The 144,179-nt window shown below is 41.0% G+C and overlaps 1 protein-coding gene and 2 long non-coding RNA genes across 3 annotated transcripts; 2 read left to right on the top strand and 1 right to left on the bottom strand.

Annotated features, from left to right (window-relative positions):
- Positions 1–6,352: 6,352 nt before the first annotated feature.
- On the bottom strand, positions 6,353–108,285 carry LOC146758570 (cytosolic carboxypeptidase 4-like). Its single transcript, XM_085514565.1, has 6 exons — positions 104,870–108,285; positions 71,340–71,469; positions 66,850–66,981; positions 63,531–63,707; positions 29,738–29,904; positions 6,353–6,850 (listed from the first exon to the last, which is right to left on the bottom strand). Exons 1-6 carry the CDS (start codon positions 105,148–105,150, stop codon positions 6,847–6,849), a joined length of 891 nt encoding a protein of 296 aa, XP_085370691.1. The 5' UTR covers positions 105,151–108,285; the 3' UTR covers positions 6,353–6,846.
- On the top strand, positions 30,934–35,739 carry LOC146758571 (uncharacterized). Its single transcript, XR_014934018.1, has 3 exons — positions 30,934–31,063; positions 31,234–31,325; positions 32,476–35,739. It is a non-coding gene; the product is annotated as an uncharacterized LOC146758571 (long non-coding RNA).
- On the top strand, positions 71,476–74,018 carry LOC146758572 (uncharacterized). Its single transcript, XR_014934019.1, has 2 exons — positions 71,476–71,627; positions 73,864–74,018. It is a non-coding gene; the product is annotated as an uncharacterized LOC146758572 (long non-coding RNA).
- Positions 108,286–144,179: the final 35,894 nt, after the last annotated feature.

Here is a 144,179-nt window from a genome sequence, read left to right on the forward strand (position 1 = left end):
AAATGCTTCCTCTGTTTGTATGCTCAGATACACTTCCACATTCCCTCAAGTACACTTCCATATATCATTAACAATTACACTTTCTTATACCATCAAAACTGTTTGTCAAACAGTACAGTTCTTCAGTTCACATAAACTCCCTTAATACAGTCTGTATTCTTCAGTTATAAACACTGTGCCACAGAACCAGCACTGATTGAACCACCTCCCTCACACACTTCCTCGCAAGCAGTACATAGTATTACATAAATGGGTTGACATTCATTGGTTGGGTGGAATGTACACCTCTCCTCAGGACAATCTTACTAATCTACAGAGTACAAACTCCTGTCTTCTTACATACAAGCAGAAAGTACATATGAGTGGACACACAACACAGTCTTTCACTTTGTCCGTGTCTGGCCATTTCCCTCACAGGAGGAAGGAAACATGGATCGGGACTCGGCACTCACCCTGCAGCTGTTCTGTGTCTCACTCATACCACACTCACTCTGACATTTAGATCAAAAACCATGGTTTATTCATACTACACAATGCTGACAACGTTTTCTAGCTGGAATCTTAATAACACTCATACTCTGGTCGACCAGTTGCAAACGTTAATGTTTTTCCCAGAGTCGGCTTGACACACGGTACCAAACACTTAAAGCAGATGATAATATTGAACATACAACCTATAACCCCCGTGATTACAACTTGGAGAACCCAGGCTACCATTTGACAGGCTATCCACTATATCCCATACCCGTAGGAGAGACCAACCTAGGTCCCTCCTATTGTCAACTACCTGGGAGAGAGTATTTGTTCTTGTTTCCATTCATATGACATACAGTTCCCTTTCATAGGAACTCACCCAAGGAGTCTTCCTACCCCAGCTGGCAACCAAAGCCATGAGCTCACCTCCCTGGGAGCAGCACGTATGGCTGTAAACTGTGTAGGATGTCTCCTCAAGACATATGGGCTCCACTTACCATACACATACCTGGTCCACCTATGGGTGGTCCTTGTCTGTCCCTGCAGTGATCAGGTGAGGAAGGGAGTCCTTCAGAGAAATCTCAGGGTGCGCCAAAAGTGTCTCCCTCTCAGCTGGTCCTGCAGCGAACAGAGCTGGTCCCACCTGGGCCGCCAAATTGACTACAGGAATTGAACTCTATAACCTCTATAACTGATACAGTCTCCCATGACATACTTATACCAAAGCTGAGGAAGTATGGGATAGGTGATTGGACAGTGAAGTGGGTCGAGAACTGGCTGACTGGCAGAGTGCAGAGGGTTGTCGTTGGCGGTGCAGTGTCTGGCTGCAGGGCTGTAACTAGCGGCGTCCCCCAGGGGTCTGTGCTGGGTCCGGTCTTGTTCAACATCTTCATCAATGACCACCCTCAGCAAGTTTGCTGATGACACGAAGTTGGGAGGATTGGCTGACACACCTGAAGGCTGTGCTGCCATTCAGCGAGACCTGGACAGGCTGGAGAGCTGGGCAGTAAGAAACCGGATGAGGTTTAACAAAAGCAAGTGTAGAGTCTTGCACCTAGGGAGAAATAATTGCATGCACCAGTACAGGCTGGGGGAAGAGCTGCTGGGGAGGAGCTCTGCTGAGAGGGACCTGGGCGTCCTGGTGGACGACAGATTAACCATGAGCCAGCAGTGTGCCCTTGTAGCCAAAAAAGCCAATGGCATACTGGGGTGCATTAAAAAGAGTGTGTCCAGCAGGTCGAAGGAGGTGATCCTCCCCCTCTACTCTGCCCTGGTGAGGCCTCATCTGGAATATTGTGTCCAGTTCTGGGCTCCCCAGTACAAAAAAGACAGGGATCTCTTGGAAAGAGTCCAGCGGAGGGCCACAAAGATGGTGAAGGGCCTGGAGCATCTCCCCAATGAGGAGAGACTGAGGGAACTGGGTCTGTTTAGCCTTGAGAAAAGAAGGCTGAGAGGGGACAGGATCCAGGTTCTATAAATATTTGAGGTGTGGGGGGCAAAGTGTTGAGGCCAGACTCTTTTCAGCAGTGTGTGGAGACGGGACAAGGGGAAACAGACAGAAACTGCACCATAGGAAGTTCTGCACTAATGTGTGCAATAACTTCTTTACGGTGAGAGTGACAGAGCACTGGAACAGGCTGCCTAGGGTGGTTGTGGAATCTCCTTCTCTGGAGATATTCAAGACCTGCCTGGATGCCGAGCTGTGCGACGTGGTGTAGGGAACCTGCTTTGGCAGGGGGCTGGACTCAGTGGTCTCTGGAGGTCCCTTCCAACCCCTACAATTCTGTGATTCTGTGAATATCATGGAGTTGTTTGGATGGGGAAAGACTACCCCTTTGAATGACCTTTTGTCAGGGCATGTCCTGGGATTCCTAGGATCCTCAAAATGCAGCACTGCTTCTGTCACTGAAAAATGGGGCCCTGTGTGGGACGGAGGGAGGGTCCATGAGTCCCTGGCCCACCTGACTGAGTATTTCCATGGTCTTAGCAAAGACATACGTACAACTTGAGAATGACAGTTAGCTGCGTTCATGGTGGCATGGCCACTTTTAATGGCCTTGAACTGTCTGAACATAACTGAAGAGGCTCAGGCTGATGCAAATCAGCTATTGAATGATAGTGTTGAAAAACTGGAAAGACAGGTGGCAGTTTTGATGGGGAAAAAACCTAATTCAATCATTCTCCTATGGAAGATCAGAAACATCTCTCTGGAAGACCATGGGGACCCTGTACAAGGGAATCTGTATAAAATGGACTCTGTAAATGAAGGCACTAAAAGGTCAGATTTTGAGGTTCCATTTGGACTAGATCTATTTGAGATCTGACTGATTGTAACCCAAAAATGAAAAAAAAAAAATGCAGGATAGGCTGGTGGGAGTGCCCTGACCAGTGTCCACCCCCCAAACCCTGCTGCCCATAATACAGCAGCTGAACTGATGGATATAGTACAGTGGTTTAGACAGAAACCAAGAGAGCATGCCAGCATAGCTGCTCTGGTTATGGGACATGGAGGCAGAAAGCGCTGTGGTGAACGGACTGGAAATTTCAAAACTGACATCCATTACTACTCACCCTGCCCTCAGGCAAAGACTGTATGCTCTGTCCAACATAATGAGGATAGCCATTTGATCAGTGAATGATTTATGGCTGTGTGTCATATAACATTGCCAAATAAGAATGACATACCATTAAATATCAGCCTGTGGTCCTCTATGGAGGACTAACAAAATTATATTAGAGAATTAGGCATGAAAGAGGCAATCTATGAAGATGATTTTGAGAGCCCAGTCAATAAATTTTTCATCAGGAACGAGGGATCTCATCCTACAGCCATCACCTTTACATCAGGATGGGTCTATGTTATCCATACTGAAACCCCCAGTGGCCCTCAGGTGCTGTAATACAACAGGCTGCCCAATTGATGGGGAGACAAGAGTGCCTACAGCCAGATGCAGGCTCTGAATGGTGGTGGAAAGGTCTGAGAAAGGCAGAGTACCATCTGCTGCCATGACTTAGGCGTCCAGCCCCTAAGGTAATCCAGTCTGGACCCATTAGGGTCTTGAGACAACAAATGTTTAAAGACCAGATTAGAGCAGGAATTCAGTTTAAAAAGATCGATGGACAGCATAATCAGGAAAAAATATCTGTTAAACAGGCCCAAGCACTGAGTATTTATAGTCCAACCTTTTCAGCCAAACTAGATGTGAATGTAACTCAAGAAGGGTCTGGATGGGGGCTCTGGCAGAGCCAGAGTTCTTTGTGAACCCCTATGAGGTTTTGGCCACAGGTTTGGCATGGAGCAGAATAAAGATACATCACAGTTGAAAAGCATTTATTGGCTACCTATTCTACACTACAGGTGGTAGAACCAGTAGCTCAGATTTCAGAGGTTATCGTTAAACAACAAGGCCAGTCCAGGGGTGGGTAAAAGATCTAACACACATCTCTATGATGGGGGTGGCCCAATCACAAGCAGTGGTGCGCTCAGTTGTTCTGCTTGCCTGCTCCTCAAGGAGTTAGGAGAAATCTATGCCTGTTGCGTGTTCGAGTGCGTGTGCAATGCCATGTGGAGGGCTTATCGCAATAAAGATTGGCGGATTTGCTGCGTAGACCGGTCAGAACTCAGATCTGCGTTGTGCTTCCTGCGGCACCAAACGCCCAACAGTGGCAGTTCCGTGTATTGGCCAGCAGGTGGCAGCAGAGACCACGGAAAGAACGTCTGCGGGACAGACCCTGGGGATCCGTTCTCTTTTGATTATAGGGGAAGAACACAAAGATGGAAGAGGAGGGAAGGGGGAAAAAAAAAAGAAAAAAAGAAAAAACCAAACCACAGCAAACAAATAAAAACTTCTCCAAACGTAGCAAACTTGAATGTCTGTCAATAAATAAATGAGTAATTGAATTGATGTCCGTTTCAGACAGTCCCCTGTAGAATCAGGGTAAGGGTTAGGATTAGAGTTACATTGCAGGTTAATGCTGTTATCTTTACAGCTCCTGTGAGGGTTGGGGTCTGGGTCAGGTGTTTAAAAAATGAAATGAAAAAAGAATTAAAAAAATATATTGAAAGCTTCAGATTTCCTTAATCTTTGTGGGAATCATATAATGTGCAACTCAGATCTACCTCTTCGTGCAGTGACTGCCTGTAAATTTGCTAGAGCCCAATATAATATGGCCTTGTGCTTTCCGCTAACTCACCTTCATTTCATTTTCATTAAATTTGCTTGGTAGTCAGATTTTGGTGTGTGGATATTTCAAAACAATCTGACATTGGCAAAAAATTAAAAATAAATAAATAAATGCACGACAGCATCAATTGTATCAATTTTTATAGATAAGAAGAGCAGTTTTCCTTAGTTTTCTGTGCCTCTTTACTTTCTTACCCTCTCCCCTTGTGTGAGAAACTCTCAAAGTCAAAGATTTCTAGTTAGGCAAAGATGGCAGCGATAGCAGCAGTGCTTATTCATTATTGCAATACTGCGCGCACATCCCCTGTTGGCAAGGGAGAAACTGCACACCAGTCAGTGAAATCAATTCTGTTCTGTGCCCTAAACCCACTGCAGGTGATGCTCTCATGGCTCTCATTGGTTGAGCATCTCAGGCTCACAGACTCCTCGAGACTGTGGCTAGGATTCATTTCCATATAAGGTCAATTAACAACCTCTTGTTTTTAGGTCTGCCTTGTACTTTTCTGCGGACAGAGAAGGGCAATGTTTCCAAAAGTCAGTACATTCATTCTGTCCTGTGCTGGGCTCTACCCACCCTGTGTATTTATCTTGTGCTTGTCTCAATTCTACCCATGTCAGAATGCCCCCAGTCTGAACTTAACTCTGTTCAGCAACTTTCTTGGTGCAAAAACTACTTATACAGCTGTTTTACAAGAGGGTTATACATTCAGTTAGGGCCTACACTATGTACTGAAAATACTGGAAACTTCCACTGCAAAAACACGATCTACCTCTCCCATCTGTGCAGCCTTGCAGACCCAGAGCATGCCAGGTTATTTCTGCTTTCATAGCATTTGCATGCTGTAGGGTGAGCAAAAGGTTCTGCTGCTTGATTCTTCTGCAAGAGCTGCCTACCGGCAAATGGTTGCAGGGATGGAGGATGTGACAGAAAGCATTTGTCTCCACAAGAGCAGAGTTACATTCAGTGCAGAGAGTGTGAGAGTCAGGTTGGTGTGGAAAAGCACTGACACGCTGGGGATGATGCAGTGCTCACATGTCTAACACTCACAGACATTACTGTCAGAAGGATGGTGCTGTGTTGTGCTTCTACCTTTGGCAGCCCCTGGAGAAATGCTATGGCACACAGAACACCTTTGTATTGCACTGACTGCTGCCATGCAGCATGGATTTCACACCAAATCCAGAGGAGCATGACTGCATCTAACTGCCCTGAGAAAAACTACTGTAGCTGAAGAGATGAGGAGGCAGCTGCTCATCTGCAGAACAAGCAGCACTGCCAGACATTGGGCCAGGTGAGCACCTCCTGCTGCAGCGTGATGATGACAGGGCTGGAGATGATCTGCAAAGCCAGCTTAAAAGTGGGAGACGTGAGTCAACATGGCAGGAGGACAGAGGTGTTAGGGAGCAGCCAAGGCATCAAAGAGTATCAAAAGGCTTTGAAAAGTATCACAAAGCAACAGCCAGGAAGACTGGGATTATCATGAGCAGCAACCTGGATGCTAGAGATTATTTGCTGCCATACAAAATGGTAGAGATCTTGCTGCAGACATCCCAAAGCCAGGCAAAATGGGAACCCAGAGCTCTGCCTGCACGAACCCCACAGCCAGAGTGTTGCAAGCTGAGCTGCCTTGCTGTTTGTTGCATTCATCCCAATCCCTGTGAATGAAGACTCGGAATGCAGTTAAGGCGATGACTGAGCATGAGAGTGACTTTATTCATTAAAAGACAGGAGGGCTTGAGAGGTCAAGGGTGAAGATGGGACTTTTCTTGTCAAGATGAGAGTGGCTCAGAGCTGGTGCTGCTGCCTGGTGCCTGGGACTGGCAGCCTGACTCCAAGTCCCCATCTAAGATGCTCAGCTTCACCTCACTGATGCTGACCTGCTCCTGCATGGTGGTGCTGCTGCTGGGACACTCGGGCTGTGCTTGGGATGGGCAGCACTGCAAAGGCGCTGGGTCACAATCCAGGCAGGTGACTGCTGTGTCTGGCAGGCTCAGGTCAGGAGCTTCAGCAGAGCCAGGAGATATGAGAGCATGAACGTGGATGAGCCCCTTGTGTCCATCACTGTTACCATGTGGAAGGCTGTCATCCGAATTGCAGCGATTCATGCTTAATAAGAACTCTCCATTGATGGAAACACACTGCACATCACTACTTGGTTTGGATCTTTGGGGTTGACAAGGGCTCGAATCACCTAGGAAGGCATAGAAACACAAGGGTTAGTGTCAAACGTTTGCAAGTTGAATCATGAAAGGTTGTTGATACTTGGTAATAGAGTGGCGGCAGGAAGAAGCAAATAGGCTTCAAGCAACAGAGCCACTGTCTTGAAAGTGATCCTCATTCAGGTCCAGCTCGTGTGTTGTTTCACTGTAATCTGCTTCTTTGGGTCTACCTATTGGGCAGCAACACTCGAGCTGTTACTGATATCATTGAAAAGAACTGGAGACAATTGTTCTATTCCTAAGAGCTTCAAGGTGCCTAGAAGCACAAATAGAAACCAGCAGTATTTCATCACTTCACCAAAAGGAAGGTCAAACACCTGAGCTGTGAAGAGCAGTTACAGAACCTATGCATAAGATCACACCAGACATACTTTGTTCTAACAACAGTTATGGCACATAGTCCATTTCCTTCAATATTCCCAAAATGAAATGATGTGGAGCATTACAGGGAAAGAAACACTGCACACAGACACTATGACCCTGATTAGACTCAAGCAGCAGACTTAAAACAAGTCAGAGTTTTAGATTCCAGGATATTTCAGGACCTATCATGTGTGAAATTCAGTTACACAACAGTGCCTAGGTGCCTGCGTTTCAAGCAACTTTCAGATCACAGCCATGTAAAACAAAAACAAATTCAGTGCAGAAATAGCAAGCCTGTACCTTAATACTCATGAGATTATCCATTTTTTACTGCATTCTGACTAAGTTCTAAAACTTGCTCATCCCAGTTCACTTCAACAAGTTCCACCAATTCAAGCAACGCAGTTCTGAGATCCTGTGTATGTCAGGCAGATAGAATTGAACAGTGCAGGAATAATCTCTGACAGCTTTAAGAGCTCCGTTCTGCTTACAAACTCTCAGTCCAAAACTATTCTCAGTTTTAAGGAAATGAACACCTGAAGCAGTTGGATCATCTGCCATTTGCCGCATTCTGCTTCTTGGCATCATGATTAGCACAAAGGGTTTTCTGCTGTCCTGCAGAGATGGACAAAGTCCTGCTTACAAATGGACCAGGTTTCAGTGTACAGCAGAGTTTGTACCAGACTAACAAGCCACGTCATTCAATTCATGTGCTCAGGTTGTTATGCACTCCGAAAGGAAACAGAACTAACTGCTGGATTCTGAAGGCAATCTGTGGGGTCCTACATTACCTCCTGATTCTGGAAGAGGAAATTCTAATAGCAAATGCAGAACTTTGATCTTTGTAGACATGAGAAGAGCTGGCATTTAGGAACATTCATTTCAGGGAAATCAAATGATGTGTCTGTATTTTTACTACAGATAGTATAGGGAGCAGCCAGTTGAAGAACCAGATACAAAAAATCCAGCCCATTGGCAAGAAAATACTTCTCCTTAAATTCTGTATGCTATCATGGTACAGAATTAGGCTACAGTGCCACATAGGCCAACCAAGTGTAGAACCAAATCCACAAAATACTGGTAGACAAAGCAGCAAAAACAGGGACAATATTCAGCAGACAGGCCTTTCTACCCACAGCTCAGCATGTTCTGCCATCCGAAAAGCAAGGCCTCTTGTCAAGCTCAGCTATTTCCCTTCTCAGTGTATTCTAGCACCACTGATACCCACTGGTATCCTCCTGTAGAGTGCTATCATATTGTCATCATCCAAAGGGAAAACCCACACAGCAGAGCATACAGCAGTACACCCATGCTCCAAATATCCACCTGAGAAACAAAAAGACAAGCTTACAAACCTGAAGCACCTCAAATGGCTTCCTGACAGACTGGATTGTCTGTCCTTGCCAAAGCCCACATATAGCCCATGAAAAGCTGGCTCTTTCCCTCAGGAAAAAAAAACCTTATCGTCCCAGAGAAAGCATATAACCCTCATTCAATTGCCCTTCCACTCAGCTTAGAGCACTACTAAAACCAGCACCTTCACCTTAGCTCATCACACTGCTGCAGTTCCTTTTACAAGGATTTAACTGGCAAAAATGAAATCAAAGCCGTCACAAGGGATTTAGCACAGTTACGTGTTACTGGCTACGATAGCTGTCAGCACAGTCACCTGTCAGGCTTTGCTGCTGTTCTATTTATGTACAGGCACAACAAGGTTCAGACACAGTGCAATTCTCACTTTGACTGTAAAGAAAAAGGAGGCTTGAAAAGCAGCGTGTGGAAAACAAAGAAACAAGAATTAGAACAACAGTGGGGCCATGGCACTTGTAGGAATTGCTCCGCCTTTAACAGCGATTCAAGAAGGATGAGGGCATCCCAAACCAGACCAGTTTGGACAGATTAACAACTGCAAGTAGTGGGTTCCAAAATTCCAGACATGAAATCAAAGCTGGAAAAACTCTTCACATTTTCATCTCTCAATTTTTAGTACATTGTGCATTACAACGGAAACAATTCTTCACATACAACTTGGAAGCTAAAGACAAGTCTGACAAAACAGACTGCACAGAAATGATGGATAATTAACAGAGCAAATTGCTCTTTCAAACACTTAGTAATAGAAAGAGATCTCTGAAGTTGCTGTTCTGTAGAGCCCCAAAGCAGTCGCTTGAGGCAGTTCAGGATTAGCCTGAGACAAACCAGCCAGCTGTGTGAACTGAGACCAATTGCACTTCTTCTATTTTACTTTCATTCTATGTGACCTCACTAAGCAAATATTGTCTAAGACCATGAGTATCACATAAATGTGCAGATCTCAAGCTGCTCACTTATCTAGTACCCTTGGCATGATGCTTTATTTTCCTCAGCTATTCATCTAGATTGTGCCTGTTGATTGTGCAACAACAGCCTGTTGGTCTCGATTACCTGTAAGAGGCTTTAAATTTGGCCAGGAAAAATCATTTGAGGATAAGTAATTATCTGGGACTCAGTAAGGCAGTCTTCCCATGCTTTCATAACAGCCGAGATACACACACACACAAACTCATGGAACCCCACTGCTTTGCACAATCCTGTGCACACTCACATGTGTCATGCACTGATTTCCCAGCCAGTCCTCATGGGGTCTATTACTTAGGACAGGAGTGCAGGGGAGCAGCCAGAAGCTGTTTGCATTCCCTGCTGTCTGCTGGGCAGCTTTGCTGGAGATGCTTGGGTTGCTTTGTTTTTCCTTGGGAGGTGGGAAGGAGCTTTGGGTTGGAGGCACATCCCGTGCCAGAGCATCCCAATGGCACGTGTGGGGCACTGATCTGCAGCAGATGAAGGGGAGGAGGTCCCAGCACAGCTCTGCACCATGCTCTGCCACACTGGGCAGCTTGTTCCTGGCTCAGCAGCGCCATCAGACAAGGAGCAGGGAAGGAAATCAAGGATGGGGGGTACCATCAAACGCAGTTAGTGCATGCCTGTGCAAGACAAACAGACCCAGAGCTTGCGGGTTGTTCCTGCTTTTGTAGCATTTGTGTGCTGTAGCTGAGCAAAAGGTTCTGCTGCTTGAATCTTCTTCTGCAAGAGCCACCTACCGGTAAATGTCTGCAGGGATGGAGGATGTGACAGAAAGCATTTGTCTCCATGACAGCGTAGTTACACTTGGTCTAGAGAGTGAGAGAGGCAGGCAGCACTGCCTGATGTTGGTCAGGGCGAGCTCCTCCTGCCGCATCACGATGATGGCAGGGCTGGAGATGATCTGCAGGGACAGCTCACAGGTGAGAGCCAGGAATGGACACGGCGGGAGGACAGAGGTGTTAGGGAGCAGCCACGGCAACAAAGAGCATCAAAAGGCCCTGAAAAGCATCACAGCCACAGCCAGGAAGCTTGGGGTTTTCATGAGCAGCATCCAGGATGCTAGAGACTATTTGCTGCCATACACAACGGCAGCAGAGCTCTCGCTGCAGGCATCCCAAAGTCAGGCAAAATGGGAACACACCCAGAGCTCGGCCGCACAAACCCCACAGCCAGAGTGTTGTAAGCTGAGCTGCCTTGCAGTTTCTTGCACTCATCCCAATCTCTGCGAATGAAAACTCGGAATTCAGTCAAGGCGTTGATTGAGCACGAGCGTGCCTTTATTCAATAGGAGAAAGGAGGGGGTGTGAGGTCTGGAGGAAAGATGGGACTCATCCTCTCTTGTAATCATGAGAGCTGCTCAGAGCCTGTGCTGTTGCCCGGAGCCTGGGACTCGTGTCCTGATTCTGTGCCCCCCTGCGAGATGCTCAGCTTCTCCTCGGTGATGCTGACCTGAGCCTGCATGGTGGTGCTGCTGTCGGGGCACTCGGGCTGTGCTTGGGCTGGGCTGCACTGCAGAGACATTGAGTCCAGGCTGGTGCCTGAGGTGTCTGGTGGGCTCAGGTCAGCAGCTTCAGTAGGGATGGGATGAATGAAGGCTTCAACCTGGAATTTATCTCCAATCTACTTTTAATACCTTCATTCGATCAAAATCTACTGTCAATACCTTCAAAGGAAAATGATGCTTTGGGAAACAGAACTTGCAGGCTGAGAGATAAAGCCAAGGTCTTTAGATAAAAATGAGAAAAGATTTTGCTTGTCATTTCGTAACTGTGATGAAATTCGTAATTTTTGTTTGAGCTACATTTTGATAGAATAATGTGGTCGTAATGTGCTTGACTACAAGCATGATTTCCACATAAAGCTGACTCTTAGCAGGAACTCTGTTTCCTTTAGAAGCAGTGAACCCTGGTAGCGAACAGCTTTTCTTACTTCTAAAGACCCTGTCAACCCAGCACAGGACATGCAGTTTGCTAGCATTAAAGAACAAGTTTGTATTTTCCTTGTAAGCAATGTCGGAAGAGAAAGACAACACACATTTCAGAACCATTTTGGCCCCAGTAAAAGTGATGCCACGGAAGAGCTCCATCAAAACTTATGCAAAAACATAAGTTCAAGTGGGCAAGGCCTTATGAAAATCTTCCACACAACTCAATGGAGATTGGGGTGGGTGGGTTTATGAATAAGAATCCTTAAGAATTTTCTTCTAAGAGACTTAAGAACTGTCAATATATATATATAAAGAATATAAACACTAATTCTGTTACTACAAATAAATATATCCAAAGGGTTAGGAGACCAACCCGATCATATCACAAGCTCTTTGATGACTGTAAACGCAGTCATCAATACGCAGAAAAAGATTTAAATAGATTAATATGAATGAGTACAAATGTACAGAAAGAACAACTAGGAATAAAGGTGGAGAAATGAAGGCACAAAGTGAGACGAGTCTGGCAAAAATATCACACAGAAAAGGATGCAATTCTTTCAATTTATTAGTAGCAAAAAGCTGCATAATAAGTCCTAGTTTGCTCCTCATCAGAGAAGCAAATCCTATTGATAAGGTTGTGAGGAGAGATTTTGCATCAGTTTTCATAAAAAGGTCAACTGTGATGAATTAAGGTTGTTAAGAACTAACAAAGAAGTAAAAAAAAAAAAAAAGGCCTAGAATACAAAAGTAATAGGGTAGAGAAGATACATAGCTTAGATCTCTCCGAATGAGCTGAATCTGCTATATTCCTACTGCATTTCTAAGGGACTGACTCAATCAATCTCAAAGCTGTTAACGATTATGTTTTTAGAACTTAGGAAAGCCTGGTGATGAACCAGATAACTGATACAATGTACAGACTTCTTTTGAAGAGAGGAAAAAAAAAAGGGGGGGAGATGATGAAAAATGATAGACCTGTCAGCTTAACTCCAGGTCCTCAGAAGAAAGAAACAGTTTAGAACAACTTAGAAGAGATAGGTATCATTCAACACACCTTTGTCAGGAACAAATTACTATTAATGATTCTAATTTACCCCTGTGAGAAGGTGTCAGAGCAACACAGAGTGGACGAGATGCCAAGAGAGTTTCCAAAACTTTACTAAATTCTCAGGCCAGATAAGCAGCATGGTTTAGATGAGCTATAGAAGGATGAACATCTGTAGGTTGCTCCAAAAATAATGCCTCCTATTTATTTCCACGGACATCACAGTAGATACAAAGAGCACAATAACACTGCTTGATAGAGTAAATTCTCAGCTACTAAACACTATTTCTCAACTCAGATGCTAGCATTAGCTATGCATTTTCACCAGCAGTGAACAAGAGCCTGCAGGTCGCACTTAAAAAATCTGCATGGCCATCTGGAACACAGCTTGTCTTTCACATCACTGTCACCAGTGCTGAAATGTACCATTCACTGCCTCACTGTACTCACATCCACTGATTGGTCACTGTACATGTCCAGCAAACGTCAATGGATGCCATTTTTTCTGCACAGAGAAATTCAGTTCCATTCCTTTGCTTCATGTGCACTTCCATGACAGACGCTATTTTGCCTCTGCTGCCACTTATCACACAGCAACAAAACAGAAGGGGATCCTGGTGGGAAGGTTCAAACTCTACTGCCATACCACCAACATCTGCCTCTGACATCCTCAACCAACATAATAAAATAGGAGGCTTTACTTTCAGAGCAGCTCTTATAAAAATTGCTTAGAAAAAGTACTCTGAAAGTAGCTCTCAGTCTCGCTGTCAAAATGCATAGCTGTTCTAAATGATCTTCTGCAGGACCTGGTCACAGAATTGGTACAATCCAATATTTTTATTAAAGATTTAGATGAAATAGAAAGTATGTTAATTTGATTTGTGGATGAAACCAATGTAAGACAAGTTTGCATTGGAATTCAAAATCATTTTGACAAACTGGAAAAGCAGCCTGAAGTAAACAACTGCAATTCAATAGGGTCAACTACAAGCTACTACAGTCAGGCAGGAATAATCAATGCTACAGACACATGAACGAGGAGCAATGACAAGGTAGCATTTCTACTGGAAAACGACAACATTCTGCACTGCTGAAGACTGCAAGCTGCATGTGAGCCAGCCACTCATGTACCAAAGTGCAGATACAATTCTGGCTGGGTATTAAAAAAAACCTGTACGCTGGCAGGACACACAAATTAATCTGTTCTCTCTGCACTGTTAATCTCTCTGTTAGAATTCTGTTTCCAGACTCAGGAAGCAATTCACAGGGAGACTTGGCACAACTGAAAAAGGTCCAGAGGACATCACTGAAAAGCAAATAAGCTTCTTCCTATGGCTAGTCTAGGTAAGACAAAGAATATATATGGCAAGGACTTCCTATGGCAAGATAGGACTTAAGACAGACAGACAGTTCTAAACATGAGAGTTGTATGAGCTGGAACAGATTACTTACAGAGTCTGGTAATCCCAATATTAGAGATCTCTACAGAAAACTTAGACTAACCTATCAGAAATGATGCAGCTAAGTTGAAGAAAAAAGATGGCTGGTGGAGGTCACCGCCAGCCATTAGCTTCATTAATTTTATGCAACCACAACTAATATGTAGGAACAATAATTCCAACATTAACTGGCAGAGAAAAGGCAAAGGAGTAACAGGACATTTAGAGGACACTTCTGCTAGAACAGCACAGGACAACTTTGATTGGGAATGAGATGTGTTGGTAAGATACCCAAGACTGGAAAATCAATCGCTATTGGACACAGCAGTATTTAAAACCAAATCACTGTAAGGTCAGAAAACAAAAAGATGAGAAAGTATAATCCTGTATCAATATGCACCAATGGAATCAGGCAGTATAAAATGAAAGCTTGAATAAAACTTGCCTATGGTACTGTTAAACCTAGGAGGATTACAGGTCACTCCTTGCAACCTCACTCCTCCTCACAGAAACTCCAGAGAAGATCAAAATGAACAGAATTAGAATGAGCTTTCATTGATGAGCCGTTAGGAACAAATAGATTACTGAAAGCTGTGTACATTTTATCAGCAGCAACCAGGTTTGGCAGGGCTGTTATCGCTGGGTCTTAGTTTATAGAGGTATAGATGAAGGGGAGAGGCCATCTGGGCAGAGCTGCCAAGTGAATCATAACAGATCAGGAGCACAGGGCTTCCCTTCAGAAGGCTGAGCTGGGAACTCATTGGGAATTCTTTCTCTTACCAATTTCATCTGATCTCTTCTCTCTAAATCCCTTTTCTATTCCAGGCTTTGTTTCTCTGGGGCCACTTATAACACTCCTTTGTTGTGACTGAAGGAAGGAAACAAAAGAAGCAGGAAAGCATTTTGCTGTATTAAAAGCACAAAGATGGAATGTTTTGTTGACTGAATGTGCACTCTGCATTCTTAACTGTTCTGATCCAAAGCACAGTAAAGTCTTCAGTTGCCTTGGGTCACATTCACAGTACAAGTCAATATTTCATCAGTCTGGTATGGATTACAGAGGACTGAATTATCTCAGCATAAATTCTGGATTGCATTTTATATAGTCCATGGACCTGATATCTCCTTTCACTTTCCTACCTGAATTTTAGCAAAGGCTGCAGGTAGGTGTCATTCAGTAGGGTTTCAATAGACACGTTTCCAGGTCTCATACTGATAGGAAGGTTAGACTCTACAATACAAAGAACAGATTACAGCCATAAACTATGCCTTCTCTTCCACCCTCATCTCCACTCCCCAGTATGATACCTTATTTAACTTATAATTGCAGTACGATTTTTCTTTTGGGGTTGGGATTCTTATCAACTCCACCATTAAGCAAGTGGAATAAACTATATCAGGGCAAACTACAGGCAGGTAAAAATAACGTCTGCAATCTCTTTTCTAGAAATGAATTAGGTCTGGTGCTATAAAATCTCTAACAAGTTGGATTAAAAGACAGACTCCTCTTACATCTTTATTCCCAACAGAAATAGCACTGCTACTGCTGGGAGATTTATTCATGTCACAACCAAAGCACTTCACATTCCCAAGAAGACCAAGTCCTTTGGCTTATACCTCTTGTGACATCCTCAATACATTACCCTTTCCATCCACAGACCAGGGTATATTAGAGATTAATACAGCTCAGCAACTCAAAACACACAGATTGTCAGTCTCAGTAATCAGCCTGAAGAATTTAGAGGACAGTTGTTATTTACTGAAAGTGATAAGAGACCCAGCAGAACACTTAACTCTAAATAAACAATGTGGAAACTTCACTACCCAGAAAGTCCTAAGTGGCAAATACACAGCTCAGATGTTCCTGAATATGGTTTGATTGCATCCATGCTGTGAGGCAGCAAAAGCAAAGGGAGGGAAAGCTTAAGTCAGAAGGCAGGGGGCCCTTCTCACATGGATCTGCTCTCGGTGTTTAGCACTGGTTTGTTAGTTCATTAAGAGTGTGTTAGAAATCAGTCTCTCCATGCTTCTCACCAGCTCCATCGTGCAACAGCGTGGCATTTATTACAATGCACTACTCAGTAATGGGGCCTTCTGGCATGTGAGCAGCAAGGGGTCATACAGAGCCTGAAGGGAGCTGGCAGGGGCTTTGTGCAGCACAGAAGTAACTGCAGAGACAGTTCTTTGCTTCTCTCATAAGTTTCCCTGTAGAGAAGTGTCCCATTAGAACAGTAAGAAGACGGCAACCAAACCCCATCTCCTTAGAAACATGCAATGATTTACCTATTCTACCCTACCACAATGAAGTGCTTTAGCACTTTACCTATCTTAAGCTTGTATTGGTTTCTGCTCACCCTAACGCTGGAAATAAACCCATTCTCCAACAAGCTGTTGCTGCTCACACAAGGACTTGTGATGGAGCTCTAAAAATAGCCAAGTGGCACAACAGAGAGAGCTCCTGCATTCACGCCAACACCAGGATCCAGAGCCCAGGGAGCTGAAAGGGCTGATAATAGCCTCCATCGCTGGGCACTAAGTGGTTAGGCTTTGCCAGCTGCTGAATTCCTGCCAGCCATATGTCTGATATCCTATAATAACCAGCCAGATGTTGGGCTAAGGTAAAGCCTGACAGAGTTCAGAAGGAAAACGGTGTGCCTGCCTCTCATGATCAGCCCTTGCTGATCTTTGAACTCGGCTGTTATCTTGAAGGAAAGCCTCTTCTGAACTTCGGCATGAATCTAATTAATGAGTTAATTCCCTGCTAATCTATTCTCCTCTTTGTGTCCGTTTCATGATTAATTTAGTTCCAGTGAATTTCCTTTACTGACTGCAGAGTAGAAACACACTTCCTACCCTATTAATCTCCACTTCTGACCCATCAGTAGGGGACTAAACAAGGGTAAATGGCTCCATGCTTTTATTTTCTGAGCCAAGTGATTTCTAGCAACGTAAGGTGGAAGGAAGTAGGGAAATTCTGCAGGCACATCATGCCACTACTGTAAGAAAAGGTGGAATAAAGGCTGTCGATTAATTGAAAATTCTGCCCAGTTACATCAACCACACATCTAACAGAGAGGAAAGAACAGCAAGGCTACACACTGCATAGGAATGTCATTCGGATGTAAAGGATCAGATAAATAGCCAAGCCCAAACACCAAGAAGATAAAATCTGTTGAGGGAAACATAGCAGGGATCTGGGTTTTGTTATTCCTGAAGTTCCAAGGCTCCCTCATATATTTCCAAAGATATTTTACTGGTGTGGAAGAGAAGATCTTAACTGGAGAATGCACAGACTTCTCTGTCTACCTCTGCCTCCAGCACTCTTGGGAAATAGAAGGAAATTTGGCCTGTTTACCTGTCTGCTGAGGTAACAGTTACTCTTTCAGCATCTAAGTCTTAGAATGAAGTCCTCTTTGCTGAAAAACGAACATAATCTGCTGTTTAAACTAATAAAAGAACAACAAACCAAAATCAACCTGCATTACTGTTAGCAGCGTACAGACATGACAGAAAGCAGCAGTAAGGCTGACATTTTCTTAGTTAAGCTAAACGACTAATAACTACCTGGAATAACACGGGGAGTGAGCACAAGGCTGCAGCTTTATACCTCTGGATCCCATTCAGGGCCAGGCTGTTTATTTCCTTTAATGCTTTACATCTGTTAGCATTAAACCACACTATCAGCTCTGATGGATTTACATGTATCTTGCTGTTGCATGCATCTCTTGAGAGGCTGAGGGATGGGAAAGGTTACCTTCCCGCAATTGCGTTCCTACCCCCATAGCTCTCATGCAGCCTTCAGGGAAGCATTAAAAAAAGAAAAAGAAAAGTAAAGAGAAGCAAAACCCAAAGAGCTTCCTTCTCCCATGAATTAAACAAAATGTTCTGAGGCTGTATAACATCCATAGGAGAAGAAACGCTGCCGGTGATCAGCATCGCAAACCTTCCTTCTGATGGCACAACGTGTCAAGGACATTTTTAATGAGGGATCAAGGACACTGCTTCTTGAGAGTCATCTTGTTTAAGCTGTGCTAACTGTGGCTTTCTTAGCATGCAAACCCAGCACCTCACAAGAGAGGCAGGAAAGCACCACAAGGCAAAGAAGTATCCTGCTTGCAAGGCTGTTCCTGTCATACCTGCAGGGGAAATAATCTCAGATGTTGCAGAGAGCATCTTTCTATTGATCCTTCCCCAACAGCCGTTAACTTAGAGCCACTCAGTAAGGAGATGGAAATGCCAGAAATGAGGAAAAATACACCAAAATAAGCAGAGACCTGTAGTGAGCCTATCCATTATCCACTTTCTGATAAACCCCAGTCCATATGACAGAAACTACACTTCTGAGAAGCCTAAGGAATCAGTGGATGCTGCATTACAGAAGAGTCTTTCAGATATCTGACACTGCTGGGAATAAACTCCTGATGGACCACGACCAAAAGAAGGACATGAGCTAGCAAAGAGAACAAAGATCAGAAGTTATGCAGGGATGCTGAGTACACTGCTCCCAGTTTCTCTCTATCTCCAGGTGCTGGGTCATGCATGACTAGATTTCCCAAGCAGTACCTGGTGTATGGCCAGCAGCAGCAGTATTAGAGGCTTAGCTTTCAGGCCTTGCTCTCCAGGGACTTCCTCCACTTGGAGCAGAGGCTTTGATCCTGAGTAGTACATTTGCACAAAAAGAACCTGGGTATGATTTTAAAGAGAGAGAGAGAGAAAAGTGAACACAAGCTTTGCTTCTGCATCTTATGTCTCCAATCTGCTCCTTGAAAATGGCAAAGACATCTCAGACATATTGTCAAAGGACCCAACTAATTTTTCAGCCTAATCCATTCTTTGTATCTCCATGAAAAAATAATATATATATATATGTATATACAGAAAATTCTTGAAATTAAGGCAGTTTTTCACTTCCATGAAAGCAGGGAGGGATCTTAGGTCTCAGCTTCTTATGGGGACCCTCTATCTTATTCACTGCTCCTGTGCTGCCCACAAGCTGCCAGCATGACATCCTCATCCACTCAACTCTCTCTTTTCCATTTCATCCTTTCTGGACTAATTAGGTGAGAACCGTCTTCAAGTCAGACATAATGCTGAAATCTAAAAGATCTAAATATAAAAAGTGACATCATTTCTTACGGGCATGCATTCCCACCTGAGAGACTCTGGTTTCCTTCACAACCCCTCTTTGTGGCCAGCAATCTTCCAAGATTATTACTTAAAGATAAAATGGTTTCTCCAACACATTCATCAAATCAGGTGATGATAAGGCTGATTAATCCAGGAACCTCCATCCTTCCTGAAAACAATAAACTGCAAGGCCTACAGACAACAGGATGGAAAATATTACAAAACTTATTTTAAGAAATGCTCTGCTTTCTCTATCGAAGCCATCCTGAATTCCTGTCTTCCTACATGTTAAAGGATAACACATAGAATCACAGAACAACCCAATTTGGAAGGGACCCATAGAGATTACTGAGTCCATACTGGACCACCCAAAAATCAGATTGTATGTCTGAGTAGATAAATAAGGACGGTTCCAGAGAAGGTGATTAAAGTCATTAGAGCAATAGGAAGGCTAAAAAATATGAGTGTCTTTCGTGACCAGATGCACAAGAGAGACAATCATTGTTTACAAAATAACTGGCAATTTGGGCACTCCCAATTATTCTCTCTTACAGCAGAGGACAAAAATGCATTTGCAAAGGTGAAAGCGCAGCTGAAGAGAGGAAACATTTTCTGAGCAACACACAGCTGATCTATGAAACTCAACTGATAGACTCAAAAAGCATTAACCACTCGTACAGAAAATAAGAACATTGGAACATTTCATTAGAAAGGATTATTGTTATTATAATTACTTGGAAAGGCTATAATTTCTCACATTTCCAAGTATAAATAAATAACTGTCTGAAGATAGAAAGGCATTCCCCCATATGGTGGGAATAGTTTGTAATTGTCCACGATGGCAATTTCTTGCATCTCTCTGAAATCTCTAATGCTGGGCACTGTCAGGAAGGACTCCTGACTGGCTGAACATCGTACAATGGATACTGTCTCATGATTCACATCTTCACAGATGAAAATACAGGTTGTGTGTTACAATGAAAAATAAGTATTAATGCGATGGAAAGCCTGACAAGACAAATCCAGGTAGCAATACCCAAATTCTTGGCTGCCCCCTGCAGTTCAAAGGAGATCAAACACTGTTTTGTTGTTTGATACTGGGAGTTTGCTTGCTATTTGAATACCTTGGACTTTTATCTTTTAATGAGATGCTGATGCTTTATGGAAGATACTGTAGAATGGCATCTTCAGAAACAATTCTGAAGTACACAGTGTAATGTAAAAACTTGTTGAGCAGCCCAGACAGAACAAACAGATTACACAGGAATAGACAGAATAGACAGGAATAGATGCTTTCTATTCCTCCCTTTATTCCTTATTTCTAATGATACTGCCCTGATAGCTCTTCTTGAATTTAGTTTCTTCCATTGCTTACTCTCCCTCCAAGCTCCAATTCCTCTAACTCTTTTTTGAAAGAGGGATTTAAGGTAGTAACTAATTGTTAATGCTTAATAGGAAGCCATTATAGTTTAACAGGTAATAAGATACCATAAATAACACTGCTGGTAATGCACTTTTAAATGGTTAAGGATGTACTTGAAAGCGTAACCACACAAAGCCTGCTTCTGTTACTTTAAAAATGAAACTCATCCTTCCAGAAATTAGCTTCACATCCATCCGAAAAACACAAGTTTTACCAAGAAGAAATGGATGCAGGATTGAGAGACATATTCAGCAAGGGACTCCGACTGCATCAGGGGAGAAACATGGAAAGAACACGCTCTAATAGCTGGAAACAGCTGTTTTTTCTTCTATCCTCTTACAGTGTACAGACCCTGCTTCTCCTTCCTGCTCTGGTGGTGGCCAGTGCTTGGCATGTTGTCTTTGCTCAGCCTGAACTACTGTTATCTACAGACTGGCCGTGGCCAAAATGGCACAGGTCTTCATCTTGTGAGTGAACTCCCCCAGTATTCATGGGAATTGGATTTGAGATTTTAGGCTTTATTTTTTTGTGTGTGTGTTCTTCAGATGTTAAGTATTCACAGAACCATACTCAGGTTGAAAGGGACCTCAAGGATCATCAAGTTCCAACCCTCTGTGAAGATCCGTATGAAGTATTAACATCACATGATCTTATCATCACATCTTTGCAGGCCCAGCTCCAGCCAAATTCTCACAAATTCTTCCTGCTAATATCTCATTTAGCTTATACATCTTAATAAACCCCCACTGTTTCTGAGACGATATAATGAATCGCCACAGGCTACAGCAGCTGGCTTACATGTTTATGCCTCTATGCATATATGTCCATGTACATGTGTGTGCTGGGTCTAAAAACACCAACCTGCACGTATTTACCTCAGTCTCACACAATACTCCTGCCATGTCTGTCTCTCTAATATCTCATATGGCAGCAAGCAGCAGGGGCTGCGCATGAGTCACAGCCACAATACACTGCACAGCCAGAGCCTCTGACAGAATATACAATAGAGCTGAGATGTCAGTGGAGGTGGCTTTGGAGTACTTTAAAAATGCTGTTCAAGTGCCAACTTTCACCTCCAAATACGACACTTTGTTCGCCCACCCACTTTCGTTCCAAGTTAAATGTTCCTTTTACTGCAACTCGACAGCTTTAATTATGAATTTATCTGTCTTTTTCTATCCCTATAACTGTTCAGTCTCTCATTTGTCTTGCTAAGATTTTTGATATGCTCCTAGATAGCAGCTGTATACTGTCACCACAGTACAAGTGGCCTGGTCAGACTCTCATTTGCAGGCTGGGCATCAGACCAAAACCTGCAATAAGCTGTTTGCCTCGAAAGCACAAATCTCATGTGTTCCCTCTGCAGAGAAAGAACAGAGAGATGGGGACACAGTGTGCTGATGAGCATCACTGTATCAGAACCACAATGCTTTCCTTTGCTCTTATTGCCTGAGAAACTTAAATACATATAAAATTCTGACCTGAGGAAAACGTGGATCCCACTGATGGTTTCACTGAGGATGCAGCTCCTTCTATCATATTTTGCCCACGACAGAAGACATCCATTTTAAACACTAATGTTTTAAACAGTAGCAGCACACGTAACCCTGCCGCCATCAATGCTGTGCAGGACTGATGTGTGGTAAAGCCTTCACCACCTAGCTCTGCAATAATGTTATATGGAGTGTCCTAACACTGCCTCTTAAACACCTGATCCATGGTCAACCCAAAATTGTCGCATCTGGCTGCATTCAAAATGACTGTAAGTCTAAACATATCAATCCTCTCATTATCCTTTGTGACTTCTAGGAAAGACTCTATCCCGTTCCAGTGTCAGCACTATCCTGGTCTATAAAGATCACCTCAGACGGAAGTGCATATCCCTCATAATCCAGTCTTTTGGGAGATATTTCATAACTTCATAAATTAATGTTGATTGCTTTAGAAGTAAATTTTTATCCCAGCATGTGAAGGGACCCAATGACTTCCACATTTCAAGTACGATTTTAAGGGAAAAGGACTGTACCACAGAAATACAGATGCTCCTAATCAATACGAAAATGTCTAATACCAGGCAGTAGCAATGTGCCTCACAGAAAGGGCAATGCAGAGCCCATTTGTTCTGCTGGATATATACAAGTTCATTATCGGTACTCCAGTCAGATCTGTACGTGTACAGTAATTTGAATAACCTTCGATATGATAGCATGCAGTCCTTCTGTGATTCCTTTTTCTGCCATTTGCTCTTTTCATCTCATCCCTTCCTACTGCTGTTTAAATTGCTATTATTAGCTATTAAATGATAAATGAATTACCTCTGAAGTAAGCATGAATAATTGTTCCCAGCCTGAGATAGGCTTGGACTGGTATTTGGTAACAGTCAACAAGATCTGTGTGGCTCCCAAGGTTATTTCATAATAATAATAAAAATCAATAGGAAGAAAACAGGGACAGCTCCAGAAAGTGTTAATGAAAAGTTGCTGAATTACAGTGGCTCACCTGTGCACAGCTACATAAAAGCCTTCTGAATACCAAATACATTAATTATAGACTGCATTGCTCGGCTGAACCTCCACAGAATTCATTGGGCTTGTATTCTCACACTAACAAAGGAGAGACGCTGAAGAGTGCTGGATGAGAAGGATGAAGGGAGGGAGGGATGGAAGAAAGTTCATGTTCTTATTTACAAAACACAATTATCAATATATATGTACTGAGAGTAAAATCTGAATCCAGTAATAGATCTAAATCCAAAGTTGGAGGTGTTTCCTCTCATGAGCAGGCACATCAAGGTTTTACGTCAGACCCTGGACAGAAAGAAGATACTCCCCTTTTGCAGCATCTGTATGAAAGAGCACTGTAGAGTATATATGTATTTAAGCAATACCTCCTGGTAGTCATAAACTGATTCTGACTCCTTACAGTAATGTGAGTCTACCCCAGAACTCTGCAGCTGCTCTCATAGCTGACACACTCCTTTACTGTTAAAAGTTAGGCGGTGCCCTTGAAGAGTTATATGAAATACATTAGCAGCTCCTTTTGCTCCATGTTCTACACCACTAACATGACACAGTATGGCAAACACGAAACTTGGATTTACCTAATAAGCTATCACCATCACCATGCCCTTTTTGCTCAGGCATCCAAACACAGGAATATCACATTCATAGATGTTCACAAAGCAGTAGAAACTTCAAATTCCTCTAACAGCTACATAACCTGTGACCAAGCTAAAAAATGGAATCAATAAATAACCTCTCCTTCTGAAAGCTGCCCCAAGATATTTAATGTCTACAGATGATCAAGGTTAAAAATGTTCCAAATCTTTACTTAAAGAAAAATGAACGTTCAATCAAACAGAAATCTGAATCAAAACTACCAGATGATTCCTGCTGATGTTTTCCAGGGAATTAGATTCACAAAATGATGAAAGAGCCCTTTCATCTCCATGCATGTGTCAGAGGACTCCCCAGAGTCCAACCGTACAGACTGCCCCAGTGGATCAGGTACTCAGCCTGTTGGAACCATGAGGAGATGGGGCATTTGGGAGGGTGAAGCACTGTCTTGCACTCAAACACTTCAGCCAAAATTAGTTCCAGTTCATATAATTTAAACGAACAAACAAAAAACTGTAACAACAAATGAAACCCACATTCACCTGTAAGCAGAGGAAGACACAAACCAGGAAGCAAGGGAGCCATTTGCCATCACTGCACAGAACTATCATGTCGTAATTCTGCTGTTTAAATATGTGTTAAAGATGCATGAATTGAAACCAACACGCCTCGTTCCTTCTTTGTTCTTTTGCTCTTTGAACTTCCCACCTTTGGGTCTGCTTCACTCTATTTTGATCTGAATGGCATTTTGGCCACATAGCTTAAAAGATGAGCAGAATTGCTTGCACAGCCATAATCAGGCGAGGATGCATTACAGAGAAGAGATGGGAAATCCAACAGTTCAATACTATCTAGGATTGTGATGGTGCATCAATGAAGTATAGGAGAAGAGCAAGCACAGTTCCAAATGATCTACAAATCCTTCTTGTATATTATTGGATTTGCCATCCACTCACTGACCATTTTAACTGCTCACTGTATGGAAGATGAATAGATTGCACCTGGACAAAGGGCCATGGTAGTGATTAAACATTCTGCTTCTGATTAATATCACAGTAAGGTATATTTACCATCTGGGGAGGAGAGAAATTTATCTCTGTTCAAGAAACATAAGAAATGATAAAGAAACACAAGAGATGAATAATATCTGAGTCAGCAGAAAACACTTAATGACTTTGCAAGGGTCTGCCTCAGTATGTAAGAAACACCTCCCAAACAAAGGGCTACAACTGCTGCAGTGTTTGCAAAACACTCAAAGGCACAAATGCAAAAAGAGAATGAACAGAAGTGCCATCCGTTCAAAACATGAGGAAAAAGGGGAAAACACCCTTAACAAGGTAATGCTTTCTGAAACCTGCTCTTAGTGAGCAGTCACTTCTCATCCTCTTTGTGGTCATGAAAAATGTGAAGTTACCTGGGCAGCACTGACTTAAAACCCAATTGTTTCATAGCAAATGAGGCATGAAACTTATTATCAAAAAACATGATGTCTGAAGTACATGCTGTCATTTTGTTTTCCCAGAAGACAGCTTCCGAATGCCTGAACTGACTGCAAGACATGGCTGGAAATACAAGAATTAGTGGCTCTTCTTGAGCAAAAGCAGAGTTGTGAAGCCAACATCTACAGCACTGTATCTTTGTGAGATAAGAGAGTAAAATGCCTCTACAATCAACTGATACATTACCTTGTTTTTCAGAAGATGGCTGCAAAATGCAGTTAACCCTCCACATATTTGACATTTGACTTGGCAGAATGGTCCTTAAAACTGGCCTGCTGGTAGAGGAATAGCCTTTTGATGCAGAAAAACACCTATAAAAAGTTTCTGAAAAGAAAAACCCACAAACTAATAAGTTCTTTAGTAGGTCTTGTGCAATATGAGGGTGACGGCACCTAAACAAGTGTGAGAGTTAAGGAGAAATGCCCCAGGGGCACAGGATGCTAACTAAAAGCTGGCTGATACCTTGAACAATTTAACCACTAGACAGGCAGTTATGAGAATTGTATTAGGATGATCAAGAGTTTGTTCCATCCCCAGATGCATCTATGCTTCTGAAGTTTGCAGGATGTTCTCTGGATGATATTCTTTTTGGAAACATTTAAAGAATCACTTGTTTTTGTCTTCAACTAATAATCATGGGAAGCAATATATTAGGTACCAACAACCTTTGGAGTACTGGTTCCAGGACTCTGCTAGCACATCATTTACATACCATTTAAACAGAGCTAAAACAAAAGTCCCCTTACTAGACTTTCCCCAGTTTTAGAAAGGTACAGCATTGAGTAGAGCATTGAGTAGGAAGTAAATAGGAGGTTTTTGTGGAGAGAGAATATCTGAGTAAGGAACTTGCAGTGTACTGTAGAGATTTCAGAGTTAAACTATTTCCACACAGTCAAGCACTTTCAGGTAATCCAGAATCCTATGATCTCACTGCATCTCATGGCAATAATCTCAGTAGTTACCTGTTGGTCTTTAAGACAGCTGCCCTTAGAGAACCAGAGATGAAGAGTTGTTATGTGAATTTCATGTTCTCCAAGGATTTCCAGGTTCTGGGGGAAATACTCTACTGTTCTATTAGTAATGTAGCCCCAGAGACAAAAATTCAACTCCCTTTTTGCTTATTTTCAGATATAGCTACTTTGTTACCCTGCCTCTGCTGGGAACTTACTACACAGTTAATGCTCCTGAATGACTTCATATACTGTATGTGCTAGACTGAGGTCAAGAAGGAATTCTTGCCTGTGTTCCAAAATACATTTTGTTAGGACCACTAAAGGTTTAGCACACCTTTCTTTGGCTCACTGGAGACTGTACACTGAACACTATGAAATCAGGTGGGAGAAATCCCCCATTCACACAAGATGCCTCCATTAGACCAGTCATTTCCCCAGTAGCTATTACCTTGCTTCGATCTACCGCTCACTGACTCTGACAGAGCAAATAGTTTATTCTAGAGAAGTAGCCAGTGTCCAGCCTGCTCCTTCATCCTCCTCACAGCAGTAGCGGAAAAGTAAGGCTGCAAAATGCCCTGAGCAGAGACAGCTCTAAGAGGAAAATTAAAAGACACATCCAGTTATAAACGTTGACAGGTGAAAATGTTCGCTGTTGGAGGGAGATGCTGAGATGCCAAGTCAATGCCACGCACACCAGACACCATGACAAAAAAAAAGACACAAACGCAGAACATGAACCGTAGGAGTTTCGTAACATAAAAGACCTCTGGCTTGTGATCTATGTACCTTTGCCATGAGACATATCACCTGGAAGTCAGATCTGTCCAGTACTGGATTAACTTCTCTTTCCATGGCTTGACCTGTCACCCGGAGTACTATAGAGACGGGCACTCAGAAATGCACATTTAGAAAATTAGATAGATGTATTGAACATAAGCACTGTGCAATTAATCTCACTGATCACAGCTGGAGTGGTCAGAGCAATTTCAGCATGTTTTCTGCAAAATAGAACCTTATCAACTAAATAAAGATCGTATTTTCATCAAGGTCGAGTGACAGTCATCGTTTTCTTCTGACACTGTTAATCCTGCTCTGATAGGAAACATCCATATGTGTATCTTTCTCTAGGTGAGAAAGTCAGTCAAGACAGTCTTCTGCAACACGCTCTACCAAAAACAAACTTAAGCTGCAGTCAGACCCATTGGCTCCCACTTAAACACCCACTATTCATTACACAGTACAGAGGTCTGGAAAAGGGATTGCCTGCAAGGTGTTTAAACCACCTCTGCTCACAGTGTAAAGCACACAAGAAAGACATCCCACAGTGTAACCATTTAGGTCGCTCCTGTGTAGCACCTGCAGGCCCCGAGTTCAACTCTGCTTTGGCAAAGGTACAAAAATAATTTGGGTTATTTCCATCCTCACAAGAGGAAAGCATAGAAAGTGTTCAAGTGTTTTTTGTGGTAACTACAGAAGACAACAGCACTGGTTCTAAGCTATAAACACTTCCTGCTCCTTAAACCATGAAAGACAGCTCTAGTCTTGGCAAAAGTAGACTATAATTACCATTGATGTAGTGACACACCACCAGTAAGCAGAAAGACTCTGCTGAGCTCCCTGTGCTACCTAAATGGAGAAAGACTGGATTTCATCTTTACAGAGTAAGATTAGACCGAGTGGAACCCCACACTGCAACCTCCAGTTCTGATGGATAATCAGTTTTTTATTTCATAGTCTATGCATTATTTTATTTCAAAGTCTGAGCTGGGGGAGAGGCCTGGATACAGCTGCTCTCCTGCCCATAGCAGTGTGCTCTCTTTATTCTGCATTCTTCCTTTGGTTGCTTTAGGCCTCTTATTCCCTCTAAAATCAAATTATGCAGTTCTCTTGGCGAGACTCAAAGAAACCCAGAAGCAAAATATTAATTTTCTGAATCAGAATCAATAAGCTGCACAATCCTTTTCAATGAATTATTTATCATAAAATAGAATACACTTACAAGCCAAGCCCCTTGGTCCCCACATCTCCCTTTTCCTGATCTTTTGCAAAAAGCTCCTGTAATATGGCAAATCTTTAGACAGGAGCAAACAATGTAATGTTTACTTGTACTACAAATGCCAACTAATTGCACCTAACCCATCAGAACTCCATAAATCTGCAATTCCACCCACTGGAGTGAAAATGAACAAGTAACCATCACACTGCCTTCAGCAGTGACATCCCATCCCCAGATGACACAGAACCTTGAAGGGACAGAGCGCTTTGCTTTTGACCACCACAAACAGATATGGAATGGCATGGGAGCTGTACAAGGTAAGGGATTTTTCTTTAATTCTTAACTTCTTTAAAAGTATTTGTCATTAGAGAGCTGCTATATTGGTAAAGGTTCATCGCCCACACAACATCAGGAAAAATGAAATGAATGCTCACTAACATGAAACCAACCAAAGAAAAAGGTAATGGAAAACCACACAAATGAGAGAAAGTGCTCATGGAGTTGGTATGACCAACTTATTTTCAGTGTCTGGGACAAGTCAGAGTTCAATATTTTCCTTCCCTGAAGTTACTTTCATGCAAAAACTCCTCCAGCTCTAATTCAGAATTGGAAAATCTGATTTATATCTCAAATTCATCCACCTGGCCAGGCTTCAGTAGCTCTCTCTAATGAGACACCAACGATTTCTCGGATGGCTGTCCCCAGTACTGAAACCATTTAGGATACATGTTAATTGCTTCATTTATGTGTTCATATGTACAAGTGAGCACAGCTATACAAAAGGAATGTCTCTATATTTTAGTTCTCTTTTTTTCATTGTTCCCCATAAACATTAAAAACCACGAACAAGCTTGTAAGAATGGTTTCAGGCATGAGGAACAGGTGGTGCGAATGTCAGTTAAGTATTCCTGCAGGGGGAAGACTGGAAGTTTGCTGTAAATTATGGGGGCATTTCTGCAACAGAAAAAATTGGCTTTTCATTGATGAAGCTGGAAGCACTCTTTGATAACAAACCCACTGGGAACTTCAAATCATATCACATCACTCAGTTATTTTTTCCTCCATTTGTCTTGGAAAAACAGTATTGCAAGAGTAAGTGCTTGCATGTAGAACTAGGAATAGCATGGTTTAGAAAGAGCACATACATTTCTGCTTCATCACAGCTGAAGCATCCCATATTCTGACCTTTACCCAGGCCAAATTCCCCACATATGAGGCAACCTCACTTGCATACATCCCATTGAACACAGGAAGCTAAGAAATGAATTTTGCAATTAGGAAAAAACACCTCCCATATGGTTGTTTGGATAATGACTTCATCACACGCACCAAAAATCACAAACCTATGCTTCATATGTCTGTAGGATACAATGCTGTGAGGAAAAGAGGAATGACTGTGCGAATCCTTGCAGAATCAGGCATACTGTTTCTAAATCATACCATCAAAGTCCTTCACCTAGAGAACATCTTCCCTGTAGGAGATTGACTCCACAGAGGAGATCTGAGGTGGACAGAGTATCACCTGAAACTTCAGTTTCCTGTTGATGAATTCACTGAGACAGTGCCATCCATACGCTCAAGTAATATTTTGAGAGGAAAATGAAATTTGTAAGGAAACTGTCACTGACCTTTGTGCCCGGTCTGTTATTGTTATCTCTTCCTCCAGATCTAGGAGTAGCGCTGCCTGAGCCATCACCTTCTTGCTGCAGGGCAAGGATTTGAGGTGCAGAATGAGCAGAGCAAGGCAAAACTTGCTTCCCATCTCCTCCAGCTCTTGAGTTCCCAGCTGCAGGCCCTGGTGGAAAAAAGGAGGAAGTTTCATTGGTGAGTGTACAAAGCGCAGGTGTTGGGAGACTGTTTTTCAGAAGGACAGCTCTTAGTATTACAGTATCACCTCATTCAGGTTCCCATACAGTCAATCATGAATTCAATGATAGCATTTGTTCTACAGGATCTATTCTAAAATAGCTTCTATTTTACAGAGGCAACAGAGGCAAGTAGTGTAACTGCTCTGGTTACTTACACTGAAGTTGTCACTGTACAAATTAGACTCATACCCCAAGAGGATCTGACTAAATACACTCTTACAAATCATTAGGTCTCATCTTTTTTCTCTCTCTAGAAGCGTCATCTCCCTAAGCAATGGGAAACAAATAGGTTTTATGACTGTAAATACTGGACAGTGGCAGAGATTAGAGAAAAAACAGTGAAGAGGGGAAGGAGGGAACATCTTTAACAAGTTATGAATTGCTTTTTAAGAAAATCAATTACAAAGTAATTGCAAAATAACAAATAACTCTGAGGAATTTCTCAGTGTATTAAAAGCCTATGTCTCTAGTAGGGACGTGCAGGCAAAGAAATGCAAAAACAGGACTGGGATTATCAACATCACCTTTCCAAGAGGACTCCTTCAAGCTGTGGATCCTCACATGGAAGAGCCCTGACTTTGAATTGTCTGTGCATGCTTTTTCACTACTTAAAAAAATAAAGACCCAACAAAAAAGTAACACATCAAGGGCCTACATAGGAGTAATCCGGTGTAATTACTGGTAGTTTCTCACAAGCAGTGAGATGGCAAGAGACCAAAAAAAACCTCCAAAACCACAAAAGAGTCACCGAAAATAACCCAAAGAAACTGCAAAATCCCTCATCTTTGGCATTTAGTGATCACATCATGTGTTACTCCTTAATGCTATCACACCAGGGGTTGAATCAATTGCTGAACAATTGCAGCCTTTGTCAGTATCAGCCCCGTGTGCTTTTGAAGCACAAACCATTTCTGCAGCCAACCTTCTGACAAGAACTCCAATCCCATTTCCAGGACTGTTTCCTTAGCAACTGCCATAAGTCCGTGCTCACAGCCCTGGCACCAGCCACAAGCACAGTGTGTGCTCCACACCAGCATGGCCTGCTCTTGACCCTTCACTCGGTGTTTGTTACTGCACATCTTACAGGTAACAGAGCCCATATATTATATATATTATATATTATATATATATAATATACCAGTAACTGATAACAGGGGGCTGAGCTCCAGTCTCCTGTTTCTTAGTAGTTAGTTTTGTTTTGCCTTCTTTAATTTGTTTATGTTTCCTATGTAAGGTTGCACTTATAATTTCTCTAGGATCTTCTGCACAGCTGAGAGAAATTGGGAGCCAACAGCATGGAGGTGGATGGAAAAAAGAGGCTTCCCAAGTGACCATCTACAGCTCCCTTGTAATGCTTTTTTTTGGTTCATGTTTGTTAGAGGCCACAAAATGTCTTACAAGGCGAATGCCTTCACTTCAACTCCAGCAAGTCCAGCATGTACAAATAAAATCTAACATTAAAGCAGCCCTATCTGATAACAAACACATTTTCCTATAGTAACCACATTGAAATTCTGCTTGTTTTCTCAAACTATATGAATAAATATGAATAGGTAATTATAATAATGAATAATGATCAAATAATGCATTATTTTGAGCTTGTACATATACTGAGTGGTTGGACAGCTAGATAAGCAGAGGACGTGCCTAGAAGAGCACACAAACAATATGAGAAAACAGAGCCTCCCTGCCAGGCGTAGACAAAGGACTCTGGAGATCTGACTTCTGCTCTCAGAAAGTCTCTTAAATATCTTTAAAGCAGTCAGCAAATCTCTAACACCATTTCTTCTCCCATCCTAATCACTGCAAGCTTTGCTAAGTAAGAGCCAGGTGCAATGAACTATAGTAATTATTAATAATGGGAAGAAAATAGATGAAGAGGCTTAGAGGAACCAATGGTCATTAATACAAAACAACGAGGGCCTAGCAGCTCTACATAGATTCCTCACTTCCATTATTTTACTTCAGAAGACATTTTAGTGTGGCAGTTACAATTGGCAGGTGGAAATGGTGACATTTCTGAGCAAAAATAAGTCACTTCCACAGCAAAGGAATTATTCTCTCAGGGGTAAAAAATACAAGGAACATCTTGGGGCTTTCCCTGGGGTGTATCTTAGGGTCCTGTTTCCAGGATCCAGGCAGCACACTAAATACCTATCAATCCAGGAGATGCGAATAGTGACAGTGCTAAAACTCAGCCTGTGGGCTTACAATTCCCCAGGGTTTTATTCAGGATATGAAGAGGCCTTAGGAAACTATGAACAGAGAAATAATAATAATAAAAGTATAATACACCTGAGAAGCCTCAGACAGTAAGTGCTCATGCTCTGAAGTTAGCTGCTTTATGATGGACCCATATTGCTTCGAGAACAGACAGCTCGGGAATAACAGCTGGAAACCTCAGCTAGAACATTACAAGTTAACACATTTAATTCACTTCAAACACAGGCAGTCTTTTATTTTCCAACTCAGACAATGCTCTCCCTCTTCTTCCTCAGCTCTCAGCAGAGGCAGGAGCTGGAGCTGCATTGGTGACTACCATTAAAGTGAAGATGCTGACAGAACTGATGCATCAAACTAACAGCATTAATGATATCTGCCAGCAGTGCCAAGAGCTGGTGCTCTGGGTAGAAACCAGCCCCTCCTGCCTTGCTTGAAATTCTTGAAATTCTACAAGAGATAAAGAAAGAGAAGTGGTGAACTTTTGATTTTGGTTAAGAAGCTCCACAGCAGTCAAGCTGGATTGTTTCTACTCACAGTGACAATATATAACCCGTTTGCCACTACCATGCAGGAGGAAGCTGTTCTACCTGCCATCAGGTCCTCTGCAATGTCCTGAACTCTCAGAGACCCTATCTTTCCCCATCACAATCCTACATGGCTCCATCCTCCTCTGGAGGCATCTGTATGAGAAGCGGAGTGCAGTGCAGTCTTCCAAGCCAGCAAAATCTAAGCAAAGTCTGAATCAGAAAACTGTACCAGAAAGCTGCAGACAAGATCATCAGTCTTAATTAGTTTAGCCTCATGGATATGCTAACAAAGGTATTCTTCTTTGATGATCAGCTCATATCTTTGCATAGTTTCTGCTCTTCATAACATGAAAGTGCCAGTCTGGATCAGCATTGGCTCAATACACACATTGCTGCGCAATACAAATATGCCCACTGGTCCCCTGGGCCCCCTCATGCATGTCTTTTGAAGACATAATGTTAAAGGATAACAGGTTTATAGTTTCCTGGCTGTTATAAAGAATAATGGGACTAGACATTATTTGCTAATCTCTTCTCATTTTTTCATACCACAGCAGACAGTATGGTAAGAGACATCACCATGCTCTAATATCTGGATGTATCTGTATATATGATTTGGTGGGAAGAAACATTCCAGAGGAACTCAACATGGCTAATCAGATGAATTAAATGAACACAACCTATTAGCTCTTGGTCTAGTTAAACCAGTACATTTGTTCTCTGCCCAAACTGTTTTTATCATAACAGGGCAGTGAGGTGTTCATCTGCATCTCCTAAATGACACTGTGTCACAGTAATAGGAAACACGGAAGGAGGGGGAAAAATAAGAAAGCTATTCCGTGATTTATCATTTGGCCAAGATAATGGCAATAAAAATTCTCCTAATGAAAGTTGATGAAATTATACCGGAAAAAGAGTTCATTCGCATTCAGCACTGATGCATCAACTATATATTCACAACTAAATGCTTCCAACGTCTCTCAATTTACCTAAAAACACATCACAGGCTAAGAGACAATGTAATGGGAAAACTTCGTTATTCATTACTCATATGCTTTAAACAACCCCACAAGCCAAAGGCAGCGATAGTTTCATAACACAGATATTGTTGAAGGTGGAAGGACTCCAGAAGTTAAATTAGAATTTTCTCTCTCCACCAGGGTAACAAGAGCTGCAGTTAAACTGGAGTTGAAAGATATTAATAAACACAAGTAGACAACAGATTTCAGAGCCATCATTTTTCTCTTGCGTTCAGAGAAAAGGGATCTTTGGCACACAGTACGGTCACTTTTGGGCACTGTTCAATCCTTGAGGCAATATTTTTCCCTGCAAACTTACTTCCAGTCAACACATACACACACACATGCAGAGTATACTCTGCATCTCAACAGCTTTACACATGCACAATGGTTATGCCCTAAGGCTGGGTATAAATAAATTGGCAGTCTGGTTTCCCACTAATTCCATCAGTGAGCTCTCCATTGGAATACTAATAGAAACTACTTCGAGGCTGCACAGGACAAACCACACAGCTGAATGAAACATTTGGTGCCTGCAGATGAAATTTTAGCCTGGGCCAGCCCCAAAAGATAGTGTCCTTTAAACCCCTGTGAAAGAAAACATGCTGATGCACAATGGGGAACCAGCTATTGAGATGAGGACAGTAGGGAACAAGCCAGTTTTTCTCATGGCCCAGAGATCCCTAAGCAGTAGGTATGACATTCTAAACAGACAAAGTTTAGGGGATAGAAATTTGGGCCAAAAGATTTCAAAGGGATTAAGCAAGCAGAAAAGGCTGAAGATGGAGAAAAAAAATTGGGTAGCTTGAATTTCTAGAAAGATGAGAGGGGTTGAGTTAAAGACAGAAGATAAAAGGACTGGAGAGATAAAAGGATGAGAAAGAGGGAGGGGTGGTTGAGGTCAGTGGATGCTGATGTGGAGGAATGATAACAAGAGGAAAACTAATGGAAACCTCAATCCCCATCTCACTGTTGGAGAGGTGTGCTTCGTTATGAATGCCCATCCTCGCTTTCCTCAGTACTTTGGCTACTAGGTGAGGAAACAAGGCCCAGCTTGCTGTCAACCCTCCCTGAAAATCTGCTGAATTTAGCTGATGCTCTGATTCAGCTGGGACTGAGCAAACTTCTTTGTTTCGTCACAAGATGGGTTATTGATTTGTCATTCAAACGGACTCTTTCCCTGGCTAAAGATGCTACAGGCTAGATTGTTCAAGGGATGGAGGAAAGCAGATCAGAGAGCAGAAAGAGGCCTGAAAGGCCTGTTTGTAAGAGAACTGAGGATTTAGCAAATGGTAAAACTGGTTGTCAAGTTCTACTTATTCAGATAGCATAGATAGCCAACCAAAGTAAGCATAAAGATGGGGATATATTCTCATCACCCTCCCCCAGAGACTGCACACTCACACAGAGCAGTAGTGGTTGGGTATGGAATGCTTCCATACTTGCTGGATGCTGGTGCACCTCTTTCGCATTGCTTCCTGAGATGGAAGGTAGTACATGGTACCAGAAGGTCCAGTTTTGCCAGATCACTTCTTGGGTATCACTGGGACCAATGCATACATTTATGTGGGGCATAACTGTGAAAAGTGGCTGAATCAGGAATAAAAGATGGACAAAAATAGAAAGCAAAACCAACGTAGATGAGCCATAAAGAAGGTCCAGAGGGCAAAGAACAAAAGTAGTGGGAATTGTCAGTATGTTTTTGTTGTTGTCATTGTTTGTTTGTCAGGAAAAACAACAACAACAACAAAACAGAAAATAAATAGAAAAAATAAGTGCTAATTCTTGAAAGAAAACAAATAGTGCTCCAGATAATTAACTCTCCTACTTGGCAGACAAGAAGAAGAAATGGGGAAACTGTTCAAGGTCATACAGTGATTCTGGGGCAGTGTAAGAAAAGAAAACTACTTTACACTGGTGACAACCAAGTGCTTTGTTCAAGAACATTTCTGTCTTTAATGCAGGTTCCAGTACTGGCAACAGGTTAACTGCTGTTACCCCATCTGACTGTGCCTTCAACATTCATCTGTAGTCTACCCACGGCTTTCTCTCACTCGTACACCTTCTGCTGTGTGAACTCTATGGAACCTGGAACAAGTCACAGCCAGGTTATAGCCTGAGGTGCCTGAAGATTAAATGTGAGGTGGAGCTCTAAGTACATCTGAGAGTCTGTGTCAAATGAATTAGCTCATAAAAGCAGTCTGGGAAAGCAAGAAGTTGAATTTTTGCAAGTCCTAAATTGGCAGTTTAATCCCTGGATCACTTTTCCTCCCTCTCTACTTCCACTTCTCTGCTTGTATGAATAACTTCAGCATACAGAAAAGTGAGCAGACTCCAGGCCCACCCAAGCATTTTCAGCTATGAGTTTAACTCATTTGGCCATATTTCACCGTGGGAGTTAAATAACTTCCTAATCCTGGCTGGTGATCACCACATGCTTGGCAACAAAAGGATTTATGATGTTTATTCTGGCTAACGTAAATACAGATGCTATTCAGAAAGCGTCTAACCTGTTTTGAACATTCTTAGTACAGTATTTGTCTCCATAATGTCATTCACTATCAGGTTCTCCTGGTTAATTATGTGTTATATAAAGAACCAATTGTATCTTTTCATGAAATGCCCTCCATATTGTTCTATGTTACACAACACCTTGTTATTTTTCTGTGTGGCTTTAAAGCAGAGCAAGTATTTATAGTTACTGGGAAATTACAAAGTAGATTTTATTTTGAAATTCACTATACTATAATCTGCAATATAGAAAGCTTTGAAGCCTTTCCCTCTTACTCTGATAAAACATATGCCATTCTGCCCATCCCAGAGGTGATGAAAATATGTATTGACCAAAATGACACAGCAACACTAGTACGCTTTTCTTCCCCATACAAAATAAGACCCCATGATGGATCATGGTATCACTTTTGCACCAACATAATGATTTAGGCACTAGAGTGCATTTAGAAAGAAGCCAGCACAGCATGACCCAGACATCACAGCATGCTCCAGCCTGATAGCTGTCTGCCCCATAGGATCTCTGGTGCTCTGTTCCCATGCTAGCACATTACAGACACAAGCAGACCGGCAAAGCTGCATGTTGGCCTGATAGCAACGTTACATGGAGTGGAATTTAATGGGGTGGCGAGTTTGCTTCCTGCTATGCTGCCACCAAATATCCACATCACTGTGAAGCCTCTCCCCAGCACAGTGCTGAGTGTTACTGCTGAGCTCTCTGCACTCTTTCCCTTTCTCTCTCAATAGCTCAAGTATCACTAATACTCTCCCATATCGAATCTGCCTTCCAGGCCACTGTGTGCTTCCTCTAGCCCCCCCTTTCATTATCTCTTTTGCCTTACAAAGAAAATAACTCATAACAGACAAAGCAGTCCAAAGGAGGTACTACCATTCACGTCTATAGGGATATTATAGCATCTTCCAAGCCTACATTTTCTCACATACACAAGCATCTTACTCACTTTCTTCTTTATTGTTGCTGCTGCACATGGCACAGATATCTTTATTGAGCTGTCTTTCTAATCGCTACTTATGTTTTCCTGAACAGTCAGAGCTAATTCAGAACCCAACCATGTGTTTGAATGCTTTAAACTATTCCTTCAAACATGCTTTACCCCGCCACCGTCTGTATTTTATCTTCCATTCCCGTAACCACAGTCTTGCTGTCCTCCTTCCTACTGTATAATTCATATCAGCTGCAAACAGTAAATCTTAGCATTTTACTGTTCTCCTCATTTCTCAGTCATTAAAGAAATACAGACCAAAACAGAGTGGTAGCTGGAGTCACCTTACTATCCATTTCTTCCCACCCCAGTGATGATTAATACATCCCACCTATTTTTCCAGACTTTTAAGTAGATTTTCACTATACAAATGACCCTTTTGTGCCTCACCCCAAAACTCCAATCCCTTTGGGATTTCTTTTGGGTGAGGGAAACTCTCTTCTCCTTAGTTCTGACTTAACTAGGATGTCCACCAATGCTGCTCACTTAAATATGAGTCTTAACAAATGACAAACTTTGTATACTGCATCTCCCTTCACTCATGCCATCAAGGCAATTAACTCAGTCACTGTGCTTCCCTGCCCTTGTGTTTCTCGTAGGTTTTTTCTTTTTTTGGTGGTTCTCAACCTCTGGAGTAAATTTTAAAACATAAGGAATCAGAATGAGCACATTGTTTAGCATGTTTGAGATGTCTGCTATCTACCCCACTGGCCATTATTAATGATTTTACCAGTTTGAATCTTCAGTTCCTTTGTTCCCTTATAACTCTTACAGCAATAAAACCTGAGGTTTACCTGATTCTGTGTGTTGTAGCCTTGGTTGAATATAAAATAACACCGACAGATAACGTGCAGACATTGTCTTCCTGCATAAAACAGCCAGAGTGGTCCCACAGCATTCTGCTCTGTGCCTGTCCTGGCTGCCTACCAGCTCTGCCAACATGCCTGTGGCCCCAGGACAGCATAAATAGCTCCAGCATGCATCCAAATCTCAGCCTTCACAATTCCTTATTATTCCAGTCCTGAGGGTCCACTGTTTCCTTCCAGAGCCTTTTGATTATGCCTTGGAGCATGCTTCTTTTTTCCAGATCTAAGTCTGTTCTATACTAAATCCCTCATTTCCTCTGACTCCTGCTTCCATTGGCACCAGAGCAAAACTTCTACCCGATGGCAGTCCCCTTGCCTGGGCCACGCCACACGCCAGCTCCTGCAGTTAAATTGCCATGCACATATTCACAGATCAGCCCAAGACCTTCTCTTTGTTGGTCTCCTTAAACATTTACTTTAAACACGTCTTCATAAAGAGACTCATGAGTGAGAGGTAAGGGCACAGAGCCATCTGCAGCTCTGAGCCTTCCTTTCTCGTTTCTCAAATTTCACATATATTGTATGGCTGTCCCCTTACACTGCGCCTTTTCCCCTATATTATGAAGGATTCCTCATGTCAATTTTCTTTCTTTTTTCATTTCACAAGTTCTCTTTGGTTATCTTCAGCCAGCTGCCAAAGCTGGTTTCCCCACCTAACACACTTCCAAGTGATCAGTGACAGTAAGCAACTACAATTCCAGAATTCATTGTATTAGCACTTCTAAAGCAACAAAGGAACCATTGATTTCCCAAGCCAAGGATACACAGGAAAGCACAAAAGGCATACGTGCCCAGTTCAGATCAGAGAGGAAAGAGACACACTGTTTGGTGAGGAATCCAGCCTGGTAACTGCTCCCTTTGAAGGTGAAGGATGGGAGTACAAAGAAGGGGCTTGTTGGCTGTGTTCTAATGGGTGTTAGCATAATTATTCTGATACAGGATGCTTCTTGCAGCTTGAATATGTCAGAAAGTTACCTTAACAGACGTATTTTACCAAAAGGCCCAGGGAGAAAGAATGATCTTTTTACAAGAAGGTTGGGTTAGGAGGGACATCCTGTGAAGGGTCTTGGGAATACAGACCACACAACCAGATGCCAGACATCAAGATAAGTTCCTCCAGGTGAAACAGTTGCCACCAGCTGCTAACCAGGATTTATAGGTCTGCGGAGTCCAAAGGCTCACTTTATTGCCAACCCAGATGTCCGCTGGTACAAGTAGTCTGATGGCTGATGGGGTTTTTTTAAACCACTCTTTTGGCTGAGAATACGATTAGTATCAAAAGAAAGGAACCAGCAAACAAAAACAACAGAGATCAAAACTGAATATTCTACATTATTACAGCAGATATGAGCCCCTGTTGCTTGCCCACAAGGAACCTACCAGCAGCATGAGCTCAGACGTTTGGACTTGTTTACCAAGGATGAGTGTCAATTAGACACAAACTTCTTCAAACCACCTATAAGCCTTTACTGCTCTTATAATCCCACCAGCAAAGGCTTACTTTAACTTCTCCACTTACTGTGCTTTTGGAAAGAAAGAGAAAAAGAAATCAGGTGTTTGAAGGCTGTAAGGAACAGACTGAAGAAAGGGAAACAAGATCAGAGAGACAGAAGTAGGGTGAGGGGGAGGCAACTATCTCTATCAAGTGGGATAACTGATGCGACTCACACAAAAGCAGCTTATATTTCCTCTTGTTCTGCAATGAATATTTCCACTTTGTCTTTTTCAGAGGAGACCAGCCAGAAGCAAATGCACAGCAGCTGAGTAATGCCTCAACCTCCAGAGCATCATGCAAAAAGAGAAAGACATGTAGGCCTCAGAAGAATAAACTAAGTTTCTCTGAGTCTTTGGAGACCTACTGACCGTTCACAGTGTGACGCAGGCAAACCTGTATTAACAGAGAAGATGCTGACTCCAGATTATAGGCTTTCAAGACTTCTTATCTTGCAGCTGTACTACCTGAGAAAATTTGCATAAGAACAAGCTGCCTCTTTCTTAGAAGTCTTTTTCAACCTGTTTTTATGATTTCCACTTAAAACGATAATCCTCTGTTTGTGACACTGCAATCATTTCTACTACAATCAAGTGTTCCATCCAGAAGGAGGATTACTGTCTCGGTTTGGGGAAGTAATATGGACCTCAGAAAGAACAAAGCAGCCAGTTTACAAGCAAATGACCTTGATAATAAAGAAAAAAAGAAAACAAGAGCGTGTATGATCAGATCTGCCTCTTCCAAGAGACATCTGATGCACTTCAGGCTCACAAGAACTGGTATTTCCTCAATATGTTCATACAATGGAGCTGGAAAAATTGGCAATGCCTACCTTCACTGTGCCAACCCAACATACACTCAGATTTTTCCTTAGACAACCTACCAACGTTTTAAATGTGAACACTGGAGACACGTATACAATAAACCTAGCACAGTACACAACGCCATGCATTTAGCACCATGTCTTTTGAGGAGGAGCATCGCCTCACATGGTGCCGAGTGTCAAACAACTGTTCTAAATCATTGCCACTGGCAGCTGCTCTGAAATCCAAAGAACAAACGGTTAAAATAAATGAAAGCAAAAGCCTTTTTCTTTCTCCCCCCAAGAAGATAATTTAGCATGACTTTCCACAGAACAATTTGCATGGGATTACCCACAATACACTGCATTATGGTAATACTCGACAATCTCTGATGCATATTAGACTGGCAGTGTTAAAAATCTGTCAAAGGAAAAATAAACGATACGGGAAAATGATGATGTAAGACAGGACAGTAAACACTCTGCACTTGTGTAATCTGCCAAAATTCACTCCAAAATTGGCCTGGGAAAGAGAATGAGAGAGTATTGCGCACTCGGAACAGCTTTAGGGAACATTCCCAACTCAAGCAGAAAACAATACCTGACTGAGACACGGACGTAATCACAGAGGAGTGGAAAATACAACAGATCCGAATGAGGAGCTGAATAGGAAACACGGAGTGATTTTCTTCATTTCTTTGATTTCCCACTGGGCAGTAACCTGGAGGGAATCTTCCCTCTTGTTCATCCAAAGCAGGTTCGGTTCACTACCCTTCACTACACACGTTCACTCAGTCTGCCTTCTGCTCCTCTCCAAGCCCCTCTGTATCTTCTTCTGATGCTGCTGGTGATCCTTAATGGACTCTGCACAGTCTCTGTGTTCAAAAGTGTTTGTCCCAAAACAATGAGCCCCAGAGCTGTATTAGTCGCAGAATCCAAACTACCAGCACCTCCTGCCCTCAGCCATGGTTGGCTGCTCAGCCCTTCAATACACTTCACCCAGAGAACAGGGACGCTAAGGATTTCTTGCACCGACCTCGTACTTTCCTACATAAAAAAAGCTGCAGGAAAATAGTATCAAATGAACTGATTTTGCCAGTTCCATGCATCATGTTCCTAGTAATTCAAGTAATTGTCTATCACTCCTCAAATCCCTAAGAATCGTGGAATTATAGATTCTTAGCTTAGGTTGGAAGGGTCCTTAAAGATCACAGAGTTCCAACTGTCTGCCATGGGCTGGTTGCCCCCACCAGCTAAGGCTGCCCAGGACACTAAGACACATTCCCCCAGGACACTAAGGGGGAATGAGGCATAGGTTTGGCCAAGAGGTGGGAAAGAGAGAAGTAGCATTTTCCATGTGGGTTTATTCAGTAATTCTCTCACCACTAAGTTGCAGAAAATGGAAGGAAAAAAAACCACAACAACCAACAAACAAGCAAGGGATGAGGCCAAATTATATTGCTGAAGAGGAGTTATAGAGATTAGTGTAGTAATTAATCAAGACAACCATGTCAGCAAGGGTCTGACCTTTATTCCTGCCCTAGTAACAGCTTTGTCCCCGATGACTTTTGGCTTGCATGCTAAAGCGATTTAGATACATCCCTCAATTAATCGCAGGATATCCTCTGGGAGATAGGAGAGCAGTACTGCAAGCTGCCAACAGGGATGCTGAATCAGAGGAGGAGTGACCTAGTGAAGGGCACCTAGTGAAGGACATCAGCAGAGATGGGGAGGTAACCCACAGTTCTCTTTACCTCCTACACTTCACCCCTCACTGCTGGAAGCAAAATTGTTTGAAGCATCTAATTCGAGATCCTGCCATATTTTAAAAGATTAAGATTTCCAAAAAATAAGAAAAATAATAAGAGTGTCTTAAAATAACTTGCGTCTTTTTCTGTAAAGAAGCAACAGCACCACATCAAACTCACTCAGGCAGGATGACAGGCAGCTGCAGAGATCACGGCAGCGGTTGCTTCCCTCTTCTCTCTTTTCTTGTGAGATAAAGACCTTCTATCAGGCAGATGTGCTGCCAATCCCACACTCGTAGAGAGTGTGGAGTCCCTTGCTCAGTGTTTTGGGTCACCTGCAGCTTCTAGAGTAACTAGCAAGCACTACTCTCTGACAAAGAACCTCAAAGCTCTGCAGATGCAGTTGTGCCCCTGAACATATGGGAGGGGAGTACCTTCTATCCTGCCCACTAGGGACAGACAAGTGGAATCTGAGCTCTCTCAGAAAGGCAGTGTACAACTACAGACCTTCAGTAAATAGAAGGACTAAAAAGCTACACATTCAGGAGAGTGGTGAAGCTCAAGATTGGCAAGAGATAGAAACAACACTAGGAGACGTCTGCTTCTATTAGAATAGCTATTATCACAGCAACTGAATACCTGAATCAGTTTTTGTCTCCTAAGAAAAATAACAAACGCATTTGCCCATCAAGTTTGTCCATTATGGCAGTTAGAAGCAGAGACTGTCAGAGCTTTATGCCTGTGAATTAAAGTCCCTGTCAGGATCTTAGCTAGTCAGAGTGAACAGAAGCCTTAAATTAATAGCTTAAGTTACAAAACTCAGAACAGCTAACACACATGTTGAGTACACCCAGCTGGTTGTGAGGTTTTCAGATACTTGTCTGAATGAACCCCAGATCTCCTGCTCAACACAGACAGGGTCTCGTATAAAGTCTGGAATAGATTTTCTAAGGTTTATTTTTAGCAGCTGTTCCACAGTTCTGATACAGAACAGAGACAACCCAGACATGATACTCTGATGGTGAAATGAATCATTCTTTCAGAGCTCTGAAAGCACTAACAGGCCATAAAGGTCCTCAGCCAGACCCGCCTGGGGCCTTTACCCATACCCTCTACCTATTCTAAGAGCCCCACTTCAGCTTAGGGCTCTGCTGTAAAACTGCAGGTCTGTAGCTCCTGTAGCAACGCTTACATGCTTTTACCTGAGCACACCCTATGGTGTGTATATGGTGTACCCTATGGTGAGACTCTGACTCACAGAACTGACTTCCCAGCATCACCTTGTCACTGTGGACCTGCCAAGTGGTTTCTGAGCTGTTTGATCCCACAAACATCACCCTGAATTACTAACGTGTGTTTTCACTTTGGATCTGCTACACTACCATGGACTTGCCTAATAATGTGGACTCGTGGCTGAATCCAAGTACTCTTCAGAAGCCTGGTCTGCTTACCTTGCTTGGAGACAGTGAGACTTGGCCTTGGCTGCCAAACAGAGACTATCTGGTATTATCTCAATTTCTCCTACTGCTAGCACTGACCCTAATTCTTTTCTCAGAAGAGGCACACATACTATTTTTCTCCCATATACCTCAATACAGAGATTACAACATCCTAAACCACAATTAGATTAGGCCACCAGAACTATCTCACACTACAATCCAGATACAAAAATAGATTCCCTTTCCTTAGCTATTGTTGGCAAACACGGGTTCTAGTGAGAGAAGTTATTTCTGGACTTTTACTGGCAAGCCTTCTTTTCAGAGACTAAAAGGAAGAGCTGGTGCTGGTGGAAAAATTGTTAGACATGACTTTGAAGAAATGGCAGTTTCTGCCAAGCTCTTATGTGTGTTTCTCTGTGGGGGGAAAAAGGCTTTATTAGCTTTTCTTTCCAGAGGTCACATCTGTGAGGGTAAGTGAAAGAAAAAGGCACGTATGGAAAGTCCTCCGTCTCAGATTGACAATCAGCTGCACAGTCAGTGCCACAAAAGCCCTTTTGCACTTGTGCCTCTTCTTTCATGAAGGAAAATCCCCATTTTCTTAGAACAAAATGATGGCTGAATGTGAATGCACTGGAGTTTCCCGCTGATTTTGGTACACTGTGTTATCTCCTACTTGGAAACCCTGAGCACTTCTCATCAGGCATTTATATAGATCTGTGCATACACACACATTTACATGATCACAGATGTACAGGGACACATTTCTAAGACTCTAGCATTACAACAAACAACAACCATCCATAAAGACACAATTAAAGTTACACGTTCATCAGACACACTGGTGCACACTTGAACATGCATTGGACTGTCTTCCACACCCACGTGTATCCACATTCATGTTTATATTGTAGTCTTCCACAGTCTGTAGTTTGCACCCACGAATACTAACTGCACAAACCCAGCCCAGCGGAACAAACACTCATTTAATGTGTAATTCAAAAACCATAGGCATGTACTCTCCATGCACTCTGCTGCTGGCTTTCCCCTCTAAACAGGATGCAAATCCTACACAGTCCTATAGGCTGAGTTCTCTCTATACAACAAGTAGCTGAGCTGTGGCACACAAAAGTGCCAACGTGCCATTGCAAGAATTAAAGGTTTTATGAGTCTTTTCTCCACTTCCACAGTCTCCCCCTTCCAGTTAATGTCAAGCGTGTATATATAAATGAGATGTATTTGGGGCTTGTGCCAAGTCTCTGTAACACGGACACAGAAATAATATGGGTAAAACATGATTTGTATTGGGACTGCTCTGGTTGTCTTAAAAAGAAGGTCTTCAGTGACTGATTTGGCCTTTCTGGAAGCTTCTTACTGTTTAAATTGTAGAGTTATGAGACCTCACATTCAGTTCAGCTTATCACAGCTGTACATCCTCATGTGAAATCAGGGGAACTGACTGAGAAGAGTAGGGTACTTGATGAAGCACCTTGGGGATTGAAATGTGTGTTATTAAATGTACATGAAATAAACAAAATTTCACTCCCATTTATTCCAACCAGTCAGAATCTCAAGCAAAGGCAACCTGGCCTTAAGTGGACTGCATTTATATATCTGGAGTGAGCCCAGAAGTGTCAGGTGCTACTCATTCTTATGATGCATGTCAGCATGTAACACACCAGATCTTATCAGTATGAAACCAACACCTCTTTGGGCTGTCCCTCATCTCTGAATGTTTTCACACAGACTCAGAAATCTAAGGTTTTCTCTTCCAGAGAGCATCACTAAAGATTATTCCAAAAAGACACAGAAAATTCTGCTAATATTCCTCCTCCTCTCTACCAATGAATTCACAGAAGACATCATTCATGCTACACCAACTAAGGGCAGACACTAAAACGTTACCTGAATACCCTGAGATCAAATGTCTGTCCAGAAGCAGTGAGTATCAAAAACATGACAAACAATTCACCATTTACACACTGTATCTCTGAATCAAGAGGTTGAAGGTATTTAAATGGAAGCTGACTTGACTTCTGTCTGTTATCTTTTCTGCTTTCTGTCAGCAGCTTCTCTAACACCCACTGCTGTGGCAAACCTTGCTTATCCTGTCTTCCTATGCCACAAAGCGTAACCAGATTGGTTTAATTTCTGCAACACCTACGCTGAGAAAGATATTACTAAAAAGCTGTAGAAGAGTCAAGGAACATGTGCTGCGTTCCTTCCAACACCTTGATGAACACTGGATGAACAGAAGTGAAAATACTTTACAAGGAATAAGGCACTTCCCCTCACTTTACAATGCAGTAGGTCACACCAGCTTAGACAGCCTGTACTGACAGCAATTGCCTGCTTTGTTTTGCTTTCCACCACCTTAGCACCCTTTGTGTCAATACATATAAGAACTGAGCTGCGCAGTGTGAGGAGCCCACCTTACCCTTCTGCTCCAATCTCAGCTAGAAGAGGAGATGCGAAACAGCCTTAGAAGACATCCATCTCCTCTGCACGTGGAAGCCCACAGGACAGCAACGCACACATCCATAGACCCCAGCACTGCGAGTGTGCTGCCTGACATCAGGCTTCATTGCAATCCTATACACCACACTCCACACCTTTAATTAGTTACAAATGCAAAGGAACTGAAGGACAGATTTCCCACCTAGCTTTGCATTTATTAAAAGGTCACCAAGGAAACATGATTTTTTTCCTGTGAACAGACATCAAAAGCTAATGAAACCTGAACTTCATCATTGCTGTGTACCTTTTCTTTTCAGTTTTCATTTAGAAATGAACTTCCTTTCCCCTTCACGAGATAATCCAGGCTCCCACAAGTGCTTTGCAAGAATGGTTTGGCCAAAAGGGTGAGTTATGCATCCCTTCCTTTTTCTCTTTCCACTGACAGCCATGAAACAGTGTCATACGACAGAGGAATGACACACAGCACAACATAATTCTAGCTGTACGTAGAAAATATAGACCTTAAGGTAGCCACATGTGCTATGCATAGATGCACAAAATACAGACATGTATTTAAAGCAATAAATATGCATGTCAGTTGCACACCTTTTGTGTTCTGCCTAAAACCAGAAATAAATGCATGCATACAAACATCTTTGGGCACAACTTCTTCCAAGTGCAGCACACAAACACATCCTCTAGTGTGCATACAGATGTTCCCCTAGCTACTGCATTGAAAAGAACAATTATGCACATCCCATAACTCAGTGGCAGTAACATGCCATTGCCACTTGTGTGCTCGTGTCTGTATTCTAACACATACCCTACCTCTATGCATGCGAGAAGGCTGGGAATCAATAACCACTTACAGCCCTTCAATCCAACACTGTCAACTTTGTTCCCCTCTGTTTATAGTGACAGACAAGAAGAGTGAAGACAGGGGACACATCAGTATGCAGCGTAGGAGAAGTGGACACTATCAGCATAAGCAACAGACAGGAGCTACTGAATTCAGTAGTGGCTGCTCTTGCCTCCTGCAACAAGCAGAGCTGCCGCTGTCCCAGAAATCTGGTTTATTCCCAGGAAATTGATGCAACCAGATAGAAGAAACCAGAGCAATAACCGAGGGCCATTTTCCTAAAACAACATAATTGTACAAAAAAAAAGATTCGGAAAAAAAATTCAATTCTTATTTGTTTCCTAGGTCTGAGCAATGATCTTGTCTACATAACGATGCACAACATGCTCGGTATAACACCAGAACAACTCGATATCATATCCTGCAGAGAAGACAGCATGAAACTAAATATACTTCAGACACAGCAGGCTACCTTTAAAAATTGTCAAGTTGCTTCGTTGACCTTTTAAAGGGAATGAACATACAAATGCATTACATTTAAGAGCAAGTCAATACCTCAATGAATTTCAACCAATCCTGCAGCATGTGGAATAACCAAAAAGCTGTTGGTCTGACACGAGCTCTAATCATGTACCTCCATCAAAGCTCACAGCCTCACCCACCCAAAATGCTGTCCAAGCATCTCAGAGCTACTCGGTCTCAGCCTACAACATGGCCTTGGTTTTACAGTCCTGAGTTTCTCACTGTATCTATATTCAGAGATCTTCTGCATTATGAACACGTCCCATTACGCCAGGCCTGAATCTCTCCTGGGCAGAGATTGGCATTAATATAAATATAATTATGGTCATTTAATAAATGTATGATGCATGTCACTCTATCTCATTAAATTAACAACAGGAGTGAATTTCGTATTAGTCGTGACAAGGCCCATTTTCAAAGCTGACATTTAATATCACTCCTGATGTATTAGGCGGCACGAACTCACGGGATGTAACGCGATAGGCCTCCCCGTGCTCGGTAATGTATATGTATGAGGCTGAAATTGGAGCCCTATATAAGGGTCTCACACGGTTCATTAAACGCCATTTTACAGCTCACCATATTGGTGTGATCAGCGTGTAACTTGGTCATGGGGCCGTCAGATGCACATTCTCAATGATGGACGTAGTTCTTTAGGTTACCTTACACAAGGCAACAATTGGTGCCCCGTGTGAGGACGTCCTGAGAGTGAGTGTGCGACGGCTAACCGCGAGACGGACGCGAATCCTACGGTTAGATCCCGTGGAAGCGCCGGAGGGGCGATATATTGACTGCAGCTACTGATTATCCTGCGGTAAGACCGTGGAAGACCGTGGGACTTTGGGCCCGGGTATATATACAAAGGGTGCGAGGACGTACGGTGTCGAGCACCAGAAAAAACATGGATTCCGTCACAAAGGTACTATTACGGGTTTGTAAAACCCACTGCGGTAGGAATGCTCCTTCTATGAAGGAGATTGTTGCCGTTATTACTTTTTTGCAGGAAGCGGAGCTTTCACCCTCCCCTTGTAATTTGCTCGATTCAGAGCGGTGGGAATCTTTCACCGCTGCCCTGCTCCTAAGAGCAACAAATGATTATAAGGCGGAGGAGTTAAAAACCTGGGTTTTGGTCCTGGGTGCGCTTAAAGCGGCTAAGGAGGAGAAAAAGATCCAGGCAGTCGCGAATGGGGTTTTTGGGGTGGGTTCCGGGACGTCTGGGGTCCCGGAGGGTACGGAGGAACCGCTCCCTTGCGGCGACTCCGTACCCAAGATGGCGCCGACCACGCCGGCCGTTTTCACAATGGCCATGGCGGCGCCCGAAACAACTCCGGAAGGGATGGCGGAAGTTGCCTCATCTGGGGAGGCGCCGCCATATTATCCCCGCCTATACCCCTGTTTGCAGAGCTTTCGTTCACCTGAGGGGGGTGGGTCCTGTCCGAGGGAGGGAGAGTCATGGGGGGAGGCGCGCCGTGGAGGCGTTAAGCCACCCCTAGACCCGCCCCCGGAGGAGGGACCTCATCCCGCGAAAGGGGAGGAACGAAAGGTACTGCCTGCCCCTACCCCTTTGGTTTCGTCTCCCGCGGAGGGGGAGGAGAAAGGGGAGGAACAAAAGGTACTGTCTGCCTTCACCCCGTCGGTTTCGTCTCCCGCGAAGGGGGAGGAGAAAGGGGAGGAACGGAAGGAATTGCCTGTCCCCACCCAGTCGGTCGTGGTTCCCCGGAGGAGGGGGGAGAAGTGGGAGGAGCGAGAGATATCGCGTAAGCCCACTGATTGGACTGACATTTGCGATACAATGCGAGAGGTGGGGCTCAAGGAGTGGGACTGGGCGGTGTTCCCAATTGTAGTCAAACAGGAGGGACCGGTTTGGGTACCTTTGGAAGCAAAAGCAGTTGCTCGGTTTATAGAGGCGATTGACAAAAAGGGATTGAGATCCCCGATGACAATGAGTGCCTTTGAGGCTCTCGTAGCCCCAGGTCCCCTACTCCCATATGATATTGAAAGCCTTATGAGAGTAGCCCTCGAACCAGTACAGTTTACTGTGTGGAAGGAGGAGTGGATAATACAACTCAAAGCTGTTTTAGCACAGGCTGCGCGCGATCCACAGCATCCAGCAAATGGGAAGGAGGGAGATCCAAAAACTGATTTAATGAGGCTTTCAGGTTCATCTGCGGATTTGGCTGCATCTGCAGAGAGGCAGCTTAGGGACCTCCGCCCAGGAGAGCTGCTTGCCACCACGGGGGCGGCTACCTCTGCTTTTATACACTTTATAAGAAAAGCAGAGCCTGTAGCCCCGTGGTCAGAGATTATGCAGGGTCCCTCAGAGTCATTCTCTGAGTTTGCCAATCGATTAATATGGGCAGTAGAAGGATCGGAACTGCCTAAGGAAGCGCTGACTTCTGTTATAAAGGATTGCCTGAAGCAAAAGGCTCATAAAAGTGACTCTTCAGAAAAAGGAAAAAGAACAGATAAAGAACTGCTGCTAGTACCAACGAGAAGGACATCTGTTGTATCACTTGCTGTGTGTCTTTGTGTAATTGCATTCATTACCGGGGGAGAGGGTACTCACTTAACATCACAACCAGAAAATATTTGGGTTACATGGTCTAATCGAACTGGGCAGAAAGATTTCTGCCTTAGCCTGCAGTCAGCCACATCACCGTTTAGAACATGCCTTATAGGTGTACCCAGGTGGGACCCAAAGGAGTTTAACGGATATGTGCATAAGAACAACTGCAAGAGAGATGCAGTGGACAAAGTTTTCTTTATGAAAGCATTTGAGTCTAAATTCACTGACTGGGCCAGAATGTCTGCATGTTTTATTAGATCCCTGAACACCTCCTTGCCCTGGGATCCACCAGAGTTGCAGCTTCTTGGATCCCAATCGGTTGGTAACGTAACATGGAATAAGAACTCTCAAAAGTGGGAACGCCCGGTTAGATGTTTGTATTTTTCGGGTTTTAGGACACCGGGTCAACTGTCCAATCGCAGGGTATGGGAAGGCCTACTCGGGAATGGGGCACCATTCTCGGGAACAACTGGGTCGGAACCCTTTACTTTACTTAACCCCATTCAATTTGACATATATAGCTTGTCAGGGGCATATTGTGGTTTCTCAGCTGAAAGGGTGGAGGGATTCTCCCATCCCTGCTCCGGGGATGGCTCCAAGAATGGATTTGCAGACCAATGCATAAAGCAGGGTGGGAGGTGGCTCTCTTACAATCAGAAGTATGTGGTACGTCATCCTAACGGGTCCACCTATAATCTCTCATGCTACTGGGGCCCTGACGATCTGGCATGTTCTGGTTGTTGTTCTCGAAAAGAACCTTTAGCTGGGGAAGGAATAAACTGCAATGGTACAGCCAAGGCCCTTCCTAAGGACATATTTTTGATATGTGGGGATAGAGCTTGGCAAGGGATACCAAAGAATCCAGTTGGGGGGCCGTGTTATTTGGGAAAGCTGACCTTGTTGGCTCCCAATCACACTGCAATGATAAGTGTTATGAAAAAGATCGATCGAGCTCAACGCCAGAAAAGGTCAATAAAAACATTGGACCAGGATTGTAGTGATGAGGTTCAGCTGTGGGGTCCCACAGCTAGAATCTTTGCATCCGTCTTAGCTCCGGGAGTAGCTTCAGCCCAGGCCCTAAGAGAAATTGAGAGATTGGCATGCTGGTCCGTGAAGCAAGCTAATGTCACCACAGCAGTCCTGTCGGAACTCCTGATGGACGTTAACAACATCAGACACGCTGTTCTTCAAAATAGAGCAGCAATTGACTTTCTGCTGCTTGCTCAAGGGCACGGGTGCAAGGACTTTGAAGGGATGTGTTGTTTCAATCTGAGCGACCACAGCGATTCGATACATAGGAAGTTGGAATGGATGCAAGAACACACGAAGAAGATCGCAATAGATGATGCATTCGGAAGCTGGTTGGAGGGACTGTTTGGTAATCTGGGCCCATGGCTTAAGCAGTTTCTCAAAGTATTAATCATAGGTATTTTATTCTTTTTAGCTTTAATGATTTGCTTACCTTGTTTGTTTCAGTGTGTCCAGGGTTGTTTACAGCGTATGATAGAAAGAATGTTTAATGAAAAAATGGAGTACCAACGGGTATATGATAAACTTTGAGAAGAAGAAGGAACTGTATAAACCCAAGATGCCTTGGATATAATCATTAGAAAACTACTGATGTTATTAGATATTGCACTACCTACCTCTGTAGCTTGTCTACCTCACTTTTTAGATAACTTATTAAGTTTAAATTATAGAGACTAACATTTTTATATTAGGATTAAGGATTAGCGTTCGGGATGTAACGGGGCATACTTTATCGAGCATGGAGAGGGGGAAATGATGTATTAGGCGGCACGAACTCACGGGATGTAACGCGATAGGCCTCCCCGTGCTCGGTAATGTATATGTATGAGGCTGAAATTGGAGCCCTATATAAGGGTCTCACACGGTTCATTAAACGCCATTTTACAGCTCACCATATTGGTGTGATCAGCGTGTAACTTGGTCATGGGGCCGTCAGATGCACATTCTCAATGATGGACGTAGTTCTTTAGGTTACCTTACACAAGGCAACACACTCCCCAGCATAATCATACATCAGGCTTCACAAATTAAAGGATTTGATGTGAGCGAGGGATGATCAAATACATGAAACCACAGAACCAGTGCTGTAGCTTGCTGCAGATATTCAGCCTATGTAATACATTTACCTACAACTGATGAACCAGCAGAAATTCCAGCCATTTCAGTGCACACGGGGGCTCATGAAAGCATTCCTGATTTAGAAAAACTTCAGCACTTTGACCTCTGGAAGCCCTTCCAATCACCAAAGACAATGGCTTGATCAGAAAAGCGACCTTTCGGTCACTATTTCAGAGCCAGTCTGAGCTGTTTTCAGACTCCATTTACTTCATTCTCCCTCACTAGAAAAGACAAGAGGGCTGCTCGCAAAAGGTCACTGGGAAAATGGTGTCCAGCTGCCTGCTGCAAACTTCCTATGCGCCATCAGACTGCAGGGAACATAAAGCCCATCACATAGCTCATCCAGTGCTTTCATCTTTGGTGGAAAGCAGTAGTATTGGCCACGGTGTTGACTTTAGGTGCCTGTTCACCCAGGTGCAGGACATCTGAAGGTTGTGAGCAAGGTATTGTGTTGCTCAAGCGTGTTTATGCTGCGTTACAGAGCTGTCTCCCTTTTTCCCATCACTGCCAATTGGCGATGCATGCATGCATGCCCTGGGCCATCACAACATGGCTGTACAGCCCATTCTCCCCAACCCAGATGACAAGTCAGATCCAACTCTATTACTTCTCAATGCTGGGAAAAAGAACACAAGACAGACAATAATACAATGGAATTGAAGGCATAATATAACAGAAAAAGAAAGCGGCAGAGGAAATATCTTAACAAGTGCTGGTCCTCCATTGTTTTCACACAGAATTAGCATTTCAAATCAAATAAACTACTTAATTCAATTCTCAGCTCCCTCACAAGCTAACAGCATTTTATATTTATCTCCAAGTCAGAACAAGTCTTTCCACTTGTAGCCTGCTGGCCATCAGCTTTTAAAGGAATACTTCCCACTGAGATGCTAACCGTCCTTCTGATCATGTGGCAAAAACATACTTAAAACCCTACTTAGTAAAAGAAGTCATCTCTACCAGGAATAAGCTACTGCAAAATGGACAGTGTTTCAGGGCTTTTTATTCCCATTGTATGTAGCTGTACTCCTCTCACAGACTCATTTGCAATATCGTTTTCAAACTCATTGAAAATCGCCTTTCTCATTTTGTTTCTGAGTGAATCTCTGATTCAATATTCTTGTGTAAGTTCACCTGCTACTTCCAGCACCACCAAAGGAAACTTTTCGCAATAGCCAAGAAGAGGTGGCACGCAGTAAGAGATTTGGTTAGGAATACTTTGGGAAAAACTTATTTAATCCAAGGCAGAACTTAATTGTGAAGTACACCAGGCTTCAGGCGGCTCTTCTCAGAAAGAACTCCTTGGGTTTTAGGTTACATTTCTGATCAGACGTCATAAGAAGAATAGCTTTTTCTTTTCCAGTCATTGCATTGAATTCTTTTTTACTGTCTTTAGTAGCAATTGCCATGAATTTTCAGTTACTTTCTTAGCTTCCCACATCTAATTCCTACATTACTTTGGCTGATACCCTTTTTCCCCTTTTTCTTTTGTTCACAGAGAATTAACCTATGCATTTTTCACCTCAGAATATCTTGATCATGATTAGGTAAATGGCCTCTACCACTGTTTACTCGTATCTGTCAGAATCTCTAGTAAACAATTAGTACTGGCAAAAAGGAAACAGACTAAAAGAAGTGAAATCCACCTCTTGACAATCCATCTATTACATAGATTCTTCATCAGTGTTATGATTCACTGTCCTCTATGCTCTAATTATCACCTTCTCTTTACTATTATACCAAGATGGGTTTTAACTAAATGTGTTCTCAATTCTTGATTAAGCTTTTTTTGGGATATGTAACAGAATCTATTTTAAAAACATTGGTTTTAAAATTTATAATACCTCCGTAATCTTTTTTTTCTTCCTCTTGTGGTCTGCTTTATTTATAATACATCCTCAGTCCTGGACTATTATCCCATATTAAGGGAAAAACATACATGAACACATGTTAATAGAAATGATGCGCTCTGCCCTTATTAAACGTAATTGGGTCATGATCACTGGTGTCTAGGTAACCACCAACTCTCACACCGAAGATCATTTCACCCTTTCCTATCATAGTGTGGTCCAGAATAGAGCTATATTGGATACAACATCTTTTGTACTAGAAAATAATCATCTGTAATGTTCGGAATCTGTAATAGAATTTACTGCTGCCTACACAAAATCTCAGGTACATAACACCTAGACAGAAGTCTCTATGACCACTCTCCTCTATGACCACTGGAAAGCAGTTCGGTTTATCCATCATTTACACAACCATTACCTTTCCATCTTTTCTTCCTTCTCTCAATTTCAGCTCTAAAAAGTTGTTAGATAATAACAATAATACATCTTTCCTTTTCACCAAGAACCGTACGTATCCCATGACACACAACTGCACTCATTTCCACATGCATCATCTAAGCTCCTCTTGGTATCATATTTGTTTGCTTTAAGAAGAAAGTGTGACGCCAAATCACACTTACACTTGTTTATTCCTTTGTCCATTTTTCTAAGTGGAACTCGCTTATGATAATTACTTGGTTGAAAATATTTTAACGATTCCTTGTCTCACTTCAGCAGCTATTCATCAAAGATTAATATTCTATACTCCAGAAGCTGCCTGTCTTGAGTGTCTGAGAGTAAAAGAAATACTGCAAAACATCAGCACTTGGATGTCTCCAAATTCTCCTTCTCTCACAACTATGAGTAGCCAACAACTTCTTTGATCTCTACTGTCTTCAGCTCGTTCACCTCTCATCTGTCCCCACTTATAGTATGTATGTGAATCACTTTTTAATTGTCCCTAATGTCTGCATTTCCATAGGCTGTGTGCTGTAATTTCTCTTTTCTGACCATGCATCTTCACTTGCAGATAGCCACCATCTGGCATCACATGCATCAAAAATTTCTTCCTTGGACAAAAATTAGAATATAGCAGGTTTCTCTTTGTCATCCATATGTGGTATACAACAGAGCCTCTTACCTAAAGATAAGCCATGAAGCTCCAGAAATATCATGTCTAAACATATTGCCTTCTCTGCCTCATAGATTACCCAGCACAAGCAACCTCTTTCATCTGTAAGTTTATCACATTCAGAAACACATATTTCTCCTCCGTTATTCAGAATTAAAGTGTTTGCAATTCAGTTTGGTTTAATTTACTTTGGAAATGAGTTAAGCCAAATTTAATTAAGGCCACCTTAATTCTGCTTCAGAGTGTTGACATGTGGCTTAATGTGGTTTAGCACAGGACTTTCCACTTGCTCCTTTAGCTAATTCAGAGGTACTTACCTGCACATTCTCATACAAACTATTATAGAATTCAGCCTGTTTTAATTAATTATCAAAACAGAAAGGTAACTTGGTTGCATTGTAAGTATTTTTAAGAGAAGAACCTGCAAGTTACTAAATCTCTCTTTAAACCAACAGAGAAAAAACTAGAGTACATCTGAAAATAGCAGGCAGACGAATTCAAATTCGTACAAGGAAATAATATTTAGCACTTTCTGATCCCTGGAACAAAATATCAGGGGACCAGATGGATTTCCAATCATGTGATGCTCTCAAATCCAGTCTGAATTCTTTCTTCTATGAAAATTCTTACACAAACACGAGGGTTTGGTACAAAGCTGCCTATGTAGTATAGGAGGTCAAAACCAGAAGAGCTGATGGTTCTTTCTGGGACCATAAGCTGAAATAAGTGTTGTGGAAGAAGGGAAAGAGGAAAGACAATGCTATCAGTACAGGAGCTTAGCACATATGAAAAAAAAATATAAATCTCAATTGGGAACATAAAAAAGGAAAGACCAAAGAGACAAGAACTGGATGAGAAAAAAAAAGAAGAAGAAAGGATGCACCTACAGATTTCAAAGTTGGCAAGAATGAATAGAGTTAGTTTGATTTCTTTTTGACAAGACCAAGGGACCTACGATTGGATCATCCATGAATAAAGACAACAGTGGATGTGGCAGAGAACAGCAGATTAAAGAACCTGGGAGCTACAGCAGCTGTGAGAAGTACAGTGCAGAAATCAGTGGAGGGACAGAATGGAGGAGGAAGTGAGATTAAATTTCAATATATAGTTTACATTCAATATTGGACAGCATATCCAATACCACTAATATCACTAGTATGAACTAGTGGAGTTCACTGCTGCAGGAAATCCCGTGTGGGAAAATATTATGAAAGGGGACAGAAAAGTGCCATAATTATCAACAGAGAAAGTTGCTCATTATCATTACCACACCCTCGAAATAATCAGGCCTCATGCTGCAGCATATGAAGCAGAAAGGAGGCAGGTCAGGTGGGCCGGTAGGATTATTTCTTCTTTTCCATGTCTTAGTGTAATTGAATCAGTTGCACTACAGCCTGGTTTTGTTCTCTTAGGAGCCACGAGGAACCAAACACTGTATGAGACAGGATACCTGATCATATGGACCAATGGTCTGATCCAGCATGGCAAATGTTATGATGCTAAGAGGGGTAAAAATCAATCTTCGCAGAAAATCCTGTGTATAAAAGACTTTGAAATTTAGATGCTTCTAAAATCCATGCAGAGTAAAAGACAAACGTGGCTCCTCTAGCCTGTGCTTTTGCAACCTCCCATTCTTATTTGCCATGCCTGAGGAGTTCATGATTAGACTATGAGCTTCATCAAAGGGCAATTTTCAGCTGCCAAATAGATTTGTACAATAAATCCACATGGGACCAGATTAACAAGCAAGAGAGACATCAGAAATCAAAAACCTAGCCGCTGTAATTCCACTGAAAACTTGAAAGGATGATGTGCAATGATATTTAGACTTTTAAAGAGACACTGCCAGAATACTACAGCTAGTTTTCATTAGGAATTTTGCTTTTCTGTCTCACATCCTTCCCAAGAGTTCTTTTCATTAGCAGACTTAAATCCCACTTATATTCAAGGCTGCACCGTTCAGAACTGTTCAGTGGGCTTCAGAAAGAGTAACATTTCATCCAAAGTGCAGCATCTTTTCCATGCAACCATAAATTAATTAATTGCAAATGAATTTTTTGATTCTAACATCTAAGTTGTCTGGGTTTGCAATGTCAGCACCTGGGAATCTTCGATCTAATCCCATCCACAACTCCCAGAAAATGGGTATGACTGAATACTTGCATTTCTGATTCCATGTAGTCTGGCTTTTTATTTCCTAGGGAAATAAAAAAAAAAGCTTCTAGGGAAGCAGCTCGATAACTCTTTCCAATCTGTACCTACTACCACCTTTCTTCCCAAGAGTATGGGAAGAATGGGCTGCAACCAAGCATCTAGAAAGGTTTAGAAGTAGTTGAGGGAGAAAACAAACAAACAAAACAGGTATCAGCTGTTTATGGTATATTGGAAGGGGAAAAAAGAGAAATATCAGCATTCAGAAATGTACAGAATCAAGGTAACATCTGTTTTCCTTTCCTGGGTCCCACAGAATCTGCTGTGTTCCTTGGTTTAACAAATAAACCAGCTGCTAACTAGGAGATGCTCACATCATTTGCAAGTAAAAGGAAAGAAACGCAGGGATTTGTTGGAACAAGCCCTTTAAGACTAAGCCCCAAACAGAAGTGGTAAACATCAGAGCTACAGCAACTGATCGATTATATACAGTAGTGGAAAAGAGTTGAGAGAAAGAGGGGAGCACATGATGGCTCTGCTTTGCTGTTCCAAATACATCCATGTCTAGTGTACCTCCACAGAACTAGATGCTTCCAACTCTGCAAAGTCAGATCTACAATGACCTCATCCCATCATTACTTTCTGTTGTGCTGAAGAAAAAAAAAAAAACAAAACCTAAAAAACACCACTAACAACAAAACACAAAGCAATTACAAACCACAACAAGGGAGGGAACCTGTTCTCCAGTTACACTGACAGACAGCCCTCGATAATCTATCAACAACAGAGACAAAGGAACTGATTTAAGATGCTATTACTTCCAAAGGGCTCAGATTGTGCTACTCTGTTTATTTAGGAGTTGGAGAAGTCGAGATCCTATTTGATCAGCTTTGAAATTGGTTCCAAAAGGCTGAGAAGTCAGCTGATTTTTCATTTCTCTGTAGTTCAAGGCCATATACATTTCTCCTTTTGTTTATATCAACAAAATCCGAGTTAGGATATAACACTCATTTTTTCTGCCAAGTCCGTGGAGAGTTCTCATCCAAGACTTTGCTCATCTGACTCAATCCAGCCTAAGAGGACCAGAAAATACAGGTTTGTGGCTGCAAGCCACAAGCCCTGGTGCTGTGCTTGCAGACTAATCATTATGTTGCTCTGGCCATCCAAGGAAGATGAATGCTCACCGTCTCCTGGTTGGTTTGCTCTTTCCCATGTGCCTTTGCTCATTTCCTAAATGCCATTAACCTTTATATCGTTGCATTAAGTGAAATCATCAAGACTAAAAGGTACCATTAGAATATCTTGAAAACTGAATCACAATTTACTGAAAAGGATTGGTGGGCACAAAAGGAGCATGAAAATACGGAAAACAGGATGCAAACGTTTGCAATGGGCAACAACTAAAGAAAACACAATGAGCAGAAAACCTTAATTTAATCCTTCACTCCTTAGATTACTACAAGATAACTATTTGTTTTTCTCTTATACTTCTCTTACAATTACAGCTGCTTCCAATTTGAATCACTTTGGACCAGAACTGGAAGCAGAACTATTTAGAAAAAAAAAAACAAAAAAACATTCTTCTATATTTCTTAGCATCTGCTTTTGAATGACGTGCCCAGGCCTCAGAGGGTTCACTAGATGCACGTTTTAGAGATGATTTTTTGGATAGAAACTTCTGGATGCTTGTGAAACTTACTCATACTTAGGAAAAGTGTAAAACGTGGGAGACAATGGAAACCAGAAATAGGAAAAGCCTCAGATTTCAAAGATGATGTAAACAATTTACTGGAATGCTCATCAGAAAGCCCAGAATAAACTCCATCTCTTTTCATTTCCCTTCTGCAAGTACTTATCAAATACGCTCTGTGGCAAGAACATTGCTGCAACCATTTCTGTTGGTGCCTGAATACTGGCATGAGTCCAAATTAAAATTATTTGCAAGTTTGTGCACTAGGCATCCAATTACAAGAATGATATACAAGAATATCATTGCTTCTGTATGCCAGTAAGACAACATTATGCGACTGCAAACTCCCTCAAAACAACCCAATTTCTGACTATCGACTGTAATAAACTGCTTATGAATAAGGCATACATAAAAATTCCACAGAAATATAATATGTGATACGCAATAATAAGGAAGATAAAGAAAATCTTTCATTGCCTATAGATAACTATAAAGAAACAGAACTGCAATTTCAGGGACAAATGATGTATTAGTAACAATTTGGTTATTTTGGACAGAAATGGGTCAAACCAGAGCAGTCCACCTCTGAAAGAGTAGCAAGAGGAAAGGCTTTCATCTTGGCATACTGCTTTATTTCTGCCACACTTTCACGGCAATTCACTGGTTCATTACTTGTATAAAATAATTCAGTAAATGCTAGCCAGGTTACAGGGGATGGATAATGGCAGCTCTTCCCATTTATTAGACTCTCATCTCTGCAGTTACTGTATAAGGGGCCAGGATGCAGAGCTTTTCATCCAGTTCTGCTACCCGTTTATCAGCAGCTCCGTCCTTTTATCCCTCAGCATTTAAGTACTTCCATCTCCGAAATACAAACTATTGGCTCTTATCTAACAAGAAAGTTATCTTGGTTTTATGCCAGTATAGCATAGGAAAAACAAAAAAATGCAATTTATTAACCTTCTAAACAGAACGAGACAGACTTCAGCAAGATGGCACATGATTTGTGGAACACACGTTACATGACTAATGTCACATCCTCGCTCACACGAAGATGGCTCACAGAACCTTCAGGGACATTCACTCTCACAATTTATCTGGGGTGAGTTTTGTAGAGATGGGGGCTTCTAATTGTTAGACAGGCCATGACTTTTGACAGTTACTCTGGCCAGGCTCCACCTGCCAATTGCTGCCGTTACATCAGGCACAATTTTACCTCTAATTTCTCCTACTGTAAATGACTGGAGAGAATGCAAGCAAAATCAAATCAAACCAACCAACCAACCAACAAAACAACATCAGTTTTTCCTCACCTCTAGCTTGCTTTACCAGTTCAGTGAATTGAGTAGTTGGACTCAAAAGAAGAAAAACTTTTCCAACATGAAGATGGGTTCTATGGAAGAGCGTTCCTGAAATTCCCCAAATCCTCCTTTCAAAGGTGTTTTGAACAACTATCAACAATTTCTTATGAACGTATGGCCACTCTGCTCGGTGCTGCTCTCCCTGATTCCATCATCTCTGCAAATGGATGGCTTTTCCCTCTCATCAAGTCGGATAATAAAAGTTGGGGCATTCAATTCCCCTCATTCAGAAGCATTAGACTGGACAGAATTAATTTTTTCTCTTGACTCTCCCAAAGACTTTCTTCAAAAAGGGATCCACGTCACCAGTAAAATCTCCTTCAAAGGGTACTGTCAAAATATCTGGAATAATTTAAAAACTCATTTGTTACTCCTTGTTGCGTGTATCCCTTTGAAGCAAGAAGCTGAAGTCTATTTACATCAGTACTTCATCTCCTCTACCAGGCACAACATGTCAAGGAAAATGCCTTTCCAACACCACATGTACTGAGAGAGCACGGAGCTGAGTTTTGAGATTTGCCATGTTTCTACTATATCTGTTTTGGAACGCAAATGTATACATGGCTCAAAATACATCAAACTCGTAGGATGGTGAATACAGTTAGTAATCTGAACATCCCAGTGCAGTACGTTACTACAGGCGTCTTAACTAGTCAGCCAAGAATCAAGAAGAATAAAGTGTAGTACAATAGGATATGGTAAAACAAAGAGCTATGCCAGTTTAAAAATGAATCACACTGAAGAAACTTAGGAGAATATCCATATGCGTCAGTGCAGATTTGATTCTTTTGGGCCAATATTTGCTCCCGATTGTACTGAATAGAGCTTTCTATGGCACAGCCTTATATTCAGTATTCTGCAAACCAAATAAGACAAGATGGCTCAACAAAATCCTGCAAAAGGAGGACAGTAATACAAACCTGGAGGGCAATAGGTCCAGTGAGGGAGTTAATACAGACTGCATTCACACTGGGAGAGAAATGATAGGCAGTTTCTGATTACTTTTTGATTGTGAGATTGTAAACTGGTAGAAGTAGGAAGGAGAATTCCTTGTTGAAATGGACTGCTTTGTTTTAGGCAGCTTTCAAATGGAGACACTGCTGTTCTAAGACTCAATTGGACAATCCAGACAAAATCAAAGAGAGTCTGGATTTTTTTTCCCCTTCTTTTCTTCTTCTTTATGTTGAATAAAACCTTAGATAAGATCAATAGTTTCTTTAGTTTTATGTTTCTCTTCCTTAAGGGTAGATGGCTTATTGCATTTCCATTGATCACACAGACAGGGAGATTCAACAGAGACAAGTCATCTTTTCTTTTGCTCTCATTTCTGCCCTCCCCCCATACCCATTTGAAATCAAATGACTTTTAATCGAGGCTGGGGTCACAACTGTTTCTCATTTACATATCACTAGTAACAAATTCATGCCTTATTTTTCACTCACTAAACTGCTTTAGAAATGAAAGTCACATTTCTATACATGATATGCCACACACCGTGCAATCGAAAAACTTTAGGAACTTCTTTTCTGGGCCTCTCTATCAGACAGGTTACCTCAGCCCTCCTACAACATTGCTCTGTGGTGAGAGGGGGCTTACCTGACAGCCCTGTGTATTTAATATTTAAGCTTCTTACAGTCTCTACAAAGCCTTCCTCTGTTTTTTCCTAAATCCTTTGCAAACTCCCTATCAGATATGTGCAACTTCAAGCACAAGAAGTTTGTATCTCAGTTTACAGTCAGCAAAGCAGCTACATTCACCATTATTTTCACCATTTTCAAGAAGGAAGAAAGTCAAAGATCAGGATCCAGAACTGCTACCAACACCATTAGAAGCCTGACCACCAGCTTACTGAGTGGTGGTGCACTTGGGAGAACGTTGCATAAAACATTTTAGATCTGCTGGCACAACTTATGCAAACTTGGGTTGAAAATACTGAAGGAAGTAGAGAACAAATCATTAGACACTGATATAACCTGATGTCCAACTGCTTTTAGATGTTACTCAGATTATCTAGGAAATGAGTTAAATTCTCCATGGAGATCACTAGGAGTTTTGCCACTGACATTAGTCAAGGTAGAATTTCTCCCCACTGTCTGAAGGAAATTTAAAACCCCACCACAACCTGTGGTACCTATTGCACCCCATCAGCACTTCTCAGAGTAGGGAGCACTAGGTGTAATGCTCAGGGCAGTTATATTCTCTTTCTTTAAACCATCTTCAGATATTTCTTCTGCCTTTTCTATCTAAGAAATGATGTGAGTATAGTAGAGCACTGTTAAAACAGTAGCTGAGTACTTGCTGGCCACATTCTATGGAATGTAAAAGGATTAACATAGAACTTGCAAAGAATAATTTGAACGTCTTATTAATTGTTATTTGTAACAATGGCTTTTTCCTTAAGGGTCTTTTCGGATCCTTAACCACATATTAATGCTGTATAGATAAGGATTGCTCCCTAGTGGGAGAAATAAGGTGGAGCACAGAATCCCTTCCATGGAAAGCAACAGGTTTGGGAAAGGAACAAAAAGAATTCACCAACTGAGCAAGTGGAGAATTATGTACAGCTAAATACAATTACCAGAGCTCAAACCATGTACTTAAAAAGTGCCAAGAGGCTCCTGTCTCTGATGCACTCAGCACAAGTACAGCCCTTCCCACAGTATCTGGAACATCATTTGGTAAGAAATTTAGCTCCATTTAGTTCACAGTTAAAGCTGTGGCTTCAGCTCATAGATGAGCTACCTTTGGCTGTCAGTAACAAACTCCAAGTGCAGAATTCTCAGTGCAGGCTCTTAAGTTTAGCCAAGCAAATGCCCAGATAGACTGCAAAAGGAAGTGTACGACTCCTAATATTCATGTTAATTACCTCAGATCTACTGTGAATACCATTATAAAGACACAGTCTGTATCATCTCAAAAACACTCCTTCATTCAGCTCAATATTTTTGGCATTAGACTGGAATTTCTTTTTATTTCACTGTCAAATGAAACCTCGTAGCAAGGAACCTACTTCCCTGGCATGGAAGATTAAAAGTGAAAAATCGTGGAAGGATTTAACTGAGAAGAAACTCAGTAGAATGGCTACACTTATATTATAGAAGGAAGCTGGCAATACCAAACAGCATAAAAACAGCACTCTCTATTCTCCCAAGCTCATTAGACACACATTAGAAGGAGTGTGCCATGTAGTTCTTTGGAAGAGGTACTTACTTTGTAGAGACCATGGCTGCAGCCGCAGTACGTGCTCTCCATGGTGTAGCTCCTCAGCACACCCATTTCTTGCCATACCACCACCCGGGCTGTTGACTCGCGGGACTTTTCTACAAGGAAGCTGCAGCTGTTCATGACAAATGCAGGGGCCACTTTGTCCAGGATTTTAGGAAGAGTCTATAAGAAAGTATCAGCAATGAGAAAATGAATCAAACAGATGTACATGCATTTATATCACAAATACATCTACAAGAGGCCTATGCTGTTTAAAGCGCGTATCACCAAAGCTACCTGTAGAAACTGTCACTGTGATAGTTCCAGTTAGTGCCAAACTGGACTCATCTTCATCCCAAGTGAAATCTTCATATTCTAATGTTTTGTTGTGTTTGTTTGTTTTTTTGTCCCCAGTCACAGACAAAAATGCTGTAAGTACATTTGGTACATCCCATCCAAAATGATGTCTTTGCACATCCTATAGTTTTGGACTGCTGAAGTCACTTATGAAGCTTTATTTTTTAAGCTGCTTCAACATTAACTACATTTTCCTGTTCTGCCTAGAGGGCTGCAGTCATAGCTCAGCACACAATGTTTCCATTCTTTCCTTTCCAGCTCCTCCTCACAATTTGACAAGGGATTCAGCTATAGGAGGAATTTTGTTTGAACGCAGCACACAGCAAAGAAGGGGAATGCATAATCCCACTGAAGGTCACAGATAATTATAGGAAAATAGAGCTTAGCATTTAACTATCTTGCATTGTGAAATAAACCAAACTATTCTCATCTGGGATCAAATGGTACATTGAATGCACTCTGTATAGAAAGCGGCAATAAAGAGTAAATATGAAAATTCAGTAAAATTACCTCTTAGCTCTGAGTGATTTTCTTATTCTAGAAATCATTTTTCTCAACAGCAGCCTATAAACACTGCTAATACACAGCGCTATCAAATATTTCTATCAGTGTGGATGCAACACTTCTTCATGCTAACTGTAAAAGTATATACTAGATACCTTAACACTAGGTGTACTCGGTGTAGAAATTGGGCATTTACATACAAAAGCACATATGTGCATATAAACCTTTGTGCTTGCATCCCAGTACATGCCCAAAGACCATCCAGTGAAGAGCTTGTAAAATAAGAACGTTCATTATTTCTTTGATGACAGCTTTCTTAAACTTCTGAATGGAATGGAATCATACAGAAGGAGTTTCTGCTCATTGCTAATGGCATTGACCCTCAAATTTCATTCAGTTTGGGCAGTGAAAGCCAACCAGCTAATTTCACTTTCCAATAACAATCAGTGAAACTGATTGATTCTAAGCAATTCTAGTTCCACTCTGTTGAGCTTTACATCACAGTTCTGTACAGGACTGCTTGGTTTCATCAAAATTGAGAAAATAACATTTAATAGCTGGTCTTCTCTTAAAGGATGACTGACGCAGAAGATAAAATCTTTGGCCTAAACTGTTCTGCAATATCCACTGCAAACATCATAATCATACATACCTCTGTAATAAGAAAGTAAATGTTATTTTCAGCATATCCAATCTATAGCTATGAATGGACCCTACCAGTTCTGTAAGGTACAGACATAAAGATCTATAAGGTCCATTCATCAGCAGAAAAAAACCTTGTGAACAGATAACTGGAACAAAGTGAGAGATTACATTTCAAACCTGAGACCAGCATGAGCCTAACTCTTAAGTCAAGATCTACAGTGTGCTATTAAGAACTACAGCATTCCTTTTCCTGGGAGAATACCGAACAGAGGAATCTTTAAAATTGATTACTTGCTCTGAACTAAACATCCACTGCTTCTGAATTGCCCTCAAAGTACAATTTGCTGCAAAATATTATGATTCCGAGCAACACATCCAGGTTTTCCTGGAGCTGGGTTAAAAATAAAGCACAGTCACCCAAACAATTATAATCCTGAACACAATCATGAGATCCAGCTAAACTGCGTGTGAAGGTTCAGATAGTTTTCATTCTGTCCTTATCTGAAACAGCACACAGATTTTTGTAAATATATGCTATGAAGTACCATAATCAGATCTCTAATCCAGTTTAGTTTTTAAACCAATTGAAATTATATGCATAATCAGTCTTCTATATTTGATTAAATAAAAACGCTGGCAGGTAACAGTAATGTCTCTGTAGTCAGGACTCATTTAGAAGCATTATCAAATCTGAATTTAATATTCCTTTCATTTTACCAGCTTTCACTGGATTTCACACTAATAGTTCTTTCCCCTCTGCTTTTCTCATTAATTACCTTTCAATTGTATTTCTGGGAGGGTGAAAACGCATCTTTTCAAAGGATTCTTTTATGACAACACATTACTTTAACCATGCTCCCTGTCTCTCATACAGCTGGATTTAGCATGCACAAAAACGGGGGTGCTGCCCATGTCCATAAACCTCCATTCCCATTTGGTCAGAATGGAATTAGGATTCTTTACTGAGGTCCCTTCAGAGATTACTGTCAAAGGGGCCTGGAATGGTGATTAAAAGGAGAAATCCTGAAGTTGGGTTTTCCAATGTCAATGCTACGCATGTCATCTGAGGCCAAGTATTAGGAAGTAACAATGCCTCTTTCTCCCACGAATCAAGGGCTACAGCAAAGGCTGTTCAAAAATCACAATTTTCTTGAAGTATTTTGCTCATGTTTTTGGGAAGTAAATACATGGAGAGCAGGATCGTCCCCAATTACTCATGGGAGGAAGGAGAGAAACTTCCCATATTTTGCAATCACAAAGCCTTTCATCTAGGCCACTGCAGATTCTTGGACACCCTTGGAGGCTTGCTCTTGGTTTCTTCATTGCAGATTCAAGACAGGCACCAGATGCTGAAAGCAGCATTTGAATTCTGTTTGTGTAACAGTGAACTATCCTCAGCCTTTTCAAGCCCACTGATTTCAAATACAACAAGCGATGTTCTGACTGTAAGCACCCTTCCTGCTTTTCCTTGTGAAACAAGTGTTTCCACGGGGACTTCTCGTGAGTTGAGGGTGAGAGAAGCACATGTATACTTGGAACTTATAAAACACAAAAATACAACATTTCTATTAGTCAGCGGCAGTGACAACAAAACAGCATCTTAATGAAATGAATTAGAGATCCACCTATTGACAATATTCTCGCAGATATCTGGTGCATGAAGATAGTAGGAATCATTTAAACTTTTCTGGATCTCTACTCCTCTGCTGCAAGACAAGTTTGCACCTACCAACAGAACTTGTGATCTGACCTCATCTTAAAGAGGGATGTAGGTGCACATATATGCCAACAACTGTAGAAAGGAACAAAGCAGACCTACCCTGTAGCCAACATCTTCTGTGATAACTGCTGTGTCGACCACGCAACCTGCTTGCCACAAGGTCTCTTTGATACTGCAACCATAGAGGAACACATTCTTTTTCTGGGAGTGTCCATGGTAGTCACAGAACACCTAGGGAGGAAAGAAAGGCAAAATCTGTAATACTGAAGTAAGCTTTGTGGTTCTTCACAACAGACACTATAAATACTAGAGGATTGTATGTGAGGAATTACACCTTTGTCAGTGCTCTTCAGACAAACTCAGAGCAGAGCTCTGGGCCAAGCCTATAATCAGTGTCAAACTTTGTTAGTCAGCCGTACCTCGTTTTACCTATTGGAACTGACATGATCTCATGAATCCAGTGTCAACACCGGTGCATTTCTGTCCACAGCAGAAATAAACATGACATCTGTGCAAGATTCCATGCCAACCGAGGAACCTGAGAGTTCATGGTAACTTATGATACAACGGAGCAATTTGTTGGGCTCCTCTGACTTCTCAACTCTAGCATTAGCCTCAGGAGATTTTAAAACTGCACCTTTTGCCAGCAATTAATCACCTTGGCTTCTTTAAACACAAAAACTGTGCTACACAATGTTTAGGAAAATGTAATTGTGCAGTTGTGTAAAAATGTATTGTATGTGGTCAGATACTTACATGAATTCCTGGACATAAAGCACGGGACATTATCTTTGTCAGACAAATAATCTGATTCCACACAACGTAATGTATCTATTTAATCCATCTCTCATGTCAGCTATCATATAAACTAGGTACAAGGTACATTCCAGGTTTTAATGGAAGTTTTGATTGCCTTCATAGGCACATATCAACTTTGATAAAAATGAAAATCACGATTTAATGACCCAAGAGGAAAATATTGACCCAAGTGTTAAATAATAATCAATCTCATTGCCCTCCGGAATATGAAGTCAATATAGACACTGCTGTTACATATATTCTCCATGTCTTTATCAGAAACATTCAGAAATCCAGCAGTGAAAAGACAAGGATTTCTAAAGAGAAGAAATTGGTTTGTTTTAAGGCAATATTCATTGCCGATTAGAAAGGAACATCGTGATATCATTTAAATAGTTTTCTGAGGCATCTATCAGAGACAAAGGGACAGGTGTCATAAGGTAGGGAAGCACTGTGGATCAATTAAAAAGATGAGGAAGAAAGATACATATTCTTATATAAACATAGACAGGAGGAGAGAAACAGATGGAATAGATCAACTTCTTCCACCAACTGTTAAGGCAAGTTTTACCCTAGTATGCTTGTTTAGTAGTTATACAGTAACTCAGTTTAGCTGCAGCCAGTCAGGAAGTTTAATTACCTAAGGAACTGAGCATTTAAATTCCTCCAGCTGCTCTGACAAGCTGCACGTTGATTGGAGATGCTAAGACACTCACACGCAGATTCATCCCACAAGTCCTAGTTAACAGGACTGCTATAGCCACAGAACATCCTGAGTTGGACAGGACCTGTAAAAGGATCACCCAGTCCAACACATGGGGCTTATGCAGTCCTACACTTCAAGCAACTGCCTGAAAAACAGGGAATTATCCCATAAAGCCCCCTTCTAAACAGCTGCATTTATTCGTTCTTTTAATGACAGGCATTTTTCCAGTTAGCGTTCCATCTATGCTTCCAGCAATACAGTCATAGATTAGTTTAACCACAGGTACCAACTAGAATTTACTCCTATGAATATCAAAGAAGGTTTTATAGCTGTGGTTCTATTTTGAGGCAGAGATCCCAGCTCAACCAGGTATCAATTACCTGCCAATTTACAGAATTACTAACATGCAAGATGCATATATTATTACCTAAAAGATTACTTATCAGAAACCACACAGGGATGATCAGCTGCTCAGATAGCTGTGCTGCCTGATAAGCAGGAGGTCCATAATTCTGCATCTCAAGAGTGAATCCTTAAGTGACAAGTCTGGAACAAGCCTTCCATATTAGTAAAGCATTGTAAAAGCCAGGCTCTGTAACACCACTATTTCATGCCATGGGATGAATCCATGACTGCCACCCACCTCCACAGCAGAGAAGTCAACACTACTGGAAATGTTTCCATTCCATTTGTGTATCATATATACCTACATTTTAATTAATTTTACTGAGCACTGCAGTTATTCTCAATGTTTATGACAAATCGTTTTGTTTTTGTTTTTACAATGCATTCTTCTGCTCTATTTTTATTCTACAGAGTAGCTCAAGCCTCACCACTCAGCCAAGACAAAACTGTATTTTATAGTTGCAGCACCCAATGAAGAACTTTCCTTGGGTTAAGCCTGGGCAACCACAAGGTAAACTTGAGACCTACCCACCCCTTTTTTCTCTCTATCCTTCTTGTACAGCTGTGACACCAACACACAGTCAAATTCCAAGTCTGGTGTTCACTGGGGTATGACTCAAGACACACATGCAAATTTTTATCTATTTAAAGTAATGTGCCAGCACTGAGCACCACAAAGGTAAGGACTGCTTTCAAACTCAAAAACAATCCCCCTCATGACTCACAGAATCAGGAAGCTTTTAAAACAAAGGAAAAGCAAGACAGAAAATGGATGCAAATACTCTTTTTTTTCCTTAGTAGCTTCGTGAGAGGACCCAATCTCAGACTGCTGAGGTAGACACGTTTAGGATGCTTTGCTCACAAAAAGCTATGTACTTGCAGTCAGATTCTGTTTCCAACCTTGATAGAATATCTCAAAAAGCAAACACCGCTTTGTGTCTCCTGGTCCCTAACAGCATCTTCCTGTCCCCTCCAAAAGTAACTTGCTCTTTGCTGCAGCTTGATCCCTCTGTAAGAGCTACACTTTTCCTGTTGCATCCTGCAAGTGCACTGTCAACTGTAATTCACAAACTGCACATTTCCTCACCACGAATGCTCAAGGGGAAAAAGCAACATCTCTTTCCCCTTCAGTCCTAGCTGCTCCCAAGCTTAGCTCTCTGATACTCCCGCTGCTCTCAGTTGAAAAGAAACCACCCTCAGTGGAGAGTTGCAATACTACAGCGTATCCAGCCCCTTCTTTTACTAGGGTTTCCAAAACCAACAAGAGAAGCAAAAATAAATAAACAAATAAAGCACTTAGATGGCTGTTTTCTATGGCTGAAGTTACCAATTAAAATGGGTTTGGTTTGAAAGGCCGCTAACTTTAAAGTTATTTCCTTTTCACTTTCAAGAAGCTTTCCTTTCCTTTGAAGAAACTGCTTGCGCATCCCCAAGATAAATTAAACTAATTCACTCCACAGAAATCATTTGGCTATCAGTGAAATTGCCTTCATGGCATCTTGGCAGTGAGTGCAGGGCAGAAGAAATCCAGCTTCTTCTGGAGTTGGGAAAAGACATTTGCGAGCATGTATAAACCAAAATCAATGTACTCTTCAAAGGCAAAGAAAAAATCAGTTTACCACGTCTGACATACTGCCTGTGAGTGAGAGACATGATACGATCAATAGTCTTACTTCACTCAGCAAGATGAAAACTTCCACTGGGCGCATGTTCAACTTCATGCATCTGGATGTGACAGGGATGGTTGTGATAAATTTAAATTAAAAAGGCCCAATACGATTAGCACAATAAAACAAAACTGATCAGATGTAGCTCAAAACCCAAAGAAAATGTAGGTGGAATAAACTCTCAGATACAAGCTGAACTTCCAGTAGATTCCTTGGAGTGCAGAGCTCGATGTCAGGGCTGTCATTTAGGCCAAAAATAGCATATTTCCACAAATATTCACTTAAAGAAACTCACAGACATTTTCACCTTGTCTGAGGATTTTCTCATCAAGACCAGAGTGAACAGTGCATCTTAGGACATTTCCTGCCTAACTGGGGCTATAAGAAGCCAACTTGCTGTTCCATCCACTTCCATTCTGTTCATCAACATTTGAAACCATCAGTGTTTTTTTTTTATCCTGAGGTCTCAGAACTATTCATTCTGTTGGGCATCAAGACTGAACAGATGGGGACAGATCCCAGACATATGCCAGTAGTATCACCCCTCATGAACTTCCGGTAGTTCCCCCAAAAAGTCATTTTCTTCTCACTGAAGCAGCAGAAAAGTTCAACCATTTTGAAAGCTAACTTGTGTTTCTCTGATTGCACAGATTGCTCCAGTTTGGGCTTTTGCATGATCCATTCAGACTATGTCTTCACAGAATTTCTCCTGTCATTGCCAGAAAGATAACAATAACTTACTAACAATATCTAGTTTAGCTGAAGTACTTTGAGGATACTAAGGAGCTGTAAGGAATTTGTATTCACTCTGCAGGTGCACGAAGACTCTGAAGTTTGGAGTTGGTTAGAAGATTCAGTAGATAACCCAAGACTTTCAAAAACACCCCACAATGATGAAAGTATAGCGGTATAGTATGCTTTCCACATCTCTAACCATAAAACAGGGCTGTTGACACAACTGCAATAATCCATCTGCGTGCAATAACCCATAGAAGATACAGGGAGTTACTCACCACAGGGGCCCGGTTGATGCTGCGCAGATAATACAGAAGACCTTTGGTGTGGTAAATTGTTGGATGGAGCTGAGAACTGGGAGTCAGCCACTGCCTGTTCAGATCATCTCCACTCAAGGAACAACGGTGGCTGAAATCACAAAGCAACACATCACAAACAAAAGTTGATTCCAAAGAGTTCCTGATTCTGGCAAGACCTGGCACAAAGATGGGGAATGCCAATTAAAACACAGATCAAAGACTTTTAACACTGGGTTGGAATGAATCAACAGTCGGTACATTTCAGAGGTGCGTACCACCATGCAGATTTTATCATCCCCTTTCCTTCCAGAATTCAGACAGTTACAGCCCTGAAAATAAATGCAGATTTTCCTTTACTTAAGTACATACACAATCAGGACCACTTACAAACAAAATTACCTTCGGAAACGCTCTAAATTCTGCGCTATCTACAAAACTCACCCAGCTTACGTGCACAGCAAAGGCTTCTCAAAACCTCCACAGCAAATAAGTACATCCAACTCCTACTCATTCTAATTGAAGACAGGTGCTTGAATCTCTTCGACCAGCCTGAAATATGTATGCACTTAAATGAGATGAGCTGGATATCTCATTTAAGCTCCTCCGCTCATGAGAAATGTAGCTATCTGAAGCACATCAAGAAGATCTTGATGCATGCTACATCATTATGTGGAACAATTACCTAGATTCACTGCAAAGACTGGATAAAAAGCTAAATAAGGATCCTAGATTTGCACTGAGAAAGTGTTTTCATTAGTTGGATTGAAAATATTCTGCTCCTGACTCAGTGATCAGTGAAAAAATCTGCAGGATATTTGATTGTAAGGAGCAGCACATCATTGTACAATTTTGCAGAATCTGACTAATTTCCCTCATTAGTGATTGTGTGCACTGCAGAGCCTAATTATTGTAAGTACTGGACAAATTTCTAGCTACAGAGTTACATCCAGCTTTGCTGTTCCAGCCTCCTAGTCACAGAATAAGTACAGATGTATTCCTGGGGACACAATCTGGCGGTCTGAAGATAGAATCTCGCATTGCAACTGGGGTGCATTGCATCCAGCGTTATCAGTGAGCCTTGCAAATAATGCTTGCAGAAAAAAGGTCTTAAGGCTGGAATACTTCAAAAAATACTAGATACAATGGAGAACTGGTTAAGAAAGGAAAACAAAGAAACAATAAAATCCACTAAAAATGTCATACGTTTCTAATGGAGAAAAACAAGGTCTCTGATGCCATCTTGGGGTTTCTGGCAACATCACAAGACTCATTCTGACTTTACTCTAGTTTCAGTGTTACCTGAATTCCCTTTTTTCCTCATAACCCACAGCTGCTACATTGCTCATTCTGAAAGCTGAAAAATATTGCCAGTAACAAAAGCATGAGAAGTCACTGAATGCTTCTACCAAATATTCTATGTAAAAACATGACCGTTTCTGTTATGTTTCTTAATAGCCCTTCAGGCAAAGTTACCTGCAGGCTCACCTTTCCTGACCTGCAAGAGAACAGATGCTCAGCTGAGATTTACAAGTGTATTTCTGCCAAGAACTTGTGTGCATACGCAGTTTCCTTCCAGCAGGCGTAACTCCATTCTAAAAGTCACTAAACAAAAAGCCAGTTTGTAAATATATATATAAATTATTCTTCTTTCTGAACACAAGAAGAAATTAGATGTTCTCTTAGAAAAGGAGGCAAGAAAAACTAATCGATCCTGTTGCATTGCAGTGTTTCTCACTGCAGCATTAGATTCTGCTATGGACTGTGGTCTGGAATGTAGGGCTGGTTCACAAGCACATCTTGTACACAGCATGCTGACATGTTCATAGGTCACAGTACCCTCACTCTTCAGTCTTTACTCTGCCCATGTTGCAATTTACCAATTCCATCATTCTGATACAAAAGGAGGTTCTTCCTAGAGGAGACTCTATGACAGTTCAATTGCCCCATGACATTCACAGGCTAATTTATAATGGAAGGAAGGTAAAATCTCACCAAGAAGGCAAGAACTGGGAGGCAGAGTTCAGTTTTGTCCTCCAGTGATTAGTATCTTCGCTCATTCGAATGACCTTTAGATATTAGCCCTCTGCCTGGCAGCCTGTAGCCATAGCTCTGAAGGAGATGCAGAACTTTAATTAAATTATGAGACACTGATTTTTCCAACCTCGCTCACTCCCTCTGACCATACTGTTATAGGCTGTTTATTTTTGGAGATCCCCACCAGCTCTGTTCCCTTGCTCCTTTCCTCCTTCTCTTCCTCTCCTAATAGCGATGACATTCGCAGATAATGGTTTTGTCCGTTATGCTCTGCATCCAAGGGTGAAGGTAAAATATTAAGCTGATCTCAAGTGCTGATAGCAAATAAAGAGACTGGAAAGCTGAGACTGGCTTTCTACATTTGGCAAGATTTAATGAAATTCACTTCTCAAACCAAAGGCATTTCTCACAACGTAGTTCCAAGCTACTGTATTTGCTTTAAGTGCTTTATGTCTTCTCTCCTTTGCAGCATTAGTGAGACTACGTGACAGCCTGGATGGGACTCCCAGCAGCTCAAACCAAGTGATGAAAATGTTTGCCACAAGGAATTCCAATAGAGTAAAGGAAACCCCACCTCTACCTCTAAACAGATTACCCGTAATTAAATTGTATTTCTCTTGCTCACAAGTCTGATGCTTTGGATTGAACTTCTGTTATAGCTCTACCTCCTTTTCTACCTTTAAACAGTTCTTTGACGGGGGTCAGCATGTGGGACAGCTGTTAGCTGCCTCCTGGGGTACTGCTTGACTACCAGAGCACAGAAAAAAGGAAACTATTTGCTCCTTTGTTCTACATAAGAACTGAAGTGGCTCCATTAAACGTTCGGCCACAACCTTTGAGATACACGATCCATTAGTGCTACTGTAGAAAGGATCAGTTCCACAATTTGAAGTAGTTTGTGTAAATATCACACATCTCTCCCACCAATCAAGACCAAACACTTTTGACCTTCTCCTCCAAGCAGACTCTGGGGCTGTAACGTTTCTGTAAGTAGTTCTAGAATAACTCAGGAAAAGCCACAGAGCTGGTAGAAGATGGGATCCTCAAAGCATAACTAAGGTGTTCTAAAAACGTACGTAGCCAGAAAACACTGCCACAGTGATCCACAGCAAAGCACCCAGCACTCACAACTGTCTGAGGAAAGAAACGCTTGGGTTGTCTGCCTTTCAGATATACTAGTGCCATGCAGCCCTGGAAAATGAACAGAAAGTAGTCAAGCCCACACCCTGAAGCAAAGATTTGATGGAACACGCTCAGCTCTCCTGTGACTGGCTGTGAGCAAAGAAAACTCAACCACAGGTGAATTTGTTGATGACTGTTGGTTTCAAATATCAGTACACATCATCAGTAATACTCCTGCACCTCTGCAAGCCGCACCTCTAAAGATGTATAAAGGCAGGTAGTCATTCTGAACTGCAAATGGGAGAACTACTCTAAAAAAGCCAGATCCTTAACATCTCAAATTGATACACCACAGTCATAAAGATGAGGTTGAGTTTTCTCTTCTGAATACACAGGCAGTAAATGCACTTCTAAGAGAAGCATTAGACCTTGCTCTGAAGGCAGGGACACCTCACAGAGAGTTAATGAGAAAGAGGTTAAGTTGCTAAAGCACGGACCTATTCAGTTAAAAACAGAATGATATTTTAAGTCTGTTTGCAATTTTAAGACCTTGCTTTTAATCTTGTACCTCGAAGTCTGACATCAAGTTTTAATGAAGATTCATCCTCTTTTTTTCTCTCACCCTTAGGTCTGCTTGGTTTAAGAGCAAAGCAAAAGATCCCTGAGCGCCTCAGCTTCCAACTGTACTGAATTCTGAAATGTCTTTGGACTGGGAGACATGAACTAGTCCTAACCCAAGGCTGATATTGTCAACAGAACCCTTCAGTTGGCTGCTGTAAGACTGGTTCGATGCCCTGCATGGAAAGAAAAATGAGAGGGGAAAAAGAGAGAAGGGAACACATGGGGAGGAGAGGGGAAAAAAGAAAACAAACACCAAAAAACAAAACAAACCAAAACAAAAAAAAAACACTAAAACAAAAGGGAAAAGGAAATATGAAATAAAGACATGGGGGGGATAAATGTAATGCACAAGATATTAGACCAGGAAGAAAGCGAGAAGTGGAAAGAGAGGAAAGTCACTTTTTAAAGAAAAGATGTTGCTGTGCTTGGAAGATAAAATGATTCAAAATCTCCTGTCCATTACAGATAAATGGAAAGACAGGGCCCATCATATCAAATGAATGATGTCAGGACTGATAATAACAGCACCTGGGGCACAGTGAACTATGAAATCTAAAGGGATGCATTGTGTTTGATATGTAGAGAGCAACATCACCATTCACTGTGCATCTTAAAAGCAGACAGCAGTACCAGCACAGGATAAGAATATCTATAAAGGAAAGTAGGCACAAGTAAACATCAGGATGCCGTTGAACAGCATGTGGCAGCCTCAGACAGACACAGCATGCTGGACTTATAAATAACTACTGCTTACCCAGGATGGAAGCAAGAGGAATATTTGCATTAAGGTGTTTTGGTCTTGCAATTAAGAAAGCTCAGATCAACCTGAGATGTGAGTACATGTGGAGAGGGCAGGTGGAATCGTGAATTTTCTTGATTGTTAACCTTTTCAGAGAACAAGGCAGTGATGTTGGAAAGCAGCAGAACCAGTAAAGCCCTCCCTCATAATTAAAAGGAAGATGTGACAGAAATAGAATTATTTTTTTACAGCCTGAAGTCCATGCGCTGGAACTGACTACATTCACCATACATTTATTCCATGGAGATGCTCATCCAATGCCATCTAGTCGTTGCATTACAGCATTGCCCTGCGATGTCTATGGTCATTCTAGAAACAGGAAGCCCCCACAACAACAGCAATATTGGAGGCTTTAAACTGTGTGCAATCCAATGAAACACCAGCTTATGGCAACTAACAGTCTTCCATTTTCTGAAATATCTGCCTTAATTGCATTAGAGAAATGTTGAAGTACTGAGTACTGCTTCGTAGAGCTCTTCATATAATCCATTTCATTTTATAGCAGATAAATATACAGATAAGCACTACAGGACTCTACAGCTGGAATCAAAGATGGGGAAAAAGAGGGCAAGGTGTTTTCCTACTGTGCTCTGGGCTGCATCATTAATTTCATAGTGAAACTTCTTTCCCATCATTTAAGTGAGCTGCTTAAAGTTCCCTCTGGGATACCTCACTTGGGCATCTTGGCAAGCCACGGGGTTTCACTGAAGAAATGTGATCCCTTCCCCATTTACTTCAAGAAACAAAGGGGGCAATGTTCTTTCTTTGTTCAGGGATTGAAGTTACCAGATTTTCATTTGTTCACAGTGAAATATAGGTGAATATCTGCAAGGCATATATACAGGCACCAATGACCAAAGCAGTTTCCATCCACATTACTGCAGCTAACAATTCACTACCGATCATAGCTTATCTCTTAGATGACACTCGTACTATCTGGCTGCCAACCAACTGAACAAGGCCACTGGAAAGATCCTGACCACTTTAGACCACTGCTGCTCAAAGACTTTTCCATTTCAGCACAGATTAATGAATCCATGATGTGTTGTACTTCCTCTTGAGCAAATGGTGTTCTAAAGCACCACTCCATCAGCTTCTTCTTGCCTACCCACATCAGAGCATTGATGCTAATTAGCATAACGAGCCTTCAGAGTTTCACCTTCTACATCTGACTGATTTTTTTTACAGTGGACAATTCTTCCTTCCCAAGATAAATGATTTAGTCTGTGCTTTCTCCTTTTGGTCCGTGTAACTGTGTCTCTGTCCTTGTTCTGATAGGAGAGTTCCTTTTCTCTCAGCGGACACATTTCATTAAGCCGCACTTTGTCACAAACCAGTTAGACACAGAATGAGATCTGCATCATTCCCAGCTAACACTGTCAATGTCATAATGAAATGAGACAAGAAGTTCACATGACCTACTGAAAAGGTGAGTTAACAGCCTTATCACAGCTAAACTACCTCCTCAGTTCCACATGAAAGGACGCTCATCAGATTTCTACTATTTTAGCTGCAACAACAGTAACTATCAAATATGAGAACAAATTCACCTGCAGTTGGTGACACTTTGCACTGTCATTTATGAGGAAAATGCAAATTATGATGATCTGTACTGTTTTGTGGAGGAGTAAATAAGGATTCAGGAAGCACCTAAAAACTGAAAGTTTCTTGACACCTACCATGAGTTTGAGTCATCTTTAGACCCTTTTTGCAACAACTTCAAATACTTTCTCACTGGTAAGAAAGCCCAAAACAGAATTTTTAGTCACTAGTTCTGACTGGAAAAAGTAATTTTCAACTCAAGATTTTTCTTTTAACAAGTACCTGCTTCCTGCTGGAAATCATAGCTTTTCCTCAGCTCATTCTCTTCAAAACTTGGAGTTTTCCATCAAAACTTCAAATTGGCCAGTTCAGAATGTTAAACTGTTTAAGAGATGCCCTCAGCATATGGCAGAATATGTGCACTTAAGGATTCTAAGGTACTCATTCTTCTCTGCCAAAGCGCCTCTTTGTCTGGGCCACGTGTCCTACAACACAACTTAAAGCGCTGACAACACTAATTCAGTAAGATGCACAAATTAAGATGCAGCAGGGGAGGCAGGTGAAGCCAGGACAACGGGACAGCCAAGCAACTCCCAAATGGCACTGCAATGACATTTCCAAATGGAAATGATGTTTTTAAATGGGAAGATTTGGCTCCAATTTTGACTATTACTCATTGAAAAGCTTAAGTTTACCATGGGGAGAAAACAGTTCTTTAAGACAGCCTCATCCTCCTACAAACTCTTTCAGCAGATCCTAATTTTGCAGGCACAAATATTGAAAAGTGAAGACACTCATGCAACAAGGTAGCAAATCAGTGAAAAATTAAGACCAGAACCAGAGGTTTCAAGACAAAGGACTGAATAACTAACATTTTACTTTTGAAGTAATGTCCTTCAGCCTGCTTCTAAGTCTTGCATTGTTCACTTTCTTAATTTAAATATGATTTACATTCATATACCTGAAGAAAGGTTCTTAACTGACTTAAGCTAATTGCTCACATATGGATTGCATTAATTGAGTTGATTTAAATATCGGGTAGTTATATCAGTGCAATCTCCATATACAAATGAACACTAAGAAATACATTTTCCAGATGACTGTTCTAAAATTTAAACCCAACTAAGTGACACATAAGAGCAAAGTGTGGCATCATAGATCAATAATAAGAACTACAAGCAGAGCCTTGCGTAGAGGCCAAGAATAAAAAATAAATAGAATGTGCAGAGATACCTTCAGATCTGTTCAATTTTCCTAGGATCCTTATGCAGCCCCATAGTCCAGTAGGTAGCACTCATTCCTACAGGCAAGAGCGAACTGAAGATGTTAATTAGAATGGGAGGAAAAGACCTCAGAACAGATGCTACAAATCAGAAATATTCTGCTAATAAGTTATAGAATAATTGGAGTAATCCAAAAACATTGTCAGTGAGTGCTGAAGAACCGTTGCACTTTTGTTTTAGTAATGAGAGTAATGAAACAAACACTGCACAAGGACTGTGGTCCAAGATATTATGATACAGTTCCCTTCTGGACCATCACTAACATCATCCTGGTCTAATCATGTTCAGCATCATCTAAAAGGTTTTGTCCAGCTTGTAACATCCCGCTTCCTGCTAGTCATTGATCAGGACATTGTGCGCCTACCTCAGAAGACAAACCAATTTTGGAAACCTAGAGTCCCTTTTCAGTTTGGGGCCTGCAAAGATCTGTGTATCAGACTTGTTTCAGCAAACTGACAGCAGCACGAGCAGAGATCTCAGTACATGAGACTGTGATGTGATTTATGCTGGAACTGACTGCAGGTTGACATATATGAAGACATACTATACTTCCTCCGTCAGTAAATTAGAGTACTGACAAAGCACCATTACCAGAAATATGCTGAGCGGTAGCTTATGAAATAACACAAACCCAAGAACACAGTTTGTCAACCACCCTCTCCATGGCAGGCACAGTTAAAGAAAGTAACACTAGACTTTGCTAATCACTCACATTGGAGGAGCTTTCCCTTCTTTCTTCCTACTTTTCTCCCTTTCTTTTTACAGTCACGCCTTAAAACCAATATGATTGTGATCATATTGCTACTGATGCCTACAGCTCCACTGGAAATGCCCGCTATAACAGGATATATACACTGTTGTGTGACGATGCCTACTAACTTCACAGGCTACTTGCATGACAAATACAATCTCCCCGCAATGAAGTAATAATTCCTCACAGGTTACTCAGCAATCATATACATGAATGCAAGCTTTTCCCCTTTCTGAAAACAGAATTTTCAGCTCTGCCTGCCTAGTCCACTGAACAGTCACGAATTCCTATGAAACAATTTGATTTCTTTGCAATAAGTGTTCCTTTCTGTAGAGATAAGCAATAGTTACAAATCAGGTCTGTTTGCAATACAGTTTCCATGTCAAAATAGGAAAAAAAGCCAGAGCAAAACACTGAAAAAACAACAAAAGACTTATTTTCAAGTTATGCATTCCACCTGACTCTGAAGGGAAATGCATGTCTTCTATTGAACTAGACACGCATTCCATGCATCCTCAGAGATCAGGCAACCGCTGCTCTACCATCACTAGAAAAGCATCTGAGGGACTGATCTGTCACTGAGCAGAGTGAGCAGGCACAGATAAGTAAATCAGTTTGGGGTTATATCTGCAGATGCACTAAGTTGTTTTATTTACTTTCCCCCTATGCTTATGCACTACATGACTTCAAAGCTCAACTGAATGCTAATTCTGATACGAAAAGATGCACTAAAACAAATTGCACTTACGTAACTGCTCATCCAAGCACAGTGTCTCTGGGCACTGCACAATAGTAAAGTTAAACGAAGCATTCAATACCCACTTATTAAAATAAAGTATTCACTGGAGAAACCTGATGGGCTTGTAAATGTCTGCAAAACATTCAGGAAAAAAAAAAAATTAAAATATCCATATAAAATGCAGTAACTGATAAAATCGCTATAAAACAAAACAAAACAGACCCAATTCTCCAGGGAAACTCACATAATGGTGAGATTGGGCCAAGTGTTTAAGAGATGCCACGCAAGTGGTAAGTAAAGCTGGCACAGAAAAGTGAGGGCGCATAGAGAAAAATGAAGACTCCTAAGAAAAAGGATTTGAATTTGAGGGGAGATCTGCCTTAGAAACCAGGGCAAACACATTAAGTGCAGCAGTTTTGCTGGAAGATTCTAGTGGAAAAAAACAAAAGTCAAAGAAAAACTAGGACAGTAGATAGGAACAAATGTAAGCGGTTCTTATATACTTATGTGAGCAGAAATCTAAGCTGTTTTTTTTTTTTCCATAGCAATTGGCAAATTTTAATTGGGGGCTCGTACGATCAAAAAAAAATCCCTCTTGAAACAGATTTGTAAAGTGAAGTTACTTGAATTCTGAAATAAATGACCTGATTTTTCAAAATATGGAGCTACTCATCACTGCCTATTGAAGTTCAATAGAATTGCAAGCACTCAGCATCTTCCAAAGTCAGGAAATTCTTAACTAGCTTCCTAAAACATATTGGATCAGGGCAACTAATTTATGGTCCTTACTATTCGTTTTTATCTCTGTTCTTCAATTGAATCAGGAAGCTTTACGTATCAGAATATATCAGCAATATTCTAGAATGGAGGACACAGAACTTTTCCAAGTATTTTGGTGAGTTTCTGCATAGCTCTTCCTTCCCTTCCCTTGTTTTTAATGTATTGAAGTAGAGGAAAAATCTCTTGAAGGGTAATGAATTAAGGATATTTGGGCATCAATGGGTTTGAAGACACTTATGAAGAAAATCAATGATCGGCATCCAATTCTGGTAATAAAGCACTTAAAAAACTTTCAGATTAGAAGCACTGTCCTGCGTCAGTGAGTCAAAACCTCAGGTTCTGATCAAAAGCTGAAATAACTCACGACATAGCAAAGGGCAGCACAGTAAGCTCTCTCATTTAGACATGGAGAAAAGGGTACAAGATAAGAACACTAATAGGACCACTGGATCATTATAGCTCTTCTACTTCAAAGGTCCATGTTTAAAAGCTGATACAGTGCCACTAAACAACATGTGTCTGCTGGCTGCTCTACATGCTCAGTCACTAAACAAGGAGTAGGACCATACTGTCTACCTTTACTTAAGTTAACGACCGAGCACTACAGTTTTCTTCTCTCTAATACGAGAAACAGTTTTCATCACCTCATGGGTAAAGCAGGGTTTGCCCATGATTCTATGTTTTAATTCTTGATGGACCTTCCAGACCTAACAGGTGAATAACAGTACTGATTTATTGCTAAGTGCATCATACAGGGCAATACTACTTATGCCACGAAGGAGAAATTGTGCTAAGCACCAACTTTAAACCAAAAGAGCTTCAAAACTGCCTTCTAAAGACCAATATTTCATCACTGCAAAGAAACAACCTTAGACGCAACTTCCAACCATATTTTTCAGTGGAGGGCATCCATAGCATTTCTATCCACAGAATGACATGGAAGGGAAGTACAGGGGAATAAAATTCTCTGTTTGAAGATGGATTTGAAACAGAAACACGCCATGTGCTTAGAATCATAAATAGAGGCAGGAAGGCTAACGAGGCTCTGGAATATTTCTGATGTTATCTGATAGTGTTTTTCTTTTCTGAATTTCTCCAGGACTCCTTGTACTTTGAGCTATCCCGCCCCTCTCAGACCCAGGAGAGATTAAAGACTCAGCTGCATAACATTTAATCAATACCGATAAGCTCATAGAAATATCCTCTACAAAAATCAATGTGCAAATTCAAGTAGGCCATTCTGATCAACTGGAATAAATGTTGCAAATTATTTTGACCGTGGCTGTAAAAACACTGAGGAATAAACACCAACAAAGGAAAGACCTTAAGATCTAAGTTATCTTTCTCCTATATATATAAACAACGTAGTTCAGCTGTTACTGTTTGAATTTAGGTAAATTAGTGCTTTCTCAGCTTCTTATCTTTATAGTGTATTTGTAAGCAAAGTCATTGATTGCCTGAAGCAGAAGACCTAGAAAAAAACTTCAGCCTTCCACCTTTCTTGAACAACTTAATTCCAAATATATATAATTAATAGTGCTATATAGTGCTGTGAAATGCTAAATATCTTTAATTCTTCTTAAGGTGTAACACTTTTTTAACCTCCTCACAGTCTGAGCAGCAGTTCCTTAGTGGTGGATAGCGTGATAGACGCTTATCTCTAGCCCTGAGTGCTGCAAAATACCAGGAACAGAAAGCTAACAGAGATAGCAACAAGGTAAAAAGAAAGAGGAAGAACTAGGCCTTATAGAGCTCGTTTCTCACACAGCAAATCTGTTGGCCCCAAAATTATGCTCATTGAATGGCAGCACTGAATGTATTTCTCATGGTATGACTCCACAGCTGCAAAATCCCAGCTGCAATTAAGGAACTGCGGGGCTGGATGTTCCATCATTTTTATATGTGCAGGCACTCCAGCGGTGGCTGTGGCAGGCTGCAGCTGCCTGCTCTCAGCCCCCAGCTGCTGCCTCGCAAAAAAGGCAGTAACTGCAATTGTGTGCAAACGTTAGGAAAACACAAATTTTGTGGGTGTTGGAATGGTTCAAAATTGCTGAGCATTATTTCATTCTAGCGCTTCCCAGCTCAGTCAGGTGAATAGGACTTGCTTGGAAGATATCACAAGAACGTGGTTTTACGCCACTGGAAGAGGTGATGAGGTGACCTCCTAAGCATAATGGTTTCAAACAGAAAGATAATAGCTGAATTTCAGAGTAGACACATCTCAGAGGAAATCCTCATGACTCCAACTTTGAGCAAGTTTCCAATGATTACAGAACAAGCAGGTGCCCTTTTCTCTTGTTTATCTGTTAGGGTTTTCCTGTCTATGTGGCATTGAGTACTGATTGCTGTCTAAAAGAGTAGCTGTGTTGGATGGTTCACAGATACTAGGGACAAATTAACAGCCTGACAGTTACATGCAAAAGTACAGACTTATGTCTTCTTCCTCAATATTATGTCATACTTGATGAGAAATACTTCTGAATATACCCTTTAGGGTGCATGCACCTCCTTCATCTAGCTTACGTCTAAGATAATTCCATCTGAAGATGCTGGCAAAGGTGGAAGAAGCTAAGATACTTTTGCATGATCACATATTCAATAGCTTTGCTTCACTGTGGCATCTGGCTGAGCCCTTCCCAACTCTCCCATACTTTCCCTTCACTAAGTCCATCGGTGGTTCAGATGCATTGCCATTTTGAGTTCAGGGAAATGATTTAGCAGAGGGTTGTTAGAAGAACTGAAGCACTGCCATTGCTTCAAATAACATTCCTGCTGAGGTCATAGATGTGACTGAAAGTTGGCAAAGGGAAGAGCAAGGAGAAGAACCCTTGAGGCACTCGAAGCAATGATACCACTGACAAGCTCTCTGAAGAGAGAGCTTTGCTGCAGCAGTAATATGGGAGATGCCATTTGAACAAAGGAATAATAGAAATCAGTACAGTCAAATCATGTGTCTTTTAAGTTGTAGTTTAGTCAACTACGTTTTCAAAGTATTATTTACACGCACATCCCAGGATTTCATCAAATGCAAAGTATATCCACTGATTGAATGGCCACAATCCCTTAATGGCAATCAAAGAAGAGAGATGTTTGAATTTTAGTTTCTTACTGATTTATTATTATTATCTAGCTCTCTGCTTGCAACTGCAAATATCCCTTTGCTGCTCCATTAACCTGATCACTTATCTATGTTTCAAACTACACTCAGAATGTCCACACAGAAAATATCCACACTACATTTGGAGAAGATGTGCCTTGCATTTATGCATGAGATCATGGGCTACATTTTAATGGATACTTAACCTGGGCTAAAAATCAGCTAGCACTGTAAGGAAGGACTCTGGTCACATCCCACCAAGTACTGAATACCAGTAGATGACTCATGCACAACCAAAACCATAGTGCCATAGAGTGGAAGGGTCAGTTCATCTGCCATTTACCCTGAGTCAAAAAAGCATCAGCACAAACAAAAAATGGAGCAGGGAAACTCACCCCAGGCTTGGGCTAAGCCAGATTATCAGAGAAGGTTTCCTGAACAGCAAATATATATCCTCTAATATCCTCTAACAGAGCACACTTGTGTACACATCAGGTCCTAGCAAAAGTTGGAATGGCAAGAAAGCATCGGTACATCCCTCATTTCTGTTGTTCCCAAAGGAAATGGTCCCTTATCATCACTATCCTCACATACACAACATTTGCTACTTGTTTTTAGCAGTGATGAAGTTTTTGTTTTATCTGCTAGCAGTTGTTTCAGCCAGATGTTTCACTGAGAGATTCTGACTGGTTGACAAATAAAGTTTACAGTTTCTTAAGGAAGATAAAAAAGGAAATGGGGGAATTTACACACCACAATTGGGTTACACTACCAGTAACGCTACCAGCCTGCAAACTAATTTCACTTACTACAGCAGAGCAATGGTAGATCTACAGCAGAATGCAGGGGAAGCAGAATGCAACCATAAGCCACTGCCCCTTTATTGACTAATTTCCCCATCATGCTGATGGCACTAGAGATGCTTCACAGAATGCGACTCAAAAGGCCATCAGTTGGTTTTCCTTAATCATTTCCTGTAACAACACAAACAAGAAAGTTCACCAACTCAGTATCTTCCTATTTTGTCTGATTTTCCAGCAGAACACGCATTTCCAGTACATTTGTAGGCTCAGAATCTGCCAAAGATATCACTGTTGTCATTCAATGCATTATGGTGCATGTTAAAAGAAGTGATTTCTATTAATAAGAGGAGCAAATGAAAATAAATTACTTAGAGCCAAGTCGTAGAGATTCTTATTCCTTCAGTTTCTGGATATAAGATGATCTCAGTAAACAGATCAAAAATGTCATTCTCCCTTACCACTCATAGCCATTATAACGACTGCCCAGAGCTCCATATTGACACTCAGTGTCGCCTATTGAATATGACTGTAGCAAATGTCAACTTTTGTCCTGTTAGAGTACAACTGTCATGTGATAGATAGAGCTGCCTGTCAATTCCTCACTGTGCTTTTCTACCTTCCTTTCAACTTCCCTTACATTGTACGTTTTTAAAGAAAAGATGCCTTCTTTCCAACAACAATAACCATCTTCAGTACACTTCAAAGCCACAGTGAAGAAACGCTTATGGACTGTGAAAAGCATTGCTCAAAGAGAAGCCTCACATTTAGGGGGTTGATCCATCAATGACCTTCAAACACCTGGATGTACCACAGATAGGACACACATCATTCTACATAAACACAATCATCTCTTTCTTAAATGTGCCCCATTAAGAAATATAACCGAAAAATATATGGAAACAATTCATCTTCCCTACCAGACGTTTATCTTTTTAACCACCAGATAGGACTGTATATGAAAAGCAACTTCCTTCTCAAATCCCTACTGGAAGCAATAGGAACACTGCGTTACAATCAGCTCCACACAGGCAAATGTTTTATTCATATCGCACGACTGGAAGAAAAAATAGAAAGAAAGAGGGGAAAAAAAAAAGGCATATACTGGTTAATTTTATCTAAATAAACCCCACAGTGTGGCTTTTAAATGATATCAAGATCTTTTCCTACCCCACTGAGGTACGTTTTACCTATTTGGGATGAGTGGCATCAAATGCAGTTGCCAAGAGTGAAACCCCACAGCTCTTTACAGTAAGTCATGGAATCCAGAGGCCTTTCCACACATCCCGCAGATAAATGGATTATTTAACGTGATTTTTCAAACAAGCGATCAAACCCAATCCCACTTCACTTAACCAAATGAGTTTCAAGGAGGAGAAACAAAGAAATCTACTGCCGTTTTCAAGACTGACAGTTTCTCTTCTCTTCTAGTTCTTCCTCCCACCACCACCTGTTTTGCACAACATGTTACTAATATCGTAATCACTGAATTATTAGACAGAGAATTTACAAGCACCACTTGTTTTTTCCTTGCTGATGAAGGGAAACTGCCACAGCAATGAAAACTACAGATTATATCTTCTAAACTCGGGTCTGAGGAGAGCATAAGCTACACTAACGATTTCTGAACACTAATAACAAAACCACTTAACGCTCTCTATTATTTAATATAAAACAGTCCTACATAAGTAATAGGGAAAATATTGTAACAGAATAGGCCAATGGGGAACAAAGCTACTCAAGAAATACGATACAGTCCATTGCATTGAATAGGAATGAAGATGAATTATTTTCCAAATATTAAAGAACTACTAGGACAGAGATTCTATAGTTGACAGCATGGATGGATTCCATAGAGATAAAACTGTGACCATAGGCCAATATCGAGCTATATTTGGCAAAGAACAAAGTAAAGGGTTGGAAAGAGTTCTGGACAGTACCTACCAGTAACGACATGTGATGCTTCAATAATCTCAGTGGATTAGCAAAACAAAAAATGAGTAAAAAAGGAAGAGCAGGAAAGCAGCACACAAAGGGCAGAAGCTGAAGTGCAAACAGAAAGAAAGACTTCTGCTAAGAAATAAAAGACAAAAATAAAAGAGACTCTGAACTGCAAAGAAATTGGGATTTCACTCCCTTTGGGGGCACCTCAAGGAAAGAAAATGTATGCTGAGATAGTGAAGAAAACAATCAAAGATAGGGTAAATATTTACGTTTCTATTCACATAACTGAGAAGGTATAAATCATAAGAAAAACCAACAGCTTGGACCTTGGGGGATTTCTCAGTGCTGTTTTGTTTACACATAGAGAGCCAGCACTTTGCTTAGAGCTTCTTCCATCAGCTTCACTGCAGGGTTACAAACAAGGAATCGGGTCTTTCAGTGGAAAAGATATTCACACTGCACTCCTATGGCTGTGAAGTTTCTGCAGCATGGTGGTTCTGGCTTAAAGTTCATGCTGTAAATCCAAGTAGTGCCACATGCTTATCCGAGTACAATCCAAGAGAAAATGCCAGACAAACTCTCGTTCACCTCAAAGCCCCAGAAAGATAAGAAAAACAGCACACACTTGTCCTTTGACAATACTTCTTTCTCTGTCTTCTGCAAAGTGACACAAATATTGAAAAGAATCTCATTTTCAGTATGCTCCTTGCTACCAAGTATTCTAACACAATTTATGGACTATAATTATAACTCAGGCAGTGAAACATCCAACTACTGAAGACAACAGCTGGTCTCAAATTCATGGCTAACAATACAACCTTATCAGCCCAAAAAAAGCAATTACAGACTACAGGACCTTTAAACCAGAAAAAAAAAAAATGAAAATCAAAGACCATGGCAGATAAAGGCAGTGTCAGTTTCCAGCCTGGGCTGCCAGCCAATCATTTCTGATTGTAAACCTTTGACAACCTGCTCTGCCAGGTTATAAGATACTGGGATCACTCGCCTATTACTGAAGTGCAGTTAAAACATTCAAACGTGACAACAGTAACAGCTCTACATCATGGTGAAAAGGAACTGAGTTTCAAATGATTGAACCAATGCTAATACTGCAAGGAAGGGAACAGCAGCAATGCCTGATACATTATCAAGCATCACTGCCCTTTCTAACAAGGTTTACCTGGTTACAGGTAATAACCGTAAACAGTGATTGCCAGTAGTAGCACGGACCGTAAGTTCTGAAACAGAAGATGCTAAGTGACAGTCCTGCCATCTCCTCTTCTGTGAACCCAATGCACTGGGGCTCAGAACTCTGTGCATCTGAGATGTCAAAGAATTCAATGCCTGGGTCAGAAGAGCACAGTATGTGTTTCACCTGGACTAAACCCTCTCAGATCCGCTCTGGATTTCATTTTTTTAACCTGCTTTATCTTAAATATATAAACTGAAAATCTAATACAACGCTTGCGTGCTGCTGACACCTCAGTGAGTATGAAAGCTAAAGGAACATGGATGGACAGGTGCATGGAGGGTGATGCTCTGCCTCACTCCACGAACTGATTGCCATGGCTGTACATTCTATATGAAACTGAATTTAACATTTCTCCCTGCTTTGCTTGTTCATCTTTTCTCCCAGCTTGATTTTTCTTACTCTTAGGATTTCTTACCCCTTGCTCTACCATTCCAAGCACTTCTTTTCTCTGTACTCAGCCAGGTCTTCCTCACTGTGACTTCAGCTGTATGCATTAGCAAAATCGGCTGCTTTGATTAGAAACACAGGAGTGGAAGGTAGATAATAGCCCGGTTCTCTACACCTGATCTCCCAGTGAGGGGTCACTGATAGGGGTCAACAGCTGAAATAAGCGTCTCATCACATGAAGAGTTGGTGAAGAAAAAGCTGTACTGTCAAATAAAACAGAGCACAGCAGTGCTAGGAGTTGGAGGGGGTGAAGTTATCTATATATTTAGGCTGGTTTGTGTTTTGCAGATTTTGTTCTGAAGAAGCAGAGCTTTCAGCTCAACAGCAACAGAGCCTGAAGTCCTGTATTTAACTACAGGGCAGAGTCAACTGAGGAAGTTGCAACTCCATCCTCTCAGGAAACAGGCTTGTTAGAGGAGCTATGGAAGGAGCCACTCTGCTACCAAGCCTGCTCCCAAGGAAGCACCGCTCTCATCTTCTAAACAATACGGCTGTGACAATAATCCTGAAGGATTGTTTTTTAAGGCCAGTTCACTGATGGGCTCTGATTAAATTATCTCCAGAGTGATCCATCTGTTGATTGACACTTTTAAAATACCGACCGTCCCAGATCATTTGACACTGGCTACTGATGAATCATCAAGTTAAAGCCTTTACTTTAAATACTACTGTTACGAATGAAATGTCAAATAGTGACATTTGATATTCTGCACCAATTACTACCGCTCATGTGGGCACATAAACACCACTTAAGCGGAGTCAAAATCAGGCTATTAGGGTGCAGGGATCAAAAGAGACAGGCTACTTGTCTTGTCTGGGTTTATAGACTACATAGCTATTGAGGGTCCATTAATCAAGCAGGGAAAAAAACAGCTATTATGGGTACTGCAAAAAGAGATGGTCTAAAGGAGGTTGAAAAGGATGAGTGCCTGTGCCGTGCCATACATTCCTCGCTTCTCTTGAACAGCCCCCAGTTCGTGCGTCATTCTGACATAGATTATACAAACAAGGAGGCACTGTTGGGTTAAGGGTGATGAGAGAGAGGAAAATGTTGACAGACTCTCCACCAGTGTGAGGCACAGAGCTGTGAAAGCCTGCTCTGATTCTTAACTTGTATGGTCAAGAAGGGTGGAAGGCGCCTTACAGAGGATATTTCTGTATCAGGTCACGAGAGACAAAGTCTTGTTCCGTCAGCAGTACTTTTTATCCCTTGTATTTATAAGGGCAACAGTACTTACATGTCTCCTGCATATAGGAAAGCGCAGATCACAACTTTTACTCCACTGCATTTCAGAGTCAAAGCAGTCAACAGAGGTTAAAAAAACGCAATAAGAGAACTCTGGGGATTTATTAGCAGCCAGAATCATGCCATCAGTCCAGAACTTGATAATAAATAGCTTTCTTTTTTTTTCCTAAGAAAGCTTAGCTTCTCAACACTGAAAACTTGGTGGGTTTTTGAAGCCTTCTGAATACGTGAGCGAGCTTTGAGAAAGCTTCTTTTGAAGGTAGGGCTCATCCTTGACACAAATGTACAGTGGGGATACCTCAGATATTTGAATTAAATTTGACTTGAAAATTCTGAACTCAAAGCTCCAGAGTCATCAATTCCCACGCAAACATGTACTTGCCAGCTTTCTTATTTTCTCTGGAGCATACCACTGACCCTATTACAGCATCCCCCAGTTGTACGTGCAGCTACTTCTCTTTTCAATGAGACCGTGTTCAGAGGAAGCCAGCATGATGGATAATAGAAGTCCTTTGACATACTGTGTCATTTATCACATAACAGCCTCAATCCTCCTAACAGGGCCTTCTCCATATGTCACTGTCAGCTCTTGTGCCACCCCAATGCATCAAAAAGAAAAGTTTGAATATGAAGCATTGTAATTCCTAAGTCACAGCTCATTGCAGCTTTCCAGACATGAAGAACCATTCTATCTATCTGCCAGCTTGTTTGTTTAATTTTCACTCTGTCTCACACATGTGAGAAATTAAGCCTTCAGTGTAGAAGAAAACCAGAAAAATGTCAGGTCTGGCAGAAAAGAGGAAGATAAAAATCTCCAGTTCCATCAGGAATCCAATGTGACATTTTAAAGTGTAAAAAGAGCAGCCTATGAGCATCAGGTATTAGAAAAATACTGGCAGATCTAAAGAATTCCTTCTCCTTTCCAACCCAGGAAAGAGGTTCTCTAATGGGCTGATGCGAAACTAGAAAGCTTAAAGCAATGCAGATAAGCTCCTGAACTCGGCTGCTTAATGGAGGCATATCTCAGCTCTTCAAGGGCAAGGAATGGAGTTAAAACACCCAGGAAAGCCTCTAGAGATTACCCAGTAGGCCCTGTTTTGGGCTACCTACAGTAATCAGAAATCACTCTATAATGAAAAATTTCACTGAGTCAGTTCCCAGGTGATTTGTGAAAACATAAGAGGAGACTGGAGCCACTGCTGGGGCCTCAGCTCTGCTCTCTGTAACACTCACATACATTCATCACTCTTTGCGCTCCCTCTCAAGTGTTAAGAGATGACAATCAGACCATGATCCATCCAGGCTCTTTTGCCATTAGTCTGTAGGAATGCAGCCCCATCTCGGTACTGGCTGCATTCACTGACAGTATCATGTTTGTGCTACCCAAGCACAGACTCTCCATAGCATTCATTCAAGAAGATGAGGGCTTCCTTTCAGATCTTCTCTATTTCATTTTCTTTCAGCAACACACAGAACTGGTCCAAGCTTGCATGAACCATTTCACAGACTCATTTTGTACTCGTTAGCATTTCCTGGGTTAGAAAAAGCTCCATCTTACTTTCAATGATTCAGAACCTCTCAGTGTGAATGGTCTTCAATTCCAAGAATTAAGATGCCATTTGGAATCACAAGTGATTTTAAAATATGATTTGCCACTTCATTAGGTTATTGTTGTGCAGTCTATGTAAATTTCCATTTCATTAAAAAATTTTCAAAAGAATCACAGGCAAATTACAGCTCGAAAATTAGTCAGTAAAACTTCATTAAGCCAACCCTTAATAGGATTATTAATGTGAAAGAACCAAAGATTAATTTCTTCCTCAATGAACATTAACTGACAAAATTCTTACCCTTTGTGGCACTCACAATGCTGCTCTCATGTCTTGATGCCTACTCTAACAGTAGAATCATGGAAGGTATACTAAACAACAGTGTATATTATTATGCTACAATGGATCATAAGTCAGCTGACTCAAAGGTTCCAAATTTCATTGCAAATTTCAGTATCCTCAAGGTTTTGGGGCAGCAACTTAGCATCAGCTCGAACTGTTCTTTTCATCAACTGATCTGATCTTTTCATCCCCCTTATTAAGTATTCACAGTAGATAACTTTATGTGGAGACATTAAAGTTGTGATACAGCAGAGTCTAGCAAGCCCCCAGGAAGCCCATAGGCCAAGTCACTAATAAGCCCTTCAAAGGCCTTCATCCCCCTGTAAGCAGTTTTTTCTCTGAAGCTTCCAGGATGGAGCTCTGAACCAACAATATCAATTCTGTATTCCCATGTATTTCACAGTTCGGTACACAGACAGACTTTTTTTGTGTGGGTATGAAGGGAAAGAAGATAAAAGAAGGATAAATCAGCTAGGGGCAAGTCTTGGTCACTACTCAACCACAAGGCAAAGCAGGGATGAATTCCAACTCACCATGAGAGTATCCTAAATAAGAGTTAGATGGAAATATGAGCTTATGCTACAGGAACAATTAAAGGAGTCAGTCACTAGGAAAAGGAAAACACTGCTGTACTGCTGCTTTGTAGCCACCAGCTCACATTCTTCAGATTACAGCAGAAATATCAAGAGAGGGAAAAAAAAACCTGATAAATCAATACGAGTTTATTACCAAATACAGCAAAATGCTGACAGTACAGCACACAAAACGTATGCTTATTTTCATGCCTAATTTGCACAAGCTCATTCCCAAAGGATGAGCATAATATTCAAAAGTGAGAGCACAAATGGCCATTTAAATGCCTAAACCCCAACTTAACTAATTGCATATAAAAACGTATACGTAACCTCCAAGCAAAACTGCAGCCTTTCAATCCTGATAGCCTGTGTCAAAATGGTCTCCATTACTCTATGGCTGCATACACATTTACACACAAAGAACGCTTCTTGGCAAACCTCAAAGCAAACTCCTTATTTAAGCTCACATCAGGCTTAAGCAAGAAACCATGCCCTGCAGGTAGTTTGTGGAGACATAGTGCTTGGTAGACACATGCTGTTTAGGGACCAGCCATTCCACTTGAGATCATGCAAGTACAATTGTGGTTTCAGAGCTGCCAGGTGTTTCTCAAAGATGGATAAAATGCTGGGGGAAAACAAAAACAGAATACGGACACTGTCTGATTGCATCTAAGGGATTTCTTTCAGTCACTCTGTAGCTCACAATAACTGCTGCACACCCAGTTGCTGTGACTTTTGCCCGATGGCTTAAATCCAGCAACGTCCTGTATTCATAGGCAACAGGTTCAGAGGTTATAAAGAACTACTCTGTAGCAGCCCAAAGGTAGCACACTAAGCAATGCCTGACATTAAAGTACATACAGTTTTGTTATGGCTCTTTGACACCCTTTGGGACAAAAGATATAAGAAATAAATTGCTGTCATAGCAGTACACACAGTCAGAATTGACACATGGCAACAAAAAAAAGGGAAAGGCACGAACACTGGCCAAACCAGTTCATTATAAGTAACAGCCCCGAGCTGGGCTTTTGTTTCTGTAAGAAACCACATAATGGAAAGATAGACTTGATTCTGATTATTTCTGCTTACAGCAACAGAGACTTTTTCTTAACATTCTCCTTTTTATTTAGATTCCCAGTTGTATTAGTATTATGAGTTGGGAGGCTCAAAGCCACTGCCTCTGAACAGACTACATGCTTGATGAGATCCTGTGCTGCTCGAATCAGTCTAAAGATAGACAGAGAACTAGAACAGTTCAAGGGTGCCCTCACCTGCACATCACAGAAAGAGACAAATTACAGCTAATTCAGTTAGTGCAGTTCTTTGATGCTCTTCACTTGAAAACTAGCACACACACAAAAACATGCAATGCATCACCCAGGCATGGAGGTCTTCCAAAGCAAGCTTTCTTCCCTGACATGTTTTGGAGGGGGTGGGGAACAGTCACCCCTCTGCTGCCTTCAGCAGTGAGCTTTCTACACTGAATGTTAATATATGTTTATAGTGAGACACTAAACAGGTCAACTAGAAAGAGGTTTGGGTATTCCTTGCAAATGGTTTAACCCACAGAGTATGGCCTGTCTTTCCAGCCTTGACTCCCCAGATATCTCAGCCTAAATCCAAGGAGCTTACCTTGAATCACCTAAAAAAGTTCAAATAAAATGTAACAGCCATAATCTCCTATAACTCTTGACTTCACTTTCAGGCTCTGCTTTACAGCTCTGCTACCACAAATATAATCCAGAACTGCTTTGCTTAACATTACATCCACTGGAGCATAGAATTCACCGTGAGCTCAAATGTGGTACTAGAGATTTCTGTGACAGAATAACATCTATAAGGGACTTGGATGAAAGACCACCACGTTTTTTTCCACGTCACTGGAGCAAGGATTTAAAACCCCAATCATGCTCTGTAGAAGTGACAGACGAGTGCAATAAACTTCATTAATACCCAAACCTCTTTTCCTGCTTCTTCTCATTTTTAAGTGGTATTAAAATAGTTTATGATTGTTCAGCTGCTCTGCACTTTACATCCTCTTATGTGTCATAACCATTTGGGGGATGACAGAAAAATAGACACTTTTTTTTAAATCTTTTTTTTTTTTTTAATATAATTTAAAATTTTAATGTATATTTTAAATTACATTAAAAAAAAATACAAAAGCCTTTAAACTACCAGACAATGAATATGCAAAATGTTCCTCAAAGTTTACATTACTGTTATCATTGTTATCTACTGGTAGAAACGTCACAGACCAGAGATAGACCTGGGAAGCAAGTTTTGCTTTAGATGGTGCTCAGTGGGACCAGGTGCCCCTTAAATGGAGGATAGATTTTTTTTAATCAAAAGCTGAGCTTCTGAACATGTAGGGGAGAAAAATTAGAGATATGGGAGATAAAGAAACATTACCATCTGAGATGCCATGTGATATACATAGAAAGAACCCCTGTACTCACCCAGAACGTTGTCACTGCATAATAACTTTACAGGAGTAGGAGTAATAGGACTTCTTCAACTATAATAACTATACCTTAAGTACTTATCATTTTTGGAGACAAATCAAAGCGACCCAAAAGGTGGTTTAGGATCTAGACTGTATTGTCCACTACCACTTCCTCACTGTGCTCTACTTCCTCAAGCAAACAACGCAGAAGAGGCTCTATCGAATGTAATGGAATATTTAAGCACCTCGTACAGGGACACATCCACCTGTGGAATTTACAAGCCAGTTCTAACAGTACAAGGAAGAGTGGCTGAGCTCTGAACACAGCAAGATCTCTACAGCAACTTAATGCCAAAATAATCACTATTCCCATGCAATGAAGTATCACCGTGCTAATCTGAAGGTTCCTAACAGGATCACAACATCACCGAGCTGGGGTGTGTTCAAATACCAACTTCGTAGTTCTACAGTGCATACAGACACAAGGTCATCATTACTGAAGCCCCCTTTGCTGCCCATCTCACCCTCTTCTTTTTGTTTCATATTGTTTCCTCCAGCTCAAATTCTGGGCCAGATGACTTCAAAAAGCTCTTCATTTTTCTATCCCTTTAAGACTCCAACGCTTTACAGCATTAGAAGTGTGGCTGACTTTTTTTTCCCTGACTCCCAGCAGTGCTGTCTTTCAGGTCACAGGAGAGGTTTTGATTTCCCACTCTTTGTCATTCCAGCATCAACTTAATTTTCTGTTTTTCATTCTCTTGCTGCTTCCCTGGGACATGCAGCTGGTTTCAGAAATTAAGGTGACAATTTGCTCAAACTACTGGGGTAAAATTTGCCCGTGTAATTACCCTAATTGCATGTGCAATCATATGAACCATGTACACAGGTGAACTATTCAACCTCAGCTGGTCCTCTGTGGGTGCATTTTTGAACAAGCAATTTTGAAAATACAGGCTTCCAGATGAAGCTTATTTTTGTTGTTATGCCTCTTTGTCCCATTTTTTAAAACACCATTTTCCAATTGCCAGCCCATTTCTCCAACCCAAGGCAGTCACATATCTGCTCTCCTACCACTGTACTTTGCCAGCTGTTATTCAATTGAATCTGTTATTCAAATGAAACAGAGGGCAGGGAAGAGCGGAAAAGAAACACAGAAACAGAGATGTTAAAGAACAGTAGTAGCTAAAATACCGAGCTAACTAAACAGAGACATTTAAAAGCCAACACGCAGTAAGGCAGCTCTACCTTTGCATAACTAAGCTCCAAGTTTTTTTATTCATATGCTTTTAGAAAGAACTTCTGTGCATATATCACAAAAAATGATGTGTTTTAATACTTAAAAGGGACTGAATGGTCGTATAAAATTTGAAATGTCACTTGGAACTCCAGGGATGTCCAGTTTGCAGGGTGAAAGAAATACTGCTTGATTTATTACACAGTAATATATGAAGGTATATTATGAGAGACAATAATCTTCATTCCCAGGCAATTTCAGCTTTCCAGGTAGTGTGGATATTGCAGTAAAGTATTGGACATTCTTCATTGCATCTATAAAAGTGAAGTTTTTACAATTTCATTTTGTGGACTTTTTTCCCATCCCATGAATAACAACTCCAAGTCTGAATCTGTAGCTTCCAAAAGGCATTAACTTGGGTAAGATGAGTTGGTCTTGAGATAAGTGATCAAAACTAGCCCTTGCACTCATGACATGAGCTTCTACCCAGTACATTCAGCATTTATGTCGGTACTCCATGCCTACCACAACCAGGAATCAGATGCAAAATCCAAGTTCGTTAGTATCTGTGTGACATCTCATTGTAGTGTTTAACTATGGGGTGAACTGGGTTCAGGGTTTGCAGGTGCATCCTGACAATTTCAAGAAAGCATAAAGAAATCCCTCATCTTACAGCGTTCTCCAGTCCCTTCACTGATGATACTGAACCTCACAAATCTTCCCTGGGTGGCTGAAGAAGTCACGGCAGTGAGATTCTCCCCCCCATCCTAAGAAGAAACAGTGAAGGAAAGCAGTAACTACAAAAGCTTCCACCTCCATAAAGTACATCATGAGAAAATGGATTAGCCTTCACAACAGATCCATTAGCCAGCACCCCAGTATCCTCTTTGTTCTTGCCAATTCTAAAGCACGCTGTGCCAGTATTGGATCAGCTCCTAACAAGAGACAAGCTGGTCCTTGCCTGTCTGCACAGAGCCTAGCACAGGCACAATTGCTATGGGAATAATATATTACCAAATGGACTTAAATGAGCATAATAACAAACAAAAGATAATCATACACACTCAAACTAATGCAAATAAGAATATAATTCAATCAACTCATTAACTTTACTAAAAGCTAGCTTTGTACATCAGCCTCCTGGCTCTTAGAACTGTCAAAGGAGCGCAGACATCTGATTATGAACTCCCGTTGTCAGTCAGGAGACTAGACATGAATGCTGAACAAAAATATTTCCTTTCTGAGCCCACGGAACATCGTGTTCATATCTAATATTCATGCTACCTTGAAAATACAAGGTAGTAGCCATATAAAATGGAATAATTTCTGAGGCTTAAAGCTGAATTGTTTAGTAGTCCAAGACATTAATATCACTGAGCTCATATCAAGTAATCTTCAAGTGCAGTGAAATTCCCAAGTGACCTTGACTAATCTGAACAGATTGGGTATGAAAGCATCGAGGGAGCTGCAGGCACCTCATGGGGGGAACCTTTACTGTTTCAGAGCAAACACTGTGCGTGCTTTTGGGACTGGAAGACCAAAGAAACAAGAGACAATGCATTTGGTCCCCCCTGTTCTTAAAATGACCATTAACTAATTCGTTTTTGTGGATGTTTAGACATGATACTGTTTTCTCCAAAGGCAAACAATAGTACAGCACTTCCATAGGATATTGACAAGCAAGAGAACAAGATCATAGACATTACATATTAAGAAACCCTTGGCCCTATCTATGCCAGACCTCCTCTATGAGGTCTTTTTTGGTCTCTACCAAGGCATACAAACAGTGGCACAGCCCTCTGGGCAATTTACCAGAATCTAGCATTGTGTTGGCCTGTTATAATAACAGGCCTCTGGACTCTGGGACAGGCTCTTATAATTCAAGAGACTGAGCGTATTCTCCTGCCCGACCTCCTGAAAGCGCATGGAAAGTGCTGGAAAATAAAAGGAAAGGCAGCAAAGCACCCAAAGTCTCAGCTACTCAGCTTTCAGAAAACAGAAGCACCAAGCAATAAAACCAACTGCTGACATGAGACTGGTGCCGAGTCCCACAGACAACGATAGCAGACAGACTCCTATTTTAGAGACTTGACGAAACAATAAATTAGGTGAGGGTGTGTTAGAACAACAGCTGGTTGCTAATTAGTCGCAGCCCCCTCAGCAGGGTATCAATAAAGCAGCAAAGAACATCTCGAGTAAATTAAATTTTAAAAACCCCTACTGCAATCACTCCCCTGACAGACCCTTCCTTCATCTCCCTTCTCAGCTTTTTATTTATTGTAATTACTTTAGTAATAAGATTTGTTTCCTTGTTATTATATGTATTACTATGCAGGGCGGCAACAACAACAATAACAACAATAGCTAGGAAGAGTTATGTTGCTTATTTATCTCTGTGGCTGTTATTGGGCCACTGGGTGGATAGAGCAATGAGGAGGTGGGTGCCTGGGAAAAGCAGTAAATAGAAAAGAAAGCATATTCCTCAGGAGCAGAGACATATGGGGACATATTTACAAAGGAGGAAACACTGACAATGAGCGAATAGATCTAATAACTCAGGGGAGCCCAACAGCTCCAGCTGATAAAGGAAGGAATAAACAATACTGCATTAGAAGTGCTGTCAGGAGTCCTGGGGTGTAGCTGCGTGCCAACAGAGGTTTACCATAGGAGAGCCAAGGATGGACTGCCATGTTAGCACAGGGCAAAGGCTTTGTCTGAAATAGGGTCATCTCCCACAGCATACTGATGTACTGAGAAGAGTTTGGTGGAGGATCAGACTCTGGTTCTGGGTCCACCAAGGGAGAAGCTGCAAAGACTTAAAGAATCACATACCCATATTTTATCTTATGTTGTTCATGTACTAGCCAGATTTCATAGCATCATAGACTCATTAAGGTTGGAAAGACCATTTAGCCAAGCTATCAGCCCATCCCCACCATGCCCAGTGACATCCCTCAGCGCCACATCTCCACGGTTCCTGCACACCTCAAGGGACAGTGACTCCACCACCTCCCTGGGCAGCTGTTCCAACACACCACCATTCCTTCTAAAAAGAAATTTTGCCTAATATCCAACCTGAACCTACCCTGGTGCAAATTGAGGCCATTACCTCACATCCTATAGATCTAACCTTCCAAATCATGGGCTTCTGCTATAGGGAATCTGCTGAGACTATCAGGAACAATAAGGCTGCTTGCCTTGAAGAAGTATAAGTGGTCTTAGACCCTCTTCACTAGAACTAAAGAACAAGCACCCAAAATTCTCAGGACGGCCTGCTGAGAAGACCGTGATGGCCAACAAGAAGCACATTTTCACCAGTTATGCCTCACCACCAGTGCAAGATCACTGTCCTCTTTATGGGGACAGCTGAGGCAACACCAGAGGCAAGAGAGCAGCACTTAGATAAGAACCATCTACTGCACTCAAAGAAAGTTCACCCACAGTTCATAGCACTTCCCTGAGCCACATTCCAGATGCAGTACAAGCATTCCTCAGACATGGCATTTTCATCTGCTCTGAGGTCCCGAGTCAGCGCTTGCAAATAGACCACCTTATAACACAGAGCTCAGAGCACAGCCATTCTAAATGAGTAAGGACTGAATCTTATGCAAAAATGTTCTTCCACACGCATCTACCCAACTACCGTTGGCACTATCCTTAAAGAAATGCACGCATCACACATCAGCTAGTCTGGAGAGACCCCTTAAATTGTGCTTGCAAAGTGCATGGCATCCATTTAGATATGCAAGACTAGATTCTGAGAATTCAACTCCTCTTTAACCCTCTGATCAGAGAGAAGCAAACAAGAGAAGGGAAGGGAGAGTAGGAGGGATGTCTACAGCCACATGGCTTTGTGTGCCTCTACTTCAAGATTTAATCCTCAAGGATGCAGTTCTGGGTCATCAAGTGAGTCCTCAAGTGCGGCCCTTAGCTTGTTTGCTGTCTATGTCCAGCTCTGCCTCTGACTACGTGGAGAACAAAATGTCTCAGTGCAGGAGAGTGCACAATAATATAGGAGGAAATAGAAGTTATATACACAGATAATGCTTTTGGGTAGAAGAACTAGCTTGCTTCTGTTCTTCCTACAAGTATCCTTCAAAAAAAAAAGAAAAGAAAAAAAAAAAAGGCCCTTGTTTCAAAAAGTAAGTGGGAAACATTAATAGTTAATAGTTTCCCTTCTGAGAGCATGCAATAGAAATGTGTTCTGAAAGGGCTTTCAGAGGACGTTTCTATCTCTCCATTTCTGTAATTGTCAGAGTTAAAGCTTTTCTCTGCTGGATTCCAGGGCGCAATAAACAAAGCCCTGTAAGTAAAACAGGATGGAACAAACAGCCTGACTAAAGTGAGAGTGAATATCAATAAAGAGAAACAAACAAAAAGCCCAGCTCACCTGCCTTACCTATAAGCAGCAGCAAAGCTTACTCAGCCTGTGTTGTGGGAAGGCAGGTGCAGAAGGGAACAGGGTGTTTTTAAACCAGATAAAGAATAGTCCATGGCTATAATCCAAAATGCAAATCAGGATTTCCTCTTCCTAACAGCTACTATGGTTACCCCATGCCTTCGAAGAAGTCACACTGCTTCCAAAAAAATTAATCTTCCTTTACCAAAATAGACTCACCGGCTCCCATCTCCACTGATTGGTTCAATTCATTTACAAAAACACATCAAGTTCCTCTCATTGAAAAGCTTCTTTGATTCAACAGTAGGGAAAGGAAAGCGAGAAAAGGGCAGACAGAAGGGAAGAAAGAGGAAACATGAAAGGGAGTAAAGAAAAAGGAAGAAGGTGGCAATGGAGGAGAGAGACATGAACTTGGAAGAGAGAGATTGGGCAGTTCAAGACCTGTGGATGCTCATAATAGACAGTGCATGGGCAGTCTGAAGATGAAATATTCTTTAAAACAAAAGCACTTATCTAGGAGTTCCACCTCTTGTTTGATCAATCATATCGCAAGGCCGAATCATTTTTAATTTAATACTTCTGGGAAGTGGGGGGGAAGCACTCATTAAACACGGGCACGGTTGGCAAGCACTGCGCGTTAGCATTTGGCACTATTTATTATTGCTGTTTATGGTGATATAAATTAGGTTATACTGATATAATTAATAACCCTAAATTCAGGGGTAATAAATAGCAATATTTATATGAAACTGCAGACTCTGAAGAAGTCCAGCCAAAAAAATCCCCACAAAATGCTGACTACCACGTTGTGACTGCTAACATACACATGGGAGCACCAGGTACGTGGGTGCAGAAGATATGCAGGTGTGAGCAGACACTGAGGAATGGCTGCATACACAAGCTGTTGACAGAAGGGTATGTAGCATGTGCACAGAGAAGACAGCCTAAAAGCAGGTCACAAGATGGTACACAACTGCATGGAGAAGTGTTGGTGCACAGGCAACTTGTTGCTCCACTGTGTGGTAATGAGCTTATGTGGAACAGTGTGAACAGCCAACAGTGCTGGGTATTTCTTTGTAACAGAACTGTTTGTGCTGTCATAAGCTTTTACAAGTTCCTTTCCTGACCCTGGTTTTAGTGGATGAATCAGAAGAACTAGATTGAAGAGAAAATGCTCCTGGTACACATATTTCACTCATTTCAAGCTGTGTGAAGGTTGTGGTGTGTCATTATTTCATCCTCCCAGGAAGAAAACTCAGGGGAAAGAAAAAAAAAGGAGGGGGAAATGCTCAAGGTCACATACTTCATCAACAGCAGAGCCAGGAACAAAGCACGGGTCTCTCACTCACCCAGTATAACTCAGCAGTTTCCTAATCAAAGTGCTGTGCTCCTTCATGGATTCTCCACCGCTGTGTAGAATGGAATTCCTTCTCTAGCTTTCCTGTTAATCCGTGATTTAATTTAAAAAGACGATAAAGGGATGAGAGAAAACAGTCAGCTGAACACCAACCAATACCTTGGGTTTTCACAGAACAGCCTTCGCAAGATAATCAGCCTACAAGGACACTTTCCCTTTAGTAATTTAATGCCTGTCACTTTGGACCATCTTATAGCACCGTTCTTGGAGATTAAGACTACTTTTACTTGTAAAGAAGAAAAAAAACACACAAATAACTATATCAGGTCAGACCATACATCTATCAGAGGCAGCATCCCATTTCCAGCAGTGGTCAAACACTACTGTGTGACAACACACAGGATGCACTTAATAAAAAGTAGTGTCTAACATTAAAATATATAGCCACTACCAGATCAGCTGAAATTTATTTGACAAACCCTACATCTGACTGCTATTCAGGACAGAGCAAAGGCTGCCCAGGGAGGTGGAGTCACCATCCATTGGAGACCTTAAAGAAACATGGAGATGTGGTACTTCAGGACACGGTTTACTGGGCAATACTGGTTGTAGGCGGACGGTTGGACCAGATGACAGACTTCTTTTCCAACCTTAATGATTCCATGAGAACAGTCGCACAGAACACAACTGCTCATCAGTACTCTCTGGATTGAACAAACTCAAATTATATGTGATATTGGGTAGTGATTTTTATTTTTATGTGATGACAGCCTTACTCATACAGACATGCTTGCATCACCACTACCTTCATTTAGCATCAGCAACAGGACTCAACTCTCTCCATCACTGACAGACAGGAATAAATCCTCATAGTACTGACTGATGTGAAAGGGAGTGAAAGGGAAGGCTGTTTCCTAGCTCAGCCACACACAGTCAGAGCATAATCACATTACTGCCATCATATCTGTGACAGAGGAACATTCTCTGCATGCAACTTTCAGATCACATTAACCAAAGCAAATACCAAGGCCCTGATCGTCTTGTTGCTGCACAAGGCTCTCGAAGTGTGATTGCACGGTATCCTGCTGGGATGAGCACTCTTCCACTGAGCTGTGCCTGCAGCAGGGAGTCAGCTGGGGAAGGGGCACAGCTGGGCTGCTGGAAGAAATCCTTTGTAACCGTGCGATGGCATTCATCTTTGTGACGGGCAGGGAAGCATTATGCACACCCCAGCACACAGGACTGGGGAGGAGGGAGAGAGTGAGGAGCTTCAAAAGAACTGCCAACAGAAAAGAATTCAACCCTTTTTTAAATATAAAGATACCGAGGTAACGAGACTAGAGCGGGATTAATACCAGATAACAGAAGGATGGATGGGTAGTACAGAAGATGCACTTTCAAAGCATGAAGATTCGAAATGAGTGATGATTCAAAATAAACAGTGGATTTGACACATTCAGTCGTGATTGTAAATATCAAGGCAAATAAGTGGCTTCCTGAAATGTGCTACAGAGACCTAAAAGTAAGTAGTATGGACCTGTTTACAGCTACTCAGTCAATAATGGCCTACAGACCCTTTTCCTGGAAAAAGAGCTTCCCTTTGTGGCAGTGATTTGAATGACAACAGAGTTTAATCCAGCACTTAAACCTAGATGAAGTAGAACATTAATGGACAAAGAAACCTGCATGTGCTTCCACATGCAGCAAGGAACTAAAAGTCATCTCCAAAAAGCTGCCAATAAACTCTAGGCCAAGAAAAGAAGCTTTTCTTTCTGTGCAGGAACACCTCAGTCCACTGAAAAAGCACATGGGAAGAAGCAAGAGCAACAGAGCCATGGGAGGCCCCACAGCACAGCATTTAAATTGGAGCATGATGGAATGGTTCTCTCCCTTCCCCAGGCTTCATGCTTAGCTACAGAGCCATAGCCAAGTCCTTGGACCTCTGCTCCTATCCCACACCAAACTTTCCTACTCATCACCAGGTTGAACTACAGTGGAAGCTCCACACGTTCCTGTGTGATATGAGCTCAGACAGTACCCTTCATTCCAGGTGTCACCAAAAGCCACACTGTCCCTCCTGAGGACCCTTCCTCTGCTATGCTCACTCCTGACAGCTGGAGAAAAAAGGTCAGACATTCCCTCCAGCCCTCCATCTGCTGGAAACTTTAATTAAGCAGAGTGAAAGGAAAAACAGAAAGCCACAATCTTTCATTTTTGCTTCTGCTGTCTGGAAGAATCAAGGAAACATTTGGTGCCAGCAGAAGCTTCCAATACTCGGGGGCAGCATCCAGCTCCCCTGAACAGCCTAAACTACAACACACTCATGTCCTGGGGAGAACAGGAACACAAAAAACTATGCTCATAGTCGCAGACCAGAGGCTAAGAACACTCCAAGCTGCCCTCTGCTGAAGCCCAGACCACAACAGAAAGGAATTAGATTAGGACCAAATAAGCTCAAGATTTGCTTAAGGTCTTTACCCTGTTTCTTCAGCACCGGATCAGCACAACCTGACCTGAAACCAGATGAATGGTTGTAGTGATGATGTGGGTAGGAGCAATGTAAAGGCAGCTCTGAAGAATGCAAAAAGAAACTGGTATATTCATAAGCTCAGAAAGACTTGGAATCTCTTCAGAAGCATGTGGGAGGAAACAGAGTAAAGGAGATAGGAGAAGGAGGGAGTTTCATTATACGGAAACATTTCCATAAAGATACGAGCATTTAATAGATCCTTACATCTTTCCCCCATTCAGGTTATATAAAGCATTAATTAAAGCCAGTTATTCCCAGATATATCAGCTTGCAGATAAAGTTTGCCCTGCTGATTTGGCAGAATAGATAACTTTCCATTCAGCAAGTAAGATTCAGTTTGTCTGCTATCGCTAATACTTCACCCAGTCAGTTGGGACACCTTACGGCCCCACACAGTACAGAACCATGAATATCTGATGCACACGAGACAGCACACTGGGCTGTATCCAGGACTTACATTCTCCTTACAGGACTGATCACAGGATGAATAAAACACAAGGCAAAAGGCAACAGGAATTCTGGCCCAAAACACTGAAGACTAGGCCTGCTAAGTATACAGCAGTAAAGCCTGCAGGTAAACCCAGTGAAAATTCACAATAAGTATGTTACTACAACGCACTTGCCATTGATGACTCCATCAGGGTTGAGCATGGGGACAATCTTGAAAATGAAACATTTCCTCAGGAGATCAGCAATGGGATCACTGCTCACAAGGAACTCCAGGGTCCCCTTCATCACCCAGCTGGCGTTGCTTTCACCAGGATGAACACGGGCCATCAGAAAGACATAAGGACGACTGTCTGTAAAACAAAGCAAAGGCATGGAGATGTTATGCACAGAAGCTGCAGAGATACGATGCCAACTTTTTTTTTTAAGAGAGAATCTTACTAAACAGTTCATGGACAGAGCCTAATGAACCCCTGTTGCAAAGCAGACTAGCAATTTGGCAGAGAAAATTGTCTTGCTATCAGATACGTTATTTGCCATTCCCATGAAAAAGCACCCTCATTTGGCCTAGTTACACGTCTCCAAAAGCTCTCTGTATACACATGCTCAGAAGAGACCAAATTTGACAGCAGATTGTTTGAAAATCCCATCTGTGTTGAGCAAAATCCACAGATGGGCCAAGGGAAGAAGACAGAGGTAGACACCTGCCAAGCATAGAGAATAAAAGAAAAGGACAAAGCAATGATGTGTCTTAAAATTATCCTTCTGTGAATGTTCACAATCTCAGGCTGCTGTCACAAATCAACCTGACACATTTGCTTTAGTGGAAGCCACTATCTGACAGGGAATCACAACGATGCCATGATGTTTTTTGCAGCTCTGTCAGAGCACAGGCTCTCTAGTAAAGGGACAGAAAACAATCAAAGGTATCATCTGAGCATCCTTGTAAGCAAACGCTGATTTAGCAAGTTATGCTTCTATGTCCTCAGCTCCCAAAGCTGTACTAAAGTCCTTCAGTTTTCTAACAGCTTTACAAATCATTACTCAATTAATGTGAAACACAGAGGTGGAATCACAGAACCTTTTGAGTTGGAAAGGATCCTTAAAGGTCACTTGGTCCAACTCCTCTGCAAGGATGTAGACAGGTCTGGAAACAATCCCACATTCACCCCTTCCCATTCATAGGCATTTGATGGGCATGACCAGAGTCTCCACTCGAATTCATACAGAGCAATCATACTGTGGTCCAGTAAAGCAACCAGAACTCTGCTATTCAATAGCCGTGTACTAATCTTTATTTTTCCTTTATCATTCTTGCACCTTACCCTGAGATTAGTATATTTTCACTGCTGTGTATACATTAGTGCCCAAGGCGCTAATGGACTGTAAAAGATCCCTTCAGCCAATAGAGACATACTAGGAGTTCTGCTTACTTTTTATTACAAAAACATATATATATTAGAAAACAACCTCTATTCAGCTCCAGCTAGATGCTGTGCATTACAGTCTACCTTAGTAATGCTTTAAAACAGCAACAAGCAAAAACTACTTTTCACAAAGGCATCAGTTGCATTTTGCTATTTCCAAACATTTTCTTCTTTCTCCCATCATCATGATTTAGTGCTGTTTTGCAGGCTCATTGCTGAGCTAAACTTATGGGACTGTGTTGTTGTAGTTGAGAATGAGGCTCTTGAGGACTCCTAATGGACAACAGCTGTAAATAGCACAAAGCAAAATAAAACATGCTCCCTTGCAACTGATGAAAACGGCTTTAACTCCTGTCTCTTCTATACATTGGGAAAGCATGCAGCATGTTAATTGAGCGATTCTTTCTTCAGTTACTCTATGAGAAAACGAAACCACAAGAAAGGGTCTTCACATCTCAGAAATGGAAGGTTTGCCACAATTCAGCTAATTGAGGATACTGTGAGACTGGCAGAGATGTGAATTCTGCTCTCCTCAAGACTGATAAACCTCTGTCTAACATTCAACGTGACAAAAGCTTCTAGAGAGTCCTGATTTTAAACCCCAGGAAATAGTGGATCCATAGGATCCAGGTGGGGAAACATCTCTATTCCACTTAAAACTCCCTTTCTAAGCTTCACTCCCCTCCTGACAGGTATATTTGCAATGCCAAAATCACATCTCCGGGCACCAACTGGCCGGCAATAGTCAAGATTTCTGCACTTAGCTGAGCTGCTACACTTCATTCTTGATTCACTATGCCCCATAACAGCAGTGCTGATGAAGCCACCCCAGTGCTGCTGATCTGCTCTGGGACACACCTACTGTTCTGAAGTGTAATTTTGGTCCAGAGCCCCTTGATACCACCTTGTGCTACACTGCACCTCCTCAGGACACCGAGACACATGTTCTTCTATGTTTCCTTCAGGGCCCAGAACTGAGTTTGATGCTTCAAAATCCCCAAGTCAGTCCTTACACTGAATCCTCCCCAAGTCCTGGGGAAGCTGCCAGAAAGCTCAGGTTACCCATTTATCTCTGCAAAGCCCACATGACACGTAACCTTCACTGGGAATGTAAATAATAAAAAGAGTGAGCAGAGGAACCTTTTCGTGCTACATAAAGCCCCATCCAACAGATCTTGTCTCATTACTCTGTGCTACATTCTGACATGGCCAGGATATAACGTGCCACTAACAAAACCAGAGATGAGAGATTAAAGGCACTGATGCCTCTTGCAAAACATGGAGCAAAAACCCTTTGAGTAATAAATCTAACGTATCAACCACCTCCCACCTTCCCTTCTCTTTATTCATTTTAACTGTGGATATATGCATGAAAATAAGAGCTTTGTTCCTACAGTACTGCTAACTTGTTGCTTAATCTCCTGCCTATTGCAGGGATCTTCCTCTTGATTTTATCTGATTTGGAAGTTAGAAATCATGACATCAGTTGGGGAAAGATCAATCTGAAATAAAAGAATGAAACCCCGTTAACAAATCAATGTCTCGCCTCATAAAAAGAGGCACAGAAGGGAAATGAAGTGCACTTCCAGATGCCCTGACATGGGTTAAAATTCTATGCATTGTCAAGCTGCTATTTGGGCCACAGCGTTTGAAAGGGAACAAGGTTTTGAAATGACACAAGACTGGGATTTCATTAGGAGTCAAAGGGAATCATAAAGAGCGTGTGACAAATTCAACCTAGATCCAGGTCTTGACTGGAATGATTCTGGCTGTGCCTCTGCATACCTCTCATCCTATCAGCCCCAAGCCAGAGCCCACAAAACATAGGCCTTCCCTCCACTCCCCCTTATTCCTAAATACAACATGACTTTATCATGAGAGCTGCACAGATCAAAGGTTCAAGTTTACCCCCTGGACATAAGAGATAAACAAAGAAAGCCAACATTCCCACCCAACTTCATTATGTGTGACCTCTACAGCATATTCTGAGAGTCAAATGATGTGTAAAAAAGAGCATCAAACGCAGTTCTGCTGCGTGTATCACGGCTGCATCCTGCCTTGGATACATCTGAACTGCCCAAGGCTGCCTAGTTAAACAAAGTCTGACAAAGACAGGATATGGTGTGATGTACATCAAATATATTCAAGGAGAAGGAAAAAAAAAAAACAACTTCAAATACTGAGATCACAGAAAACTTGAGACTGCTCTGAGGCAGAACCTGTGTTGGTCACTTTCCTCCGCTCCCCACCCAAAATCTTTCCCCAAGTTGTCACATTTTCAGTTACTCCACGATGTAATACTATGCTCCTCCATTTACCCCACCTCCTCCTTATTTCCTGACCCTGCATTTGGCAAAATCCTACTCAAAGAGACACATCTTAATGCAGAGGCAGCTTACCTAGTCTGACAGGGCCCACTGCTGTTTTCCAGAATTATCAGAGAGATAACCCTCCCTTAAATACACTTACACGATATGCGTTATCAATGGTCCTCATGGCAAAGAAGTGAATGTTACAAATCACCTTGGTTAACTGCTTTCTACCATCAAAGCTGGGTGAAGGTATTCCAGGCTCCAAGTTGCTTGGAAACATCCCTTAGTGGATGAGTTTTATGAATTCACTCACCAATGAATCAGAATGATTAGAAATGACTGCAGAGACCAATACATGTACAAAGCATCCAGACATAGTACAGTTTAACATCCTACTAAAGATGGATATTCTCGTTATTCTTTTTCTGGGTTATTCCCCCAGCCCCTTAACTCCAAGAAATTAGAATGTCAGGTTCTATAAATCATTTTGGGGCAGATCCCAAAATCCCAAATTCTGAAGGCAGATGGAAATTCTACACACATTTGACTAATATTCCATATGATGCAACTAAAAAACAACCAAGTGAACTAATACCTGATGAAACAAAAGCATACCTATAGCGAAGGATAGGGAAACAAGTCTGCAAAGAATCCTCAATGATGAGAAGCCTCAATGCTTTACTTAGAATCCTCAATGCTTAGAACACTCAATGTTTAGATCCCTCAATGGCTTAGAACAATCAATGCATAGAATCCTCAATGCTTAGAATTCCAATGCTTAACAGAGAATCCTTAATGCTTAGAAACCTCAATGCTTAGAAACCTCAATGCTTAGAAACATCAATGCTTAGCATCCTCAATGCACAGCTTAGAATCCTCAATGCTTAGAAAACTCTATGCATAGAGTCCTTAATGCTTAGACACCCCAATGCTTAGCTTACTCAATGTTAAGCAACCTCAATGCTTAGCTTAGAATTCTCATTGCTTAGAATTCTCATTGCTTAGAAACCCCAATGCTTAGTTTAGAATCTTCAATGCTTAGAATCCTCAGTGCTTAGAATCATCAATGCTTAGAATCCTCAATGCTTAGAGAGCTCATTGCTTTGCATTCTCAAAGCATAAAATCCTCAATGCTTAGCATCATCAATGCTTAAAAATCTCAATGCATAGAGTCCTTAATGCTTAGAAACCTCAATGCTTATCACCCTCACTGCGTAGCTTCGTATCCCCAATGCTTAGAATCCTCAGTGCCTAGAATCCTCAATGCTTAGCATCCTCAATGCTTAGCTTAGCATCCTCAATGATTAGAATCCTCAATGCTTAGAAACCTAAATGCTTAGAAACCTCAAAGCATAGAGTCCTTAGTGCTTAGAAACCTCAATGCATAGAGTCCTTAATGCTTAGAATCCTCAATGCTTAGAAACCTCGATGCTTAGAAACCTCAAAGCATAGAGTCCTCAGTGCTTAGAAACTTCAATGCTTAGAATCCTCAATGCTTTGCATCCTCAATGCTCAGCATCCTCAATGTTTAGCTTAGAAACCTCAATGCGCAGAATCCTCAATGCTTAGAATCCTCATTGCTTAGAATCCTCAATGCTGAGAAACCTTATTGCTTTGAAACCTCAATGCTTAGCACCCTTAAAGCTTAGAAACCTCAATGCATAGAGTTCTTAATGCTTAGAATGATCAATGCTTAGAATCCTCAATGCTTAAAGTTCTTAATGCTTAGAAACCTCAATGCTGAGAATCCTCAATGATGAGAATCCTCAGTGCTTAGAATCCTCAATGCTGAGAATCCTCATTGCTTAGCACCCTCAATGCTTAGCTTAGAATCCTCAATGCTCAGAATCTGAAATACTCAGAAACCTCAATGCATAGCATCCTCAATGCTAAGAATCCTCAAAGCATAGAATCCTCAATGCCTAGAAACCTCAATGCTTACCAACCGCAATGCTTAGCTTAAAGTCCTCAAAGCTTAGAACACTCAATGCTTAGAAACCTCAATCCTTAGCATCCTCAATGCATAAAATACTCAATGCATGGAGTCCTTAATGCGTAGAAACCTCAATGCTTAGTATCCTCAATGATTAGAAACCTCATAGCTTAGAGACCTTAATTTTTAGTAACCTAAATGCTTAGAAACCTCAGTGCTTTGCACTCTCAATGCTCAGCATCCTCAGTGCTTAGTTTAGAACCCTCAATGCATAAAATCCTCAATGCATAGAATCCTCATTGCTTAGAATCCTCAACACTGAGAAACCTCAATACTTAGAATCCTACATGCTTAGCTTAGAATCCTCAATGCTGGGAATCCTCAATGATTAGCATCCTCAATGCTTAGAATCCTCAATGCTTAGAATCCTCAATGCTTAGAATCCTCAATGCTTAGAATCCTCAATGCTTAGCATCCTCAATGCTAAGAATCCTCAATGCCTAGAAACCTCAATGCTTACCAACCGCAATGCTTAGCTTGAAATCCTCAAACCTTAGAACACTCAATGCTTAGAAACCTCAATCCTTAGCATCCTCAATGCTTAGCTTAGATTCCTCGATGCTTAGAATCCACAATGCTTATAATACTCAAAGCTAGAATCCTCAATGCTTAGCATCCACAATGCATAAAAAACTCAATGCATAGAGTCCTTAATTTTTAGTAACCTCAATGCTTAGTATCCTCAATGATTAGAAACTTTATAGCTTAGAGACCTTAATTTTTAGTAACCTCAATGCTTAGAAACCTCAACGCTTTGCACCCTCAATGCTCAGAATCCTCAGTGCTTAGTTTAGAAGCCTAAATGCATAAAATCCTCAATGCATACAATCCTCATTGCTTAGAATCCTCAACACTGAGAAACCTCAATACTTAGAATACTCAATGCCAAGCTTAGAAACCTCAATGCTTGGAATCCTCGATGCTTAGAAACCTCATTGCTTAGAAACCTAAATGCTCAACGTAGAATCTTCAATGCTTAGAATCCTCAATGATAAGAGCCCTAAATGCTTAGAAACCTCAACGTGTTGCATCCTCACATCAGAGCTTAGAATCGTCAATACTTAGAATCCTCATTGCTTAGAATTCTCAATGCATAGCTTAGAATCCTGAATGCTTAGCATCCTCAACGCTTAGCATCCTCAATGCTTAGCTTAGAATCCTAAAGCTCAGGATCCTCAATGCTTAAAAACCTCAATGCACAGAGTCCTTAATGCTTAGAAACCTCAATACTTAGCATCCTCAGAGCTTAGCTTAGAATCCTCACTGCATAGAAACCTCAACGCTTATAATCCTCAGTGCTTAGCATCCTCAATGCGTAGAATCCCCAATGCTTAGAAACCTCAATGCTTAGCATCCTCAATCCTTAGTATGCTCTATGCTTAGCTTAGAATCCTCAATGCTTAGAATCCTCAATGCTTAGCATCCTCCATACACTGCTTAGAAACCTCAATGCCTAGAATCCTCATAGCTTAGAATCCTCAACGCTGAGAAATTTTATTGCTTGGAAACCTCAATACTTAGCATCCCTAATGCTTAGAAACCTCAATGCATAGAGGCCTTAATGCTTAGAAATCTCAAAGATTAGAAAACTCAATGCTTGGCTTAGAATCCTCAATGCTTAGAAACCTCAATGCATAGAGACCTTAAAGCTTAGAAACCTCAATGCTTAGAGTCCTTAATGCATAGAATCCTCAATACATAGAATCTACAATGCTTAGCATCCTCATTGCTTAGCATCCTCAATGCATACCTTAGAATCCTCAATACTTAGAAACCTCAACGCGTAAAATCTTCAATGTGTAGAATGCTCATTTCTTAGAATCCTCAATGCTGAGAAACCTTATTGCTTAGAAACCTCAATGCTTAAAGTACTAAATGCTAAGAATCCTCAATGCATACCTTAGAATCCTGAATGCTAAGACTCCTCAATGCTTAGAATCCTCAATGCATAGCTTAGAATCCTCAATGCTTAGAATCCTCAATGCTTAAAATAGAATCCCCAATAGTTAGAATCCTCAATGCTTCACATCCTCAATGCTTAGCTTAGATACCTCAACGCGTAAAATCTTCAATGTGTAGAATGGTCATTTGTTAGAATCCTAAATGCTGAGAAACCTTATTGCATAGAAACTTCAATGCTTAAAGTCCTAAATGCGTAGAATCCTAAATGCATAGCTTAGAATCCTCAATGCTTAGAATCCTCAATGCTTAGCTTAGAATCCTCAATGCTTAGAAACCTCAATGCTTAGTAACCTCAATGCACAGAGTCCTTAATGCTTAGAAACCTCAATACTTAGCATCCTCAGTGCTTAGCTTAGAATCCTCAATGCTTAGAATCCTCAATGCTTAGAATCCTCAGTGCATAGCATCCTCAACGCGTAGAATCCCCAATGCTTAGAAACCTCAATGCTTAGCATCCACAATCCTTAATATGCTCTATGCTTAGCTTAGAATCCTCAATGCTTAGAATCCACAATGCTTAGCATCATCCATGCATTTCTTAGAACCCTCAATGCCTAGAATCCTCATTCCTTAGAATCCTCAACGCTGAGAAATTTCATTGCTTTGAAACCTCAATGCTTAGCATCCCAAATGCTTACAAACCTCAATGCATAGAAGCCTTAATGCTTAGAAACCTCAAAGATTAGAAAACTCAGTGCTTGGCTTAGAAACCTAAATGCTTAGAATCCTCAACGCTCAGCTTAGAATCATCAATGCTTAGAATCCTCAATGCTTAGAATCCTCAATTCTTAGCATCCTCAATGCTTAGCATCCTCAATGCTTAGCATCCTCAATGCTTAGCTTAGAATCCTAAAAGCTCAGGATCCTCAATGCTTAGAAACCTCAATGCACAGAGTCCATAATGCTTAGAAACCTCAATACTTAGCATCCTCAGTACTTAGATTAGAATCCTCAATGCTTAGAAACCTCAATGCACAGAGTCCATAATGCTTAGAAACCTCAATACTTAGCATCCTCAGTGCATAGCTTAGAATCCTCACTGCTTAGAAACCTCAATGCTTAGAATCCTCAATGCATAGCTTAGAATCCTCAATGCTTACAATCCTCAATGCTTAGCATCCTCAATGATTAGGATCCTCAATGCAAAGCTTAGAATCCTCAATGCTTAGAATCCTCAATGCTTAGAATCCCCAATGCTTAGAATCCTCAATGCTTAGCATCCTCAATGCTTAGCTTAGAATCCTCAAAGCTCATGATCCTCAATGCTTAGAAACCACAATGCACAGAGTCCTTATTGCTTAGAAACCTCAACACTTAGCATCCTCAGTGCTTAGCTTAGAATCCTCACTGGTTAGAAACCTCAATGCTTAGAATCCTCAATGCTTAGAATCTTCAATGCTTAGCATCCTCATTACATAGCTTAGAATCCTCAATGCTTAGAATCGTCAATGCTTAGAATCCTCAATGCTTAGCATCCTCAATGCTTAGAATCCTCAATGCTTAGAATCCTCAATGCTTAGAATCCTCAATGCTTAGAATCCTTAATGCTTAGCTTAGAAACCTCAATGCTTAGAATCCTCAATGCTTAGAATCCTCAATGCTTAGAATCCTCAATGCCTAGCTTAGAATCCTCAATGCTTAGAATCCTCAATGCTTAGAATCCTCAATGCTTAGAATCCTCAATGCTTAGAAACCTCAATGCACAGTCCTTAATGCTTAGAAACCTCAATACTTAGCATCCTCAGTGCTTAGCTTAGAATCCTCACTGCTTAGAAACCTCAATGCTTAGAATCCTCACTCCTTAGTATGCTCTATGCTTAGCTTAGAATCGTCAATTCTTAGAATCCACAATGCTTAGCATCCTCCATGCATTGCTTAGAAAACCTCAATGCGTAGAATCCTCATTGCTTAGAATCCTCAACGCTGAGAAATTTTATTGCATTGAAACCTCAATGCTTAGCATCCCTAATGCTTACAAACCTCAATGCATAAAGGCCTTAATGCTTAGAAACCTCAAAGATTAGAAAACTCAATGCTTGGCTTAGAATCCTCAATGCTTAGAAACCTCAATGCATAGAGACCTTACAGCTTAGAAACCTCAATTCTTAGAGTCCTTAATGCTTAGAATCCTCAATACATAGAATCCTCAATGCTTAGCATCCTCATTACATAGCTTAGAATCCTCAATGCTTAGATTCCTCAATGCATAAAACCCTCAATGCTTAGAATCTTCAATGCCTAGCTTAGAATCCTCAATGCTTAGAATCCTCAATGCTTAGAATCCTCAATGCTTAGAATCCTCAGTGCTTAGCATCCTCAAAGTGTAGAATCCCCAATGCTTAGAAACCTCAATACATAGCATCCTGAGTGCTTAGCTTATAATCCTCACTGCTTAGAAACCTGAATGCTTAGAATCCTCAGTGCTTAGCATCCTCAAAGCGTAGAATCCCCAATGCTTAGAAACCTGAATGCTTAGCATCCTCAATCCTTAGTATGCTCTATGCTTAGCTTAGAATCCTCAATGCTTAGAATCCTCAATGCTTAGCATCCTCAATGCTTATAATACTCAATGCTTAGAATCCTCAATGCTTAGAATCCTCAGTGCTTAGAATCCTCAATGCTTAGCATCCTCAATGCTTAGAATCCTCAATGCTTAGAATCCTCAATGCTTAGCATCCTCAATTCTTAGCATCCTCAATGCTTAGAATCCTCAATGCTTAGAATCCTAAATGCTTAACATCCTCAATGTTTAGAAACGTCAATGCACAGAGTCCTTAATGCTTAGAAACCTCAATACTTAGCATCATCAGTGCTTAGCTTAGAATCCTAACTCATTAGAAACATGAATGCTTAGAATGCTCAATGCTTAGAATCCTCAATGCTTAGAATCCTCAATGCTTAACATCCTCAATGTTTAGAAACGTCAATGCACAGAGTCCTTAATGCTTAGAAACCTCAATACTTAGCATCCTCAGTGCTTAGCTTAGAATCCTCACTGCTTAGAAACATCAATGCTTAGAATCCTCAGTGCTTAGCATCCTCAATGCATAGAATCCCCAATGCTTAGAATCCTCATTGCTTAGCATCCCTAATGCTTACAAACCTCAATGCATAATAGCCTTAATGCTTAGAAACGTCAAAGATTAGAAAACTCAATGCTAGGCTTAGAATCCTCAATGCTTAGGAACCTCAATGCATAGAGACCTTAAGGCTTAGAAACCTCAATGCTTAGCATCCTCAGTGCTTAGCTTAGAATCCTCAATACATAGAATCCTCAATGCTTAGAATCCTCAATGCTTAGAATCCTCAATGCTTAGAATCCTCAATGCTTAGCATCCTCAATGCTTAGAATCCTCAATGCATAGCTTAGAATCCTCAATGCTTAGAATCCTCAATGCTTCGCATCCTCAATGCTTAGCTTAGAAACCTCAATGCTTAGAATCCTCAATGCTTAGCATCCTCAATGCTTAGCATCCTCAATGCTTAGAATCCTCAATGCTTAGCATCCTCAATGCTTAGCATCCTCAATGCTTAGCATCCTAATTACATAGCATAGAGTCCTCAATGCTTAGAATCCTCAATGCTTAGCTTCCTCAATTCTTAGCATCCTCATTGCTTAGCATCCTCAATGCTTAGCATCCTCATTGCTTAGCTTCGAATCCTCAAAGCTCAGAATCCTCACTGCTTAGAATCCTCAATGCTTAGCATCCTCCATGCATTGCTTAGAAACCTCAATGCGCAGAATCCTCATTGCTTAGAAATTTTATTGCTCTGAAACCTCAATGCTTAGCATCCCCAATGCTTAGAATCCTCAGTGCATAGAGGCCTTAATGTTTAGAAACCTCAAAAATTAGAATACTCAATGCTTGGCATAGAATCCTCAATACTTAGAATCCTCAATGCTTAGAATCCTCAATGATTAGAATCCTCAATGCTTAGAATCCTCACTGCTTAGAATCCTCACTGCTTAGAAACCTGAATGCTTAGAATCCTCAATGCTTAGAATCCGCAATGCTTAGCTTAGAAACCACAACGCTTAGAATCCTCAATGCTTAACATCCTCAATGCTTAGAATCCTCACGGCTTAGCTTAGAATCCTCAAAACTCAGAATCCTCACTGCTTAGGAACCTCAATGCTTAGAATCCTCCATGCATTGCTTCGAAACCTCAATGCGCAGAATCCTCATTGCTTAGAAATTTTATTGCTCTGAAACCTCAATGCTTAGCATCCCTAATGCTTGCAAATCTCAAGGCATAGAGTCCTTAATGTTTAGAAACCTCAAAGATTAGAAAACTCAATGCTTGGCTTAGAATCCTCAATGCTTAGCATCCTCAATGCTTAGCATCCTCAATGCTTAGCATCCTCACTGCTTAGAAACCTGAATGCTTAGAATCCTCAATGCTTAGAATCCTCAATGCTAAGAATCATAAATGCTTACAATCCTCAATGCTTACAATCCTCAATGCTTAGCTTAGAAACCTTAATGCTTAGAATCCTTAATGCTTAGAATCCTCAATGCTTAGAATCCTCAATGCCTAGCTTAGAATCCTCAATACTTAGAATCCTCAATGCTTAGAATCCTCAATGCTTAGCATTCTCAATGCTTAGAATCCTCAATGCATAGCTTAGAATCTTCAATGCTTAGAATCCTCAATGCTCAGAATCCTCAATGCTTAGAATCCTCAATGCTTAGCATTCTCAATGCTTAGAATCCTCAAAGCTCAGGATCCTCAATGCTTAGAAACCTCAATGCACAGAGTCCTTAATGCTTACAAACCTCAATACTTAGCATCCTCAGTGCTTAGCTTAGAATCCTCACTGCTTAGAAACCTCAATGCTTAGAATCCTCAGTGCTTAACATCCTCAATGCATAGAATCCCCAATGCTTAGAAACCTCAATGCTTAGCATCCTCAATCCTTAGTATGCTCTATGCTTAGCTTAGAATCCTCAATGCTTAGAATCCTCAATGCTTAGCATCTTCCATGCAATGCTTAGAAACCACAATGAGTAGAATCCTCATTGATTAGAATCCTCAACGCTGAGAAATTTTATTGCATTGAAACCTCAATGCTTAGCAACCCTAATGCTTACAAACCTCAATGCATAAAGGCCTTAATGCTTAGAAACCTCAAAGATTAGAAAACTCAATGCTTGGCTTAGAATCCTCAATGCTTAGAATCCTCAATGCTTAGAATCCTCAATGATTACATCCTCAACGCTTAGAATCCTCAACGCTTAGCATCCTCAATGCTTAGCATCCTCAATGCTTAGAATCCTCAATGCTTAGAATCCTCAAAGCTTAGAATCCTCAATGCTTAGAATCCTCAATGCTTAGCTTAGAAACCTCAATGCTTAGAATCCTCAATGTTTAGAATCCTCAATGCTTAGAATCTGCAATGCTTAGCATCCTCAATGCCTAGCTTAGAATCCTCAATGCTTAGAATCCTCAATGCTTAGAATCCTCAATGCTTAGAAACCTCAATGCACAGAGTCCTTAATGCTTAGAAACCTCAATACTTAGCATCCTCAGTGCTTAGCTTCGAATACTCACTGCTTAGAAACCTCAATGCTTAGAATCCTCAGTGCTTAGCATCCTCAACGCGTAAAATCCCCAATGCTTAGAAACCTCAATGCTTAGCATCCTCAATCCTTAGTATGCTCTATGCTTAGCTTAGAATCCTCAATGCTTACAATCCTCAATGCTAAGAAATTTTATTTTTTGAAACCTCATTGCTTAGCATCCCAAATGCTTACAAACCGCAATGCATAGAGGCCTTAATGCTTAGAAACCTCAAAGATTAGAAAACTCAATGCTTGGCTTAGAATCCTCAATGCATAGAACCCTCAATGCTTAGAATCCTCCATGCATTGCTTAGAATCCTCAATAGTTAGAATCCTCAATGCTTCGAATCCTCAATGCTTAGCTTAGAATCCTCAGTGCTTAGAATCGTCAATGCTTAGCATCCTCAATGCTTAGCATCCTCATTGCTTAGAATCCTCATTGCTTAGCATCCTCATTGCTTAGCTTCGAATCCTCAAAGCTCAGAATCCTCACTGCTTAGGAAGCTCAATGCTTAGCATCCTCCATGCATGCATAGAAACCTCAATGCGTAGAATCCTCATTGCTTAGAAATTTTATTGCTCTGAAACTTCAATGCTTAGCATCCCTAATGCTTACAAACCTCAGTGCATAGAGGCCTTAATGTTTAGAAACCTCAAAGATTAGAAAACTTTATGCTTGGCTTAGAATCCTCAATGCATAGAATCCTCAATGCTTAGAATCCTCAATGCTTAGAATCCTCAATGGTTAGAATCCTCACTGCTTAGAAACCTCAATGCTTAGAATCCTCACTGCTTAGCATCCTCAACGCGTAGAATCCCCAATGCTTAGAAACCTCAATGCTTAGCATCCTCAATATTTAGTATTCTCTATGCTTAGCTTAGAATCCTCAATGCTTAGAATCCTCAACGCTTACAAACCTCAATGCTGAGAAATTTTATTGTTTGAAACCTCATTGCTTAGCATCCCAAATGCTAAAAAACCTCAATGCATAGAGGCCTTAATGCTTAGAAACCTCAAAGATTAGAAAACTCAATGCTTGGCTTAGAATCCTCAATGCTTAGAATCCTCAATGCTTAGAATCCTCCATGCATAGCTTAGAATCCTCAGTGCTTAGAATCCTCAATGCTTAGCATCCGCCATGCATTGCTTAGAATCCTCAATAGTTAGAATCCTAAATGCTTCGCATCCTCAATGCTTAGCTTAGAAACCTCAATGCTTAGAATCCTCAATGCTTAGCATCCTCAATGCTTAGCATCCTCAATGCTTAGCATCCTCATTTCTTAGCATCATCAATGCTTAGAATCCTCAATGCTTAGAATCGTCAATGCTTAGCATCCTCAATGCTTAGCATTCTCAATGCTTAGCATCCTCAATGCTTAGCATCCTCAATGCTTAGAATCCTCAATGCTTAGAATCCTCAATGCTAAAGCATCCTCAATGCTTAGCATCCTCAATGCTTAGCATCCTCAATGCTTAGAATCCTCAATGCTTAGAATCCTCAATGCTTAGAATCCTCAATGCTTAGAATCCTCAATGCTTAGCTCAGAAACCTCAATGCTTAGAATCCTCAATGCTTAGCATCCTCAATGCTTAGAATCCTCAATGCCTAGCTTACAATCCTCAATGATTAGAATCCTCAATGCTTAGAATCCTCAATGCTTAGACTCCTCAATGCTTAGAATCCTCAATGCGTAGAATCCTCAATGCTAAGAATCCTCAATGCTTAGAATCCTCAATGCTTAGAATCCTCAATGCTTAGAATCCTCAATGCTTAGAATCCATACTGCCTAGCTTAGAATCCTCAATGCCTTGCTTAGAATCCTCAATGCTTAGAATCCTCAATGCTTAGAATCCTCAATGCTTAGAATCCTCAATGCTTAGCTTAGAATTCTCAATGCTTAGAATCCTCAATGCTTAGAATCCTCAATGCTTAGAATCCTCAATGCTTAGAAACCTCAATGCTTAGAATCATCAATGCTTAGAATCCTCAATGCTTAGAATCCTCAATGCATAGAATCCTCAATGCTTATCATCCTCATTACATTGCTTAGAATCCTCAATGCTTAGTATCCTCAATGTTTAGCATCCTCAATGCTTAGCATCCTCAATGCTTAGAATCCTCAATGCTTAGCATCCTCAATGCTTAGAATCGTCAATGCTTAGCATCCTCAATGCTTAGCATCCTCAATGCTTATCTTAGAAACCTCAATGCTTAGAATCCGCAATGCTTAGAATCCTCAATAGTTAGCATCCTCAATGCTTAGAATCCTCAATGCCTAGCTTAGAATCCTCAATGCTTAGAATCCTCAATGCTTAGAATCCTCAATGCTAACAATCCTCAATCCTTAGAATCCTCAATGCTTAGCTTAGAATCCTCAATCCTTAGAATCCTCAATGCTTAGCTTAGAATCCTCAGTGCTTAGAATCCTCAATGCTTAGAATCCTCAACGCTTAGAATTCTCAATGCCTAGCTTAGAATCCTCAATGCTTAGAATCCTCAATGCTTAGAATCCTCAATGCTTAGCTTAGAATCCTCAATGCTTGGAATCCTCAATGCTTAGAATCCTCAATGCTTAGAATCCTCAATGCTTAGAATCCTCAATGATTAGAAACCTCAATGCTTAGCATCCTCAATGCTTAGAATCCTCAAAGCTCAGCTTAGAAACCTCAATGCTTAGAATCCTCATTGCTTAGAATCCTCAATGCTTAGAATCCTCAATGCTTAGCATCCTCAATGCTTAGAATCGTGAATGCTTAGCATCCTCAATGCTTAGCATCCTCAATGCTTAGCTTAGAAACCTCAATGCTTAGAATCCTCAATGCTTAGCATCCTCAATGCTTAGAATCCTCAATGCCTAGCTTAGAATCCTCAATGCTTAGAATCCTCAATGCTTAGAATCCTCAATGCTTAGAATCCTCAATGCTTAGAATCCTCAATTCTTAGAATCCTCAATGCTTAGAATCCTCAATGCTTAGAATCCTAAATGCTTAGCTTAGAATCCTCAATGCTTAGAATCCTCAATGCCTAGAATCCTCAATGCTTAGAATCCTCAATGCTTAGAATCCTCAATGCTTAGAATCCTCAATGCCTAGCTTAGAATACTCAATGCTTAGAATCCTCAATGCTTAGAATCCTCAATGCTTAGCTTAGAATCCTCAATGCTTAGAATCCTCAATGCTTAGAATCCTCAATGCTTAGAATCCTCAATGCATAGAATCCTCAATGCTTAGCATCCTCATTACATAGCTTAGAATCCTCAATGCTTAGCATCGTCAATGCTTAGCATCGTCAATGCTTAGCATCGTCAATGCTTAAAATCCTCAATGCTTAGAATCCTCAATGCTTAGAATCCTCAATGCTTAGAATCCTCGATGCTTAGAATCCTCAATGCTTAGCTTAGAAACCTCAATGCTTCGAATCCTCAATGCTTAGAATCCTCAATGCTTAGAAACTTCAATGCACAGAGTCCTTAATGCTTAGAAACCTCAACGCGTAAAATCTTCAATGTGTAGAATGCTCATTTCTTAGAATCCTCAATGCTGAGAAACCTTATTGCTTAGAAACCTCAATGCTTAAAGTCTTAAATGCTTAGAATTCTCAATGCTTAGAATCCTCAATGCTTAGAATCCTCAATGCTTAGCATCCTCAATGCTTAGCTTAGAATCCTCAAAGCTCAGGATCCTCAATGCTTAGAAACCTCAATGCACAGAGTTATTAATGCTTAGAAACCTCAATACTTAGCATCCTCAGTGCTTATCTTAGAATCCACACTGCTTAGAAACCTCAATGCTTAGAATCCTCAGAGCTTAGCATCCTCAATGCGTAGAATCCCCAGTGCTTAGAAACCTCAATGCTTAGCATCCTCAATCCTTAGTATGCTCTATGCTTAGCTTAGAATCCTCAATGCTTACAAACCTCAATGCTGAGAAATTTTATTGTTTGAAACCTCATTGCTTAGAATCCTCAATGCTTACAAACCTCAATGCATAGAGGCCTGAATGCTTAGAAACCTCAAAGATTAGAAAATTCAATGCTTGGCTTAGAATCCTCATAGCTTAGAATCCTCAATGCTTAGAATCCTCCATGCATTGCTCAGAATGCTCAATAGTTAGAATCCTCAATGCTTCGCATCCTCAATGCTTAGCTTAGAAACCTCAATACTTAGAATCCTCAATGCTTAGCATCCTCATTACATAGCTTAGAATCCTCAATGCTTAGAATCCTCAATGCTCAGCATCCTCAATGCTTAGCATCCTCAATGCATAGCATCCTCAATGCTTAGCATCCTCAATGCTTAGCTTAGAAGCCTCGGTGCTTAGAAACCTCAATACTTAGCATCCTCAATGCTTAGCATCCTCAATGCTTAGAATCCTCAATGCTTAGCATCATCAATGCTTAGCATCCTCAATGCTTAGAATCCTCAATGCTTAGAATCCTCCATGCTTTGCTTAGAATCCTCAATAGTTAGAATCCTCAATGCTTAGCATCCTCATTACATAGCTTAGAATCCTCAATGCTTAGAATCCTCAATGCTTAGAATCCTCAATGCTTAGCATCCTCAATGCTTAGCATCCTCAATGCTTAGCATCCTCATTGCTTAGCTTAGAATCCTCGGTGCCTAGAAACCTCAATGCTTAGCATCCTCAATGCTTAGCATCCTCAATGCTTAGAATCCTCAATGCTTAGCATCCTCAATGCTTAGCATCCTCAATGCTTACAATCCTCAGTGCTTAGCATCCTCAAAGCTTATAATCCTCAATGCTTATAATCCTCAATGCTTAGCATCCTCAATGCTTAGAATCCTCAATGCCTAGCATCCTCAATGCTTAGCATCCTCAATGCTTAGAATCCTTAATGCTTAGCATCCTCAATGCTTAGCATCCTGAATGCTTTGCTTAGAATCCTCAATGCTTAAAATCCTCAATGCTTAGCATCCTCCATGCCTCTCTTAGAATCCTCAATGCTTAGCATCCTCATTGCTTAGCATCCTCATTGCTTAGCTTAGAATCCTCAAAGCTCAGAATCCTCACTGCTTAGGAACCTCAATGCTTAGCATCCTCCATGCATTGCTTAGAAACCTCAATGCGTAGAATCCCCATTGCTTAGAAATTTTATTGCTCTGAAACCTCAATGCCTAGCATCCCTAATGCTTTCAAACCTCAGTGCATAGAGGCCTTAATGTTTAGAAACCTCAATGATTAGAAAAGTCAATGCTTGGCTTAGAATCCTCAATGCTTAGAATCCTCAATGCCTAGCTAAGAATCCTCAATGCTTAGAATCCTCAATGCTTAGAATCCTCAATGCTTGGAAACCTCAATGCACAGAGTCCTTAATGCTTAGAAACCTCAATACTTAGCATCCTCAGTGCTTAGCTTAGAATCCTCACTGCATAGAAACCTGAATGCTTAGAATCCTCAATGCTTAGAATCATCAACGCTTAGCTTAGAAACCTCAATGCTTAGAATCCTCAATGCTTAACATCCTCAATGATTAGAATCCTCAATGCATAGCTTAGAATCCTCAATGCTTAGAATCCTCAATGCTTAGAATCCTCAATGCTTAACATCCTCAGTGCTTTGCTTTTAATCCTCAAAGCTCAGGATCCTCAATGCTTACAAACCTCAATGCATAGAGGCCTTAATGCTTAGAAACCTCAAAGATTAGAAAAATGAATGCTTGGCTTAGAATCCTCAATGCTTAGAATCTTCAATGCTTTGCATCCTCAATGCTTACCTTAGAAACCTCAATACTTATAATCCTCAATGTTTAGCATCCTCATTACATAGCTTAGAATCCTCAATGCTTAGAATCCTCAATGCTTAGCATCCTCAATGCTTAGAATCCTCAATGCTTAGCATCCTCAAATCTTAGAATCCACAATGCTTAGCATCCTCAATGCTTAGCATCCTAAAAGCTTAGCATCCTCAATGCTTAACATCCTCAATGCTCAGCATCCTCAATGCTTAGCATCCTCAATGCTTAGAATCCTCAATGCTTTGCTTAGAAACCTCAATGCTTAGAATCCTCAATGCTTAGAATCCTCAATGCTTAGAATCCTCAATGCTTAGAATCCTCCATGCATTGCTTAGAATCCTCAATAGTTAGAATCCTCAATGCTTCGCATCCTCAATGCTTAGCTTAGAATCCTCAATGCTTAGAATCCTCAATGTTTAGCATCCTCAAAGCTTAGAATCCTCAATGCTTAGCATCCTCAATGCTTAGCATCCTCAATGCTTAGAATCCTCAATGCTTAGCATCCTCAATGCTTTGCATCCTCAATGCTTACCATCCTCAATGCTTAGCATCCTCATTACATAGCTTAGAATCCTCAATGCTTAGCATCCTCATTGCTTAGAATCCTCATTGCTTAGCATCCTCATTGCTTAGCATCATCATTGCTTAGCTTGGAATCTTCAATGCGTAGCATCCTCAATGCTTAGCATCCTCAATGCTTAGCGTCCTCAATGCTTAGCGTCCTCAATGCTTAGCGTCCTCAATGCTTAGCATCCTCAATGCTTAGCATCCTCAATGCTTTGCTTAGAAACCTCAATGCTTAGAATCCTCAATGGTTAGAATCCTCAATGCTTAGAATCCTCAATGCTTAGAATCCTCAATGCTTAGAATGCTTAGCATCCTCAATGCTTAGCATACTCATTGCTTATCATCCTCATTGCTTAGCTTAGAATCCTCAATGCTTAGCATACTCATTGCTTATCATCCTCATTGCTTAGCTTAGAATCCTCAAAGCTCAGAATCCTCACTGCTTAGGAACCTCAATGCTTAGCATCTTCCATGCATTGCTTAGAAACCTCAATGCGTAGAATCCCCATTGCTTAGAAATTTTATTGCTCTGAAACCTCAATGCTTAGCATCCCTAATGCTTACAAACCTCAGTGCATAGAGGCCTTAATGTTTAGAAACCTCAAAGATTAGAAAACTCAATGCTTGGCTTAGAATCCCCAATGCTTAGAATCCTCAATGCCTCGCTAAGAATCTTCAATGCTTAGAATCCTCAATGCTTAGAATCCTCAATGCTTAGAATCCTCAATGCTTAGAAACCTCAATGCACAGAGTCCTTAATGCTTAGAAACCTCAATACTTAGCACCCTCAGTGCTTAGCTTAGAATCCTCACTGCTTAGAAACCTGAATGCTTAGAAACCTCAATGCTTAACATCCTCAATGTTTAGAATCCTCAATGCATAGCTTAGAATCCTCAATGCTTAGAATCCTCAATGCTTAGCATCCTCAATGCTTACAATCCTCAGTGCTTAGCATCCTCAAAGCTTATAATCCTCAATGCTTATAATCCTCAATGTTTAGCATCCTCAATGCTTAGCATCCTCAATGCCTAGCATCCTCAATGCTTAGCATCCTCAATGCTTAGAATCCTCAATGCTTAGCATCCTCAATGCTTAGAATCCTTAATGGTTAGCATCCTCAATGCTTAGCATCCTCAATGCTTAGCATCCTGAATGCTTTGCTTAGAATCCTCAATGCTTAGAATCCTCAATGCTTAGCATCCTCCATGCCTCTCTTAGAATCCTCAATGCTTAGCATCCTCATTGCTTAGCATCCTCATTGCTTAGCTTAGAATCCTCAAAGCTCAGAATCCTCACTGCTTAGGAACCTCAATGCTTAGCATCCTCCATGCATTGCTTAGAAACCTCAATGCGTAGAATCCCCATTGCTTAGAAATTTTATTGCTCTGAAACCTCAATGCTTAGCATCCCTAATGCTTTCAAACCTCAGTGCATAGAGGCCTTAATGTTTAGAAACCTCAAAGATTAGAAAAGTCAATGCTTGGCTTAGAATCCTCAATGCTTAGAATCCTCAATGCCTAGCTAAGAATCCTCAATGCTTAGAATCCTCAATGCTTAGAAACCTCAATGCACAGAGTCCTTAATGCTTAGAAACCTCAATACTTAGCATTCTCAGTGCTTAGCATAGAATCCTCACTGCTTAGAAACCTCAATGCTTATAATCCTCAGTGCTTAGCATCCTCAATGCGTAGAATCCCCAATGCTTAGAAACCTCAATGCTTAGCATCCTCAATCCTTAGTATGCTCTATGCTTAGCTTAGAATCCTCAATGCTTAGAATCCTCAATGCTTAGCATCCTCAATGCTTAGCATCCTCAATGCTTAGAATCCTCAATGCTTAGAATCCTCAATGCTTAGAAACCTCAATGCACAGAGTCCTTAATGCTTAGAAACCTCAATTCTTAGCATCCTCAGTGCTTAGCGCCGAATCCTCACTGCATAGAAACCTGAATGCTTAGAATCCTCAATGCATAGATTACTCGATGCTTAGAATCCTCAATGATTAGCTTAGAAACCTCAATGCTTAGAATCCTCAATTCTTAGAATCCTCAATGCACAGAGTCCTTAATGCTTAGAAACCTCAATACTTAGCATACTCAATGCTTAGATTAGAATCCTCACTGCTTAGAAACCTGAATGCTTAGAATCCTCAATGCTTAGAATCCTCAATGCTTAGAATCCTCAATGCTTAGCTTAGAAACCTCAGTGCTTAGAATCCTCAATGCTTAGAATCCTCAATGCTTAGAATCCTCAATGCTTAGAATCCTCAATGCTTAGAAACCTCAATGCACAGAGTCCCTAAAGCTTAGAAACCTCAATACTTAGCATACTCAGTGCTTAGATTAGAATCCTCACTGCTTAGAAACCTGAATGCTTAGAATCCTCAATGCTTAGAATCCTCAATGCTTAGAATCCTCAATGCTTAGCTTAGAAACCTCAGTGCTTAGAATCCTCAATGCTTAGAATCCTCAATGCTTAGAATCCTCAATGCTTAGAATCCTCAATGCTTAGAAACCTCAATGCACAGAGTCCCTAAAGCTTAGAAACCTCAATACTTAGCATCCTCAGTGCTTAGCATAGAATCCTCACTGCTTAGAAACCTGAGTGCTTAGAATACTCAATGCTTAGAATCCTCAATGCTTAGAATCCTCAATGCTTAGCATCCTTAATGCTTCGCATCCTCAATGCTTAGCATCCTCAATGCACAGAGTCCTTAATGCTTAGAAACCTCAATACTTAGCATCCTCAGTGCTTAGCTTAGAATCCTCACTGCTTAGAAACCTGAATGCTTAGAATCCTCAATGCTTAGAATCCTCAATGCACAGAGTCGTTAATGCTTAGCATCCTCAATGCTTCGCTTAGAATCCTCAAAGCTCAGGATCCTCAATGCGTAGAAACCTCAATGCACAGAGTCCTTAATTCTTAGAAAATTCAATACTTAGCATCCTCAGTGCTTAGCTTAGAATCCTCACTGCTTAGAAACCTCAATGCTTAGAATCCTCAGTGCTTAGCATCCTCAATGCGTAGAATCCCCAATACTTAGAAACCTCAATCCTTAGTATGCTCTATGCTTAGCTTAAAATCCTCAATGCTTAGAATCCTCAATGCTTAGCATCCTTAATGCTTAGCATCCTCAATGCTTAGCATCCTCAATGCTTAGCATCCACAATGCCTAGCTTAGAATCCTCAATGCAAAGAATCCTCAATGCTTAGATTCCTCAATGCTTAGAATCCTCAATGCTTAGAATCCTCAATGCTTAACATCCTCAATGTTTAGAATCCTCAATGCATAGCTTAGAATCCTCAATGCTTAGAATCCTCAATGCTTAGCATCCTCAATGCTTACAATCCTCAGTGCTTAGCATCCTCAATGCTTATAATCCTCAATGCTTATAATCCTCAATGTTTAGCATCCTCAATGCTTAGCATCCTCAATGCCTAGCATCCTCAATGCTTAGCATCCTCAATGCTTAGAATCCTCAATGCTTAGCATCCTCAATGCTTAGAATCCTTAATGGTTAGCATCCTCAATGCTTAGCATCCTCAATGCTTAGCATCCTGAATGCTTTGCTTAGAATCCTCAATGCTTAGAATCCTCAATGCTTAGCATCCTCCATGCCTCTCTTAGAATCCTCAATGCTTAGCATCCTCATTGCTTAGCATCCTCATTGCTTAGCTTAGAATCCTCAAAGCTCAGAATCCTCACTGCTTAGGAACCTCAATGCTTAGCATCCTCCATGCATTGCTTAGAAACCTCAATGCGTAGAATCCCCATTGCTTAGAAATTTTATTGCTCTGAAACCTCAATGCTTAGCATCCCTAATGCTTTCAAACCTCAGTGCATAGAGGCCTTAATGTTTAGAAACCTCAAAGATTAGAAAAGTCAATGCTTGGCTTAGAATCCTCAATGCTTAGAATCCTCAATGCCTAGCTAAGAATCCTCAATGCTTAGAATCCTCAATGCTTAGAAACCTCAATGCACAGAGTCCTTAATGCTTAGAAACCTCAATACTTAGCATTCTCAGTGCTTAGCATAGAATCCTCACTGCTTAGAAACCTCAATGCTTATAATCCTCAGTGCTTAGCATCCTCAATGCGTAGAATCCCCAATGCTTAGAAACCTCAATGCTTAGCATCCTCAATCCTTAGTATGCTCTATGCTTAGCTTAGAATCCTCAATGCTTAGAATCCTCAATGCTTAGCATCCTCAATGCTTAGCATCCTCAATGCTTAGAATCCTCAATGCTTAGAATCCTCAATGCTTAGAAACCTCAATGCACAGAGTCCTTAATGCTTAGAAACCTCAATTCTTAGCATCCTCAGTGCTTAGCGCCGAATCCTCACTGCTTAGAAACCTGAATGCTTAGAATCCTCAATGCATAGATTACTCGATGCTTAGAATCCTCTATGATTAGCTTAGAAACCTCAATGCTTAGAATCCTCAATGCTTAGAATCCTCAATGCACAGAGTCCTTAATGCTTAGAAACCTCAATACTTAGCATACTCAGTGCTTAGATTAGAATCCTCACTGCTTAGAAACCTGAATGCTTAGAATCCTCAATGCTTAGAATCCTCAATGCTTAGAATCCTCAATGCTTAGCTTAGAAACCTCAGTGCTTAGAATCCTCAATGCTTAGAATCCTCAATGCTTAGAATCCTCAATGCTTAGAATCCTCAATGCTTAGAAACCTCAATGCACAGAGTCCCTAAAGCTTAGAAACCTCAATACTTAGCATCCTCAGTGCTTAGCATAGAATCCTCACTGCTTAGAAACCTGAGTGCTTAGAATACTCAGTGCTTAGAATCCTCAATGCTTAGAATCCTCAATGCTTAGCATCCTTAATGCTTAGCATCCTCAATGCTTAGCATCCTCAATGCACAGAGTCCTTAATGCTTAGAAACCTCAATACTTAGCATCCTCAGTGCTTAGCTTAGAATCCTCACTGCTTAGAAACCTGAATGCTTAGAATCCTCAATGCTTAGAATCCTCAATGCACAGAGTCGTTAATGCTTAGCATCCTCAATGCTTCGCTTAGAATCCTCAAAGCTCAGGATCCTCAATGCGTAGAAACCTCAATGCACAGAGTCCTTAATGCTTAGAAAATTCAATACTTAGCATCCTCAGTGCTTAGCTTAGAATCCTCACTGCTTAGAAACCTCAATGCTTAGAATCCTCAGTGCTTAGCATCCTCAATGCGTAGAATCCCCAATACTTAGAAACCTCAATCCTTAGTATGCTCTATGCTTAGCTTAAAATCCTCAATGCTTAGAATCCTCAATGCTTAGCATCCTTAATGCTTAGCATCCTCAATGCTTAGCATCCTCAATGCTTAGCATCCACAATGCCTAGCTTAGAATCCTCAATGCTATGAATCCTCAATGCTTAGATTCCTCAATGCTTAGAATCCTCAATGCTTAGAATCCTCAATGCTTAACATCCTCAATGTTTAGAATCCTCAATGCATAGCTTAGAATCCTCAATGCTTAGAATCCTCAATGCTTAGCATCCTCAATGCTTACAATCCTCAGTGCTTAGCATCCTCAAAGCTTATAATCCTCAATGCTTATAATCCTCAATGTTTAGCATCCTCAATGCTTAGCATCCTCAATGCCTAGCATCCTCAATGCTTAGCATCCTCAATGCTTAGAATCCTCAATGCTTAGCATCCTCAATGCTTAGAATCCTTAATGGTTAGCATCCTCAATGCTTAGCATCCTCAATGCTTAGCATCCTGAATGCTTTGCTTAGAATCCTCAATGCTTAGAATCCTCAATGCTTAGCATCCTCCATGCCTCTCTTAGAATCCTCAATGCTTAGCATCCTCATTGCTTAGCATCCTCATTGCTTAGCTTAGAATCCTCAAAGCTCAGAATCCTCACTGCTTAGGAACCTCAATGCTTAGCATCCTCCATGCATTGCTTAGAAACCTCAATGCGTAGAATCCCCATTGCTTAGAAATTTTATTGCTCTGAAACCTCAATGCTTAGCATCCCTAATGCTTTCAAACCTCAGTGCATAGAGGCCTTAATGTTTAGAAACCTCAATGATTAGAAAAGTCAATGCTTGGCTTAGAATCCTCAATGCTTAGAATCCTCAATGCCTAGCTAAGAATCCTCAATGCTTAGAATCCTCAATGCTTAGAAACCTCAATGCACAGAGTCCTTAATGCTTAGAAACCTCAATACTTAGCATTCTCAGTGCTTAGCATAGAATCCTCACTGCTTAGAAACCTCAATGCTTATAATCCTCAGTGCTTAGCATCCTCAATGCGTAGAATCCCCAATGCTTAGAAACCTCAATGCTTAGCATCCTCAATCCTTAGTATGCTCTATGCTTAGCTTAGAATCCTCAATGCTTAGAATCCTCAATGCTTAGCATCCTCAATGCTTAGCATCCTCAATGCTTAGAATCCTCAATGCTTAGAATCCTCAATGCTTAGAAACCTCAATGCACAGAGTCCTTAATGCTTAGAAACCTCAATTCTTAGCATCCTCAGTGCTTAGCGCCGAATCCTCACTGCTTAGAAACCTGAATGCTTAGAATCCTCAATGCATAGATTACTCGATGCTTAGAATCCTCAATGATTAGCATAGAAACCTCAATGCTTAGAATCCTCAATGCTTAGAATCCTCAATGCACAGAGTCCTTAATGCTTAGAAACCTCAATACTTAGCATACTCAGTGCTTAGATTAGAATCCTCACTGCTTAGAAACCTGAATGCTTAGAATCCTCAATGCTTAGAATCCTCAATGCTTAGAATCCTCAATGCTTAGCTTAGAAACCTCAGTGCTTAGAATCCTCAATGCTTAGAATCCTCAATGCTTAGAATCCTCAATGCTTAGAATCCTCAATGCTTAGAAACCTCAATGCACAGAGTCCCTAAAGCTTAGAAACCTCAATACTTAGCATCCTCAGTGCTTAGCATAGAATCCTCACTGCTTAGAAACCTGAGTGCTTAGAATACTCAGTGCTTAGAATCCTCAATGCTTAGAATCCTCAATGCTTAGCATCCTTAATGCTTAGCATCCTCAATGCTTAGCATCCTCAATGCACAGAGTCCTTAATGCTTAGAAACCTCAATACTTAGCATCCTCAGTGCTTAGCTTAGAATCCTCACTGCTTAGAAACCTGAATGCTTAGAATCCTCAATGCTTAGAATCCTCAATGCACAGAGTCGTTAATGCTTAGCATCCTCAATGCTTCGCTTAGAATCCTCAAAGCTCAGGATCCTCAATGCGTAGAAACCTCAATGCACAGAGTCCTTAATGCTTAGAAAATTCAATACTTAGCATCCTCAGTGCTTAGCTTAGAATCCTCACTGCTTAGAAACCTCAATGCTTAGAATCCTCAGTGCTTAGCATCCTCAATGCGTAGAATCCCCAATACTTAGAAACCTCAATCCTTAGTATGCTCTATGCTTAGCTTAAAATCCTCAATGCTTAGAATCCTCAATGCTTAGCATCCTTAATGCTTAGCATCCTCAATGCTTAGCATCCTCAATGCTTAGCATCCACAATGCCTAGCTTAGAATCCTCAATGCTAAGAATCCTCAATGCTTAGATTCCTCAATGCTTAGAATCCTCAATGCTTAGAATCCTCAATGCTTAGGAACCTCAATGCACAGAGTCCTTAATGCTTAGAAACCTCAATACTTAGCATCCTCAGTGCTTAGCTTCGAATCCTCACTGCTTAGAAACTTCAATGCTTAGAATCCTCACTGCTTAGAAACCTCAATGCTTATAATCCTCAGTGCTTAGCATCCTCAATGCGTAGAATCCCCAATGTTTAGAAACGTCAATGCTTAGCATCCTCAATCCTTAGTATGCTCTATGCTTAGCTTAGAATCCTCAATGCTTAGAATCCTCAATGCTTAGCATCCTCAATGCTTTGTATCCCCATTACATAGCTTAGAATCCTCAATGCTTAGCATCCTCAATGCTTAGCATCCTCATTGCTTAGCTTCGAATCCTCAAAGCTCAGAATCCTCACTGCTTAGGAACCTCAATGCTTAGCATCCTCCATGCATTTCTTAGAAACCTCAATGCGTAGAATCCTCATTGCTTAGAAATTTTATTGCTCTGAATCCTCAATGCTTAGCAACCCTAATGCTTACAAACCTCAGAGCATAGAGGCCTTAATGTTTAGAAACCTCAAAGATAAGAAAACTCAATGCTTGTCTTAGAATCCTCAATGCTTAGAAACCTCAATGCTTAGAATCCTCAATGCTAAGCTTAGAAACCTCAATGCTTAGCATCCTCAATGCTTAGCATCCTCAATCCTTAGCATCCTCAATGCATATCTTAGAATCCTCAAAGCTCAGGATCCTCAATGCTTAGAAACCTCAATGCACAGAGTCCTTAATGCTTAGAAACCTCAATACTTAGAATCCTCAGTGCTTAGCATCCTCAACGCGTAGAATCCCCAATGCTTAGAAACCTCAATGCTTAGCATCCTCAATCCTTAGTATGCTCTATGCTTAGGTTAGAATCCTCAATGCTTAGAATCCTCAATGCTTACAAACCTCAATGCTGAGAAATTTTATTGTTTGAAACCTCATTGCTTAGCATCCCAAATGCTTACAAACCTCAATGCATAGAGGCCTTAATGCTTAGAAACCTCAAAGATTACAAAACTCAATGCTTGGCTTAGAATCCTCAATGCTTAGAATCCTCAATGCTTAGAATCTTCAATGCTTAGCATCCTCCATGCATTGCTTAGAATCCTCAATAGTTGGAATCCTCAATGCTTCGCATCCTCAATGCTTAGCTTAGAAACCTCAATGCTTAGAATCCTCAATGCTTAGAATCCTCAATGCTTACCTTAGAAACCTCAATGCTTAGAATCCTCACTGCTTAGAATCCTCAATTCTTAGAATCCTCAATGCTTAGAATCCTCAATGCTTAGAATCCTCAATGCACAGAGTCCTTAATGCTTAGAAACCTCAATAAATAGCATCCTCAGTGCTTAGCTTAGAATCCTCACTGCTTAGAAACCTGAATGCTTAGAACCCTCAATGATTAGAATCCTCAATGCTAAGCTTAGAAACCTCAATGCTTAGAATCCTCAATGCTTAGAATCCTCAATGCTTAGAATCCTCAATGCTTAGCATCCTCAATGCTTAGAATCCTCAATGCTTAGAATCCTCAATGCTTAGAATCCTCAATGCTTAGCTTAGAATCCTCAAAGCTACAGATCCCCAATGCTTAGAAACCTCAATGCACAGAGTCCTTAATGCTTAGAAACCTCAATACTTAGCATCCTCAGTGCTTAGCTTACAATCCCCACTGCTTAGAAACCTCAATGCTTAGAATCCTCAGTGCTTAGCATCCTCAACGCGTAGAATCCCCAATGCTTAGAAATCTCAATGCTTAGCATCCTCAATCCTTAGTATGCTCTATGCTTAGCTTAGAATCCTCAATGCTTAGAATCCTCAATGCTTACAAACCTCAATGCTGAGAAATTTTATTGTTTGAAACCTCATTGCTTAGCATCCCAAATGCTTACAAACCTCAATGCATAGAGGCCTTAATGCTTTGAAACCTCAAAGATTAGAAAACTCAATGCTTGGCTTAGAATCCTCAATGCTTAGAATCCTCAATAGTTAGAATCCTCAATGCTTCGCATCCTCAGTGCTTACCTTAGAAACCTCAATGCTTAGAATCCACACTGCTTAGAATCCTCAATGCTTAGAATCCTCAATGCCTAGATTAGAATCCTCAATGTTTAGAATCCTCAATGCTTAGAATCCTCAATGCTTAGAATCCTCAATGCTTAGAATCCTCAATGCTTAGCATCCTCAAAGCTTAGCTTAGAAAACTCAATGCTTAGAATCCTCAATGCTTAGAATCCTCAATGCACAGAATCCTTAATGCTTAGAAACCTCAATACTTAGCATCCTAAGTGCTTAGCTTAGAATCCTCACTGCTTAGAAACCTGAACGCTTAGAATCCTCAATTCTTAAAATCCTCAATGCTTAGCTTAGAATCCTCAATGCTTAGAATCCTCAATGCTTAGAATCCTACTTGCAATGCTTAGAATCCTCAATAGTTAGAATCCTCAATGCTTCGCATCCTCAATGTTTAGCATAGAAACCTCGATACTTAGAATCCTCTATGCTTAGCATCCTCAATGCTTAGAATCCTCAATGCTTAGCATCCTCAAATCTTAGAATCCTCAATGCTTAGAATCCTCAATGCTTAGCATCCTCAATGCTTAGCATCCTCAATGCTTAGAATACTCAATGCATAGAATCCTCAATGCTTAGAATCTTCCATGCATTGCTTAGAATGCTCAATAGTTAGAATCCTCAATGGTTACCATCCTCAATGCTTAGAATAGAAACCTCAATACTTAGAATCCTCAATGCTTAGCATCGTCATTACATAGCTTAGAATCCTCAATGCTTAGAATCCTCACTGCTTAGCATCCTCAATGCTTAGCATCCTCAGTGCTTAGCATCCTCAAAGCTTAGAATCCTCAATGCTTACCATCCTCAATGCTTAGCATCCTCAATGCTTAGCATCCTCAATGCTTAGAATCATCAATGCTTAGCATCCTCAATGCTTAGCATCCTCAATGCTTAGCATCCTCAATGCTTAGAAACCTCAATGCTTTGCCTAGAAACCTCAATGCTTAGAATCCTCAATGCTTAGAATCCTCAATGCCTAGCTTAGAATCCTCATTGCTTAGAATCCTCAATGCTTAGAATCATCAATGCTTAGCATCCTCAATGCTTAGCATCCTCAATGCTTAGCATCCTCAATACTTAGCATCCTCATTGCTTAGAATCCTCCATGCTTAGCTCAGAAACCTCAATGCTTAGAATCCTCAATGCTTAGAATCCTCAATGCTTAGAATACTCAATGCTTAGAATCCTCAGTGCTTACAATCCTCAATGCATAGCTTAGAATCCTCAATGCTTAGAGTCCGCAATGCTTAGAATCCTCAATGCTTACAAACCTCAATGCTGAGAAATTTTATTGTTTGAAACCTCATTGCTTAGCATCCCAGATGCTTGCAAACCTCAATGCATAGAGGCCTTAATGCTTAGAAACCTCAAAGATTAGAAAACTCAATGCTTGGCTTAGAATCCTCAATGCTTAGAATCCTCAATGCTTAGAATCCTCCATGCATAGCTTAGAATCCTCAATGCTTAGAATCCTCAATGCTTAGAATCCTCAATGCTTAGAATCCTACATGCATAGCTTAGAATCCTCAATGCTTAGAATCCTCAATGCTTAGCATCCTCCATGCATTGCTTAGAATCCCCAATAGTTAGAATCGTCAATGCTTCGCATCCTCAATGCTTAGCTTAGAAACCTCAATGCTTAGAATCCTCAATGCTTAGCATCCTCAATGCTTAGCATCCTCATTGCTTAGCATCCTCATTGCTTAGCATCCTCATTGCTTAGCTTAGAATCCTCAAAGCTCAGAATCCTCACTGCTTAGGAACCTCAAAGCTAAGCATCCTCCATGCATTGCTTAGAAACCTCAATGCGCAGAATCCTCATTGCTTAGAAATTTTATTGCTCTGAAACCTCAATGCTTAGCAACCCTAATGCTTACAAACCTCATTGCATAGAGGGCTTAATGTTTAGAAACAACAAAGATTAGAAAACTCAATGCTTGGCTTAGAATCCTCAATGCTTAGCATCCTCAATGCTTAGCATCCTCAATGCTTAGCATCTTCAATGCCTAGAATCCTCAATGCTTAGAATCCTCAATGCTTAGCATCCTCAATGCTTAGCATCCTCAATGCTTAGAAACCTCAATGCTTTGCATCCTCAATACTTAGCATCCTCAATGCTTAGAATCCTCCATGCTTAGCTTAGAAACCTCAATGCTTAGAATCCTCAATGCTTAGAATCCTCAATGCTTAGAATCCTCAATGCCTAGATTAGAATCCTCAATGCTTAGAATCCTCAATGCTTAGAATCCTCAATGCTTAGAATCCTCAATGCTTAGCATCCTCAATGCTTAGCTTAGAAAACTCAATGCTTAGAATCCTCAATGCTTAACATCCTCAATGTTTAGAATTATCAATGCATAGCTTAGAATCATCAATGCTTAGAATCCTCAATGCTTAGCATCCTCAATCCCTAGTATGCTCTATGCTTAGCTTAGAATCCTCAATGCTTAGAATCCTCAATGCTTACAAACCTCAATGCTGAGAAATTTTATTGTTTGAAACCTCATTGCTTAGCATCCCAAATGCTTACAAACCTCACTGCATAGAGGCCTTAATGCTTAGAAACCTCAAAGATTAGAAAACTCAATGCTTGGCTTAGAATACTCTATGCTTAGAATCCTCAATGCTTAGAATCCTCAATGCTTAGAATCCTCAATGCTTAGCATCCTCAATGCTTAGCTTAGAAAACTCAATGCTTAGCATCCTCAATGCTTAACAGCCTCAATGCTTAGCATCCTCAATGCTTAGCATCCTCAATGCTTAGAAACCTGAATGCTTTGCTTAGAAACCTCAATGCTTAGAATCCTCAATGCCTAGCTTAGAATCCTCAATACTTAGAATCCTCAATGGTTAGAATCCTCAATGCTTAGCATCCTCAATGCTTAGCATCCTCAATACTTAGCATCCTCAATGCTTAGCTTCCTCAATGCTTAGCATCCTCAATACTTAGAATCCTCCATGCTCAGCTTAGAAACCTCAATGCTTAGAATCCTCAAGGCTAAGAATCCTCAATGCTTAGAATCCTCAATGCCTAGATTAGAATCCTCAATGCTTAGAATCCTCAATGCTTAGAATCCTCAATGCTTAGAATCCTCAATGCTTAGCATCCTCAATGCTTAGCTTAGAAAACTCAATGCTTAGAATCCTCAATGCTTAACATCCTCAATGTTTAGAATCCTCAATGCATAGCTTAGAATCCTCAGTGCTTAGAATCCTCAATGCTTAGCATCCTCAATCCTTAGTATGCTCTATGCTTAGCTTAGAATCCTCAATGCTTAGAATCCTCAATGCTTACAAACCTCAATGCTGAGAAATTTTATTGTTTGAAACCTCATTGCTTAGCATCCCAAATGCTTAGAAACCTCAATGCATAGAGGCCTTAATGCTTAGAAACCTCAAAGATTAGAAAATTCAATGCTTGGCTTAGAATCCTCATAGCTTAGAATCCTCAATGCTTAGAATCCTCCATGCTTAGAATCCTCAATGCTTAGCATCCTCAATGCTTAGCTTAGAAAACTCAATGCTTAGAATCCTCAATGCTTAGAATCCTCAATGCTTAGAATCCTCAATGCTTAGAGTCCTCAATGCTTAGCATCCTCAATGCTTAGCATTCTGAATGCTTAGCATCCTCAAAGCATAGAATCCTCAATGTTTACCATCCTCAATCCTTAGCATCCTCAATGCTTAGCATCCTCAATGCTTAGAATCCTCAATGCTTAGCATACTCAATGCTTATCATCCTCAATGCTTTGCTTAGAAACCTCAATGCGTAGAATCCACAATGCTTAGAATCCTCAATGCCTAGCTTAGAATCCTCAATGCTTAGAATCCTCAATGCTTAGAATCCTCAATGCATAGCATCCTCAATACTTAGCATCCTCAATGCTTAGAGTCCTCCATGCTTAGCTTAGAAACCTCAATGCTTAGAATCCTCAATGCTTAGAATCCTCAATGCTTAGAATCCTCAATGCCTAGATTAGAATCCTCAATGCTTAGAATCCTCAATGCTTAGAATCCTCAATGCTTAGAATCCTCAATGCTTAGAATCTTCAATGCTTAGAATCCTCAATGCTTAGCATCCTCAATGCTTAGCTTAGAAAACTCAATGGTTAGAATCCTCAATGCTTAACATCCTCAATGTTTAGAATCCTCAATGCATAGCTTAGAATCCTCAATGCTTAGAATCCTCAATGCTTAGCATCCACAATCCTTAGTATGCTCTATGCTTAGCTTAGAATCCTCAATGCTTAGAATCCTCAATGCTTACAAACCTCAATGCTGAGAAATTTTATTGTTTGAAACCTCATTGCTTAGCATCCCAAATGCTTACAAACCTCACTGCATAGAGGCCTTAATGCTTAGAAACCTCAAAGATTAGAAAACTCAATGCTTGGCTTAGAATACTCTATGCTTAGAATCCTCAATGCTTAGAATCTTCCATGCATAGCTTAGAATCCTCAATGCTTAGAATCCTCAATGCTTAGCTTAGAAACCTCAATGCTTAGCATCCTCAATGCTTAGCATCCTCATTGCTTAGCATCCTCATTGCTTAGCTTAGAATCCTCAAAGCTCAGAATCCTCACTGCATAGGAACCTCAATGCTTAGCATCCTCCATGCATTGATTAGAAACCTCAATGCGCAGAATCCTCATTGCTTAGAAATTTTATTGCTCTGAAACCTCAATGCTTAGCAACCCTAATGCTTACAAACCTCATTGCATAGAGGCCTTAATGTTTAGAAACAAAAAAATTAGAAAAATCAATGCTTGGCTTAGAATCCTCAATGCTTAGCATCCTCAATGCTTAGCATCCTCAATGCCTAGAATCCTCAATGCTTAGCATCCTCAATGCTTAGCAACCTCAATGCTTAGCATCCTCAATGCTTAGAATCCTCAATGCTTTGCTTAGAAACCTCAATGCTTAGAATCCTCAATGCTTAGAATCCTCAATGCCTAGATTAGAATCCTCAATGCTTAGAATCCTCAAAGCTTAGCATCCACAATGCTTAGAATCCTCAATGTTTGAATCCTCAATGCTTAGCATTCTCAATGCTTAGCATCCTCAATGCTTAGAATCCTCAATGCTTAGAATCCTCAAAGCTTTGCTTAGAAACCTCAATGCTTAGAATCCTCAATGCTTAGAATCCTCAGTGCCTAGATTAGAATCCTCAATGCTTAGAATCCTCAATGCTTAGAATCCTCAATGCTTAGAATCCTCAATGCTTAGAATCCTCAATGCTTAGGATCCTCAATGCTTGGCATCCTCAATGCTTAGCTTACAAAACTCAATGCTTAGCATCCTCAATGCTTAACAGCCTCAATGCTTAGCATCCTCAATGCATATCTTAGAATCCTCAAAGCTCAGGATCCTCAATGCTTAGAAACCTCAATGCACAGAGTCCTTAATGCTTAGAAATCTCAATACTTAGCATCCTCAGTGCTTAGCTTAGAATCCTAACTGCTTAGAAACCTCAATGCTTATAATCCTCAGTGCTTAGCATCCTCAATGCGTAGAATCGCCAATCCTTAGAAACCTCAATGCTTAGCATCCTCAATCCTTAGTATGCTCTATGCTTAGCTTAGAATCCTCAATGCTTAGAATCCTCAATGCTTACAAACCTCAATGCTGAGAAATTTTATTGTTTGAAACCTCATTGCTTAGCATCCCAAATGCTTGCAAACCTCAATGCATAGAGGCCTTAATACTTAGAAACCTCAAAGATTAGAAAACTCAATGCTTGGCTTAGAATCCTCTATGCCTAGAATCCTCAATGCTTAGAATCTTCCATGCATAGCTTAGAATCCTAAATGCTTATAATCCTCAATGCTTAGCATCCTCCATGCATTGCTTAGAATCCTCAATAGTTAGAATCCTCAATGCTTCGCATCCTCAATGCTTAGCTTAGAAACCTCAATGCTTAGTATCCTCAATGCTTAGCATCCTCAATGCTTAGCATCCTCATTGCTTAACATCCTCAATGCTTAGCATCCTCAATGCTTAGCATCCTCAATGGTTAGCATCCTCAATGCTTAGAAACCTGAATGCTTTGCTTAGAAACCTCAATGCTTAGAATCCTCAATGCCTAGCTTAGAATCCTCAATACTTAGCATCCTCAATGCTTAGCATCCTCAATGCTTAGCATCCTCAATGCTTAGCATCCTCAATACTTAGAATCCTCCATGCTCAGCTTAGAAACCTCAATGCTTAGAATCCTCAAGGCTTAGAATCCTCAATGCTTAAAATCCTCAATGCCTAGATTAGAATCCTAAATGCTTAGAATCCTCAATGCTTAGAATCCTCAATGCTTAGAATCCTCAATGCTTAGCATCCTCAATGCTTAGCTTAGAAAACTCAATGCTTAGAATCCTCAATGCTTAACATCCTCAATGTTTAGAATCCTCAATGCATAGCTTAGAATACTCAATGCTTAGAATCCTCAATGCTTAGTATCCCAAATCCTTAGTATGGTCTATGCTTAGCTTAGAATCCTCAATGCTTAGAATCCTCAATGCTTACAAACCTCAATGCTGAGAAATTTTATTGTTTGAAACCTCATTGCTTAGCATCCCAAATGCTAAAAAACCTCAATGCATAGAGGCCTTAATGCTTTGAAACCTCAAAGATTAGAAAACTCAATGCTTGGCTTAGAATCCTCAATGCTTAGAATCCTCAATGCTTAGAATCCTCCATGCTTAGAATCCTCAGTGCTTAGAATCCTCAATGCTTAGCATCCTCCATGCATTGCTTAGAATCCTCAATAGTTAGAATCCTCAATGCCTCGCATCCTCAATGCTTAGCTTAGAAACCTCAATGCTTAGAATCCTCAATGCTTAGCATCCTCAATGCTTAGCATCTTCAATGCTTAGCATCCTCAATACTTAGAATCCTCAATGCTCAGCTTAGAAACCTCAATGCTTAGAATCCTCAAGGCTTAGAATCCTCAATGCTTAGAATCCTCAATGCCTAGATTAGAATCCTCAATGCTTAGAATCATCAATGCTTAGAATCCTCAATGGTTAGAATCCTCAATGCTTAGCATCCTCAATGCTTAGCATCCTCAATACTTAGCATCCTCAATGCTTAGCATCCTCAATACTTAGCATCCTCAATGCTTAGAAACCTCCATGCTTTGCTTAGAAACCTCAATGCTTAGAATCCTCAAGGCTTAGAATCCTCAGTGCTTAGAATCCTCAATGCCTAGATTAGAATCCTCAATGCTTAGAATCCTCAATGCTTAGAATCCTCAATGCTTAGAATCCTCAATGCTTAGAATCCGCAATGCTTAGCATCCTCAATCCTTAGTATGCTCTATGCTTAGCTTAGAATCCTCAATGCTTAGAATCCTCAATGCATACAAACCTCAATGCTGAGAAATTTTATTGTTTGAAACCTCAATGCTTAGCATCCGAAATGCTTGCAAACCTCAATGCATAGAGGCCTTAATGCTTAGAAACCTCAAAGATTAGAAAACTCAATGCTTGGCTTAGAATCCTCAATGCTTAGAATCCTCAATGCTTAGAATCCTCCATGCATAGCTTAGAATCCTCAATGCTTAGAATCCTCAATGCTCAGCATCCTCCATGCATTGCTTAGAAACCTCAATAGTTAGAATCCTCAATGCTTCGCATCCTCAGTGCTTAGCTTAGAATCCTCAATGCTTAGAATCCTTAATGCTTAGCATCCTCATTGCTTAGCATCCTCATTGCTTAGCTTAGAATCCTCAAAGCTCAGAATCCTCACTGCTTAGGAACCTCAATGCTTAGCATCCTCCATGCATTGCTTAGAAACCTCAATGCGCAGAATCCTCATTGCTTAGAAATTTTATTGCTCTGAAACCTCAATGCTTAGCAACCCTAATGCTTACAAACCTCATTGCATAGAGGCCTTAATGTTTAGAAACAACAAAGATTAGAAAAATCAATGCTTGGCTTAGAATCCCCAATGCTTAGAATCCTCAATGCTTAGCATCCTCAATGCTTAGCATCTTCAATGACTAGAATCCTCAATGCTTAGAATCCTCAATGCTTGGCATCCTCAATGCTTAGCATCCTCAATGCTTAGAAACCTGAATGCTTTGCTTAGAAACCTCAATGCTTAGAATCCTCAATGCCTAGCTTAGAATCCTCAATACTTAGAATCCTCAATGCTTAGAATCCTCAATACTTAGAATCCTCAATGCCTAGAATCCTCAATGCTTAGCATCCTCAATGCTTAGCTTCCTCAATGCTTAGCATCCTCAATACTTAGAATCCTCCATGCTCAGCTTAGAATCCTCAATGCTTAGAATCCTCAATGCCTAGATTAGAATCCTAAATGCTTAGAATCCTCAATGCTTTGAATCCTCAATGCCTAGAATCCCCAATGCTTAGAATCCTCAATGCTTAGCATCCTCAATGCTTAGCAACTTCAATGCCTGGAATCCTCAATGCTTAGAATCCTCAATGGTTAGCATCCTCAATGCTTAGCATCCTCAATGCTTAGCATCCTCAATGCTTACAAACCTCAATGCTTTGCTTAGAATCCTCAATGCTTAGAATCCTCAATGCTTAGAATCCTCAATGCTTAGCATCCTCAATGCTTAGCATCCTCAATGCTTAGCATCCTCAATGCTTTGCATCCTCAATACTTAGCATCCTCAATGCTTAGAATCCTCCATGTTTAGCTTAGAAACCTCAATGCTTAGAATTCTCAATGCTTAGAATCCTCAATGCCTAGATTAGAATCCTCAATGCTTAGAATCCTCAATGCTTAGAATCCTCAATGCTTAGAATCCTCAATGCTTAGCATCCTCAATGCTTAGCTTAGAAAACTCAATGCTTAGAATCCTCAATGCTTAACATCCTCAATGTTTAGAATCCTCAATGCATAGCTTAGAATCCTCAATACTTAGAATCCTCAATGCTTAGCATCCTAAATCCCTAGTATGCTCTATGCTTAGCTTAGAATCCTCAATGCTTAGAATCCTCAATGCTTACAAACCTCAATGCTGAGAAATTTTATTGTTTGAAACCTCATTGCTTAGCATCCCAAATGCTTACAAACCTCAATGCATAGAGGCCTTAATGCTTAGAAACCTCAAAGATTAGAAAACTCAATGCTTGGCTTAGAATCCTCTATGCTTAGAATCCTCAATGCTTAGAATCCTCCATGCATAGCTTAGAATCCTCAATGCTTAGAATCCTCAATGCTTAGAATCCTCAATGCTTAGCATCCTCATTGCTTAGCATCCTCAATGCTTAGCATCCTCAATGCTTAGCATCCTCAATGCTTAGAAACCTGAATGCTTTGCTTAGAAACCTCAATGCTTAGAATCCTCAATGCCTAGCTTAGAATCCTCAATACTTAGAATCCTCAGTGCTTAGAATCCTCAATGCTTAGCATCCTCAATGCTTAGCATCCTCAATGCTTAGCATCCTCAATGCTTAGCTACCTCAATGCTTAGCATCCTCAATACTTAGAATCCTCCATGCTCAGCTTAGAATCCTCAATGCTTAGAATCCTCAAGGCTTAGAATCCTCAATGCTTAGAATCCTCAATGCCTAGATTAGAATCCTAAGTGCTTAGAATCCTCAATGCTTAGAATCCTCAATACTTAGAATCCCCAATGCTTAGAATCCTCAATGCTTAGCATCCTCAATGCTTAGCTTAGAAAACTCAATGCTTAGAATCCTCAATGCTTAACATCCTCAATGTTTAGAATCCTCAATGCATAGCTTAGAATCCTCAATGCTTAGAATCCTCAATGCTTAGCATCCTCAATCCTTAGTATGCTCTATGCTTAGCTTAGAATCCTCAATGCTTAGAATCCTCAATGCTTACAAACCTCAATGCTGAGAAATTTTATTGTTTGAAACCTCATTGCTTATCATCCCAAATGCTTAGAAACCTCAATGCATAGAGACCTTAATGCTTAGAAACCTCAAAGATTAGAAAATTCAATGCATGGCTTAGAATCCTCATAGCTTAGAATCCTCAATGCTTAGAATCCTCAATGCTTAGAATCCTCAATGCCTAGATTAGAATCCTGAATGCTTAGAATCCTCAATGCTTAGAATCCTCAATGCTTAGAATCCTCAATGCTTAGAATCCTCAATGCTTAGCATCCTCAATGCTTAGCTTAGAAAACTCAATGCTTAGAATCCTCAATGCTTAACATCCTCAATGTTTAGAATCCTCAATGCATAGCTCAGAATCCTCAATGCTTAGAATCC

This window comes from Coturnix japonica, chromosome 13, assembly GCF_054131305.1.
Source record: "Coturnix japonica strain WE chromosome 13, WE-NBRP24, whole genome shotgun sequence".
Classification (NCBI taxonomy): domain Eukaryota; kingdom Metazoa; phylum Chordata; class Aves; order Galliformes; family Phasianidae; genus Coturnix; species Coturnix japonica.

Coding starts and splice junctions, on each gene's coding strand:
- LOC146758570 (XM_085514565.1), bottom strand. CDS start 105,150: ATGAACTGTTTAGTAAGATTCTCTCTTAAAAAAAAAAGTTGGCATCGT. Junction 66,982..71,339: donor GCATCAACCGGGCCCCTGTG/GTGAGTAACTCC, acceptor TTTCCTCCCTAG/GTGTTCTGTGACTACCATGG. Junction 63,708..66,849: donor CAGAAGATGTTGGCTACAGG/GTAGGTCTGCTT, acceptor ACTTTCTTATAG/ACTCTTCCTAAAATCCTGGA.